This window comes from Phyllostomus hastatus, unplaced genomic scaffold (genome assembly GCF_019186645.2).
Source record: "Phyllostomus hastatus isolate PE091 unplaced genomic scaffold, TTU_PhHast_1.1 phas_scaffold_129, whole genome shotgun sequence".
NCBI lineage: Eukaryota > Metazoa > Chordata > Mammalia > Chiroptera > Phyllostomidae > Phyllostomus > Phyllostomus hastatus.
This window is the reverse complement of record NW_025334009.1, coordinates 15,012,302-15,156,480: the sequence shown is the minus strand read 5'-3', so window position 1 is coordinate 15,156,480 and position 144,179 is coordinate 15,012,302. Positions and strand designations below refer to the sequence as shown.

General features: G+C 46.0%; 2 protein-coding genes, 1 non-coding gene and 2 pseudogenes across 5 annotated transcripts in view; 3 read left to right on the top strand and 2 right to left on the bottom strand.

The window, feature by feature from the left end:
- Positions 1-317, bottom strand: part of OSBPL10 (oxysterol binding protein like 10) — a 243,446-nt gene extending 243,129 nt beyond the window's left edge. For both annotated transcript variants that reach the window (XM_045856914.1, XM_045856915.1), the window contains exon 1: positions 1-317. This exon is cut by the window's left edge and continues 660 nt beyond it. The gene's annotated coding sequence lies outside the window, so the exon portion shown is untranslated.
- A 27,301-nt stretch (positions 318-27,618) lies between these two features.
- On the top strand, positions 27,619-28,859 carry LOC123830747 (annotated as a pseudogene).
- Positions 28,860-42,899: 14,040 nt separating this feature from the next.
- On the top strand, positions 42,900-44,404 carry LOC123830746 (annotated as a pseudogene).
- A 33,095-nt stretch (positions 44,405-77,499) lies between these two features.
- On the top strand, positions 77,500-125,855 carry GPD1L (glycerol-3-phosphate dehydrogenase 1 like). Of its 2 annotated transcripts, XM_045856711.1 has the most exons (9): positions 77,500-77,656; positions 88,830-89,007; positions 92,185-92,325; positions 93,857-93,995; positions 100,407-100,519; positions 107,513-107,746; positions 108,111-108,217; positions 124,823-124,969; positions 125,637-125,855. In XM_045856711.1, the coding sequence occupies exons 1-8, from the start codon at positions 77,610-77,612 to the stop codon at positions 124,941-124,943; spliced, it is 1,080 nt and encodes a 359-aa protein (XP_045712667.1). In that variant the 5' UTR covers positions 77,500-77,609; the 3' UTR covers positions 124,944-124,969; positions 125,637-125,855. The 2 variants fall into 2 exon arrangements, with proteins under 2 accessions (XP_045712667.1, XP_045712668.1); XM_045856712.1 differs by lacking the exons at positions 124,823-124,969; positions 125,637-125,855 and adding an exon at positions 114,080-117,210.
- On the bottom strand, positions 110,799-111,036 carry LOC123830912. Its single transcript, XR_006787847.1, has one exon. It is a non-coding gene; the product is annotated as a small Cajal body-specific RNA 2 (non-coding RNA).
- Positions 125,856-144,179: the final 18,324 nt, after the last annotated feature.

Sequence of the window (144,179 nt, the reverse complement as noted above, 5' to 3'; positions counted from 1 at the left end):
GGGCGCTCTGGGGCGCAGATCCGCAGGATGGGCACGCCCTTTTCACCCCTGGCGCTTCTTCTGCCGCCCCCTCTCGGAGCTAAAGAGGTGGAAGGGAATCTCTGCACGTCACTCCCCACCCCCAACCCACCTCAGGACCTGGAGGGAACGGCGGCCCCACCCACCCTGTCCAGCCGGATATGGACCCGCCCGGCCTAACCTAGGCACAAACGCACCCTCCCTCTGTCTCCCATACCAAGCCTGGGCCAGACACACGTACACAGTAACTTGGAAATGGGCCTCACTGGTGGAGGAAAGTAATAGGGCAGAAGGTCCTCCAGGATCTCCTGCGTGTCCAGTAGGGGACGGGAGGGCAGGTGATTCTTACAGGTAAGGTTTCCAGAGGCATTTTCATACTGCGGAGCAAATGGATACCAGGGCCGGTGCTGGAGTAAGGCAAGACAAATCTCAGATTCCTGGAAATGCGACCTTAAATTGACACCTCGCTTGCCCATCATAATCCCGACCCTGATGGACACGTAAACCTGGTAAGTCAGCACCTACACGTGTTACACCAAGCAACTGGGAACCAGAGACTCCAAAACGGGCAAGACCGCACTGAAATCAGCAGATGTTTACAAACATAGTGAAACATTCTGTGTCGGTTGTCATTTCAGCCCCACCCCCACCACAACTAGATTTCTCCATTTAAAATTGTGGCTCTTTGGCAAAAGTAGATGGGTTGCGCTCTCCCCACCTCACTAATAATTTTTGTGAATATAAATATCCAGTGCAACCTGAAGTTTCTAAAATTACCTAGAAAATAGCTTGGAGGAGCTCAGACACACCACACACACACACAAGAAAACAAAAACAAAGGGTGATGGATGGGTGATCGCTGTTCCAAGGACCTACAAACTCATAAAGCGGATAAATAATTCAACGGTTTAAAAAATTGCTAAATGGAATAGACTCAGCTCTCCAAGGGGATAGTTTGCCAAGCCCGGCCCTTCTCTAGCTTCGGATCCTTCAAGGAAACATTCAAAGATGGTTTAGCTCTAGAAATTTCTGTGGAGAAGCTTGTGGGGCTGATGAGGAGTGAATGTACCCCTGAATAAATTACAGTTCCAGGTGTCTACACAGTGTATGAAAGTTCCCCAAAGAGACTGCATGGTAGGAATAACCAACTTTGGAGCCAGACAGAGCTGAGTTCACATCTTTGACCTTAGTTTTCTCACCTGTAAAATGTTAGTAAAGATACTACTGACTGTGATGAACTACGTGAGAATGTTTTAATTTGTTCAAAATATTTCTTGCCTTTTCCCATGACAGAAGTATCCTCCCGCCATACTGACCTCAGATTCGGTCATGGAATTGCTTTGCCAGTGGAATGTGAACAGTTATAATATTGGCCACTTCCAGACATAAGCGTTAAGAGTCATCGTGTGGTTCCACCAGCTTTCTCTTTTCCTTCTGCTAGCTGAGCAGTGTGCTCCAGATAAAGGCTCCCCTTCAATGTGGGTCCCAGAGTGAAAAGACATCTGGAACACAGCAGAGCCAAAGCCAGTTAGCGTTAGCCACGTCACCCGTGCAAAATGTTTGTTGTAAGTCACTTAATTTTAGGAATCATTTTATACCACAACATAAAGTGGCCTAAGCTAGCTGATACACCAGCTGGTCTATGGGTGTCCATAAAGTCGTTTGCTGGCAAAGGCTGAGAAGGCGAACTATAAGTGTCAGTCACCTGTGCCAAAGCAACACCCCTTTCGATGGGAGACTACCACGCTGAGCTCCTCCTAAAAAAGGAAGTGCCATCGTTTTATGTCCTATTATTTAACCACTACCACCATACTCCACCCTACCCAGCCAACCTGTGACTGGATGAGCGAGGGCAGCAAACTCCCACTCTGGACTGAAAAGCTGAAACCCTTGACAAAGACCGTCCAGTTGGAGGGGGAAGGAGCTAAGCTGAAAAGAATCATCAAGGCCAATGTCTTAGTCTGTTCCGACTGCTATAACAAAATACCACCAGCTGGTTAGCTCATAAACAGAACTTTCTTACAGTTCTGGAGGGTGCAAGTCCGAGGTGCCAGCAGGGTCAGCTCTGGTGAGAGTTCACTTCCAGAGCCCAGACTTCTCCCTGTGTCCTCACAGGGCAGAAGGGGGGAGGGGACTCTGTGTGAGCTCTTTTACTGAAAAACACAAACAAGCAAAATATAACCAAGGACACTGAAATTGAGAACAGGCTCACAGTGACCAGAGAGGAGGGAATTTCAGGGGAATGGGGGAAGGGTTTGCAGAAACTGGTATAAAGAACACATGGACAATAACAAGGTGGGGGTGGAGACGGGAGGGACGTGGGGAGGGCTGGGGGGTGGGCTGGGATGGGAGTAAAGGGCAGAACACTGTACTTGAACAACAAAACAAAGAAAAAGAGCATTCCAAAGCATCGCAGGTTCGATTCCCAGTCAGGGCACATGCCTGGGTTGCAGGCCATGGCCCCCAGTAACTGTACATTGATGTTTCTCTCCCTCTCTCTCTTTCTCCCTCCCTTCCCTCTCTAAAAATAAATAAATAAAATCATTTAAAAAATGTATTTAAAAAAAAAAAGAAAAAGAGCACTGATCTCATCCATAAGGGCTCTGCCCTCCTGACCTCAGCACCTCCCAAAGGCCCACCTCCTCACACCATCACACTGGGCATTAGGATTTATGCATACAAATTTGGGGGGGGGGGACAAATATTCAAAGCACAGCAACCAGAGTGGGTCAAGAAGAAGCCATCTTTGTGGGATCGGGAACAGCTGAGGAGGTTAGGTCAGCAAGAGGCAAATAGAGAGGAATGAAGGAGAGAGAAAGTACACCTCCTGCTGACAGCACTCCTTCCTGCTCTGTTCACCTGGTTGGTGCTCCTCCTCCATGGGGCTTTGACTTCAAAGTCACTTTTTCCCAAAAGCTGCCCTTGACCTACTGTAGTAGAACAAGCAGGGAAACAATCCCAGCAGATTTATCTCTGGAGAAGAAAATGTCTTCATGCGAGAAAACAAACTGAGAACAAAAGACGTAAATTGGCATAATTATTTGGAATACATGTGATAGAAATGTTTGCAAAACAGATACACCCCATGTAAGGGCTTATTTCCTCAATGCACCCATATTGCATAAATCATTAAGAAAAATATAAATGTGGATAGAATGACTGGAAACTGATTCAAAGAAACGTTGAGCAATTTCCCCCAAGTCCTGGTGGAGCCGGGATCTGAAGTCAGTCAATCTCTCTACTGAGCCTGAGTTCTCAACCACTGCATTATACCACTCGCCTCCTAATGGATCCAGTCACGTGCCGTCTACTTAATGAAACCACTGAAAGCACAGCTCAGTGCCTGAAATTCCATTTTGTGTTACATTTTTTGTTCATGTAGGAATTGATTCTCCCATCACTCTCCTGAGGGAAGCAAGGTGGGAGCTTGGGCCCCTGGCACCAGCCACAGGGCCCAAAGGCAGTAATACTCAGTAAATGTTTCTTGTTTGATACATGAGCCCCAATTTTACTGAAAGAAACAGAAACTCAGAAAGGAGAAGCCAGAACTAAACCTGAACCAAGGTCTGCTGACTCCAAGTTCAGTGTTCTTGCTCATATAACCTGCTGCCTGAACGTCAGATGTAGTATGTGTATGCAACTTCACCACACGGTGGGGAGAGGGAAACACCACACTCAGAGTGAGGGCGTCTGTCATCCTGTGAGCAAGCAGCCCCATAAGGATTACCCCGAGGGTTATAGCCAGGGAAAGCAAGCGCCATGTGTAACTTTGCAGGACAGCTATATGTATACATTATATTAACATTTTCCAAAGTGGAAATTATTAAAATGGGTGTTTATTTTTTAAGATTCACATACACAAAGGTACAATGTAGAAAGGAAAAAAAAATCATCTATAACATTTCCCCAGAGGAAACCACTATTAGTAATTTATGTCCTGCCATATGCTTTTCTTTCCTTTTTTATTTTTTATTTTAGATTTTATTTATGTACCTTTAGAGAGGTGGGAAGGGAGGCAGAGAAACATCAATGTGCAAAAGATACATCAATTGGTTGCCTGTCGCACACCCCCAAACCAGGGACCTGGCCTGCAACCCAGGCATGTGCCCGGACTGGGAATCGAACTGGCAACTTTCAGTCCACAGGCCAATGCTCAATTCACTGAGCCACACCAGCCAGGGCCAGACACTTTTCTATGCAGAGATGTTTTTGTGTATTGTCTTATTCAAAAGCAGATTCATATTATAAAATATATAATGATTTCTTTTTTTAATTTTTTATCCTCGCCCAAGGACAGTTTTGTTCATTGGTTTTAGAGAGAGGAAGGGAGAGAGGGAAACATCCATGTGAGAAAGAAACATCAATTGATTGGTTGCCTCCCCTGGAGGGGCTATGCACCTGGACCAGGCATCAAATGTGCCCAGATGGGGATCGAACATACAACCTTATATACCCTGCTGAGGAATTGAACTCACAACCTTTTGGTTATGGGATGACACTCCAACCAAGCCACACTGGCCAAGGCAATATATAATGATTTCTAACACGCTTCACTGACTGAACTATACAGCACGGACAGCTCCCTTTGGAGCTGTATTAGCATTTGTGACCATTTCAGCATATTCCACCATATACATGCACCCCGACTTAATCATTCCACTACTGATGTACAATAAAGTGTTTTCAACGTTTGCTATGATAAAAAGTGTCCTTTAACTAAGCTTGTAGATTCATTAAATTATTTCCTTAGAATAAGATAGTGGGTCAAACTGTAAAGATGTACTGTATACATATGTTAAACTATGGCTTATGTTACAAAATGACTCCCAGAAAGTAGAATTAATTTTTACTCTGTTGATCCTGACTGGATCCATCTTCTCCCATATTTGACCATCGGCTGGATGGTTTGGCCTGGCTTGGCTGGAGCAGCCGGTATGTCTCTCATCCACAGGGCCTCTCCTCTTCCAGCAGCCTGGGGTGGGCTTGTTCTCATGGCCCGCAGAGGGTCCCAGAGAGAGGAAGCACACAAAGTCTCCTAAAGCCTAGCCTGGAAACTGGCACAGGGTTTCTCCTGCCACATTTCAACAAACGACGCTGACTTTCCTGGCTACCGCAGGGCGGGGTCCGTACAGCGTTGTTCTGAGTTGCTGCAGCAACTTACAGAGAGACTTTTCTCTGTAAGGTTCGGAGCCCTCGACGTCCTCAGATTCCTTGCAGCAGGAAAACACTTAAGCTGTTCTCCCACAGGCTCTTCAACAGAACATGGAAATGACGTTGATGGAAAATAAACAGTTTCTAAAAACAAATAGTGTTGGAACAATTGGACATTTAGGTGCAAAAAAATTTTTTTTAATTTTTAAAGAATTACTTAAGAGCTGTATCTTACACTGCATACAAAAATTACCTCAAAGTGGATCAAAAGCTAAAATGTGAAGTGGAAAACTATTAGACTGTTCGAAGAAAACATAGGAGAAACCTTGATGAACTTGGGTTGGAAAAATGGAGCAAGCACACGTGAACTTTTGTGAAGAGGCTAGGTTCCTGGAGACGGCAGGACCAAGGGCTCAGAGAGGGGAGTCCAGCACCCCGGAGAGTGACTCCTGGCCCTTGAGACCTGACCAAGGAACTTGCAACTGGACTGTAAGTTGCCTGACTGGGCTTCCCAATCGCCGAGGCCCCTAGGCTACCTCGGGCCTCCTGCCTTCCCGCCTTCCAAACTGGAACGCCTGGAGCAGGCATCCTGTGTGTGTTTCACCCTTGTATGCTGAGGGGCTAGGGGGCACAAGGAGCTGATCTTAAGGAACTGCCCCTGAGGACCCCCTTCCCTCCTGGACCGGTCTTGGATGGCATGATTCTGGGCTCCAAGCTGCCTCCATGATGGAATGAGACTCTTGGGTGGGTGTGTTCTGTGTGTGAGAGGACTATAATAATCTGTGGCCAGAGGGTGGACTGTAGTGATTTGAAAGGTATGTCAACGAATTTTGTGATACACCTCCCATCAAGAGGTGGAGCCTGACCTCTCCCCCTTAGTGTGGAATAGACTTTGCGAACCACTTCTAATGAAGAGAAAATGATGACAGAATTGATGAGATGTCACATCCAAGGTCAGGTTATAAAAGACAATGGTTCCTGTCTTGGTAAGAGTTCTCTCTCTCTCTCTCTCTCTCTCTCTCTCATCCCTCACTCTGGGGAAGCCAGCTGCCATACCATAAGGACGCTCAAGCAGCCAATGGAATGGAAAAGAAGCCAGAGGAGGAAGAATTCAGCCAGGCCAGCTGCCAGCCACGACGTGAGTAACCTTGGAAGCGAGGTTTTTCTGAGGCCACCTAACAGCCAATGAGTGACCTTAGAAACAGATCATTACCTGGTCAGACCTTGAGAAGGCCGCATCCCTGACCGACGGCTGGACTTCGACTTCATGACCCTGAACCAGAAGCACCCAGCTAAGTGGCTTCCAGATTCCTCAGAAACTGTGAGAGAATGTTTGTTGTTTTAAGGCTCAAAGTTTGGAACCAGCCATAGATAACTAATATGGATAGCTACCTTGTGACTTGTCATTTTGTGACTTTCATCTCCTTGGCTCCTTCTCACTATCACCGGCCCACTTTTCATACCCTGAAGCTATGAAGCAGGGAAAATAAGAGAATACAGGGCAGGTTTAAAAATATATATCCATGTAGTATTGGCAGAAGTATAGACATATAGGAAAATAAAACAGAATAGAGAGTCTAGAAATAGTTCTGCATAAAATAGCCAATTGATTTTTGACAGACGTGCAAAGTCAGTTCCATGGAGCTCTCTGTATTGGTTTTCTATTGATGCTATAAAAGAGTGCCACAAACTTGGTGGCTTCAAAACAAATCAAATTTATTGTCTTTCAGCTCTGGCAGTCAGAAGTCTGAACATGGGTTTCGCAGGCTAAAATCAAGGTGCTTTTTTTTTTTCTAAAGGATCTACAGGAGAATCAAATCCTTGCCTTTCCCAGCGTCCAGGGAAAACCTGCTTCCCTGGGCTCCTGTCTCTTCCGGCCACGACATCACTCCAACCTCGGCTTCTTCATTTCCTCTCCTCGTCTGACTCCGCCTCTCCTGCCTCGCCCTTATAAGGGTCCTTGGAATTACATGGGGCCCTCCTGGATGGTCTTTTCAATAAGTGATGGTGGAAGAACTGGACATTTACCTGAAGAAAAAAAAAAAGAAAGAAACTTGGTCACACCTTATCCAAACAAAATGAAGTCAAAATGAATCATAAACCAAAATGTAGAAGGTAAACCTCGTAAACTTTCAAAAGAAAAGATAGAAGAAATCTTTATGAGCTTGGATCAGAGAAATTGGTTTTAGGGACTACATCAAAAGCACACTCCATTGAAAAATTAGACTGTCAAAATTAGAAACTTCTTCTCTGCAAAGACACAAGTAAGAGAATGAAAAGGCACATCACATACTGGGGAGAATATGTGCGAATCTGACATGGGGCTTGTCTCCAGAATATGTAAAGAACTCTCAAAATGCAGAAATAAGAATATAAATGGCATTACTTTTAAATAGGACCAGATTCAAACAATCGCTTCGATAAATAAGACATACAGATGGCAGATAAGCACATGAAGAAATGCTCAACACCATGAGTCATCAGGCAAATGCTAATTAAAACCACAATGAAATACCACTGTTAAAAAACAAAATTTAACTGAGTAAATACTAAGGATTTTATTGGCTTTATTCAGTGATTCGTGAATCAGGCAGCATCCCACCTAGAAACTACACAGAAGGGAGCTCCCTCGAGCTGCAGGAAAATGAGGGTGTTTATATGCAGAAAGGGGGTGGGGAAGGGAAATTTCTAGCCAGAGAGGGAATAGTTTCGGGCTTAGGTCTCCTCCTTGGAGGGGTGGAAGGGGTCTTTGGGCATTACCTCACTAATGCCAGCCAGAAAATTCCAGACTGACCAGTTAAAATTACATTCCTGGGGAAGGCTGCAACTGTGATTGGGTTGGGTATTCAGTCTTGGTGTTCTGGCATAGGGTTCAGTGCAAGTGACTCTACTTCAGGCCTGTTGCTTCTTTTTTTACACTGTGTAGCTATCAGCATGACAAAACACATACACACACACACACACACTACAGGAGGTGAGCACTCAGAGTAACTGGAACTCGTGCACATTGCTGTGGGCATGCAAAACAGGGCAGCCACTTTGGAAAACTCCTTGGCAGTTTCTTTTCAAAGTTAACCACACACTTCCATATGACCTAGTTATCCCACTTCTCGATATTTATCCAAATGTAATGAAAATACATGTTCACAAGAAAACCCTGTATTGAATGTTTATTGCTCTTTTATTCAGAATTGCCAAAACCTGGGAACAACCCAAATATCCCTCAACTGGGGAATGAATGAAAAACAAAACGAAACTGTGATACATCCATGTAATGGACAACTATTCTGCAATAAAAGCGAACAAACTGCCCTGGCTCGTGTAGCTCAGTGGATTGAATGCCGGCTTGGAAAGTCAGGGCACAGGCCTGGGTTGCAGGCTGGTTCCCCAGTGGGGGCGGGGAGGCGCACACGAGAGGCAACCACACATTGGTGTTTTTCTCCCTCTCTTTCTCCCTCCCTTCCCCTCTAAAAATAAATACATAAAGTCTTTTTAAAAAGGGGAACAAACTATTGAACTACACAACAGCACAGGTGAACCTCGAATACATTATGCTACGTGAAAGAAGCCAGACTCCAAAGTGTATGATTCCCTTTATGTGACATTCTGGAAAAGGCAAAACTATAGGGACAGAAAACAGTGGTTGCCAAGGGTTAAGGGTGGATCAAGGGCTTGACTACAAAGAGAGTCTTTTTTGAGGGGGCTGGGGTGGTGGCTCTCTTCTGTGTCTTGACTGTGGTGTTGGTTACAAGGACTCTATGCACTTGTCAAAATTCATAGACTGACCACCAGTCTAACAGGGGTGTGTGTGTGAATTTTTATTAGATACAAACATTTTAAACACGGTTTTTAAAAGATGAAAAAGATGTAGGAGGTCGGTTGCCCCGGTTCCCCTCATGGTAGGGAATGGGTTCCATGGACGATTGCATGCATGGATGGATGATGGGTGGACGGACAAACGGATGGATGAACAGTGGGATGGGTGTCTGCCTGCCCACCTGCTTACTTACTTATGGCTCAAATTTCTAGGTTGCCCAGCTGATATTACTCAGACCATTCAGGTAGGAGTGCTGGTGTCTCTTCTCTACATCACCTTCAGCATACGGTGCAATAAGCAGCTGAGGATTAACTAAAACGCCAAATGGGAGCATTCTTTTTAAATTCAAAGGGTACTAAAAGGCCAGCTATGCTACTGCTAAAGGAAGAAACCATTCTAGATATTCATTTATTCTGCAATAATGTTGACACTCCTCGAAGGCCAGAAAACAAATACCACAGGTCTAAAAGAATCCAAAGCAAGCCCCTGTCCAAAGAAGCGGGACGCAGCCAGTGCAGTGAACCACACGCAGCACAAGCCCCTGCTAATGACCACCCTTGACCCACTGTGCACTTCCCAGTTCACCACCTGACCAAATGCTTCCAGGGGGTTTGGAAACAGGGTGGATCCAATCAGCGTTTTTCTGACGAGGAAAATGAAACCCAGAAAGAAGAGCAGACTTCTACGGCGAGTCGTTGGTACAGTCAGGGTCCCAGGTCTTGTGGTAGGACGTGCCATGTCTACTGCCTTCTTAAGTGCTGTGCACAATAGTCCTTTCGACTTCTCAGAACAGTTCTTCTGACTTCGCAGCAGCTAACCCAGATAACCAGACGGGCAGGTTACTGAAACAGGCAAAATAGTCCAGGGAGTAAAAAGGGGGGAAACAATTTAACGTTCCTAAAAAGGAAAACATCTGTCCAAAGAAACCTTTTAAATTCAACTAAGAATTCTAAATTGATTTTTTCTACAATCTGCTGGGAGGACTTGATTTCTCTCTCCCCTCCCAGGCAAGGGAACAATGATACAATTGTGGGTTATTTTACTTGGCTGTGTCTCAACCTCTAAGCATGAGCCGTTCTCTGCCTTTAAATACAAGCCAACCTGTGCTATGATCTGAAGAATTTTTTTTTAATATAAATTCCAAGGAGAGAAGGGGATTAGTGAACTCGAAGGCTTTAATCCACAGATCTAAGGATTGGTTTTCCCGAAATTCATAAAGAGAAAAGAGCACTCTTCAGGCTTTCCATACTGCAACTTTGTATCCCCGGGTCCGAGAGAAGAGGGGAATTCCAGGGAGAAGCTGCTGCGGTATGTGGATGTTTCTTTCTGAGCCAAGCCTAAAATTCAAGGTGATCTCTGTAGGTTGAAACTACTGAAGAAACAAAACTGCCAGAAGCAAAGACCAAAAAGCAGTAAATAAAGAGATCCTACTCTCCACTCCAGAGAGTACAGATCTTTTTTTAAAAATTATATTAAAGGAGAAAAAAAAACCTGCAAGTATCTTCGGACTGGTAAAAAGCTCACTTTTGTGACAACTCTATTCTAAAAAGCAATGGAATGCTAGATTGCCAGTCTCAGAGAACTAAAGCAGCGGGGCTTCGACCCTGCTCCCCACAAGGCTCCCACTCACACTGGGACAGAAGCCGGAAGAAAGGAAATAATCCTGGAGGTTCGTCTTGATGCAAACAGGGGTGCCTTTATTTAGAGATACCGTGCCCTTCTTACGGTATCTCTGAACTGTTACAGCTGAACTGTTTACTTTCTGACAAGCAAATTTAGGATGATCGTACGCTCGAATTTCCTAGCAGGCACCATACAGCAAATTATTTCTGACTATAAAAGCCGCCCGATTGACGCACAGAGCAGAGCCCTGTGACTACTCCAGTGTCCAGAGGCAGTGTTTCGGTTCTAATAGTCTCCTTATGAGCATGGATGGACATCACTCGTTTTTCAAAGAGACTTCTGAAAAGAGTCCCCACGCTGGCAGATGTCAGACAGAATTTTGTCTTTTACTCTGCAGGTCACATAGTCTGCTTGCAGCAAATTCCGCCAAACAAGCATTTTGGGATGGGGGACGGAAGAGCTGTGGCATCGTGGCGTTTGGGGTCCCGGGGACTTGAGTGGGCGTTTGGCTTTGCCTCCTTCTGGTCACGTGGTCAACTGTCTCTCGGAGCCCAGGGCTGTTCTCTGAAAACGTGGCTGGCAGCGCCCACGTCACGGTGCTGTCGCAAGGCTCAGAGAAGATATCTGAGGGCCGTGCTTTGTAAACAGTAAACTGTTAAAAAATTGGAGGGAGAGTTTGGGTTTTTGTCTCCACTTCAGCATTTTTTGCCCTCAGTCAAACAGAACACATGAGGAATGTCCTCACCGTCAAGTTCTGTCTCACCACTAGTAGTTCACCACATGGAATGAAACCTCCTCACAAAGTGTCCCACTGAGTGCCCAGTCCATGGATTTCTTGCTAGGCAGGGGGAATTAAGTCTGAATCTGGGCAGAGGGCTGTCCCCAAGCATTGGGTTTATTTACAACTTACAAAGGGGACTTCAGGACTATGTTACTTTGGGATTGCAATGATTGAGATACTTCCTTCCGTCACCAGCAGAATTCACGAGTAAATTCTAATCCCCGCATGTGTCCCTTTTATTAGGTATTTTTCAAGAATTCTGATTGATAAATGCAAGCATGGGCCTTTGATACTCTGAGTTTCCTGTCCTGTGGCTGTTCTTTCCCGGTGGCTCCCAGTCAGCAGCGTCAGCGTCGTGAGCCTCGCCCCTTCCCTGTGTGACTCGAGCCTCCCAGGCCTGATGGGTCCTGTTGGATGACATCTACTGGCTTTTCCAGCCTCATCGAGGTTTTTCCTCCTTGGCTATGGGAAATTAATGGAGAGTTTCTAGCTATCTCAGTTCTTTTTCAACTATCTTAGAGAAATAAAATTTGTTTTTCCAAATGAGTATAGTTATTTGCATAGTCCGTCACACTGTAATGTAATTGGATCCTGAACATGTAGTTAGCTAATTTGCATTCATAAGAGAATGCAAGGTTGGGGAAGATGCATAAGAGAAGAAAGCAGAGGGATGTGATTTGCAAATTGGAGTCAGCCAGATGTGGATGACAGCCTCCTGCAGGGGGCCCTGAGTTTTAGTTTTCACCTGGTTCTGTTCTGCTGTCACCACTGCTCTGGGACTGACAGCCTTGATCAACGGTCTCCCTCTGCTCTCCGGCTGGGGACAGGCTACACTGGCCCCATTCCCCCAGCAGTGGCCACCTGGGGTGTGGCACCTGTTACCACCTTCCCTGTCTTGCCAGCCCCTCCCCCACTAGGTTCCCCCAATTCAATGGTGATGAGACGGCCCAGACTTTTTTCTTTCTTTTCTTTTTTTCACATTCTCACTGTATTTTTCCATTACCATTTATCCCCTTACACCTCCTCCCTACCCCACAACCAGAGTTGTCTGTGTCCATGAGTCCTTTTTCCTTTTTGCTCGATCCCTCCATGACCCCCCAACCACCCCCGACCAGAGTTCTTTCTTTTCAATATATACGATTATCTATGTTTTAGGATATTTTATTTTTGGTTTTTAAGTATATTTTATTGATTATGCTATTACAGTTGTCGCATTTTTATCTCCCCTTTATTCCCCTCTGCCCTGCACGCCTCCCACCGGCATTCCCCCCCACCCTAGTTCATGTCTATAGGTGATACATATAAGTTCTTTGGCTTCTCCATTTCCTGTACTATTCTTAATATCCCCCTATTTTGTCTATTTTGTAACTATAATTTATGCTACTTATTCTCTGTACCTTCCCCCCATTCTCTCCCCTCTTCTCCCCAATGATAACCTTCCATGTGATCTCCATTTCTGTGATTCTGTTCCTGTTCTAGTTGCTTGCTTAGTTTGTTTTTGTTTTTGTTGTTATTTAGGTTCGGTTGTTGATAGTTGTGGGTTTGTTGTCATTTTACTGTTCTCAGTTTTGATCTTTTTTTTTCTTTGATAAGTCCCTTTAACATTTCATATAATAAGGGCTTGGTGATGAGAACTCCTTTAACTTGACCTTATCTGGGAAGCACTTTATCTACCCTTCCATTCTAAATGAAAGTTTTGCTGGATAGAGTAAAGTGAAATGAAAGAGTAAGAGTAAGAGTAAAATGAAAGCTTTGCATGGATATAGGTCCTTGTCTTTCATGACTTGGAATACTTCTTTCCAGCCCCTTCTTGCCTGCAAGATTTCTTTTGAGAAATCAGCTGACAGTCTGACTACTTTATAGGTAACTCTCTCCTTTCCTCTTACTGCTTTTAAGATTCTCTCCTTATCTTTAATCTTGGGTAATGTAATTATGTTGGGCCTTGGTGTGTGTTTCCTTGGGTCCAACTTCTTTGGGACTCCCTGAGCTTCCTGGGCTACCTAGAAGTCTATTTCCTTCACTAGATTGGGAAAGTTTTATTTCATTATGTTTTCAAATAAGTTTTCAATTTCTTGCTCTTGTTACAGAACGGGCCCATAGTTGAGCAGAGGGAACAATATACTATTACCAAAGGGACCCCCTTTTCTCCCATGGTCCCCTTGAACTAGGGTTGCCTTGCCTGCCTCCAAGGAGTTATAGCTCTGAATGCCAGAGACTGGTGAAAAGGAAAGGAATTATTTATTCAAAAGCTATATAGACTTAGAGTAATGACTTAATGTGTTTATTAAAATCCTGAAGTCCCTTAAAACACCCACAAACACACACAGTCCTTCCCACCCTTTGAATAGTCTGGGGCACCGTATCTCACGAAAAGTAAAGGAAGTCCATGGCTCAGGTAGCCCCCGGTTCTTCCCAGTAGTCCGTGCTCAGCTGTGAGGCCTCCCATGGTTCCCAGCACCATCAGCACCACATGGCACTGTCTCCTGGCCCACCAGCAAGAGTCCTTTCACCCCTTCCCTTCCCACAGCGTCTCTCCTGCATTCTTCCAAACTGCTAAGAGAGAGCTCTGCATTGCTGCTACATTTTGCTTTCCAGCTTCCTGAACTGTGTGGCAGAAGGAGCCCCACAGCCACATGGTTCCGCCCCTCGCCAAAGCCACACAGTTCCAACCCACCTGGCTGCCCCGCCTAGGTGTAAATCGTGGCGCCAATCTTCCTCTGCATCCCCTTCTCTGACTCCTCCCACAATCAGCTACATCTGCCAGTATTCCTATATTTTTACAGCTTTTCTGGGCTGCCATAGTAAGTCCAGGCAGGCATGGCCCCATGGCATGGAGCCAGTCATCTCCAAGGTCTTATACAGGTGCTGTAACCAGGGGGAGTTGCCTCCCAGTTAGATCCTGGGTGGAAGTCACTCCCATCTCCCAGGCTCAAGGCTTGGCCACAGCTACTTAAGACCTATGAAATCAGTCAAAAGTTATACTATATGTTAAATGACCATTCTTGAGGTTATTTGCAAAACTGCTGATATGCAAAATAACTCAATGGCCCTGCTCCAAGTGTCCCATCCCCTAGTTCAGACTTGTGGGGGTGAGGACATCCTATATATTTTTAATATTTCCTGGACACCCCATTACAAATCCCTCTTTTGGAGGGGGCCTGGCTGCACCCTGTTACACTCTTCCTCTTCTCCTTCTGGCACCCCTATGATTCGGATGTTGGAATGTTTAAAGTTGTCCCAGAGGCTCCTAAGCCTCTCCTCCATTTTTTGGAATTATTGTTTCTTCATTTTTGTTCTGAATGTTTATGTCTTCCTTCTGTTCCAAATCATTGATCTGAGTCCTGGTTTCTATGTTTTAGGATATTTTAAAAAATAAGATGTCAAGAAATCATTTTAAAAACCAAAAACATTCATATGTCTTTCTTTGGGGTTTAAAAATATGACTGTCTCAACTCTGCCCAGGTGTCAGGAGCAGGATCCCTACCTGACAACTTCACCTTTTCCAGGGTATGCCCCCCCCCCTTGCTGGGCAAAGTAGACCTAGAGAGCCCTCTGGTCTCTAATAGAACTCTCCAAGCTGATTCTGTGTGTCTTTACTGTTGCCAGGGAGCTGGGCCTGAAGTCAGGGCATGATGAAGGTCATTGAACTCCCTCACCTGAGGTCAGTGCCAAAGTGTTCAAGATCTCAAATAGCTTGTGCTGTGGTCCTGGCTGTTTCTAAAAGTCTGAGTCTCATGGTGTCATGCTTATCTTTGTGGGAGAGGTTATCTCAACATGAGAAATTTTAGCCTGCATTTCCCTTTCCTTCATCATACCAGTTTATTCTATTTAAGGCTTTCTTCCCGTACCTGTTAAGTGAGTGTTCGTTTCCCTGGGTCTTGTGCAAGCGTCAGCCCCACTCTCTTTGCATACACTTTCATTGTGTCACCTTTCATTGTGCCACACTTTCATTCTGTTCAGACGGGTTGGCACTAGAGGTGAGGGAAGAAAATTAAAGTCAGGGTCACGTCCAAGCTTATATTATAACATGTGCTTATAAAACCAAAGGGCCGTTTCAAGTAGTATTTAGGGTCAAGTTGCCTCCAATTGGTTCTGCTACTGGGAGCTCTCTGGGCCTCAGTTTCCTTATCTGAAACTGAGTGAGAAGTGAAGATCACCATCTCTTGTCAGTGGGTGTCTGTGAAAGCTAACTGAAACTCGGAAGAAGGCCAGCACGCTGGCTCACGTATAAAGGATAATCTATACATCTGTACGAGCCCACTGTTTATCTAGCTCACAAGGTATTTATCCATCTTGTGTGCAAAACCACAGCACTCTTCTTAGTATGTTATGTCAACACCTACCCTTGACTGCCCTCTGGTTCACCGTGGTCAGCTGGGCCCCTGCAATGCCATCTGACTGGTTCTGTGTAGGTTACACTTCAGTTTCCAAGGAGGTGGAAGGAACATTCTGCCTTCTCTGCTTAGCACTCTCCCTCTTCTTCCTGGAACTGCTCCCTCCCTCCAGCCACACGGCTCACATGAGAAATACCTTTTCCTTCCCTGCACGTTCTGAGAGGGACAGTTTCCCAAACCACTGAGTCTCTTTCCTGGATGTCTTTGGGACTGGAATTGAGGAGAGACTGCCCTTCTCTCCTGGCAGCAGCCTTGGGGAGGAAGGCTCAGGAGCCACGTTCCTGGCTGTGTGGACAAGGCCAGGGTGCGGGAATAGAGAATTAACCCAACAAATGGGCAGACTGGAGAGAGGCAGAGCCGCCGTCTTGCTGGCGTTGGAGTCCTTGAATCGAGATGTCCTCGGGTCCAGGTACATGGCTGCTCTTCCTGAAGGTTGGCTGTTCTACATGGCATCCCCACCCCCCACCCCAACTTCTGCCATTGCTCCAGGTCGGGGGCAAGCTTATCCAGTCAGCCGAGACGTGTTCCAAGAGAACTACTCCTCCTTCCACCCTTCGTCGGTAAGGCTGGGCTCTGTGTCGACCCCTGTGCCCTGGCTGATCTCTTGGTGCCTTCCGCCTACTGTTTCAGTCAACCGATTAACCTCCATAGCTCCTACGGGAGGGTGTCTGGCAGAGTACGCCCCTTCCGTCTGTGATCAGTCCCCACTGCGCTAAATGAGAATTTCAGCAGGTGGAATCCTGACTCAGGTGCAAATGTGAAATGAACACAAGTTAAAGGTTTTATACAACTCGTTAGCAGGAAACCCAGTGGGATGTTAAAATGACTTCAAGTAAGAATGAGAATTAAACAGATTTATATTCTCTACCAGAAAAAAATGAAGCGGCATTGCTGCGAACAGGGAATCTCAGCATCAGTATTCTCCACTTAATTTCTATCCTTACAGGGTTGTTGAAAAAGGGGGGGAAAAGAAGCTTAGTCCACAACAAGTCAGGCAAATGTGCATGCCCCTGTGGAGTCAGATACCCCAGAGGTTCCCCGTGACGATGGCCAGCCCTTCCCTGAAAGAGCACCCAGTAATCTCTTGTCCATTTCCAGTTCTTGGAATAGCTTTTCTGACCATTGCAAAAACTCTGTCAGAAAGAGATGATTTTACTCAATAAAATATCACCTTCATTTTAGAGATGAGAAAACCTCATCTCTAGAGATGTGAACCTCAGTTCACAGAAGAAACCTGTTTTGCTCAGGTCGGGATTCAGAAACAGCTGTGACTGCAAAACCCTGCTCTAGACCATCCGAGCTGGCCAGGGCCCAGTATGCTTCCTCACTCATACTAACTAGTCTGTTAGGGGAATGCATCAGTCACTTACTCACTCACCCATTTAACAGATATGGCTTCTAACTTTCGTTCTTTGTGCCATGGTGTATTTTTGTCCAGACTTCATCAGCCTGCTACCGCCATGAATAAACCTCACTCTGGCAAAGTCAGGTTCATTAACACATTGCAGAGGAACTGCACCCAAAGGGGCCATAGGGCATCTCACCAAATAAAGAGTTACTGAATTGAGGGGAGAGATGGAGTCTAGATCTAATGCAAGTGAAGAAGTGTTTTGATAGGCACAAAGCAAAGCAGGGCTTTGTGTGACGGTACCATCACAAGTCCTGGACTATGAACTGGACCCAGGGACCCATCTCCTCAGGAGCAATAAAGTTATGATAGCTGTGGACTGTTGCGGCCAGAAGCTCTGCACCTGGGTGGTAGGCTCTGCACCTGCTTCTCTGAGTCAGTGACTTAAACCTGCCAGGCAAGAGTGGGATGTTTTACTTTTTTAAAAAATTGAGATATAGGCCCTGGCTGGCGTAGCTCAGTGGACTGAGTGCGGGCTGCGAACCAAAGTGTCACAGGTTCGATTCCCAGTCAGAGCACATGCCTGGGTTGCAGGCCATGGCCCCCAGCAGCCGCACATTGATATTTCTTTCTCTCTCTCTTTCTCCCTCCCTTCCCTCCCTAAAAAAATGAATAAATAAAATCTTTAAAAATGAAATATACTTGACTTACAACATTGTGTAAGTTTAAGGTGTATGATGTATTGATTTGATACATTTATATATTGCAATATAATTACTACCATAGCTTTAGCTAACACCTCTATCATGTCACATAATTATCACTTCCTTCTTTGTGGCAGCTGTTTTGTTCTTACAAACATAATTTCAAGCCACGAAGTTTCTGATAGTCTGTGATTTTGGAGAAAAAGATTCTCAATGAGTAAGCAAGCAGTATTCACTCCAGGAAGGGGGTTTGTGTGACATCTACAGTTACAATGTCCTTGGGAGAAGTATTATTTATTGTTAACTTTGGAGCTGATTTTAAGTGTTTTCTATTCCAGCCTGATGAATGATCAGGCAGGTATTTAAAGTCCAAGCTATTGTTTACTTCCTCATGTCTCAAAGCAGGTGACAGACAATCTGGTCAGTACAGCGCAGTGCGAAGGTGCCAGCTGCAGTAGGGGATCTCACTTAGACTCGGGCTAAGGAACACCGCCTGCAGGAGGCCGACCTCCCAGCTGGGACAGGCAGAAGTTAACCGAAATGAGGGTATAGAAGAGAATTACATCCCAGCAAGGACTTGGGCGAAAGGCAGAAGAAGGAGGAAGAGGTTGGCAAATTACAGGACATAGAAGGGTTTGTGAAGGCAAATCCAGAATGCCTAGAATGCTGGGGGAGAACCAAGTAACACAGTTAATTGAATTTTATCCCAGGCTCCTACGTCTAAGGGTAGAAAACAGGGGTCACCCTGAAGTGTGTGTTCCTCACTCAGGGAAGGGTTCTTTAAAAGGTCTTTGTATGTGTATACAGATGAAAGTCAAGTTGCCCTGTGTGGGGCATGCCAAGGGGAATCCCACGGGTCCCCAGGTACCTGGTTAGCCCAGCCAAACCTTGCAGATAAAATGGAAACATTTTGTAGTCTTTGCCCTGAACCACCCTATCCGATTTCCTGAGAACATTCAGGGGAAGCAGGCTGGCTTTCAACCAGTGCTGAGTTGCAGAAAAGGACAATGAAACCACAGAGATAAAACTGTCACAAAGCAACGGGGTGGCCTCCAAGGAGAGAACAGGATTCCACAGTGGGCTGTATCATTCTGGGACCTGGGAGGGAACAGACTGCATGTTGGAACAGGCTGCTCCCCCTGTCCATTCTTTGCTGGCTGAACCCGATCGGAAACAGGGGGTCGGGAAGCCTGTGGGTCCACAGATGTCCCCTTCCCAGGGCGTGGAGCAGGGGCGGCAGGGAATACAGTGCACCTGGAGGGACCGAGTGGACACTCCTGGCACAGAGGCTCATGCTGAGAGCGCGTTCTGGCCTGTGCACCCTGGCCTGGGGGCAGTTCTCTGCGAGACAGCTGAGCGGAAAGATAAAAGGAGTTGTTTACTCACAGCAGAGCAGGGCGGGGCAGACCCAAGAACCCAAGGCTGTGGACCCGGTGCCCGCCACAAACTGCCACCTCAGGGGACAGGCACAGGAAAGCATTTAAATCTCTTCCTTACTTAGTTTTAACTTGAACTGCTCTATTTCACATGAAACAGAAACAGACTCATAGATACAGAGGACACACTGACAGCTGTCAGCAGGGAGAAGAGGGGTGGAGGGACTGAGTGAAAAAGTTCACATTAAGCAAAACAAAAAACAAAACCTCATAGACACAGACACCAGCAAGGAGATTATCGGAGGGAGGGGGAGCCGGGGGCAGGTGGAGGGGGATAGAGGGGGATAAATGGTGGCGGAGGAGACGTGCCTTGGGGCGGGAACACACCATACAGCGTGCAGATGACGTGTTGTGGAACTAACCGTGCGCTTAAAACCTGCAGAATGTTTTAACCAACGTCACTCCAGTGAATTCAGCAAAAATTGAATGAATGAATGAATGAATGAGTGAATGAATTCTTTGTTATTGAATTAAAAAAAACTAAACGGAGTGACGACGGTTGTACCCCTTGTAAAGGAGATCATACTGCTGAAAGTGACCCGCGCTGAGGCTGGCCGACCGAGCAGGTCTGGAAGGACTCGAATGTCCTGTAGGGGCTTCATCCTGAGGGCAGTGTGGACTCGCCAAGGGCCTCATGCAAAGAGTGTCACCTTTGACTGTCCTGCTTCCGCTGGATTGTCGCCCTGGAAGGCGCACCCCCGCGCTCTCCCTGTAAGACCAGGCAGGGTTGTGCAATAACCCGTGGTCAGCGGACGCTCCTGCCCAGACAGGACACGGAGAGAGAGCACCGGGGACTCAGAGGAGGAGGCAAGGAGCCGGCCAGGGAACACAGAAAACAAGGATAAAAAGCTTCACTTGCTTCTCAACCCTGAGCCTTGAAACGATGCAGTGGGAAAATTAGAAACTCTTGTTTCCCGGCACCGCAGTCTTTGGTTCTTCTATGTCTCGACGCTTTTGAGGAATGTATAAACTGGTTCCGAGAATGCTCTGGGCTTTCACTCAACAGAACTCTCCATCACCTGCTCTGTGCCGGAGACCGGGAGAGCAATGGGGAAGAAAACATGGGCGCGGACGGCTAGACGCTCACAGACTCGCAAAGCAACAGAAACACGAACAACTGATGAAAAGTGTGTGTTGACGTCCCTGGAACAATGCAGAGATGTTGAGGACAAACGAAGGATAGCTGGAATTTTAAAAATTTGGTGTGGCCCTGGCTGGTGTGGCTCAGTAGATTGAGGGCAGGCCTGCGAACCAAAGGGTCTTGGGTTCGATTCCCAGTTAGGGCACATGCCTGGGTTGTAGGCCAGGTCCCCAGTGAGGGGGTGCATGAGAGGCAACCTCACATTGATGTTTCTCTCATTCTCTTTCTCCCTCCTGTCCGCTAAGATAAATAAATATTTTTTAAAAATTTGGTGTGGAAAATTGAGTTAATTAAGTTCTTCAGTTCGTAGCGTCACTAGTCTCCTGCTTTATTTAATTTTCTCCCATTCAGTTCCCGCTCCCTACATCTCCCTTCCTCACAGGCACCGCTGTGATGACAAGCACCCTTGCATATATGTTGGTGTCCTTGTAAAAGCACACAGAAGTCATCATGCCATAGATGTTGATCTGCTTCTCTCAGTCAACACTCTGGTTTTGAGATCTACCCACGATGCATATGCATATTTAGTTCATAGCATCAAACTGCTGGAAAGGATCCCATAAACTGTATCTCTTCCACAGTTCTTACTCCATTCCCCTATTGAGAAAAGCCTGGTGGCCTCCAGCTGCCCCACCACCACGTGACTGCTAATATTTTAAACACCCGTGGACCTGTCTGTTCATGGGCTGTGAGCAAGTTTCTCTGAGCATTCACTACTCAGCAGTAGTGGCTCAGATGATGGCTTGCGACTGTAAGCAACATCCCTAAGCACCGGCATGCTACTCTCCAGGACCCACACTCGGTGCTGCCCAACTCTCCCCTCTAACGCCTGACAACTTGGTGGCTGTACAGTGGTATCTCATTTTATTTTGCATTTCTCAATCAGGTAACAAAGTTAAGCAATATCAGCCACTTAGAGATCCCCTATGAATACCCTTTGCACATCTATCTATAACCTAGATATTATTTCTGCATCACTTGTTGATATAAGACTCTCCCTGTCTATGAGCCAATTGTCAACTTTGCTGCTTGTATGGTATTTAAAATACATTCTTCATTTTGATATAATGTAATCCATTAACTTTTTTACCTTGTGGTTTGTGTCTTCTAGGTCTTGTTGAAGAAACCCTTTCAGCCCTGGCTGGCGTAGCTCAGTGGATTGAGCTCGGGCTGCGAACCAAAGTGTCTCAGGTTTGACTCCCAGTCAGGGCACATGCCTGGGTTGCAGGCCATGACCCCCAGCAACCACACATTGATGTTTCTCTCTCTCTCTCTTTCTCCCTCCCTTCCCTCTCTAAAAATAAATAAATTTAAAAAAAGAAAAGAAATCCTTTCAGCCCCACTCGCATCACAAAGATACTCCCCAACATTTTCTTCTTTGAACTTCATCGTTTTATCTTTCGATACAACCTCAGTCCATCTGTAGTTCCCCTTCATATAAAGAGTGAGGCAAAGACCCAATTTTATTTTTCTCCAATACTGAGGCACTATTTCCTTTCTCTGACGATGTGTGGTGCCAGTGTTATCATCCGTCACGTTCTCCTGTGCACAGAGGTTTGTCTCTGGCCCACCAGGCTGGTCTGTGCACCCACAATTACCGCACTGCTTGTGTTGCTGTGGCTTGGTGGCACATGTTACTGTCTGGCAAGATGAGTCTTTCTTTTTGGTTTCTCTTTTCCAAAGTGACCTTACCGATTTAAGGACCTGTATCCTTCCTTAGACAATGTGGAGGACGATGGTAGAGTCTCTAAAATAAAAATCCAACCGGAATATTTCTTGGGTTACACTGAATATATAGACTAATGGAAGGAAATTAGCACCATGATAATGTTATAACAACCAGTCCTTGGTCGAAGGCTGTCTCTTCATAATTCAGACCACTTTCTATTTCATTTTTTAAAGTTCTAAAATATTCTCCAAAGAAATTTTGATTATCTCTTTGATACCTTACTTCCTGGACACTTCATAATTATTTTTACTTGTCAAAGGTATGTTTTCTATTATATCTTTTAGTTGCTTCTTGCTGCTCTCAGGAATGAATGCTACTGAGTACTGAGTTCTTTTTCTAAAGATCTTGCTAAACTCTTACAAATTTTAATAGTTTGTTTATTGATTGTATTGAGTGTTTGATACAGTTTGGCATATTATTTGCAACTAATGACATTTTTAACTCTTCCCTTATGATCTTCTTACATTTTAATTCTTTCCTACGTCTTTTTACATAGGCTAAAGCCAGCAGTATTGTGTTGACCAGTAGTGGGGATATCGGGCATCTTTGCCTCATTTCTGATCTTACAGCAGAAGTTCTTAGAGTTAAATGCTTTCTGTGGGCCTTGGATATAAAGACTCCCAGTTGTTGACCATAATCCATCTTTCCCTTCTCCCGCAGTGTCTCAGCCCCATTACCCTAGAAAATGGAACCTAAGCTAAAGGTCTCCTAGTGACCAGACGCCACAACATTGTACCAGGAATGTGTCCGTGACCGTGTGAAGCAAAGCAACTGCAAGGGCCCTAGGAAGATGGCCCACTCCACACTTGGCACTTTTCAGTTTCATTCAAGTGCAACTGATCGGTGGAACTTAATCACATCGAGAACTCTTGCTGCAAAGGAGGCTGAAAAGGGTTGTATTTGTTGTCCAGGTTTTGCAGCATGAGTGGGTGCACTGGAAGAACGTTGGAATGGACAGTTAGTATCCACCGTACTGGCCCGGCTGGACTATGTTATGCTGTAATGACAAACAACCCCCAAATCACAGTGGCTTAAACTAGCGAAGGTTTACTTCTTGCACATGCCACCTATCATAGGTCAAAAGGAATGTGACTCTGCCCATCACAGCCATTCAGAGACCCAGGCTGATAGAGCAAGTACCATCCCACGCATTGCTGTTGCCGTGACAAAGGTAAAGACAAACCAGAGGGTTGCAGACCAGCCATTAAACGCACCAGCCTGGAAGCTCATAAATCACTGTTGGAAATTTAAGGGGCCCACCTACTCTCAAGTGGGCCAATAAATGTGATTCAACTATACGTCCAGATTGCTGGGGGAGCACTGGAACTGCTGGGTGAAAATCACTTATAACCACACAATGATATCTACCCAGACCTAGAAACGTCTTCTCTCCTGCTGTCCTTACACAGATTTTGAATCCAGCTTATACTAGACTTGGAAATGAGTCAAGCACATCTTGTCCTTTTTCTATTCTCTAGGACGACTTGTTTAAAGTAAGGATTATGTATTCCCTGGAAGATTAAAAGAATACATTTCTAAAACAACCTGGCCTGCGGTTTTTAGAGAGATCTTTGAGATCCTTTTCACCAGATGCTAATATGTCTGTCCAAGTTTCCTACTTCTCCTCAAGTCAGTTTTTGCTTTTTATATTTTTATAATAAAATACTTTTACATTCTTTCATTGTGTTTAAATCTCTATTATATCTGATTTCCTGCCTTTGATTTTGTCATTGGTTCCCTTGCATGCTTTTTCTTGCTCAGTCTTTCTAGACAGAGATTTGCCTATCTAGTTAATTGTACTAGGGAAACGCTGGTTATGATAAAATACTTTTTGGCTTTGTTGTTATTTTCAATTTTACTGATTTTTGTCTTTTTATTTATCACTTCTTTGCATTGGGCTTAGGTCTTTATTGCTTTACAATAAACGTATATAAAGCTATAACTTCAAAGGCACACATTTTGACATTTAGTCCATTTGGGAAGCATAAAGTATTCTCATTAGGCCTGACAAAACCCTTGTTTTGTATGTCTACATCCTTTGCCTCTGATGTACCACTTTGTAGACTTTGATCTATAAACACAGTTGTACAAGTAGGTACAGCTACACGAATAGGCTATTTATGATAGCCCTTGATTATAATGGGGGAAGCACCTTAAATGCCCATCAGTAAGGGAGTTAATAGTCATTTCCTGTGACCACTGCAACAAATTACCACAAACATAACATGAGCTACTTCTTCCACAGTTCTGGAAGCCAGAGGTGTGCGGTCAATGTCACTGGTCCAAAATCGAAGCGTCGGCTGGGCCTCACTTCCTCCGGAGGCTCTCGAGTCAACTGTGTCCTTGGCCTCTTCCAGCTGCTGATGGCTGCGGACAGCCCTTGACTTGTGTCCACAACACTCCAGTCTCTGCCTCTGCCTTCCCATCACCTTCTCCTCTGAGCGGGTCAGAGCTCCACCCAGCTCACCCGGATAATCTCCCCGTCTCAAGATCCCTACCTTACTCACGTCTGCAAGGACTGTTTTTCAAATCGGGTAACATTTACGGGTTTCAGGGATTAAAATGTGGACATTTGGGGGGCCATTATTCAGCCTACTATAGGAATAATTAAATAAATCATGATAGATTTCTACAATGAAATACATTGCCATCATTAAAAATAATGAATGAAATGAGACTGCATATATTAACATGAAAACATGACAAAGACACATTGTGAAGAGATTAGAAGTACACTGCAGGACAATAAATATAGTATTATCCTACCCTAGTTTACATGTATGATACATGTGCTTAACATATATTCCTGAATGCACGCACAAAAATAGCAGTCATCACCTCTGGAGAATGCAACTGGGGGTGGGTCAGGAAGATGTGAACTTTACTCTTCCTTTATACTTTCCTATATTGTTTAGACTTTTTAAAAAAAAATCACGCACAGGTTATTTTTGCAATCACAGTAAAGTGTGTTTGCTGTAAAACATTCTCTAGCCCACCTGCCTACGAAGCCCTGCCCTGCTGTGCAGGGACTCTTGGCTTTCCCCAGCAATCTTTTTATTCTGTGAGAAGCAGAACGAAGATTAAGCAGAACAAAAGCCTCTTCCAACACCCCGCAAAGCTGAGGAGTTGTCCTCTTTTGCCACCTGTTGTCGAGCCCGCAGTAATGAGTCATACTGGGAATGCAGGGAGAAGCTGACGAGTGAGCTTCCAAAGTGAGCGAGCACAGGAGCTATTCAATTAATAAGCACATAAACTGTCGAATCCATGTCCACTTCAGGCTGTGTCAATTACTAGGTGGAGAGACTTGAGCAAGTGACTTGCTCAGACTTCCTTATCTGTACAATGAAGAAATGTTATGCTCTCCCTCCGAGGACTGCAGTGAGGACTCAATGAGACAATGCATTTCCAAGTAAAGTGCTTGGCATGAGCTGAGCTGCAAGCTGCAATCTACCTAGTGTAAATGGATGCACTAATGAAATTCAAGGTGGTGAATGGCAGGGATGCTATTACCTATACATGAAGTCAGACTAGAAATAGCCAGGTGCATTGCAAGCATGTGAGCCCTGACCCGCATGAGGAGTTCTGGGTTCCAGTGTGGATGCCAGTCAGTCTCAGCTGTGCGACCTTCGCAAGAGTCGCTTCCCCATTCTGGCTCCAAGTTTCATGGACTGAAAAATGAAGGCACTCAATTATGACTTCTAAGTCCCTTCTGGCTCTCACATTCGACAATTCTGGGTGCTTGGACACGAGATCCATGACTGCACTTGCCAATTAACTTGTTTCTTCAAGTATTTATAGAGAGCACTCTATTACCTTGAGGATTAAAAACCAAATGGATTTTCTATGAATTGAATTGTGTCTGCTGTCCCCCAAATTTATATATTGAACTCCTAACCCCCAACTTGACTGTATCGGGTTAGGCAAAAAGTTCATTTAGGTTTTTTTTTTTCATATGATGGCTCTAGTACTGCTTAGTTGTCTTAAACTTCATTCGAAACAGTTTTGTTGATTGTATTGTGACAGCTGTCATATCAGCGTGCGTTTAAAAAAACTTGTCGAAATTGGTAAATTTTTGTGCAGCCATTTTAATATTGGAGATGGAAGAAAATACACAATGTTTTTGGCATATCATGCTTTATTATTTAAAGAAAGGTAAAAACACAACTGAAATGCAAAAAAAGTTTTGTGCAGTGTATGGAGAAGATGCTATAACTGATCGAATGTGCCAAAAGTGGTTTGCAAACTTTCTTGGTACTATTGACATTTTGGCCAAATAATTCTTTGCTGTGGGGCTGTCTTATGCATTGGAAGATGTTTAGCAGCCCCCTGGCCCCTACCCACTAGAAGCCAATAGCAGGAGATAGCCGACATACTCAAAATATCCAAACCAGTAAAGTTATTGGTTAAAATGAAAAATGTCTTTTCTTTTACAAAAAAAAAACCCCACAGGGGCTTTCTGACCAACCCAGTATTTGGGGATGGGGCATCAAAGGAGGTAACTAAAGTCACATGAGGCCATAAGGGTGAGGCCCCCATCCAACAGGACTGGTGTCCTTCTAAGAAACAGAAGAGCAATCGGGCTAGTAAGACAGTGGAATGGGAAGGCCCGGCCCTCGCTCTCCCACAGAAACACCTTTCATGCCTAAAACCTTTCAATAAACTAACTGCAGAAAGAATGTGCCCCCACATTATACAGGCTATCTATCACAAGCCCACAGAGAACATCATACTCCATGGTGGAAAACTGAAACCTCTCCTTCAGTATCAGCAACAAGGCAAACACCCCCACTCTCATCAATTCAATCCAACACAGTCCTGGAAGCGCTTGTCAGAGCGATGAGGCAAAGAGGAAAAGAGATACAAGGCATCCGAATCAGAAAGGAAGAAGTAAAATTATCTCTGCTCACAAATGACAATATCTTATATGTAGGAAATCCTAAAGATGATGCACACACACACACACAAACTTGTTAGAACTAATAAATGAACTGAATAAAGTGGTAGGATATAAAATCAACATACAAGAACACTTGAATTTGTATGCGCTAACAGTGAACTATCCAAAACAGAAATTTAGAAAACAGTCCCATTTTAAGTACTTAGAAAGTACTTAGTACTTAAGTGCTTAGTGAACTTAACCAAGGAGATAAAAGATTGGTACATGGAAAGCTATAAAACATTGATGAAAAAAATTTTTTAAATCACAAATATATGGAAAGAAAGTCCATGTTCATGGTTTGGAAGACTTAGTACTGTTAAAATGCCCATACTTTCCAAAGTGATCCAGAGATTCAGTGCTAACCTCAACAAAATCCTAATGATATTTTTACAGAAAGAAAAAAAATTATCCTAAAATTCATTTGGAACACCAAAAGATCCTGAAAGTAAAGCAATATTGAAAACAAAGAACAAAGCTGGAGGCATCACACTGTTCTGGTTTCAAAATATATTACAAAACTACAGAAATTAAAACAGCATGGTATTAGCGGAGCAGCAGGTTGTGTGGGACAGGCGAGCAGGTGGCTGCACTTTGGGTGGCATTATGCTGGCTGTGCAAGTGACTCCAGGGCCCAGACCCCAGTCTGTTACCTCCTGTGTCCTTCCAACTGAGGCACATGGGTGGACATGGTTCTGATCATTCCTGAAACAGGACAAGCGCATGTTGCCCTTTGCTGCTGAGGATTCCATGGCAGTGTTGCCGGGAGGCTCAGCTTCAGAGGAAGGCTTTGCAGATTTGGGGAAATAAAGGCTATGGATCAGCTCAGAGTATTGTCCGTATTACTGGGAAAATTCTTCCTTTAGAACCTTGCCGAGGGCTGATTTTGAGTTGATTCCATTCTTGAACTCTGTAGACTCTGGCAACTGTGGATCTGTAGTTCCATCTTCCGCTGATATTTTGTGTATGGCAAATGATAAAGAAGCCAGTTATCTGAGATTCTGAAATGGAATATGGAAAAAGGAGAAAGAAGAGAAAAGTGCATTTTTCCATCCTTGGCCATTAGTTTGGGACCCACTGGCACCTGCTCTAAGATGTAACAGACAGACCAGTGGAAAACTCTCAGCCTGTCAGTGAAGCTGCAACGAAAACAACAGCTGCCCTTGAAGATGAACTAACTTGCCTTCGCTCTCAGATTGCTGCAACTGTGGAAATGCAGGAACTGAAAAGCAGTACAAATTCTGACTCCTTTGACTCGACTGGCGGGCCTGGTGGTTTGGGGCAAGTGCCGTCATCAGGGGCTGCTCAGCTGAGCGTGGAACCAGATCCATTCCCAAGCTCAGTGCTTCCTGCTCCTCCTCTCCCACCACACCCATGGCCCCTCAGTTTTCTGCTCTACGGCCTCCAGGTTCTCTTGTGCAGCCAGGGTATAATGCTCTCTGTGACTCAGCTAACTCAGCAACTGAAGCGAAAAAACAGCACCCAGGTGCTAGTAGGACCGATTATAGTCATCATTCGAAAAACCAGAAAAACAGAGATGTTCAGAACACACTGGATGTCCTAAAAGATATGAGTAAGATTAAGCTTCATGCTATTAAATGGTGCCTGGAGGTAGGCCTGTTCCTAAGAGGAAGAGACACAGTTCACAGTGGGACCCAGTGGCTGCAATATCCCAGGCACTTAAGCAGAAATTTGCATTCCAAGAAGATGATCCCTTTGAGAAAGAAAATAGGTCTTGGGAGTCTTCTTCATTTTCAAGTCCAGAAACATCAAGGTTTTGACATCGTATTTCAGAGTCAGGAGGACAGTGAACTAAAGGAAGAACTGGCAGACACAAAAGGTGTTGGGACGAGCGTGTGAATGACACACGCTGTGTCTACACTTTCCTGGGGAGATCACAGAAAAGTGCCGGCATGTCTGTCGCTACACGCCAGTCTTCGGTGCATGAACTTCAGTGAAGTCTGCACACCAGGGTGTATCGGTGCCGAGGTCAGAAAAGTCTTGACTTTTGTAAAGACATAACAAAAAATATATATATGTATGTATATGTATATATGTTTTTATATATATATAATATGTATATTTTTTATTCTGACCCGAAGATATGCTTACTGATTTTAGAGAGGGGGGAAGGGAGGGAGAGAGAGGGAGAAAAACAATGGACGTGGGAGAGAAACATCAATCAGTTGCTTCTCATACACACCCCAACCAGGCACCGAACTCCGAAGCTAGGCGTGTGCCCTGACCTGGAATCAAATCCGCCACCTGTCGCTGTGTAGGACAACCCTCCAAGCCACTGAGCCACACTGGCTAGGGATGAAAAGTCTTGACTTTTAATAAAATACCCATTTCTGGTTTTGGAGGATGTAGCAGTTAACTGGTTACCAGGGATAGATAAGTATATTGTTTTTTCATGTATGTTAATGTTACTAAAGGTTGAATACATACCTTGAAAAAAAAAACAGTATGGTATTGACATAAAAACAGACATACATGTGTAGAATAGATTGGAGAGCCCAGACATAAACCCATTCATATACAGTGAACTGACCCTCAACAAGGGGCCAGGAATACACAACAGGGAAAAGACAGTCTCATGACCAAATGCTGCTGGGAAGACGGGGCAGACACAGGCAAAGGGATGAAATTGGACTTTTACATTACACCACACACAAAAATAAACTCAATGTGGATTAAAGACTTATGCATAACATCTGAAACTGTAAAACTCCTAAACAAAACAAGGGGGAGACTTTTTTACATTGATCTTGTCAACGATTTCTTGGATGTGATAACAAAAGCACAGGCAATAAAAGCAAAAATAAACAAGTGGGGCTGCATGAAACTAAACAGGCTCTGCATGGCACAGAATACAATGAGCAGAGTGAAACGTCGACCTACATAACAGGAGAAAATGTTTGCAAACCATATACCTGCTAAGGGGTTAATATCCAAAATATATAAGGAACTCATAAAACTCAGAACTAAAAGCACAAATAACCTAATTAGCCAATGAGCAAAGGACTTCAGAATAGACATTGCTCTAAAGAAGACATACAAATGGCCAACAGGCATGTGAAGAGGTACTTACCATCACTAAACATCAGAGAAATGCAAATCAAAACCACAACAAGATCTCACCTCACCGCTGATGGGATGGTTATGAGCAAAAGGACAACAAAGAACAAGCACTGGCCGGGAGGTGGAGAAGAGGGAACCCTTGTGTACTGTTGGGGAGAGCGTACATTCTTGCAGCCATTATGGAAAATAGTATGAAGGTTTCTCAAAAAGTTAAGAACAGAACTACTATATGATCCAAGACTCTGACTTCTGCGTATATATATCAAAGAATTAAAATCAGGATCTCAAAGAGAGATCTACACTCTCACATTCATTGAATTATTATTCATAACAACCAACATACAGAAACAACCTAAATGTCTACTGACACATGAAGGTAAAAAATACGCAGTATATACACAGAATGAAATATTATGCAGCCTTTAAAAAGGAGGAGATTCTGCTATATGCAGCAACATGGAAGCACCTGGAAGACATTGTGCTAAGTGAAATAAGCCAGTCGCAGAAGGACAAATACTGCATGATCCTACTTAAAAATAATCAAACTCACAGAAGCAGCACAAAATGGTGGTTTCCAGGGCCTGTGGCAAGGAAGAAATGGGAACTTTTTCAACGGGTACAAATTTCAGTTACGATAAATAAGTTCTAGAGGTATGTGTGCAATACTGTGCCTGGAATACACATACTATGTCTTGCACTTAAAAAATGGTTGAGGGTGGAAACTAATACAAAATAATTTTGATTGTAAACTGTAATTGAAAAAAAAATGTGTTGAGAGGAGATGTCATGTTAAGTGTTCTTACCGCAAAACCTAACAAATACCCATGAAGGAGAGGAGACACCAGGGATGGGTGTGCACAGAGAACAGGTCATGTGAGGACACAGCGAGGAGGTGGCCATCTGGGAGCCCAGGACAGAGGCTTCAGGAAGAACCCAACCTGCCGACACTTTGACCTTGGGTGTCCAACCTCCAGAACTGGGAGGAAATGCATGTCTGTTGTTCAAGCCACCCAGTCTGTTGTGTTTTGTTATGGCAGTCTAACCAGACTGATCCAGAATTTAAAAGCCAATCATGTTAGAAGCTTCATTTGGGAATGTTCAAGAGGTTTCATGGGATAAACATTAAAAGGATTTTTTCCCTGGCATTATAAGAGCTCTGTGTAGATGTTGTCTCCTATTAGTTTGGGTAATTAGAAGAGGTTGTCAGAATCTAGTGCAATTTTTTATAGTTTCAAGTTTTAATTCTCCCAACAGTTCAGTTTGGGAAGCAGATTAAAGAGCGCAAAATCAACTAAGTCATCTCACCTGTGAGCCTCTGTTTGCACATTTGTTAAATAAAGAATTTAGATTAAATCACCTCTAATTCTCTAGGCTCTAACGTTCTCTCGTGCCGGGCGAATGCGGAGCAATTATATTCATCGTGTCACTAAACTTAAAGAAATAAGTGATTACCGACTGCTAAAAGAAAACGACACTTGTTAAAAGCTGTCACAGTAGAGAAGTTTGATGCCAGTACTTCAGAAATCAGCTGTGTGCGCGGATCGGCGAGCTGGTAAAAAGAACACACTGACTGCCTGTGATCTTGGACAAGTGTCGGTCTCGCTCCTTCCGTCCGCTTTTTGCTTGAGTGAATATCATTCTAATGCCTGCATGTTCACCCGAAGCAGACTCCTTCGCATATTTTTTTTTTTTAAATAGGAAACAACCTTGAGGGGAGGGTAGTTAATAAAAACGCAATGCACTATCTTTGAGGAGGTCTTTTCATCCCCGGAACTGGACATCAGCGGATGAATTTGGAGATTGGCCCACCGTGTCCATTAAACACGACAGAAAAGAAAACAGTGCTTCGTGTGATCACAGTGGAAATGACGGAATGAAAACAGGCAAAAAAAATTTTTAATGACAATTTCAAAGTACTGAGCGATGAAAAGTTGAGAACAAGAAGAAAGAAAAATAGTACAGTTGGTAGATATGCAATAAAAGGACTCAGGGTGGAGAAAGAGGAACAGTGGGAGGGGGAAGAGGAGTGGGGAAGAAATGGAAAAAAGAAGGGGGGAGGGAATTTCCACCGAGAGAAGGGCCCAGCCATTGTTACTTTGGGTGATTGTGTAAACATTACCAAACACCAGTTCTAGAAAATCACCCTCGAATTCTTTTGAATTGAGTATCATAAATTGAGCCCTCTGAAATCCACAGTAGTTTGAGGAATTGAGGGAAATCCTTTAGCCAAGTCTAAAGTTGTTTTTCTCCTATGCAGCCACCAGGGGGTGATACATCCCATCCAATTGTTGAATTGGAGAAACACAGAGGTTATCAAGTGCAGGGCACCTGGAGGATGCGCGGTGAGTAAGGCACGGGTCATTGTATTCAAGGATACTTGACAATACACTTACACAAAAAAATATCTCAAGAAGAAAAGAGCTATGAAGTTGCATTTGAGCTAAGTCTGTAAGGCTGGTGGGAACTCATAATAAGCAGAGATGTGTGGTAGGAGGAAGGTTCTAAGGAAAGACATACATTGGGAAAGAGAGATTGGTAACAAAGAACGACTAAGTTTCAGGCTTCTGTTGTAGTTGGAGTAGAAAGCATTTTCTTAACTCTATGTCCTGTATACATTCAACATCCACAGACCACTTAGTGGGGATGGTTCCCTGTGTACGAATTCAGTTACTTCAAAAAAGATTCAGCACAAGTTTTTTAATGCAATTATAAAATTTATTAGTGAATGTTTCTCTTGGATGGGTGAGGTGAAATTGTTTTCAGTCTCTCATCGTGTTATCTCTATTTGGCTCCACAATCAAAAGCTTGAACTATAGTCTAGTTCTTCACCGAGTCAGTTTCCTTTTTTATCCTTTATTCCTGTTGAACAGGAAAATATAAACACAATTATAGATCTTTAGCTGTGGCAGTATGGGCCTCTGGTTCTGAAAGTTGGTTCTAGATATTTGGATCAAACATGGACCCAAAAATTTTGGAGAGATTTCTCTCCATATTCTAGTGCTCTGTAGAAGCAAAGTGAATGAGATCATCACACGAAACACTAGACATCTAGGTGCCTAGTCCACTTATAGGTGACATTTGGCTCTGATTGTAAATTTTCCACTTGTCACAGCATTTCAGTTTTAACTTTTATTCTTTTTACTGTTTACAGATTTACTGAGCTATAATTTATATACCACTGTAAGTATACCTTACAAGTGTACAATTACATGATTTGTAATACACTTACAAAGCTGTACAATTTTGACATTCAAATTTTAGAACACTCCTTTCCACTGTGGGGGAGCGAGAAGTTTCTCCTCTTTCCCCTCTTAGTCCTTCTGGCCTAAGAATTAAGTTGGCGTGAGACAGATTGACAGGAGAAAATAAGCAAATTTAATTACATATGTGCATATGGGCATTCCCTTAGAATATGGGATCCAAAGATGAACTGGGAAGTTGAGGCTCACCTGTCATCCTGAGCTAAGGAGAAGGGGTGGGGAGTGGCTGGAACTTCAAAGGGACAGAAGGCAGTTCACAATGTGTGGGGCCGTCTGTAACAATGGGACACGGGGACTTTGATCAGCAGGGTCTTACTAGGCTCCTCTCTGTCCAGTACTTTTAGTTCACATAAAACTATAGTCACCTGTGATGATCACTCCCTTCCTGGAGCAGGTCCTCTATCTGGATGATTTTAGGCAGTTACGGGGAAGTCAAAGGGTCTTCCTGGGTATTCAGAATAACCAGCTTGAGATAATATCTCCAAAAAGGCATATTTGGGGGTGTCAGACTCTGCCCTCCTCACCCAATTCCCTTGAGCACATGTGCAGACAACCTCCCTTCCCACACCCAGCCCCACCCAGGCGGCCACTGATCTACTTTCTTTCTAAATGGGACTTTTCTGGACACTTTCTACTGTATGTAGTTTTGTGCATCGGGCTTTCTTTCACTTAGCCTAATGCTTTGAGGATTCATCCACGTTGTAGCAAATACCAGTCTATCATTGTTTCTATTGCTGAATGGAATTCATTGCATGGATACATTACATTTTATTTCTGAATTCACTAGTTGATGCACATTTGGATTGTTTCCAGGTTTTAGTAATAGGGCCAAAAGTAATTGTGCACAAGTCTTGTTTTGTGAAAAAGCAAATGCATTGGGCAATGAAGATGATCTGGGCCAGCCTGTTGCAATGGGGAGAACATTCAGGAATGAGAAACATCTCCAGGAAAAGGAAGCGGGGCTGGGATTCTGTGGAGGCAGAGAAACAATGAAGTCATCAGTAGGTCCATTGAGAGTCCTAGGAAGAACGGAAGGAAATATGCGAAGGAGGCAAGGTGGCTCTCAGAACACAGGAGCAGGAGGATTTCTCAATGTCGCTGCTTCCCAGAAGCAAAGGGCTCAGGTAGCTCTGCTCCAGTGATCAGCGAGGGCATGTGTGTTCACTTCTCTTGGGCAGATTCCTAAGGGCAGAACTGCTAAGTTACATTTAACATTTTTAAAAAAGTTTTTTTCCAAACTAGCTGCACTATTTTCCATTCCCAACGACAGTGTGAGAGGGTTCCAGTTTCTCTGCATCCTCATCTGCACTCAGTAATGTCTCTTCTTTATGATGGCCAGTCTCGTGGATACGAAATGGTGTCTCACTGCGGTTTCAATTTGTATTTTTATACTGTGCACCTTTGTGTGTACTTATTAGCTATTTGTATACATCTGGTGAAATATGTCTTCAAATCTATTGTCCACATTTAAATTGGGTTTTAATTGGGCCTTTGCATTATTAACTTGTAGGAGTTCATTACATATTCTGCATATAAATCCTTTATCAGATACACGTTTTGCAAATATTTTCACCCAGTCTATAACTTGTCTTTTCATTTTGTTAATGGTTTTTAAAGAGCAAAAGTTTTTCATTTTAATGAAGTTCAGTTTATCCATTTTCTCTATTATTGCTGCAGTGTTGGTGTCCTGAGGACTCAGCCTAACTGAAGGTCATGAAGATTCTCACACATTTTATTCTAGAAAGTCTATAGTTTGGGCTCAAATTTAAGCCTGTGACTAATTTTGAGTTAATTTTTGTCTGTGCTATGAGGTGAGGATTGAAGTTTGTTTTTGCATATGGATATCTGCACTGATTTTTTAAAAGACTGACCTTTCTTCTATTAAACTTTGTCTTAGGACCTCTGTTTAAAATAAATGTAACATAAATGCAAGGGCTCATTTCTGCACTCTCAGTGCTTCTCCATTGCTGTAGAGGCCTGTCCCTATGCCAATACCCCAAGTGGCATAATAATACCTTATATCACACTATGCTTAAATAGTGAGTTTTGAATATAAACCGTATACAATGAGTCATTCAACTTTGTTTTTCCTTTTCAAAACTGTCTTGGTTCTACAAGGATCTGTATTTTTATATATGTTTTATGATCAGCTTATCAATTTCTACAAAAAAAAAACCCAGTCTGCTGGGATTTTGAAAAGACTTGTGTGAGGCCCCGGCCGGGTTGCTCAGTGGGTTGGAGTGTCGTCCCGGTGCACGCAGGTTGTGAGTTCCATCTCCGGTCAGGGCACGCGCAAGAAACGGGCAGTAAGTGCACGAATTAGTGGGACAACAAGTTGAAGTTTTTCTCTCTCCCCCTCCTTTCTCTCTCTCTTTCAAAATTCAATACATACAATTTTAAAAAATAGACATGTTGGCATAAATCAATTTTGGGGAAATTGCCATCTTTACGATATCGTCTTCCAATCCATAAACATATCATGTCTAATTATTCCTGTTGTACTTAAATTCTCTCAGCAATATTTTATTGTTTTTGGTGTATATACCTGGCACTAATTCTGATAAATGTATTCCTAAGTATGTTGCTCTTTTTGACTTTATTATAAATGGAGTTGTTTCCTTCATGTCATCTTTGGGGAGTTTGTTGCTGGGATGTGGAGATGCACCTGACCTTGTGTATTGCTCTTGTGTCCCGTGACATTACAAAAGTGAGTTATTGGTTCCAGCCTTTTCTGTGTGGATTCCTTAGGGTTTTCTACATAAAGGATTGTATCATCTGTACATAGTTTACTTCTTGCTTTCCAATGTGAGCATCTTTACTTAGGATTTATTTATTTTTGTCTTTGTTGTCCAGGCTGGGAGAGGACCTCCAGCAGAGCCCGAAGAGAAGTGCTGAGAGCAGTGTTGCCTTGTTTGCGGTTTTAGGAAGAAAGCACTCAGCCTTCCCTCATCCAGCCTGGCAGTAGCTGTAGGCTGTCCGTAGATGCCCTCCAGTCCGGTTTGTTGGGGGTGTTTTGCATAACTTGGTGCTGGATTTTTCTGCATCTGTGGAGATGATATAGTTTTTACTTTATTTGACTTTATTCATATGGTATATTAGATTCATTTGATGTTTGGATGTTCATTCAACCTTTCATTCCTGGGACCCAGTATACACTGGGAATACACTTGTTAAAGGTGTATCATCCTTTTTTCTATGTTGATGAAATTGACTTTTTGGTGTTTTATTAAGGATTTTTGCACCTATGTTCATGAGTAATATCAGTCTGCAATTTCCTTGTTATGTCTTTGCTGGCTTTCAGCTGCCCTCATATGTCAGGGGCTCTTTGTTACTGTAGCCTAACTTACCCTAGCCTGACTGATACAGCTGCTGAAAAGACTGATGCAGCTCTATATTTACAATCTTCAAGATACAGCATTAGGTAGTAAAAGCGTGTTATAGAGTAGGCTATATAGTATATGGTGTGCTATCCTTTGCACAGAGAAAAATCTGCAAACATATACGCATATGCACACTATTTCTGTGGAAGAACACACAAGGAACTGAAAATAAAGTTGCCTCTGAAAGAGAAGAGAACAGCTGGGGGAGTGAGAAGGAGACTTCTTCCTGTTTACCTTTTTATGCCTTTCGAATTTTGTGGCATGTGCAGATATTGTCCACATGTACACACACATTCAACATGCACACACTTTTATTTCATTAAAAATCCTGTTTATATTACAAGGAAGCAGATGTAATGTTTATATTACACCAAAGCAAGGTGAGAGTCACAGAAACAAGCTTTGTCCAGGAAGAGGCTAACCTGACCCACCCCCTCTGACTATCGCTCAACAAATACTTCTGATAAAATTCGATTTGCCTCAGAGATCTGTCTATGGAGAGCGAATGTGTTACCAGACCCCTTCTAGTTATATACTGTTTACTCTGAAAGAAACACCCTGACCACGGCTGGAATTTTATACAGTGTTGTGATTGTCACAAACGGAGGTCTGCTCCGCTGGGCACAGGGGTCAGACCATCATGTTCCCGGGCCCCCCTGTGACCCAGGCATCACCAGTCAGACCCGCTCGTAGGAACCTCAGCTCAGATGAGGGAGGTCGGTGCCCTAACCCACTGTGACAGCACTGGCAGAACCGTCTGATCTGGGGGATGATGTGAAGCTTCAGCATCTCTGGTGGGAGCCACGGGGTCCGTGGTCAGCAGAGATGTTGTGTATTCATGCCAAAGCAGGTTGTCGTCTAGGCGTTGTTCCTAGCTACATGGCCTTGAACCCGACTCCTTGGCCCTCGCAGAGATTCTGTAAGAACCGTAATATTCTTTAAGGAATTCCTTTCCTGCTCAGTACGGCTGAAGGCCTGTGCATTACAGCTGAAAACCTGATTGATGTGAAGACAGGGATGCCTGCGGGGACAGCCAAAGAACCTGCGTACTTCTAAGAGAACCCTGAGTGAGTATCACACCACGGCGCCTCCTGCTGCGCACCAGCTGTCATGAGAAAGAGACACACGAGACCCCTCTGCCAATTAATATCGGCACCACCTTTTGCCCAGGAAACAAGGCTAGTTCTTGGGAAATGACCAGCCACACTAACGTTCCCTTCATTTCACAACAGGAGGCCCACACAGATGTGTTTTGCAGATGGTGAACGGCTTCCGCTATTTTTAGCTGAGACTGCTGTGAGCTGAGGAAACAGGCCCAGGACCAGAATTCCCCTCAGAGTCCAGTGCACACCCGCAGGGACACCTTCGGTTCTGGGCCAGTGCTGCCTGCAGCAGCATCCACAGAGTCACATCGGCCCCTCCGAGAGGCTGATGTCCTGCTCACAGGGAACCACCCCCCTTGGAGTAGCAGGCCAACAGCCATGGCCAGCTGAGAAGTCATTATTAATAAAAGTATGTAAATTAATACTATGTACTAGCTATAGACAATCATGTATGAAAATCACAAACTACAGACTGGAAGATACAGATTGAACGTGCTAACTGAAGCGAGGGCACCGAGAGGGAGGGGAGTGGACCAGGGCGGTGACTACACGGGAGGCTGGCTTCATCTGCACTGCGTTCTATGCATGAAGGAAAAGACTAGCAGCGAATGAGACCAGTGCTAACAGTTATCACGCCTTGATGCTGGAAGTGGGAGTGTTTGCTAAATTTTTTTATATATTTTTCAGTATGGTTAGCTAAAAAAAAGTAATCAAAAGTCACATGTGTTCAGATTTTAAGTAAGAGGCGTTTCTATAAGAAATGAAGATGTTGCTTTAGACTTCACAACTTAGGTGTTTGTTTGTTTTTTTTCCACAGCAAGACAAGACCTTGAGCTGCTTCTTTCTTGTTCTTTTCCTGATGGGGCAATGGGGAGAGCGGAGGAGCTGTCTGTGACCCACTAGCCACCTCGGTCTTTGAAAAAGAACTAGGCACTGGTTCTGGGTGTCAGCTCAGCCTGGGTGCAGGGAAAACACTGCACACTCCTCTCCCTGCTCACGATGGCCCCACCACCTCGCCGGGCCCTTCCCTCAGGTGGTGTCTTCCAGTTCCTCACGCAGTCCAGAGCTTACGTGCTTCGTGCTCAGGGAAGAGGAACTACAGACTCTCTCTCTCTCTCTCTCTCTCTCTCTCTCTCACACACACACACACACACACACACACACACGCAAATGGGGAGGTCAGCTTGGTTTTGAGGTCAAAAGTATTGCTAACTCTGGGACACCATAAAAATGGCTGAGAGCTATTGGCCAAATCAGAAAGCTTTATTTCACTCACTTTCTTCACCTTAAACTTCTCAACTCCTCCCCTGTTGTCTATATCTCAGTAAATGATCCCACCATCCGATTCAAGTGCTTAAACCAAAGACCAGAACTCGCCTTGGCGCTCTTCCCTCACCCTCTACACCCCAGCCTCAGTTCCAGAACAGATCATAATACCAGTACTGGTGTGTGAACTTGTGTTTTGGACCCATACACATGCCCCTAACATAGCACGCACACTGAATTGCAATATCAGATTGCAGTTCCTCCCCTTGTCCTGAAGAGGGAGACTGTTCCAAAGAGGTGGTTTTTATATCTGATCCTCTTGAAGGAGCTTGGAAACATCTGGAGCTCAGTTTCTTTCTCTGTGTTGTTTGTGTTTTAAAATGTTTGGTATCCTCTTCACTCCATTGCTGTTCTTTTTCTATGGCTGAAAAACCTGCTCTTTTTTCTGAGAAATAATTGATGGGAGGTAGGAGGACAGAGAGAACATGAAAAGAACACGATTTTTTCGTTTGTGGTTTCCTTACTGACAGGTGTGAGGGAGGATCCACTAGAAGTCTGCTCTCCCCTCCGGATTTCCACAGTACTCTGCCTAGACCCGTATGGCACTTGACCACCTTGACCTTGTGTTTCAGTTGTGGGAACACGTGTTTTAACCTCCCTAATTGTCTGCACCCCGATTGGAGAGGGTTCTGTCCGTATTTGCTTCTGGGTTGTTCCTCCCACCCCCACCCCACCCCCAAAGTGCCTAGCACCGTTCCTGAGAAAAAGTCTGCCAAATTCTTCCTCCCTTCCTTCCTTCCTCTTTCCTTCTTTCCCTCCTTTCTTCCCTCCATTCTTTCTCCCTTTTTTCCTCATAGAGCATGAAAACTGTGCTTTAGAAAGTCTGTTTTCAGCTGGAATTGGGTCCAAAGGGGCAAGACCTTTGGCACGGAGAGTGCACCTGCCATTGGAGGGTCCGGTACGCTGGCCTGCAGAGACTCGGGCGTACACAAGCACGCACCAGCTAAAGAAAAGCAGTACTCACCAACCTGGGCACGAGCAGAGTTTGTCCAGTGTCCTTGCCAATGTTAGGGCAGAAATTCCTTTATCTCATTCCTGCCCTGTGGCGAAATTTCCCATCCAGTGAGTTCTGAATGACTCTAACCTCTAAGGTTGTTTCCAACACCTACTTCGAGCTGATGAGCAATGCCAACCTAATGCAGGCCCTGGGAGCATGAATCAATGTGATGATGTGCCTGCAAAGGTCATTAGTATACCTTTACTACTCTAACGTTTCCTCTTAGGGAGTTCAACTTGACAGCCAAGGAATCTAATACTCGTGGGAAGAGAGCCAATAAAAAAACAAGGTGAAAATGCATCATGTCACTCTAGGCAGCATCCATTTTCAAAAGGGGGAAACATCCGAGGTAGAGCCAGAGAAACCATAGACACATCCTTTTTATCTGCCAGATACTGGGGCACAGGGCTGTGATCATGGCTTCCCTGTGTCTCTCATAGCTCCAAGTGCAACCACCAGCAATCGACAAATAATTTCTAATAATAATAATAATGATGATGATGTTATATCTGAGAGCAATAAATATCTAACACTGCCCATTAAAAGTAGCCTATAAACCATTTCTTGAAATTGCCTCCCAGCCAGTTTCAAACACGACTATTAAACCATTAAATTAAATGGAGGTGACTGTGTCATAAAATGAGAATGAAAATTATGTCAAAGGAGATTAGAGGCTAAATTTATAGCATCTAAGTTTTCTTAAAGAAGCAAGACATAAAACTTTACTAAGCACCACGCTTAAGTTACATAAAATATTCTGTGAATGGAATCACATTTTATCCAACAGCAACTTTTTATGCCCAGGAAGTGATAATATGAAATATTTTAAAAGGGAGATAGAAATAGTAAAAATAATCAAAGGGAATTTAAGGGAACTGCATGTACAAAAGAGTAAAATATCTCACAATTTTTAAAAATTTTATTTATTTATTTTTAGAGAGAGGGGAAGGGAGGGAGAAAGAGAGGAAGAGAAACATCAGTGTGGGTTGCCTCTCATGTACCCCTCCCACTGGGGACCTGGTTGGAAACCCAGGCATACACCCTGACTAGGAATCAAACCGATGACCCTTCGGTTCACAGACCAGCACTCAATCCACTGAGCCACACCAGCCAGGGCAAAATATTTCACAGTTTTATCATTTCATGAAGAGCAACTGGGTTTGCCCTCTCTGAATATATCTTAAGCTCATAGATGCGTACAAACTCAGAGACCTGAAGCAACCACATGGGAAGGTCTGCAACTCAAACTCCCTAACTACAAGTGAGTCATGGCCGGTAGTCATGTCCTAGGCCAGCAGCATCTTCCTCGAGGAAGGTTCATCTTGACCTTAACTGAGCCTGTCTGGCTATTGTCTTTTTGAACCTAGGACAACATGCCTTTGGAATGTCACAGTAATCCCTGTTTTTTCAGAGCCCTCGGTGCACAACCTCCAACCAGAACACGAGACCCTAGAACCCTCTGTGTCCTTGGGTTTCCTGCCCACCACCTCTACGTGCCGTAAACGGTGTTCACTGTCCTGTACCCACCAGTGTAAAAGCAGTGCGTGTCTACTGTTTTCCTTCTCGTCCAGTCTCAGGGCTTTCCCTGCTTTGCTTTCTCCCCGCTCCCCAATCTATCACCAGTGGATGTCATGTAATCACCGTGTGTCTTCTCCTTTCATCCTAATGTATAAAACAAGGCGCCAAACTGCCATTTTCTGGAGCGTTTTCTCAATCCGTTGAGATTTCGCTTCCTGGTAGCTGTCATCAGTTTGGCTCAAATAAACTCATAAAAATTCTCTTCAGGTTTAGACATCTCTTATGTCGACAACTGATATTTAGAACTGTTTTTCATATTTTGGGCATACTTTTTTTTAAAGATGTGATTTGGGCCACAAGCCTATTTCTTGCAAATAAAATGTTAGGCTGTCTTCAATTATTTAATCTTCAATTATTTATGAAGGGTTTGGGATATACTGAAATAATCCACAGAATGCTAATGTTGATGTTAGCAGTGATGTGGGCGCTCAGTGCCTGACTTCATGCAGGGAGGATTTCACAGCACAGCCCAGGTGGTTTTCAGAGTACACGTATTAAAGCTGGCGACAGTGAGACAAAGGAAGAGCTTAAGACAGATGAGGCCAGATCCCAGCAACAGGAGTGAGCCTCGGTGGAACTGCCTTGGCCCTTTCAAAAGAAAGTCACAGAACCAGAAGAAGTGAGCCAGCTGGGCTGCATGGACTCAGGAAACAGGTTACCAAGGCAAAAGGACGGCCCTTGGAGTAAGAAAGCAAAGATGTGCACCTTAGGAAAGAAGGGGGGCCCTGGCCGGTTAGCTCAGTTTGTTAGAACATTGTCTCTGTATGCCAAGGCTGCAGATTCAATCTCTGGTCAGGGCACATGTGAGAAACGGTCAACGATGACATAAGTGGGTGGGGTGGCAGGTTGATGTTTCTCTTTCTCTCTATCTCTCTATCTCTCCCTCTCTCCCCTCCCTTCTCTTCTCTCTCTCCAATCAATAAATAAAAAATTTTTTTAACAAAGAAAGGTGGAAAGGTACAAGCATGCCCCAGAGAGAGAGTGCACACACACATTGGGTCCTTTGTCTTAAAGGTTTTCGTCTGTTTTCTAAAGGCAGGAGTTTTAGGGGAAGTCTCAGGACTATCTCAATAGAATATTCATCAGCTGTCCAGGTATGCCCTTTAAGGTTTGTGGTGTCTACTGATTGGCTGGCATTGGGGTAGGAGGTCTGTAGTCATTGCCTCTGGTCCTGATGTCAGCCGTGACATCACTTTGTCTGTTTTTGCTACTTTCCTGGGCCTGAAGCTGAAACTATAGATATATAGATATCTATATATAGATATATAGAAACTATAGGTAACATCTATAGTTTGTATTCACAAAGGTGATGAATACACACAGAAATTGACAGGAAAAAAATTATTTGCAGAGGAGGAGGAAGAAGAAGAAGCAAGACAGGCAGAAAAAAAAAGAAGAAGAGAGACAGAAAACAACTAAAAACTGAGGAAGAACTGGCAAGAAAGCTAAGAATTTTATGAACAATTTCTTTGAGAGAAAAGTCTCCGCTTCTTCGCTTCTTCGGTTGAATCCCAAACAAATCTGGCCCAGTCACAACCAAGCTGCAAAAGAAAAGTAAAAACAGATAAACAAATCCTGGAGATATTCAGAAGTAGCTGTCACTTAAATCTCAATTCGGGCCCGCATCACAGTGTGAAGTTGTGCAAGAGGGCAGGAAAAACTCCACGTCTAAGGAAGCTGACAGTGGTGATGTAAAGAGCCCTATGTGGCAAGACAGAAATTGGGGAAGATTGCCTACACCTTCTCTGCAGATATGCTCTGACATTCAAGAATGAGGTGTGGAGTCCTCAATAGCACCACCTATGCCTCGGTTATGTGCCGACGGTACAGAATGGTGCCTTGGAGGAGAAGTCGAAATCAAGACTGAGCAATCAGGATGAAGAATTATGTATTGTAACTCATGAGGAACCTGAAGCCAGGTTTCCTCTCTAGAGAGGCTGCAGTGAAGCCTTGTGGCGAGACAGAGAGCAGGCGCACTCTATCACAAGTAACTGGAAATAACACGCTCGCCTCCCGGTCAGTAAAGGAGATATTGCCAAAGGGAAAAATCAGGAGTCTTCGTCTGAAGCTGTTAGACATCCACACTTTTTGCTAAAAGGGAGGAAAGTGTTCCCCAAATCTTCCTCAGACCAAGGGTAGACAGAAACCAACTTTACCCCAACACTATTAGCGTTGGAACATCGACTTTTTGAGAGACATAAACAAGAAAACAGGAAAGGTTATTAGCATTACAGATCCTAAAAGAGGTGGATAAGGAACAAATGAAGCCACAGTGGCAAAAAGGTTCCTCAGATGAATGTCTGAGGCTCCGTGCGAGGCCCTCGCCTGCAGACAAACCGCTAAGTGGACAGAGGAAGAGTTCCAAAGATAGGAACCTAAAAAGATAAACTGATGGACAGCCTGCAAAAGACTCAGAGAGGCCCCCCAAAATGAACATTGGCAACCTTCTGTTAAGGTCCAGTTGAAACATTCAGTTAACGTTAACTGAAGAAAGATGTCAAACTCTGCTAGAGATTGATGTATCTAAAAGTGCTCATTCCCTACAGCCTAGTATGTCACAGAAGAGTATTTTTTCAGATGTTTCAGAGATGCACAGAGTAAAGCATGTGTAAAGGGAGTGTTTTAGAATCTAGTAAGACTGAATTGTGATAGTCTCTTTTTCTTTTTCTTTTTAAGATTTTATTTATTTATTTTTAGAGAGAGGGGAAGGGAGGGAGAAAGAGAGAGAAAGAAACATCAGTGTGTGGTTGCCTCTTGAACGCCCCCAACCAGGGACCTGGCCCACCACCCAGGCATGTGCCCTGGCTGGGAATCGAACCAGCAACCTTTTGGTTCACAGGCTGGCACTCAGTCACTGAGCCATACCAGCCAGGGATCTTTTTCTTTATAATTTTTTTCCTCTGCTCTGTGGGCACACTCATGATCTGTAATTGAAGGACTGCAGTTACAAGGGAGGAATACTCAAATGCACTTGTGCCGACGTCAGTCTCAAGCAAGAGGCCTGATCCTTTACTAATAATGATAACATGCTAAGTGTGACAATCCTCTGAGATAATAGACATAAAAATGCCAGGGCCAACTCCCCCAAAACCTTCAAATGCCGTTCTCTTACCCCCACAAAATGCATGTTTTATGGCCTTTGCTTACCTTTTTGTCCTGACTAGTAATCAAAGCAAGATTATATTATACCAAGTAGTAAAGGAATCGGGTTTAAAATTTAAGTTGTTTTTTTTTGGGGGGGGCTACTCTGTCATGTATTTGTAGATCACTTGAAATGCATCTTCCATAAAACTAATGTAACCTACTTTTTATCTTTTAAATCATTTTAAGCATTATATCACTTCCCTGAATTTAAAACTGACTAGGAGTAACATGAACTCAGAAAAACCAGGGTTTTCTGGAAAATGAAGATTAACTGACAGACAGAAGATGAGAGTCATGCTGCAGAAGGAGTTAAGAGTTGGATGAGGCTGAAGGGAGCGAACTGAAGTTTGGAAGTGCCGGAACTGAGTGGGTGATCAGAAACTGGGTCCACTGCCCTGGCTGGTGTGGTTCAGTGGACTGAGCGCTGGCCTGAGAACCAAAAGGTCACTGGTTTGATTCCTGGTCAGGGCACATGCCATCAGGGTGCCTGGGTGGGGGCGTTCAACAGGCGGGTGTATCTCTCACACCTGTGTGTCTCTCCCTCTCTTTCTCCCTTCCTTCCCTTCTCTCTAAGAAAAGGTCACCTCCTGGGGCATGTACTGGAGGCAGCCAATACCAATAGATATTTCTCTCTCACATCTATGTTTCTCACCCTCTCTCCCTCCCTTCCCCTCTCTTAAAATAAAAAATAAAATCAAAAGTGAAAACAATAAGAGTATTTTTTTAAAAGAACCTGGGTCCAGGATGGAGTAGCAGGTACAGCTAGGCAGGGCATTCTCCCTCACCCTTTGCTGGCTGAGTGACACAGAAGGCATTCGTGTTTTACAGCTCGTCACGCCCTGGTATCTGGTGGCAAAGATCAGAATTAGTTTCTAAATCACCAGAAATTTGGGAAATTCACATTTCTGTTAATCTGCTGTTCTGGTTGGGGGTGGGGAGGAGATTTACTGTAGCAGAGATAAATCACAATTTACTATGTTGTGGCAACTGAGACGTGAATAACCATGCGTTTATTTTGTTACATTAACATGTGTATTGGTCGTGACTTTTACTTGTGTTTATGGATGGAAATATTATGATACTTGGGTTTTGCCCTATATGACCCCTCGAAGTTAAATCACAGGCAATGATTCCATTTTTCAAATTTAACTTAAGAGACTATTAATCTTCGTTTCATTAATATGAACAACTCTGAGGAGACAAACATAATTTTAACAGCATTTCTGCTCTCTAGTTATTCATCCTCCTCAGGTAAAAATACAATAACATATCCTGGAGCAAAGTCTAGCTTAAATTTGTCAATATTTTTATGCATTTTTGAGGTTATTTTTCCTCCAGATTTTATAACTGACATTCTGTTCATCTTGGCATACTTAACGGCATCTCTTCCAATGTTGATTGGGTAAGTAATTATGGGTAGAATTCTGATGCTAATTTAAAATTTACTCTGCTCTTTCTCAAAAAAAAAAAAAGCAATTGCCTTCTGAGTAATGATTGTGCTGAAATGTAGTCGGAAACTAACAAAACTTGTCTAAAATAGACTAAAATTTATTTCTCATCCAACTGACATTTTTCTAAGAGCAATTTCAACTTTACATTTTAGGGAAGACATTGTTGGAACTCTTCAAATTAAAAGTTATGTAATTAAATCTTCCTGGAATAGCCCATGACCAAAAGGGGGGGTGGGGATAGTGTGATGTACTTAGGATTTATATATTTAAATCACGTATTTGCCTGTGAACAAGTCTTTCTGACTAAAGTTGGTGTTAAGATAAATTTTAATTTCTGTACTAGTTTTTCTGATAGTCCTAGTATGTATGCCTTTTTGTTGGAAAATAGTAAATGTTTTGTGTAAGTCACTTAAAAAAATTATTCTGGCACAGTCCCAGATGAATCACAGAATTTAGTGAAATAGAATTTGTTCTTATTGCAGTTTCACAGAAAGAAAATCTGTGTCTTCGCTCAAGAGTATGTCATGTAACTATTAGTAATAACAAAAAGAAAGTCATCTTAATTATTAATGCCTATGGTCAGTAGCCATATTTAACGGCTTGTCAAACCACAATTTGATGAATATTCTAAAAAATGTGCTCAGCTTTTATAACCTCCATGTTACCCAACATTCCCCTACTATTTTCAATACCATAAGACAATTTGAAATGTACAATAAAGCTCAGCAGGGTGTTTTTGGTGGAAACATTTTGGCCCAACTTGTCAAAGTCTGACGATCTTAAGAGCTGTCTCAATTACAAGAAGGCTTTCAAATATGCGTATTAATCTTATAAGGTTAATTTTTTTCTTAAGAGGAAGTCTTATTTTTTTTGAACCTAGAATTAATTAACTTGAACTTCCATGATCCAATAGGATTTAAAACCTGGCAAATCATGGACCCAGTCTTAAAGTCAGGAATTCAGTTGTGAAGTATCTGGCACCTAAAAGGCACTTGATACTTGAGGGAGGGAATGGGGTGGAGGGGTACCTCCTTGCTAATAAAAAGGTGATCACAATTCTGAATTGCAGCCAATGAATGCCATATTGGAAAATACCTAAGAATATTCAGATTCACATTTCATTGTGTTACAAGCGACAGTGACTTCCACAGAGAGTGTGATATAAGAGACAAAATTCCATTACAGGTATTCACACTGTTTATGACAGGTTTCCAGGGACATTTAGCCCCCGAGTGAGATTAGTTACCCTCAAGACAGTAAGTCATTGAAAGTTATTATTGGATTTTCTTACTGTCTTTCGTGCACAGAAGAGAGGAAAGGTGAGAAATTAAAATTTTCTACAGACATAAATGCCCTTCTCTCCAAACAACCTGAGCCTTCCTAAAAGAAAAGTAATCAATAATTAAAGGGTCCAATCAGTCACAAGCCCTGGAAGCAAAGAAGAATGAACACCAAGATTCCCCGAATGGAAGAAAATGATGCTCATTATAGTGCTTTCTGAGAAAATGAATAACTGCACTGCTGTGGGTCCACACAAGGAAGGATTTGAACTTGCCTCCAGCACATTACCTGATGCACTGCAATCATTCCATTAACCTTGGCCAAGAGACTGTATATGCCAACAGGTAACAATTGCAGGGTCAGTCTGCAAATTCAGTTTTGTTAAATTTACATTCATAGCCACACTGTGTCAGAGAGTGGCTACAAGAATGAGACTTCGTCAATGCATGCTAAGTCCATTTAAAACTACAAAAATCTACAAACTACAAACAAATGAAAATAAACACAGAGTATATAGCTACTCCAGAGCCTACCAAACTAAGTCAGTGTGTACATAAATTCACAATGTGATCCTGTTTGTTGGTTGCCACAAAGGCTTAAAATACGTGATCACGGGGCTTGCTCATGCCTGTGACTACAGTTCCTTTAGTTGCTCAGTTCCTGAGTGGCAGCAGCACCGACTCAGACCTCCCACCAGACGTGCAGCCAGCCCAGGCAGAGAGAGTTTGCAGACAGGAAGCGGGGAGGGGCAGGGCATACCATAAAAATATTTTATAGAAAAAAAATACCTTGCATTAAAACAAAAACCCTCACAAATCTAAAGGAATCTTACAAGTCATTGGTAAAATAGGATCAGACACTGATGTTCTTTTTTAATATAAATATTGACAAAAATAATGTTTGGAAGAGACTTCAAGAGAACGTCCACTCAGCCCTGACCAGTGTGGCTCAGTTGGTTGGAGCGTCGTCCTGCAAACTGAAAAGCTGAGGATTTAATTCCTGGTCAGAGTACCTGCCTAGGTGGTAGGTTCAGTCTCTGGCTGGGGTGCATAAGAAAGGCAACCAATGAGTGTTTCTCTCTCACATCGATGTTTCTCTCCCTCTCTTTCTCCTGCCCTCCCTCCCTCTCTCTAAAAAAAAAAAGGGGGGGAGAGAATATTCATTCATTCTCTCCCCAGTCTTCTGGCAGAAAAAGAACTCGAACTATCTTCACAGATTTAAACAGCAAAAAATTAGCGGTAAATTCATGAGACAGAAAAGAGAATAATGGTTAAAATTTTATCGTGTAAAATGTACCACTGTGACCACTTCTCAGTGCAGGGTCCTGTGGCATTAAGTACGTTCACACTCTTGTGCAGCCATCCCACCATCTTCGGGGGAGGGGCCACTCCAGGACGCAACAACCACCTGTCCTGAAGCTGGACCTGGGCCGGAACGGAGGCTGCTTTCGGCAAGCTCCCCTGAGAGGCTGTCTGGTCATAACTGATATTCAGTCTGACACAAATCAGCACCCCTCCCGGCCTCCTGCTGTGTGCTGGTCCTTGGGACAGGCTGTTGTCCTGACCTGGTCAAGAGCATAAAATAACTTTCCGTAACTGGTAGCACTCACGCAACAGCACCCCTGACCACCCCACCCTTCCCCCTATAGAATGGGTCCCCCAAGTGGCAGGGACCATTTCATGTTGCAGACGCCCAAGTCATGCCTCATATGTAAGTTTCCTTTAATAAGTTCTATAGTAATTGCCGGACTGGCGTGGCCAGCCTCTTTCTTTGGTGTTTCCCTGCCCTCTGCTTACGGAGGTAGACTTGCAGACTCAGGGCTGTTCCCTGGGGCTGTGTGTACTAACACCATCCACCTGCAGAACTTTCTTCGTCTTTCGAAACTGAAACTCTGTGCCCGTGAAACAATACTGAGCATTTTCTTCCCCCTACCCCAGCCTCCGGTAACTGCCACTCAACTTGTCTCTGAATTTGATCATTCTAGGTACCTCATTCTGTCACATACAGAATTTATCTTACAACAATAAAAAATTTGTAAGAAAAAATAAGAAACTATGTATTCTTTTCTGTTCCAGCTGCACTTTCCTGGACAGGCCACCGTTGTGTCTCATGCAGATGGTGGCAGTAGCCACATAACTGGCCTTCCTCCCTAGTCATGACACACCAGTGACCCACGCAGCCCTCCACTTCCACTCCGAGGTCCTTAAAGGTTTTCCGATTCCTGCAGAACCAAATACCAGATCCCCAGATTGCCCCGAGGCTAACACAGGGTAAACTGCCAGCACCCTCCTGACTTACTAAGATGCTGCTCCAGGGAATGACAGACATAGGCAGTGGGAGATACAAAGACCACACCCCAAAGTCTAAAAGGCATCCCACTAAAGGCAATGTGTTTGGACACTAATGGTAAAACACATTCCTAATGATACCCACGCGGCTCTCGGAACCATGGCCAGCCACGAAGAAGGTTACTTATCTTCTTAAGGGGATAACTAAGCATAACCAAACAGCTAAGCAGAAGTCCTACTAGTGCAGAGGTAAGCCGGCTTGACCTCAATGATTGACACTAACGTTGTGCCTAACTTCCCAGCAACCCGCCTGCCTGCATTGTTCACGTCAAATCTACCATCACTTGTTACACTCACTGCATCCTGGGAGGTGACTGTCCTCTCAGGCAGTCCCCACAGCCCAGTCAATGGTGGAAGAAAGGGTCACCCATGGACCCCACTTGACAGAGAGAATGGAAACTTCCAGCTCCCTAGGAGAGCTGGGCTGAGCAAACAGGAGACAGACATTGTCCTGAGGACTCAGAGCAAACACACTGCTGGGAAAGTTTTTTACATGAGAGCAAAAAAAATTTATTATGAAGTCTCTAAAATGCATGGAGGGACGTACCGGGGATCAGGGAGTTGCACTTAGGGAGTTCCCGAGACCTGTAGAAGGGGCTCTAGATAGAGCCTTTGGCAAAGCGCTCATTCCGCACGCACAGGAGGAAGCTGCCCGAATCTGGGAGGAAACCACCGGCAAGGAGCGGGGTGACCAGGTCTGAACCAGCAGAAGTGCTGACACGTGGGTGGGCTTCCAACAGCCTTGTGCTCAGTGGAAGAAGCCAGGCACGAAAGGCCATCTATCCGACGTACGTGAAACATCCAGAGCAGGAGAATCCACAGAGAAAGTGAGCCAGAGGCGTCCAGGGGCATGGGGGGAGGGGACAAAGGGGGTCTGACTGACGATGAACATGGATTTCCTTCTGTGGTGATGAAAATGGTCTGGAACTACACAGGGGTAATGGTCGCCCAAAATTGTGAATGTACCAAATAGCGCCGATGACAGATTTTGTTATGCTTATTTTGCCAGTAAAATAAAAAGAAAGCGGAGGCAGATTCTGAAGAAGCTGGAGGCCAGAAGCCATCAGAGGAGCGCACTTCTCAGAGCTGGCCAGCCGGCGCCACCCTGGAGGAAGGTGTCGGGTGCACCTCTGCAGATCTCATGGGCTTGTAATGATAATTGTTTCAATATATGAGGCGATCGTTCCTGTCCCTGTCCACTCCCGCTGCACGGACCTTCTCCAGACCAAGGAGCTACCTGCCCTTCGAGGAAGGTGGTTCAAGAGAGTCCAACCTTACCTTTGAGTTTCCAGAGGAGAGGCCCCCTTTGGCATACACACCAAAGGAGGTAGAAGGGGGTGGCCAGATCCATACCCCCAGCCTCTGGGGTTCAATGTTGGGGTAGATCTTCAGGAATCCTGTGCCAGGTGTGGAAAAGGGATGAGGGACAGTGATAAGATTATTTGCTGAAAGAACTTTATTTCTCCACTTTACTTGAAATAGCAATTCAACGCAGCCTTGTCATTTTCAGGGGAGGGAACCTGATTTTCAAGGGCACGAAGGAGTGAGAGAGAGATGTCAGATAGATGTGGAGGCTCCTGAGCGCAAGGAGCCTGGCTGTCACCCCCCTTATAAAGGTCCCGGCTTTATAAATGACTCTGTGGCTGGCCTGGCACAGAGCAAACCATAGTAGGTGGAAGGAGAAGGATGCCAACAGGCTCAAAGAGCTCCCTGAAGCCCCACAGAGGTGCAGGAGAGCAGCCAGCTGTTCCCGCGTCCCTGTAGAGGCGGCAGCTTTAGCTGAAACAGGGCCAGGGTCAGGAAGCCCGCCCTGCAGCAGGAACTGCACAGCCACACCCTGCTCAAGCACCATCCCAGGACAAAAGGGGAGCGGCCACTTGGCAGATGTCGGCTTGGACAGAAATCCGCCCGGAACCAGCCCCCTCCCCACTGTGCGTGCCCAGAGAAAGGAGGAGGGAGGGTGAGCTCTGCAGCCCAGACTGGCAGTGATTGCCTGGAACCGAGATTAAGTGCACACACCCAGAGGCAAGTTCCTGAAAGGAAAAGTAGATGGACTTATACAAAAACAAAGTTTTGTTTTTTTCTGTGATGTGTGTGTGGCTTTAAGATACGGTGACTGCCAAAAGGCAGCCCACATTTTTCACACGGTGGCCCAGTCTTTCCGCGCCACATCCTGAAGTTCCAATAGCTGGAAACACCCACGTGCTCTCACGCTTTGTCAGCACACCTGTGACGATTTTTTAAACGGCCACAGCCTCTCATGAAGAGGTGAGGGTCTGTGCCCTTTCCTATGGAAGAAGCTAGTTAACCTTAGTGCCTCTTTTGTAACCAATAGCATGTGGTGGGAGTGATACCACGTAACTTCCGAAGCTAGCTCAAAAGATGCTATGTAGCCTCTGCCTGGTTCTCTGCGAACTCTCACTTTTGGAGCCCTGAGCCGCCAAGTTAGAAATCTGACCATTCTGCCCTGGCTGGGTAGCTCAGTTGATTAGAGCGTCTTCCTGGTACGCCAAGGTTGCAGGTTTGATCCTTGGTCAGGGCACATACACAAACCAACCAATGAGTGCATCAAAAACAAAGCCATGCATTCTGTCTCTCTCCTTTCCTCCCTCCCTCTCAGGTCAATAAATAAAATACTTTTTAAAAAATCTGACCATTCTGAGTTCCCTACTTGGTAAAAAAAAAGACCAGGCCACACAGAGAGGGCCTCAGCTAGGTATTTATGCTGACAGCCCCAGCTGTGGTGACATCCAATAGCCAGGAACAACTGCCAGACCTGTGAGTGAAGATGCTCCCAGTTCATCCCAGCTCCCAGCTCCCAGCTATGGGGCCACCCCCATCCTTGTCTTCTTCCTAGTTAAGAGCCCCAGATACTGAGAAGCAGAGATGAGCTGTCCCTACTTTCCCGGTGCTGAATTCCTGATCACAGGATCAGAAGTGCTGCTCATTCTCAGAAGCCCAGCGTGGTCATCAGCCGTTCTCGGCAGCCCCCCCGCTGCCCCATCTCCCGGTCAGAATGGGTGCCCTGGCCAGGCTGCTGTGTGTTTAGTCCCAGGCCGCCCTGCCTGCCCCTTCTCCAAGGCCAGCACCCGGTGGGCGCTGATTTAACAGGGAGCCCTGCACACAGCACAAACTCAAAAATCACTCACTGGAAGAATCTTAATCCTCAGCGTTATTGGAAATAGTAATTTGATGCAGCCTCCGTTTGAAATTTGCAGGGAAGGGAATCTGATTTTAGAGGGCAAACTAGGCCTACCTCCAAAGAGAATGCCCTGCTTTGAAAAACTGCAGAGTAACTCAATTGTGTCTTCTTTTCAAAGTGGATTTGCAATGTGAGATAACCTTCAGTATTTAATTTGGCTGCACCCACATTTTGTCTGTGGCAAGTTTTCAGAATAAAAGAGGCCCCGCCTTCAAGACAACAAAGTGGGCTGAGCCATAAGCCTGTGTGAATGAGAACAGTGTGCATGGGGCACGGAGTGGTTTTCCAGAGGCGCTTCCGACTACGGTTCCCACAGGCTGTGGGCGCTCTGCAGAGAACCGTCTGACTCCCTTTCCGCACAGCCTCGCCGCCGGGGCTGCTCCCAGATGCCAGAAAACACGTGTGAGACCCTAGGAGCCAGGTTACACCGCTGCCTATCGTAAAAGTATATTTTAATAGCAGCTGTTGGGGTGATTATGATAAGAGCAAACTGATCATTGAGCTTAAGCTAACAGATCAATCTGCAAAGAAGATTGCAGAGCCTGTTGAGAAAGAGCCCGAGAGAGGGTGTAAAAGGTTGACCTGTGTGTACACAGCACCAGCCACCTGGAAGTGAAGACCAGATCAATAATGGAATGACCGTGAGCTTGGCTTTCCCCCCGAGGGAGTTCCAGACCGAGAGCCTTCGCGGCCTGCGGGCAGGATTCACAAGCATTTGTAAAAGTGGTGCCCACCTCTCCAGCTTGAAAACTATGCCAGCCTCTCAAATTTCACACAACGTCTTCCTGGCAGTGAGACTTGTGGTGTGGCCTCACAGTGAAGCCGAGCCATTCTCTCTCCCATTGTCTCTCACCCCTCGGGGCTGACAGCAGCATTAAACAAAAATGCAGGAAGGACTTTGTACGGGTGTGTACCAGGTGTGAGCAGATGAAGTCTAAGAATAGATGTATGTGATTCATATAAAAATAGAACCAGAATCTCGGCTCTATTGTTTGTCCTGAACCCACTTCCCTGTGGTTTCTTATTTATTACTTACAGTACAGAATATGTTTGCTCTGCAAAAATGAAGTCCTCTGTGTATAAAAAACACTGCTTGCTTTAAAAAAAAATAGGCATTCAGCAAACTCTGCTTTGGTTGTGCCCGTCTATTCCGTTCGCTCATCCCACAACCCCGGTGGCTTCAGTATTCCCACCGTTAGCCTCCGTTCTCTCTACCTTCCAAACAAAACAAAACAAAACAAGATCAGAGATCGATATCTGCACAGTAAATGAAACCCACTTAAACTAGTAACTCTCCCACTGCAACTGAAAGACTTGCAAAATGAGTCTTTTACAAAAAGTGGCTCGAGTGGTTCTATTCCCTGTTAAAACAATGTCTCTGCCACAGCAGGCAGATGGGAGAGTGGTGAGGACGGGGGAGCAGAGGGAGAGAAGGGGCCTTCCTGCTTCTGAATCGTAAATGTGTGGGACGGGCCCCCAGGCTAAACCAACCGGCCACCCATATGTGCAGTCAGCAAACATTCTCCACCCACCAGACAGGAAAGAGCATTTATTCTCATTTACAGGATTTCATGTGCTTCTTGCATGAAATCTAATGGGGTAGGTACTATTATCATCCCCATTTTATAGATGAGGAAATTGAGACAGAGAGGTCAGGTAAAACAAATGGACAGCTAAAAACAAAGAAAAATAACAGCAACAACAAAAATGAAAAAACCAAATGTACAGCTAATAAGTGGAGGAACAGGGAGGTGAACGCAGGCAGTCTGACCCTACCTCTGTTCCTCTAATCACTGTGCTGAGCGGCTCCCAGCAATTTTCCTTCCTTTCCTTTCCCTTCTCCTTCATCCTGATGACTCCCCTCCCATCTCCTTGCTCCAAATATCCAAGACTCCAAAGGTCCGGAACCCATTCTCATCTTGGACACCATTCCTGCAGCCTGGTTCTTTTCTCCACACCCCTAAACCCCCACTGCACTATCAATGGATCATGCCATTGACCCTGGGGTTCATGATATCTGCTCCACAGTGCCGACCCGCTCCGATCCCGTAGACCCACCATGGGGGTGAAGGGCAACATGGAACCTCACCCAGGAGAGGATCAGCGGAGGCACAGTGACTCAGCTCTGGAGCCTGAGAGAGAATAATCTACGCAAAGGAAGCGGTCTGTGACTACAATGACATTGACCTTTGACTGCCTGGACTTGCCTGGGTATGCTGGTGAGAATAAATCAAAGAATTGGTAATTCATGATGTTACCAGGAACTGAAAGCTACTGACATTCAAAACTCATCTAAGACTACTCTTAAGGTCTGTATATTTCACTGCATGTAAATGTGAGTTAAAAAAAAAATCTAAACAAGCCTTCAATTCTAGTTAATGATGCATGTGGATGTAGTTAGGAATGAGATGGACCATGTCTGCAACTTTGAAATACATTAAAAGGTAAGATAAATGGATGATGGTTAAATGGATAGACACGTGATCAAGCAACCTTAGCAAAATGTCAAATATAGAACATAGTCATGGCTCTTCGGGTGTCCTAAGGATAATTCTTTCAACTTTTCTGTTATGTTTGAAATCTTCCACATCAAAATGTTAAGAGAAAAACATTGACATAAATACAATGATCGATAACTAACACACTGAGAAGAAAACCACAAAACATGTATTTTGACTATAGGAAAGTACAGTTTTTTGTGTGTGTTCTGACTACTTTTATATGTTTTAACTGATTCTGAATCAGTAAGCAAACACGAAATGAATTTGTTGGGTTATTTGATTATATTATCATATTCTAAGCATATAGTATTATGTCTGCTCAGGGAGAAAGATTTGGCTTGGCCTTTTAAAAAAATGTATAAGTACGTAGCTCAGAGACAGTAAAAGAAGACAGGAAAGGAAGGTGAAACTGAGAATAAGAGTAAATTAAGGACACTAAAATGGAGGTGAAACAGAAAAAGGACACTGGTCTGATTAAAATAGCCACTGAGTTTAAGGGGGAGCAGATGTGACCAAATAACAAGATAATGACCAGGGAACCCATGCATGCTGGGAAGTTCAAGAAGTCAGAAGTAAAACAGCTTAAAGAATTAAGTTTTACGAAAACGATCCAATAGAAAAATGGGCAAAATATACTGGAACAGAAATCTCACAGGACAAGGAACACAAACAACAACTATCACTGGACCGTGCCAGTGGGGTGGGGGGGCAGCCTTGAGGATAAAGCCAGCGGAAAAAGAGGGGAGGATCCAGGACACAGCAAAGGCACTGGGCCATTACTTTAACCAGCACCAGAGCTGCTTACTTCCAGACTTCTAAGTAAGGTAACAAATGTCTCTACTGTTTAGGCAGCTTTTATTTGGTTCTTATGTTACTTGTAGCTAAAAAAAAAAATCTTTGAAATATTGGTACTATTTTGAGGTTATTTATGAAGAATTTACTGCAGCATTGTTTGTGATAGCAAATGATGGAATACAACCTAAATACCACCTGCAGGAGATAGGTTAAATAAATCATATGTCCATCCCTGGCTGGTGTGGTTCAGTGGATTGAGCACCAGCCTGCAAACCAAAAGGTTACTGGTTCGATTCTTGGTCAGGACACATGCCTGGGTTGTGGGCCAGGTCCCTAGTTGGGGACATATGAGAGGCAACTGATCGATGTTTCTCTCTCTCTCTTTCTCCCTCCCTTCTCCTCTTTAAAAATAAATAAATTAAATATTAAAAAAATAAAAAATAAATCATATGTCCATACAATGGCATAACACGCAATCATTTAAAAGGATGAGGCAACACAAAAGATTATATACTGTGTGATTCCATTTACATAAACTTTAAAAATGGGCAAAAATTAACCAAAGGTTCTATAAAGTCAGGGTAGTGGAGGCAGTGACTAGAAGATGCGTAAGGGAGATTTGGGGGGTTCTGGGAGTGCTCTGTGATCTGGGCAACGGTTATACAGACGTGAACTTGCTTTTGTGAAAATTCAATAGGCTGTATAGATGCTTACATCACATACACTTTTCTGTGTGTGCCTGCTATGCCAATGAAACAAAACAAAACAAAAAAAGAATGAGACAACTTCATACATCTTGAAAGGGATAGCCAAAACATGTGTGTCCTAAAATAATTTTACAGCTAAGAAGACAACTAGCTATTGTATACAGGTATATAATGTCACATTGATAGGTTAATAAAAGTGATCACATCTAAAATACTAAATAAATAAACTCTGGCCAAATTCTTCTGCAGGCGAGATTTGGCCTACAAGCCGCCCTAGTTTGCACTTTCCTGCTCCCACCTCCCACACGTGCAGGTTAATTTAATGTGCTTTCCACGAGCTCCTCACCTTCGTGTGTCTGACAATCCATCATCAGACATTGGTTCCAGACACCAACATTCTCAGTCCCGCCCCCTTCCTTACTCCGCACAGACACCACACCCCCTCATGTTGGTTTTACCATTCCTACATGCCCAACTCTACGGAGTGCTTCCCACTTCCACCCCGGCCGACGGCATCATTATTCTGGAGGAATGCCAGCCCCGCTTCTTGTCTCCAATGGTCTCCAAACATTCCCTTCAACTGTAGCCAGAATCAGTGTCCAAAAAGGCAAATTTGACCATGTCTCTGCCCAGCTTGAAAACCACTTTAGTGGCCCCCCACTATCCTTACAACGAGCCCAAACTTTTGGGCGTGGACCCCAAGGCCCTGCTTGATCCAATCCTGCTTGCCTCTTCCCCTCCCCTGGGAGCATTCCCATGCTCCCACTCTGTCCTTCAGACACGCAGGCTTTTCTTCAGCTCCTCAAATGAGCCGCACTGCGTCTCCCGCACTGACCTCCCACCTCGGCATCTTCTGTGTCTCCTTCAGGCACCGCCTCACGAAGGCCTTTCAAGAGGTCTAGGTTGACTTAGGTCCTCCTGCCTTGTCCCCTGAGCATCCCATCTGCCCCCTCTCAGGACAGTCACCACAACTACTGTAATTATTTAATATCTGATTTCCAGATAAACTCTAAGTATTATGCAAATGGTATCTGCCCTTAAACCACTATATTTCTAGTATCCAGCCCCATGCCTGGCACATAGTAGGAGTTCAGTAACTATTTATTACATAAGTGAAATCATAAATGAGTGATGGTATATAAACACATGCTTTTTAAATTATCCACAGCACAATTAAAGTTACTTATCTATCATAATCAGGTCCTTAGTGGACACCATCCAAGGTGACATTCTTGGAGGAAAACCTTGAAGGCTTATACAGCGTAACACCCTTTTACTGAATGCATTTTCCCTTCACTTGTCAAATGCTGCCCCTCCATACCAAAGGAGGGTGCGGGTCTTACTCAAGTTGCTGGATTTAGCCACCTACAAAACTATTTAGCCTACTTAGAGAGAGGTAGGTGGTTAGTTTTATGGTTTTGCTTTTGAAAGATCAATGATTTCTGGACAAAAGAAACTAGAAAATGTGGAGGAAGAGAAGGTATGAGAATCAAAAGTGTGTGCCTCATAGGTGCCTGGCTGGGTAGCAATTTTGGGATGGCAAAGGGAAGAGCATGAATACAAGTGGGAGGAGAAAAGTGGCAGTGAGCTGGGTTTGCAAACTAAGGGAAACAAGGGCAGAAATACAGGGTGCTCCCAACCGGAAACATGGAGAAAGGCAATGCAAACACAGACCAAGTGAGCTCGACACAAAGAACGCTGGCCAGGGCTCTTGGCCCAGCCCGACGCTAACTGGCTGTGGGGCCTTAGTCTCACCGAGTCTGTTTTCCCTTTGCAGCGAAGAGTTTAATGTAGACTAGGTTTACTATTAGTTCAGAACTCTCATCAATGCTCTTGTTCAATGACAACGCTTTTCTCAAAGACACAATGAAGGGTCACTTGGAAGAATTAAACCCTTTCATGTTAGTGGTGTGTACGAAGCATTTAACAATCCTCCCTTGCATAAGTCATTTCCTTCTTATGAGGCTCTCTCACCTTGGGTATTTTTAAATCTGTTACTAATTTCCTTACAAGTGTTAGTTGTGTTTCGTTCACAATAGCTAATGTTTGTACAATATAAATTGTCTCTAGGATTTAGAAGGTTCTTTCACACTGGTCCAGACAAAATCTCTGAGTGCAGATATGGAAACTCTCCCAAGGACACAGAGCTCAAAAGGGAAAACCGAAGGCTGGGGTGTGAGCTGCTTGCATAGACCTGGACTCGGTGCAGGTGTGGCCGACAGCCTGACATGACCGCTTCCGCACTTGACGTCCAACGAAAGACTTGTGGTCGTATTATGGACTCCCAGATGGCCAGGATAGTAGCATCTGTCAATTCTCAAATCCTTCATTTCCTATTTTTACTCCCCCAAATGTTTTGCAAATATTTGAAATCTAAAAATAAAGGTCATCCATTCTATTTGGACAAGCTGATTCAGAAGCATGTGAGAAAAATCAATCCTTTCAAATAAAAGGCTTCCTATTCCCAGTATTTTTTACTGGATGTACCTGACTGCACTGTCACAGCACAAATCCTGATATTAGTCATATATCTTGGATAACCCCAATTCACAGCAGTTTATGTACTAAAAATATTTAGGTGTTGCTTGGTCTTGATGAACTCAATAGAGATCTTAGAAAAAGATCCCTGCGGTGGGCGGTAATAAAAGTTGACTTATAGCCCTGAATCATTTCTAGTTTCGGCTCTGCCTCTTGGATGCTGAATCAACTTGGACATGTTTCAAGAGCAGAACAGACCATTGCATTCCCTCTGGGGGAAGTTAGAAGTGTTACTAATATACTTCTCAAAGGAAGAGGTGATTGCAGGCTATTTTTAGCCCCGGGAAGAGTGAAATGAACACTTCCCAATTGAATCCTGCAGTGAGTTGGGAGGCAGACGAGGAGACAAGGGGTTTGAAGCATGTGTTGAAGATCAGGAAGGCCAGTAGGGACAAGGCCAGACTCTCGGCACCATGCTATTCAGGAACTATTTACACAAGGAAGAGTAACCAAGCCCAGCGTAAACAGACCAAGATCAGAGGTTAAGGGCAAGGTCTTCAATCTGATTAAGGAGGGTTCCTGCAACGCAGTCGTTGGGGGTGAACAACTTTCCTCTACCTTCAGGTTCTTTTGGCTGGTCTAACAATCCACTAGACATAAGGCAGATTAGCAAAAGAAAATTACCAAATTTAATTCCTACCTATATATAGGAATCCCACATACATAGGAGGGTCAGAGACCTCACAGGCAGGAGAGGTTCAAAGATTGAAAGGGAACGTGGGTAAATAAGACATCCTTAGCTAGGGATAAGATAGGTGCCTTGGGGCTCCAAAGGGTCATAGTGGCAGAGGTCACCAACCCCGGGGCCTCCGACCTGTATCAGCCCATGGCCTGTTACGTACTGGGATGCACAGCTTGCATGCAATGCCCCTGAATCATCCCAAAACCATTCCCCACTCCCCCACTCCCGCCCCGGTCTGTGGAGAAATTGCCTTCCACAAAAGCAGTCTCTGCCTGGTACCAAAAAGGTTGGGGACCACCAATTGCAGGATGATAAGAAGAACAGATACTTAGTAAACAGAAGTTTGTCCTGTTCTATAGATAAGTCAAAAGAGGTTATCTCTGATAATCATTTATTATGGGCAAGGTCTGTGATTCAAGTTCTAAGTAATTAAGGGAGGGGAAGAAGTTTCTCTTGAGACTGCAGTTAAAGCTGCCTTTAGCTCGAAACAATCTGAAGACCACAGAGGCACATCTTGGGGTGACTCCTTCAGACCCCCACAGCCTTCTGCACCACTGTGCCCTCCTCCATAAAGAACATTAACCCAATGTATCCCTTGGGATTGTTTTGAAGATTAGATTCTAACGTATAAACCACCTAAAAACAGGACCTTCGTCCTGTTCACAACTGTGTATCTGGCACCTAGCACTCTGCTCAATACCAAACAGGTGTTCATAGAAAAACTGTTGAATGAATGAATGAATGGTGAATTTAAAATGTATAGCACAGACCCTATTCATGGTAGATACTTAATGAAAATTTGCTGGCTGGACATATAGCACTCAATAAATAATAAATATTAATAACAACCCAGGGCTGATTTGTATTATAAGAAACACTCACCTGAGACAAGAAACCTAAATGACAGGTAAACTGATCAGCATTCTATGTAGTCCCTTCTCAGTAAAGCAGCTGACCTGGGAAAGCAAGGTGAGGGCAAACACATAAAAAGCACTCCTCTCTTACACTCCACGTGAAACCGTCTCCCCACACACAGCTGGGGCGCTGAGCACTGAAAGTACACATCGGCCCCCCCATACTTCACCACTCCTACGAGTTTAGCGTTAGTGTCCCTCGGCGCTCATTAGCACGCACGCCTGCACCATTCCAGACGACTCTGCCCAAACGGTTAGACTGTTCCTAACAGGAATTTCCTGAAACACCCACCAGGTCTTCAATGGCAACGACCAGCAGACACTCTGCACCCACATGTAAGATTCTTTGAATCCCTCACCTCAAAATCCTCCCCAGTCCTGGATAGCTGCACCTCCATTCTTATCCAGTCCTAATCACACTCCTCACCCCTCTGCACCGAAAGACCCACCATAAACCAAACTCCCAATTCTAAACCAGTTTCAACCTCCACTTCCCCTTGAAGCCATTGTCAAAGCTCCGGGCAGGTACGGTGTGGTGAGCGATAAACTCAGCTTTGCAGTATCAGTGGGTCCTGCTGGTGCTCTCGGGGGAGGGCACAGGGACAAATAGAATCACGGAACCTGAGGTTTATGAGAGGCATAAGGTTTATGCCTTATTAAGGCACCCGGTCCATCGAGGGCTGGGATCTGCTAGCTGGTCTCCTGACAGTCATTGGGGCTGTGCTCTGACCACCTCCCTGCCACCCCCACCCACTTCCTGTGAGGCAGTTCTCTCTCTGCCCAGCCATCTCCTTGTGACTTCCCACAAATCATGGTCCTGCCTCTGAAAACTTTCACCCAAGGATCAGCTGACAAAGAAACCACCAGGCCTGTGTCCTTCTGGCTGTCTCTGAAGGCAGCCACCCACAAAGCCTGATTTCAAATGTCAGAGGCCTGCCCAGAAATCTCTTTATCTCCTCTTCCAGACAAGTTCAGGAGCTCCCACCATTAACGCCAGCCTTTGGGAACAGTGACTCTGGGTCTTCTGTCCTGTGGGAGCAGTGATGCTGTCCTGAAACCAGAAGGAGAGATATGTCCCCTCCTTTGTGTCAGGGTGATTCTGTATCTTCTGCCCTTAAGGAGTCCCGAAACTCTATCTGATGAAACCAGGGGAAAAGATAATATATTTTTTAAGAAACTTTTATCTATTTTTTAAAGATTTTATTTATTTATTTTTAGAGAGGGAAGGGAGGGAGAAAGAGAGAAGGAGAGAAACATCAATGTACGGTTGCTGGGGGCCTTGGCCTGCAACCCAGGTATGTGCCCTGACTGGGAATCAAACCTGCAACACTTTGGTTCGCAAGATAATATATTTGTGTCCTCCTTGTGTTAAGGTCTGGGTGCAACTCTTTAAATGCAAATAATTTTTTTAAATTTTATTTTAATCATTGTTCAAGTACAGTTTTCTTCCTTTTACTCCCATTCCAGCCCACCCACCCAACCCTCCCCACTTCCCTCCCATTACCACCCTCCCCCTAGCTTTTGTCCATGTGTCCTTTAAATTTGTTCCTGTAAACCCTTTCCCATTCTCCCCTGAAATTCCCTCTTCTCTCCCCTCTGGTCACTGTCAGTCTGTCCCCTATTTCAGTGTCTTTGGTTATATTTTGCTTGTTTCTTTGTTTTGTTGTTTAGGTTCCTGTTAAAGGTGAGATCATATGGTATTTGTCTTTCACTGCCTGGCTTGATTCACTTAGCATAATGCTTTCCAGCTCCATCCATGCTGTTGCAAAGGGTAGGAGCTCCTTCTTTCTTTCTGCTGCATAGAATTCCATTGTGTAAATGTACCATAGTTTTTTGATCCACTCATTTACTGATGGGCATCGAGGTTGCTTCCAGCACCTAGCTATTGTAAATTGTGCTGCTATGAACATCGGGGTGCAAAGGTTCTTTTGTATTGGTGTTTTAGTGTTCTTAGGATATAGTCCCAGCAGTGGAATTGCAGGGTCAAAGGGCAGATCCATTTTTAGTTTTCTGAGGAAGTTCCATACTGCTTTCCATAGTGGTTGTACCAGTCTGCAGTCCCACCAACAGTGCACTAGGGTCCCCTTTTCTCTACAACCTCTCCAACACTTGTTGTTTGTTGCTTTGTTTATGATGGCCATTCTGACTGGTGTGAAGTGGTATCTCATTGTGGTTTTAATTTGCATCTCTCTGATAGCTAGCAATATTGAACATTGTTTCATGTGTCTTTGGGTCTTCTGTATGTCCTCCTTGGAGAAGTGCCTGTTCAAGTCCTTTGCCCATTTTTTAATTGGGTTACTTGTCTTCTTAGAGTGGAGTCGTGTAAGTTCTTTATATATTTTGGAGATTAAACCCTTGTCTGAGGTATCATTGGCAAATATGTTTTCCCATACAGTTGGTTCTCTTTTTATTTTGATACTGTTTTCTTTAGCTGTGCAAAAGCTTTTTATTTTGATGAGGTCCCATTTGTTTATTCTTTCCTTTATGTCCCTTGCTCTAGGAGACATGTCAGTAAAAAAAAGTTTCTGCGTGAAATATCTGAGATTTTCCTGCCTACGTTCTCTTCTAGGACTTTAATGGTGTCACGGTTTATATTTAAGTCTTTTATCCACCTTGAATTTATTTTTGTATAAGGTGTAAGTTGGTGCTTGAGTTTCATTTTTTTGCACGTAGCTGTCCAGTTCTCCCAACACCATTTGTTGAAGAGGCTATTTTTATTCCATTTTATGTTGCTGCTTCCTTTGTCAAATATTAATTGACCGTAGAGACTTGGGTTTATTTCTGGGCTCTCTGTTCTGTTCCATTGGTCCATGTGCCTGTTTTTATGCCAGTACCAGGCTGTTTTGGATTACAGTGGCCTTGTAGTATAGTTTAGTGTCAGGTATTGTGATCCCTCCTACTTTACTCTTCTTTCTCAAAATTGCAGCAGCTATTCGGGGTCGTTTATGATTCCATATAAATTTCTGAAGTGTTTGTTTTATGTCTGTGAAGTAAGCCATTGGTACTTTAATAGGTATTGCATTGAATGTGTAAATTGCTTTTGGTAGTATGGACATTTTGATGATATTAATTCTTCTGATCCATGAACACGGTATATGTTTCCATTTGTTTGTGTCTTCCTTGATTTCTTTCCTCAGTGTTATGTAGTTTTCTGAATACAGGTCTTTTACCTCTTTGGGTAGGTTTAGTCCTAGGTATTTCATTTTTCTTTTTGCTATTTCAAATGGGATTTTTTTCTTGATTTCTGCTTCTGCTGTTTCATTGTTGGTGCAAATAATTTTTGAATGGGGAACATATAAAGCCCGCTCCACTCTTTACAATTGCCTCACTCCTCACCCAAGATGAGTTCCAGGTGGTTTGAAAATAATTTATGGCTGTTTTTTTGTTATGGAAATAATGCATATTCACTGTAGCACATTTAGAAGAGATAAAGTTTTTGAAAGAGAAACAGAGAGACATCAATTTGTTGTTTCACTTATTTATGCATTCATTAGTTGATTCCTGTATGTGCCCTGACCAGGGACCTAACCGGAAACCTTGGCCACACCTGCCAAGGCTGAAATAGTTTTTAAAGGTCACCTGTTCTCTTTAATCTACATAAAGCTACCTCTGATCCTGCACATTTTTACCTGTTTATTGGTCATTTGTGTTTCTGCTGGTACAAAAAGATTTTTTCATACCTGTGCTTATTTTTCTACTAGAATATTGTGGGCAAAAAAAGGGGTTCTACAGAAAGTAACCTCAAAGGTGCTCTGACCATAAATTCCTGAATGGGCAGGTCACGGTGTGTAGAGACACTCCAAGCATTTAACTTCCTTAGTAAAAGGTTGATCTTTGCCTGAAGCAAGTCCTGCCTGCTGCTTCTGTGCCTGCAGAGATGTTAACGCCCCTTGGAAATGAGTACACCCACCCTCGAAGAAAGCACGTAATCTCTGTTATCTCTCCTGTGATCCAAGACCCACCTTGCTTTCTTCCGCTTTCTTGTAATCTTCATTACCTTCCTTGACTTTTGGATTTGTCTTTATTCTGTATTCCTTTCTTAATTTTAAATGCATAAAATAAACTGCAAAATTGTTATTCTCTGGAGCATTCGAGATCTTGCTTCCTGGCAACTGTTATTGATTTGGGGCCAAATAAACTCATAAAAATTCTCTGCAGGTTTGGATGTATCTTACATCGAGGATATTCAGTATTCTCTCTCTACTGAGTTGTAAGAGCTCTTTACCCATTAGGATATTCATCGTTGTTCTGTTCCACATTTTGTACAATTTCCTGAAGTGTAATGGGCAATGGAGGTGACAGGTCTGGACCTGTGGTACGGGAGGAAGGGTGCAGCTGGGGAAATGTCCACAGAGGTAGATCCTGGGGGGCATGGGGGAATTAAAGACTGGGAATACTTTGGGAGGGAAAATGCATAGAAAGGAAGACCCAAGTACAAAGACCCAAGGCAGAGAAGGGCAATAAGAAGAAACCATATACAAAGCAAAAGGGGGTGTCTAAACGGATAGGTTGGTCCAAAAGGAATGGTCAGAGTTCCTTTTGATTTGTCTAAAGAGCAATCACCTTTTCAACTTAGAGGGAAAACAAGACCACCCGGAGATTTTCAGGAGTGGGACAGGGGGTGTCCCTAAAACCCTGAATAAAACGGCAAATCCTCTTCCACACAGACACCCTCCCCCTCCACACATCCCCCTCACACTCCCAGAGACTCCCTCGTGGATTTCGGACCCCTCCCTGCCATGCCCCACTCAGCAGTGTCCCAGCTGGGAGGTCCCAAGCTGCCTGTAGAATTGCCTTGCTAACTCCACACTTCTGTAATAGACCCACTCAGTCCCTTTTTAAAAAATACAAAGCAACAACAACAAAAACCGTACTAAGTTCCAACCATCTTCTGGCAATCCTGTCTGCTGGGTCCTGTCCTGGGCCCACCAGAGCCTCACAGAACCCCTCCTGGATCTGTGCGAGTCCACGCTTCTCAGAATCAGGGATGTGACGCATGGAAAGAAAGTGGCTGTTCCAAAAGCAGAGTTCATCGTCCTCCTTGTCCGCCAGAGACCCGCACTCAGAGGGCTGCCTTATATTTCCCTGTGCCCTCCCTTCTTGTTCTGTGCCTAGCCCTTTGGGTTTCTGCTCTGAGACCCACTGAACGCAGCAAATGCATGTAGCTTTCTCTTAAATTGGCATTTAGAGATCTTGGTTTCTTACCATTTAACATCCCATAGCTTAGTTAAGTTTAAGTGATTATCTGGTTAATGGTATTAATACTAAGGCATGAATGATTGGGAGCACTGACATGGCAAAGGTTTTATCAAAGCATTTCAGTCTATAAATATATAATTTGGTGTATCTGGCTTTAGGGGGGAGATGAAGGGACAAGTAGGAAGGGAAACTCTATCAGTGAAGTTAGTAGAAAGGAATGGAGTCCTTCTCCCCATACCCCCCATTTCCCTTTCCCTGCAAAATGCAGGGGAGCCCGTGCTGTGGGCGGGGGGGTTGTTGGGGGGGTTGTTGAGTGGGGGACGACCTCTCACCACCTCCTTCACAGCAGCCGCTGCCTGGGCAGACACCATGCTCTCTCACCCGCTACAAGCCAAAGCAGAGACTTGGTTTTCCTCGATTTTGTCTTCCCGGCATCCAGAGTCACACACGCATACCCCGAGAGACTCGTCACACATATGTGTTAAATAAATAAGTAAATATACACATGCTGTGTAATGTGTATCTGTGGTAACCCTTGGCTTGCTAAAGGGAGTCAATAATATCTTCACACATGAAAGCTAGCTTGGAAGCTAGCTTGGTAACCCTTGGCTTGCTAAAGGGAGTCAATAATATCTTCACACATGAAAGCTAGCTTGGAGCGTATGTGTGATATCCACCCCACACCTGTCAGCTTAGAGGTGGGGGGAGGCCTATGGCCCCCACTCCACCAGGAAACTATAGAAGTCTCCCCTTGAGAAGTTAACCTGCTGTGGAGAAAAGGCCTCAGGATGGCATTTCGAAGTGTGTTGTATGAACGAAGACCCGCTGCCCCCAGCCCCCCGCTGCTGACGCACCCTGCCCATCCACTTGGGGCCGCCTCGCCCATAAATGCAAACGGACAGCTCCACGTCACCAGACATTTGGAAAAGCCGCCAGGATGGGAGACAGCACAGGCAGCAACAAAAGAAAATGAAAGGACAAAACCTGATACTTAATAGGTTCAAGAGGTCAAACGTATGAGTAAGAACTCTTGAAAATGGGAACCAACAGGGCCTTAAAAAAAAAAAAAAAGGGAACCAAAGGAGTTGAAAGATAAAGTCTAGAAAGTGGAGGCAGGGAAGGAAAACCCTGGAAGTGGGGAAAGGAAAGATGACAGGGAAGGAGACAGATGCTGGATAAGAAAAGTTTCAGACGGAAACCACAGAGAACACGGACAGGAGCTGATTCTTGAAGGAAGGAGAGAAGAACATCTCACAGAATTGAAAACACACAATAGTTCCAACTGAAAGTGCACCACTGACCAAAAAAACAGCCATGACGGGGTTATAATCATGAAATGTCAGGACACGGGGATAAAAAGAAGATTCTAGAACTTTTAGAGGGTGTTGATAAGGGAGGGAAAAAAGGTGATAAGAAAGGAGCAGTGTATTGGGGAAGAATCTAAGTTGCTTAAACACAAAGATATAGAAAAAAATGGAGTGGCAAACTCAAAATAGAAATGTAACCCTCACTTGTTTCCTGGCTCAGAGGTAGAATGGGCCGCTCAGGAATCCTTATCTAATTCTGAGAACTAGTCCCTCCATCCTTGTCTGCATCCCACCACAGGGAAGGAGGAAAAGAGAAAGGACTTTGGTACTGATTCCATCCAGTCTGCAACCTAGAAGTCTAACCCAAAACCTCAGCTCACACTCCACTGGCCAGAACTTGGTCACCTGTCCACAAAGCACCGAGAGAAAGGCTAGGGAACGTGGTCTCCAGCTAGGTGAAAGCTGGGCTTATCTTACCGAACGAGAAAGGACAAGCAGAAGCGAAGCCTCTACCACAGACGGAATCAGAATTGACCTGTATTCCTTCGTTTCACTGGATGGTAGTAACTGATGGACTAATGTCTTCAGAATCTGGAGAGATAAAAACCTTTACCCTAGGATATTGCTGGGGTTCAGCACTTGCTAGTCACCCCCAGATGGCCCTCTGTGGTATTGTTACTGTCGGCATATAATGAGATATTACTAGAGGAAAAAGGAGCTTAATAAACTCCGGAGCATAAGCCTGTATGCGCCATCAGGAAGCTGCAGCTTCACACGCCGGGGGAGCACAGCATTGCTCCGCCAAGGGGGTTAACATTCCTCCCCCCACTCTGGTACTGGATTGTTGTGGGGGATAGGAGGTGCTGGTCCACAGAGGCCTGTCAGTCTAACTAAGGGGTGTAAACTCACCCAAAGCCCATGAAGACTTGTAAAGTTCACTGGTTCTTTTGAAAAAGCTTCTGGTCTTTTCCAAGCCCAAGCTAATATAATCCCAAGAAAACAAAGAAGATCTCTCTCTCTCTCTCTCTCTCTTTCTCTCTCTCTCTCTCTCATGACCTGAACTCATCCCATGCATTTGCATGTCCTCTCTCCTAGCCATGTGGCCCTGGCAGCTGTGAGGCCCATGGCCACACGGATGCCACATGGGAGCTCCACGGGGGAGCCCGAAGACCACAGCAGTGGACCGCAGCTGGAAACACACGCTAAGCCAGCCGGATGCTGGACTGCACTGGACTTTAATGTGGAGCAGACACTCTGGGCAGTGGCCTTTGTCCTGGCCCTGCTGAAGACAAGACTGGACCTTTTCTGTGGCAGGACAGATGGAGATGGGGCACTGGGCAGTCAGGAGGGGAACCCCCTTAATTTTACATCATCAGTAAAGTCTCCCGTGGAGCCCTGTGCTCCCACGTGGGTCTCAGGAAGTTCTTTGTCTTGTGACACGGCAAGAACTTGTTGTCCACCAGTAACAGTACGCAGACTGTTTTGAGCAGAGGGCAATTTTAACTTCGGGCTCAAGGGAAAATTCCGCTGCTCCCTTTAACTACCTAGAAGAATTTGTATTAGGGGACTCGCCCAGAGATTGTCATTGATAACCTCTTCCGACCCACCTCCATGGCAGGACAAACTGGTTTTTACTACACATCTGCTCCTCTCACCCTTTGAACGGCACTCTGAAGCCCCTGGGGCACCTTACTCATCCCTAGCTCAGAATGGCTTACACACCCACGTTCCCCTTCTATCCGGGAACCTCTCCCGCACGCAGGGTCCCTGACTCCCTCATGCGTGTGAAGTTCCTATACCTATGTCTGTGTTAAATTTGGTTATTGGCTCCTGCTTATATGTCTCATTTGATCACTTGGCCAGCCCAAAGAACCTTGACAGTAGAGAAGAGTTTGTTTCTCTACTCCAATACCATGCTAGTCCAAAATTAAAGGTGAGGTTAGAATGAATGCATTAAAGACCTAAGACCAGGATTTTCTGGAAGTTATTAAATGATACACTATACTTAAATAAGAAGCAACCCAAGAAAAAGGAGGGCCTGGGACCCAAGAAGCAGGCTGGAAGAGCAAATAGCCCAGGGCGGTGTAAAAGGCAGGCGGTTCTGGGGAGGAACTCTCCAGGAACAAAATGGAAACAATGAATCACCTAATACATTTGATCACTTGGGGAAAACGGATAGGAATACACTCTATCAAACAAGCGAGAAAACTTTAAGGATTTGTGGAATAAAAAGGCGTGAGTAAAAAAAAAGGCAAGTATTAAGTCTGCGGGGCAGGGCACACGACAGAAAATATTACAATGCACTTCTTGGAGCTGCAGCTGCATACAGTTACGTGTCGTATATAATAAGGCAAACTGGCTGCGGAGGGGATGTGGGGGAGGGAATGTGTGCGCGTGAGGGGGGTAGTGTTGAAGAAGTCACCCTCACTTACTGTTTGTTAGAGTGAGTCAGGACAGTGAGGAGGTAGGGAAAAACCTTGACAAGTGGAATCGGAAACTGAGACAAAGTCATTAAACAAGGCCACACAGTCTGAACAATTTACAGTCAGCTGATGAATCACAAGGTTTTCTCTTGCCTAACCAAGGACGCTTAGGAGCAAATGGCTTGCACGTTCCAGACCCTCCAGGGACAGAAGGGCAGCCAGGGTGTCCATCCCTCTTCAATGGCGTCCTTGATGGTGTTCTTTGATGAAGATAAAACTAAACAGAAAATAACCCCTGACCCCTCTACACGCACATTTTGATGAATCAACATATTGAAGGACATACCTGAAGAGTTCATGAATATTCCATGAAGACCCTCCCCTGAGACCTCCCCTAGGACGGCCGGCCAGAGAAAGATACAAAGCCTCACGACCAAGGACACACAGGTGTGTTCCAGGCAGAGCATGGCCATGCCGTGTATCTCTGTTCTCTTTCCCCTAAAATTTAAGGTTCCCAGAACACCTGCAACCAGGAGAACAGTGGGCAGTCCCCGGGCTGACCCCCTGAAACTGTCTCAAGGTCCCCTTTTCTCTGACTTCCCAGGGAGCTCACTTCTTCTACTGTGACTTCTGTTTCTCAGAGAGCCTAGGCAGCCCAGCCTGGCTTCTCTCCCATGGCCGCTTCTGTCTCAAGTCCTCCCTGTTCCACTGTCCCCAGCTCTAACAAACACACTCTCAAAACCACCTGAACTCATGTTGGAAAATCTTTCCTATGCCAGGTCAAGAACCCACGCGCTACCTGCGGGACCCAGGCAGACCCTGTCCGGTAGCAGTAGGATGTGCGAGTTGAGAAAATCAAGAAGTGGCAGAAAACTTGACTCACACTGTGGACAAAAAAGGAGCCACATACTAAACCTGGCAAGCTCAGGGCTGGCCTGCACGGTGGCTTACGAACTCAGAGACTGAAAGTGACCACATACGATGGCCTGAAATTAAAACTTACTAACTGAAAGCAAGTTATAGCGAGTAGTGACATCCTAGGCCGGTATCTTTCTTGATAAAGGTTAATCTTTACTTTAACTGAGCCTATACTAGACTAGCAGGTGAAATAATATTTAGCCTATGATTTTTTTTCCATCTAAAATAACATATCTTTGGAAGGTTTGAGTAATCTTTTCTTCCAGACCCCTCGGGGCACAGTGAATTGTTGACTGTTGACTATCCTATACCCGTCTATGTAAAAGAAGCATGTGTCTCTTCCTGTTACTTTTTATAGCAATGACAGGCATGACGGACAGGGAGGACCCTAGCAAAGCTCATGCTGCCAAAGTCCTCTGTGTGTCCCATTGTTTCCGCATAGTCCAGGGAACATTTGTTGACCAAAAACTTGTACCTTTCATCTTCCTGTACATTGCCTTCCTCCGGACCACAGACTCCACCACTTCTCTCCTTAGCACGTAAGCCTCAACCGCCCCTTTGTCCTTGGGCCCCATATTCTTAAGGAACCCCTGTGTGTACACACGCAATTAAACTTGGTTATTTTCTCCTTTCGATTTGATGATTAGACCAGCTGGAAGAACAGAGAGAAAAAGCGGGGAAATTTTCCCTTCCCCACCGATGTTCAGATTGTTACTGCAACCTATCATGACTGATACAGGGTACAATACCGCCTTATATATAAATTTCTTTATGTATATGTAAAGAAAAAGGCAGCAGCAATTATACAATGCTATTTATATATATATATAGGTATATACAGAAAACTAATTACAACGGTCACTGAGGAAAGTGGAGTTGGGTAGGAACTAGCTGGATGAAGACTGCAGTAGAAGAGATACTCTTTGCTGTAAGTCTTTCTCTGTGCTTTGTTTTAGAGCCCTGTGAATGTATTACTTACTCAAAAACATTCATTTAAAAGGAAACCGCAGCATAAGAACATTATTTGGAAACATGGAAGAAAATAATCAGTTGAAAAGCTCAAGTAGCTGCAAGTGGATACTTCCAGGAAGCTGAATCCGTGCAGGATTGCTGCTTCCTGTCTAATATTGTTCAGTACTGTATCATCGTAAAACGATGCGGGTGCATTACTTTAATCTAGAAAGGGAAAATGAGAAAAATCCCTGGAGAGGGACCAAGCTAGTGTCCTGGGAAGTCATCTGATGAGGGCTAAGCTCTATCCAACTCTGACTGACACATGGATGGAAATGTCTCAATTCTTCCACACTGCCAGTCTTTTATGAACTGAATCACATTTCTTAAAGTTATGGAACACGGCAACCACTCCTGAACACTATTTAGCATGAAACTCAACACAAGGGTTGGTATCGAATCTCATAGTCTAGAAAAGAGGAAAACCAGAAAACCCACAGTTATTTTTGTTTTTGCCAAGAAAGGCAAGTTCTGCTTCAAAAACACCCGCCGTCCACCACCACCCACTGTCCCAGTCAGAAATCCAGAAGTCATCCTTGCCTCTTTCCTCGCCCTCACCCTCCAGATGTCAGACCCTATAGGTTCCACCTAGAATGGGTCCACTTCTCTCCATCCCTGCTGCCTGGATCACAGCAAACCACAGCTGTCCTAAAGTTCTTGTTGCTTTGAGTTTTGTCTCTCCCAGGACATCTTCTTTGCTGTGACTGGAGTGATCTTTTATAAGACGAATACGACCACATCACTTATCAGCCTAAACACTTTACTATCTCCCTCATTGCCTTCAAAAATAAAATCCAAACCCCTACAATAGAACCTCCATCATCTGGTCCCTGTCTGCCTGTCTGCCTCTTCTATCTTTACCTCCTGCTCTGTCTTCCAACTTACTGAACTTTCAGGTTTTCAAAGGAGCCAATGACTATTCTTTTGCCTCCAAGCCTTCACCCACAGTGTTCTCAGCCTCAAACACTTTTCCTCCATTTAATTCCTACTCATCCTTCAGTTTAGACATCCTTCTACCACAAAGTCTTACCTGACACGCTGGGTCCAGGTTGGTATCCCTCCCAGCTGTTCCTGGAGTCCACAGTCTTATCAGAGCAACATCAGTCTGGGCCCTACAGAAGATACTTGTTTCTTCATCTCACCTCCTTTCTGGACTATAAACTTGTCTCTTTTCTTCAACATTGTATCTTCAGCTCCAGGCACATGGTAGGAGTTCAGGGAATACCTGTTGAATAAGCAAATGAACAAGACTCAAATCTAGGACCAAGTCCAGGTTAAAATTTGATTTTAAAAAAGATTTTACATATTTACTTTTAGAGAGAGGGGAAGGGAGGGAGAAAGAGAGGGAAAGGAACATCGATGTGCAAGAGAAACATGGACTGGTTGCCTCTCACATTCCCCCAGCCGGGGACTTGGCCTGCAACCCAGGCATGTACCCTGACTGAGAATCAAACTGGCGACCTTTCGGCCTGCGGGACGATGCCCAACCTACTGAGTGACACCAGCCAGGGCTAACATTTGATCTTCAATCAAGTAGAAACTGAATAAATATCTCTGTCTTTCTCTGATAATATAATACTAAGTCTGGTAATTTCACCTTCAAAACTTCAAGTTCTCCTAGTGATCCAAGCAGAGCGATACTACAGATGTAATCAATAATAATATCCAGTGCTTGGCTAAGAGCTGGCAGCTAAACTGAAGGTAGCTTACAATACTGTGATCCTTAAAAACAAACAAACAAAAAACAAATCCTCACACCATCCCAATATAAGGGTCTGGTGAAAAGGTACTGTTAGTGGGTAAAACCTGGTGCACAATCCCTCCAATGATTTAATAAACTTCGATATGAACAGATTACATTGGACACCTGCTGATTACTGCTAAGTGTCTGGGGCTCTATTTGGTTCTTGCAAGCAGCAAAATCTGCCTATTTAATTCATTATGCCTCTGTTCCCCAAGGAAGTGAGGTAAAAGCCCATGTATGTTTCAAGAATGAGGCATTATTTTCTTCAGCCAAAAATCTGTAATTCCTCATTAGCCTGCCAATAGCAATATTGAAAATGGGCAGTTTCATCTGAAGCCATTTGTACCAAGAGCAAATGTCACCACTGAGGGTGGAATAGCTACAGTGTTTCTCTAGAGTGGTCCAAGTGTAAGTTTTACCTGGAATTAGAGGAATGAGTTTAACCAATACGAGCCTGTAGAATGTTTTCCGTGCCACAGAGAAATGAGGAAGATGAAGACTTCGTGGGAGTTTTCTAGAAGGCTAAATGTATTCTTTTCATTTTTCATTTTCAGTTTGCATTATGTGCATTCATGGTTTTGGTATTGGCTGACGTTTTTAACATGAAATAGTGTTAAGTGGGGAGGCAAGTAACAGAACAATTTGGATACACAAGAAAGGGTTTCCTCCAGGGAGGCAAGTGGGGAGCTGCAGGGAAAGGGAGGGAGGGAGAATTGTTCTATATGCCCTTTTGATCCTTTTGGATTTTGAATCAGGAGAATGCATTAATTATTTTTAAAAAACCAAATTAATTAAATTATAATGAGATGAGTTATAAGATGAAATGAAATGGGAATTGTATATGGCAATAGTTTCTGTGTTTACACGGAAAATTTAAAAATTGGCAATTCTGAGTCAGACTTGAAAACAAGACCAAATACACACTTAAAATTATTTTTAGTTTATTGATTTTTAGAGAGAGAGAAGAAAGGAGAAAGAGAGCAAAACATCGACTTGTTGTTCAACTGATTTATGCATCCCATTGGTTGATTCTTATATGTGCCCTACGACCTTGGCATATTGGAACCATGCTCCAACCAAGTGAGCTACCTGGCCGTGGCTAAGTACATATATTTTCCATCTATAAAATGCGAAGGTCTGGGCACTATTTTAAAATATTTCTTTTCACCCTGGCTGGTGTAGCTCTGTGGATTGAGTGAGGGCTGCGAACCAAAGCATTGCAGGTTCGATTCCCAGTCAGGGCACATGCCTGGGTTGCAGGCCACAGACCCCAGCAACCGCACATTGATGTATCTCTTGCTCTCTCTTTCTCCCTCCCTTCCCTCTCTAAAAATAAATAAGTAAAATCTTAAAAAAATAAAAAAATTTTTTTCAACAGGTCAATATTAACGAAATTCCTTTTCATTCCAGCTAAAGGAGGCACGTGTGTTGCTTCTCCCCATCACTGGTAATGTTGGCTTTGACCACTGGGCTAAGGCGGTGTCCGCCAGTCTTCCCTAAAAACTCTTGGTCGCAGTGACTCTTTTATCCTTCGTAGGTAATTTGTGTGGAGACTCTGAGGCTCGGTACATATTCTCATCAAACTCTCCCTATTTCGAGCATCCACTGATGACTGGGTAGCAGCATCATTCCTTCTACACTCGTACTTTAGTCAGCATTCTACTGTAAGGAAGAGCTTTCTCTCTGCCTCGTTTATTCATTTACTTATTTCTTCAAGCCACATCGACTCGTGAACTGTTATTTTATTTTACTCAAAGGGTTTAAGTCCATTACTATTATTAATTTTGATGCTGTCAACCAGATTTGGCTGGCGGGAAATCCTTTAAGAAAACACACACACACACACACACAAAACAAGCCTCTACAATTTAATCTGACCTGACTGCATCTGAGTGAAATTCTCCCCTCTCTTCACCTCTTTGGTTTTTGTATTAATCTTTGTAATGAGTCGATGAAATAAATGACTACTCACTCTGTGTATTCTGGCTCATTGTCTCGTGTATATCACGTGATTATATCAGGACATTGGTAAACTCCACACAGTGATGCTGTGTGTCCACAGAACAGTCAGGAAGCTCATTATCATACATGTGTAGGTGCAACACCAGAGAACAGGGGTTTCCATACCACATATAAGTCTTTTAGGCAGAGGCCACAAAATAATCAATGAGTCACTGTAAATCTTCGTAATGCATGTATACTCCTCAAGTACATAAGCTCATTATTTTACATGACAACCCCACGTTGTAACACACATGCAAGAAAAAAAATGAATAAAGCTTGAACAGTTCATTTCTATTTTTCCCATCATCCCTGGTTAGGTATCTTTCCATTAGTGCAAATAACTGAGAGTAAACTATCCATGAAAGAATAGACAGAATGATCTGTTTCATTCACTCTTTAAGTATTTCTTTGAGTAAATATTATACGTAACATAGGTACATCTTTCATACAATGTAGAGATGAAAACAAAAGTACCAGTTAATCCTCTGGGCATCAAACTAATAGGCCTAGTACTTTTCTATGTACTACAGTATTTGTTTCTTAGCCAGTCTCTACTGGTATATCAGTTTTCTGGTCCTCAATTTTGACTGCCTTTGTAATCACCTCTTGAACTTTAAACAAATTCTGAGTCTTGTACCCCATTCTAGGAGATTCTGATGTAACTGGCCTAGTGTGGTGCCTCGTAATGCGAGTTTTTAAAAGTTCCAGAGTTTGAGCACCACTTATTTAAACCACTTTGTCCTCCACCGACAGTGCCCAGCAAGGTGCCGGGTGGAAAGTGACGTTCAAAATGAATCAAGTTCTATTCTTCGGGAAGGCAGGAAGCGCAGTCTCACAAATACAAACTCTCCCATTGCCCCGGCACACAGATAACGAGGAGAAAGCAGGTCCTGCCAAGCAAGCGGTCATGGGTGATGCCGCTGTCGTCAGGTCTCTCTTGACTCTCACTAGTGTCCACGCTGACGCTCAGGTACTGTCCAGCCAAGTCCAGGAGGCCTCAGAAATTATAAGTCCATTAAAAAGTTCAGGGGTGCCAGGCTGCCTCGTTTCTAGCACGTGAGGCAGAGGCTGAAAGGGCAGGTGTGGGGGACTTTAAGCTCAGGGCCAAGTCAATCTGGGATCTTCTCTCTGCTCCAGATCCCGCAATGGGGCAGCGCTTCCCTCTCGGGTAGACGGGCATTGTGGCAGCGGGGCACTGAGGCGAGCCCGCGAGCCCAACTGGGCCTGCTGTGCCCAGACGCTGGTGTGTAGACTCCCGCGCTGGAAACCCCCGTGGCTGCGCAACTTCCAGGGGCGGCACGTGGCGCGGTGGGAGAGGTTTTCTAACGTAGCCCGCGGCTGCAGGGCGTGTGGACTACAAGTCCCGGCATGCCTCGGGCAGGGGTGGGGTGGTGCGGGTGCCGGGCTGGGAGGGCCGCGGGGCCCAGGCCTGCGCAGTGGTTCTCGGGAGTGGCGGGGCGGATCCTCCCGGGCTGTCCTCTTTGGCCGGGTACTCCCGGGGTGGGGGTGGCCGCGGCCATTGGCCGAGAGGCGGGAGGGGCGGGGTCCTCGGGAGCCGCTGCGGGTCTGGCTGAGCGGGAGGAGGCCAGCGGCCGGCTGGAGAGGCACGCGTTGGGCTGCTGCGTTTCTGTCTTGTCATGGCACCGTCGCCCCTGAAAGTGTGCATCGTGGGCTCGGGGAACTGGTGAGCGGCGGCGGGCCGACGGCACGGGATCCGCCTCCAGGAAGCCCCTCTCCGGGGCGTGCTACGGCGGCGCGTCCCTGTCGCGGCGTGGGCACCGCGCACCGCACGCAGAAAGGCGGGGCGGGCGACCTCGGGGGCGGGCTGGGCACCGCGCGCCCGGGGAGTCTGAGACGAGGCGCTCGCCCCGGGGTCTGGGCCCGCGTGCTCGCGGTGAGCCGCGCGCCGAGCGGGTACTGCGCGCCCGCGGGCACCTGTCTAAGCTCAAGTCTCCGCGCGGGGGGCGCACGAGGGCCACCTGCTTTCCACGCCTGGGTGTTATGCGCAACATCCTAAGGGCGTTCTCTATCCTCGGGGGATCGCCTGGGTCGAGGATTTGAGGGAGACTCGGATATTCTTGCTGTAGTTTCGGTCATAAGGAAAAAAGGCAAAGAGGGCTAAAAAGGGAGCTTGCTACCCAGGTCCCATGGTGGCGGCGCTACCCTTCAAAGTGCGGGTCTCCCCTTGGTAGCTGTTAGGTCTGGTATCCTAGTAACGTTGCGTCGGGAAGAAAACCCAACTTTCAACTGGCCTGTCTCCCAGAGTAATCAAGAGGCGTTGAGAATTCTCTGGGGAGGTGTTTGCGAAGCTTTGCGTCTCTGCTAGGCTTTATTTGACTTTAACATTTATAAAGCACTTTTCTGCCAGACGCTGCTCTGAGCACTCTATAATTGTTTGTTCTTTTAGTTCCGTTTATCAAACTTACACAATGAGATTCTCTGGTGTGTGGGCGAGGGGGTGTAGGGGACAGAGGATAGTGTAGAATCTGATCATTCTTATTCCATTGCCATGCACTATTTTTCTCACATCCGAGGGACTGGTATAGAATTTTCTTAATGGGTTTTTTGTTTGTGCTATTGCAGCTGTCCCAGTTTTTCTCCCTTTGCCTCCACGCCCCTGGTATAGAATGTTGAGTGATGTCCAGTCAATGTTTTTGCGTTTCTGGGGCCTGACATCCGTCACAGTTCAGGCCTTTAGGGGCTCAGCAGCCGTTTGTACCAGCTACTTGGCTCTAGTCTTTCTCTTTGAGACTTGGCCCAGAACATCTAATACTTCTTGGAGGTATTATACCTTAACTGGTTTTTTACCTACGGGTCCCCGCAAGTGCAGGGGCCCCTCCATGTGTCCACCTCTGTCGCTGACCTATCCCTGCAGGGGAATGATTTGTTTATCTGTTTCTACACCTCCCTATCCAGCTCTTGAGAACAGCATCTACCCTCGTGTCTGGCGCAGTGCTAAGTAAATACTGAGTGTCTGAAAGCTAATTTTTTCCAATGTATTCATATTTATTTAGGTAATATAGTCATGTTGTTTAAAAACCTAAAGGTACCAACAAACAAAACAAAACACTGGGAACTGTCTCCCACCTACACTAATGTCCTGGAGGTACTTATGTTAATCAGGTTTTTTTCTGTCCTTCCTGGAGGAATTCCATCAGATGCAAATGAACGTTTACCTAGGTTCCTTCCCCTCTCTGCCCTGCAGGCACTAGGGTATTGTGCACTTATCTGTAAACAACAGTGTTCTGTACAACATTTAATGGAGTTGGTAACCACCCACTACAGAGCTTCATTTCGACTTGCAGCTTGACTTGGCCTGTTTTCATCCCAAGGTCATTAGAGTGAGATGTCAGCTGCCGGGTTGGGCTTGGGACTGGAGAAGCACCCACTTAGCACGTGTTCTTTTAATGTTAGTTTCCTCTTGTGTAAGAGGCCACAGAACCACAAGTGCCACGAGCACCTTTTCCTAATTTGCAAGAGGCAATGGAAGTAGCACAACTTTGCCAAGCTGGATTTGGGCCTGGATGGGGAAGAGTGAAGTGAACCTTCTGCCCCTTCTGCTGGGACTTGGCTGCCTGCCCACAGCTTTACTCTGTACTTGACTGTTTTCTTGTCCCACTCCAGCCCAAGGAAGTGGAGTAGAACTTGGCTGATGACACTGGAGCAGGGCAATTGAGAAATGTGCTGTGCCGATGGTTTGGGCTGGCTGCCTGGCTCCATTAATTATGGGATCAGATAGAAACAGTTGTTGGCTTCCTTGCAGCTGCTGTGGGTGCAGAGCCGCTTCTGTCCTAGAGAGAGGATCACGACCTCACCGGAGATTCAGGAACCTAGGGGCTCATTGCGTGCTCGGCCCTGGTCAATAGACATTGCATGTTTGCAGGCATGCAGACACAGCTGGACACAATCCCTGTCTTTCAGAACTTCACTTCCGGATCTGAGATAGAGATTTGCAAGATAAATTCAAAAGAAATAGAAAGTGGAATGAAATATCTGTCACAGGATTGGATGTTACATTGTAAATAGTATTCCTTAAAATGCGGCCCAAGGCCACTTGCACCAGAATTCCCAATGAAGCTAGACTTGCTGAATCATATTCCCTGAGGGACTTAGCCTTTTGCTAATTTTGACACAGATTCCAGAGAGAGAGAGAGAGATCTGTCTTTCCAGATGTGGGCCTTGCCTCAGGAATGTGAAGGTGATTAAGCAAATGTTAAACTTGGGCCTTTGAAGTAGTTCAGAATGCTTATGTAAGTAAAGGTGTCGTGTCTAAGCTCCTAGCTCCAAGGTGGCTATAACACTCACATTGACTGTAAATGATCATTTGCAGTACACATACCTGAAGACAGAATCTAGCTGACTTGCCAGGGAGCTTCAGCCAGAAAGAACATGTGAGGGGAATTAAGCGTGTTGTGTAACATGCCCTTGTCTTGTCCTCTGGCACCTCCTTTCCTGTAGACAGGTCAGGGAGGAGGCTGCAGGGGGTACCCAGGCATCCAGCCCAGCCCTGCTATGCTGCAGACTGCTGGGAATGCTGGGAGCTGCTTTCCTAATCTGCATGGCTCTTTATGGCTCTGGTGCCTCAGAAAGAACAACAAAAAGAATACACACACGCACAAGGCTTCTTAAGTAACTCCAAAGATGAAACAAAGTTTCTCCATCAGAACCTTAGGAAGATCACCTAGACACGGTGCAAGATCAAGGTCTAGAGCTAACACATTTACAGCCACACGTCTGTGCTAGGGAGCCTACGTCCCAGACCTCCTTTGCAGGCAGGGTAGAGGGAGGGCTCGGGGTTCCAAGCCCTGGGTTTCCATCTTGGCAGCTCTGAGGCCTTGAGCAAACTGCTCCTCTCCAGGAATCAAGACTGATAATACTGGCACCTGCTGTCTAGGATTATGGGTAGGATTAAATGAGGTGACCCGGGAGAGTGCAAGGTGAGTAACAATAAATGTCAGCTATCATTATCATTATAATTATTAGTTGCATCATCCTTTACCAGTACCATCATGAGGTTGTAAAACGCACCCAGGTGGAATTTGGCCAAGGAGTAGGGCAGAGAACGGAGAGGCAGCAGAAGACAAAGAGCATGGCCGATACGCAGCTGGAGTTGCGTATCTCTTGCCCTTGTTTTCGCCGTCACCCCGCTTCTTGAGGCCCGCACTGAAGGTCAGGGAGCGCTGTGGCCTACTTTGCACCAGTGACTTAAGCTGTCTGTGTGTGACTACTTATTGTAGTCTGCTGGAACCTTCTGAATGCAATGCTGTGGCTGTTTGTCCACTTCTGTCTCTTGTTTGCCTTTGCTACTGTTTCTGACCCCATTCTTGGTCCACTTCCCCACGGAGAGCCCAGGCACCGTCTGAGGGTCTGTGAATCGTCTCCTCTGAGGTCAGAAATCATCCCTTCCCAGGTGACAGGGAGCGCCTCTGCTTTAGAGGCTGGAGAGAGAGTTTAATAATAGGATGGGGTAGAGCTAAACTGGCCAAAGATCCAGAGTTCCTTCTGGCTGGGGCGAGAACATGTGTATAATTAATAAATAACAACAACAAGCTGATACGTGGTCACCTGGTTCCATCATTCCCTCACCTGCTCAGTATGCAAATCTGGTCTACTGTTCTAGGGGTGAGTCGGGGCTTATTTTATCTCTTGATCTTTCACCTCTTAACCCTCTTTCCCCTCTCTCATCATTCTTCTCTTTCCCTTGCTCACCTCCCTCAGGGGACGGTCAGAGTGACAGGTACCACTTGCTGGTCATTTTCTGTGTGTCAGGTACCTTGTTTCATTTAAGTCTTGTAATAAGCCCGTGGGGTACTAGTGTTAGCCCTACTGTGGATGACAAAACCGACGTCCGTGGTCCACCTGAAGTTGGAACCCAGATCCTCCTGACCCCAACGTCCAAGCGTCTGTGAATTCTTATTTTCAGTGAGAAGCATACTTTTGCCTGAGGACAAATCTGGTCCTCAGTATGCTTGTCGTAAACATACTGAGTACCTTACCCTCCTAACTGAAGTCTAGTATAACAATATTCTGCCCAAGAAAAACTAGATTGAAACCAGGCCTTAGAAATTGTCATGATCAGCCCTGGCTCGTGTGGCTCAGTGGATTGAGTGCCAGCCTGCAGGTTGAGAGGTCACATGTTCGATTCCCAGTCAGAGCACATGCCTGCGTTGCAGGCCAGGTCCCCCAGCTGGGGGCGTGTGAGGGGTAACATCAGAGTTCTTCTCCCTCTCTTTCTCCCACCTACCCTAAAAGTTAATAAATAAAATAATTTTTAAAATTGTCGTGTTCAGTTTCCCTCTAAGGCAGGCATCCCTTATTTTGTAGATATGACTGATGATCGTAGTTTGCTATTTTTAAGGCAACTGATTTTAAAATTAATCTTAGAAAAATTATTAGAAAAATTTTATATTTAAGTAAAAATATCCATCACCTCCAACACACCCTTTAATCTCAGAACAATGCCTGGGTGAGCCCACTCTTTTCTAAAACATGTTCCTTAGGGTAGAAAAGTCGCATCTCCACTAAATCTTCTCTGTGGCAGCCGAGAGGTATCCCCAGGTCTTTGTTGGTGGGATGTGGTGTCTGGGGTCCTCCCCATCCAGGTCACCCTCTCTCCCTTCTTCTTCCTCTCATCCCCTGCCCTGTGCCCGGTGATGTCAAGAGCGACGCTCAGTGGCCCTCTGGGATCCCTTCAGGTTATTATACTAGTAGCACTTTGCCATCATCCTAGTTTGTCCCTGCCACAGCCGGGGCTGGGAGCTAGATCAGTTATCTGTCGCTGCCTGTTTCCCCCAAAACTTAATGGTCTCAGGAAGCAGTCACTGGTTAGCTCATGATTCTGGAGGTGAGCAGTTTGGGCTGACGAGGCTGGGCGGGTCTTCTGCCGCTCTAGCCTGTGCTCGCTCAAATGGCCGTGTCACCAGGTGGTGGGTTGGCTGGGGCTTTTGTAGGTGACCTAGGTGACCTCCTTCACATGTCTGGCAGTGGACTGGCTTGGGCCCGGTGGACAGGAGTGACCAGGCTGCATGTCACATCCTTCAGCCGGCTACCTTGGGGGAGAGCTCCTGTAAGTGGGGTCATACAGTGTTTGTGTTTTTACAACTGGCTTCTTTCACTTGGTATAATGTGCTCAAGTGCAGTAGCATATGTCAGCATTTCCTTCTTTTTTTAAAGCTGAGTAGTATTCCATTCCGTGTGGATAGCGTATCTTGTTTATCCGTTCATCATGTCAGTGAACACTAGGGCTTTTGGTCGTTGGGAATAATGTTGCGGTGAACCTGGCTGTACCAGTATCTGTTTGAGACCCTGCTGCTAATTCTTCTGGGTCTGTACTGCAAAGTGGAATTGTTGGGTCATGTGATAGCTCTAAATTCAGTGTTTTGAGGAACCACCATATGATTTTCCGTAGCAGTCGCACCACTTTACACCCCCCTCCCCCGCCAGTAATGCACAAGGGTTCCGACGTCCACACGTTCTCACTGACACTTGTTAGTTTGTCTTCGTTTTTATTTTTATTTTTAATCGTGGCCTGTCCTGAGGGGGGTGGGGTGGTATGTGTTTTGTTAATTGCACATGATCATGCGGCGTGTCCAATTTTGCATCCTGTTTTTGTTAAATGTAACATTCATTCTTAAGCCTTTCCTCTGCACTTCGGGTTCTAATGAACAGAAAGGCGTTCTTGTCTCCTTCTCCCCCTCCTTTCCTTTATGCGAAGTCGTTCACATTGATCTTCTTTCCTCTGTGGTTTCTTCCTTTGATTCTAAGCTTAGGAAACTTCCCTATCCAGAGATCAAATAAACACTCACGAGTTGAAGCTATTTTAAAAATGCTTCATTTTCCACATTTGTATCCGATACTCTGGCACTTCATGGCACTTTATATGCCATTTAACTGCCAGGAATCACACAAAATGTTAACAGTGGTCCTCTCCCTGGGCAGTGATATTATTCATGATTGCTTTCTCTTCTTCCATGTACAGCTTCTGTGAGTGAAAAAGTAGGTGTCATTTCAACCAAAACTGACTGCCCTCTGTCCTCAGCCCCGCGGTCAGGATGTGCTCCGGAGAGCCGGGGCATGGGGCGGGGGAAATGTGGTGGAACCCTTGCTCACTCTCCTGGGGTCTCAGTGTCCTGCTTGGCAAAAAGAGGACTGGGCCCTTGGGTCCTTTCTGGCCCAGAAAGAGCCTGCACCCTGGGAAGGAGCATGGGCCACCAGAATTCGGGCAGGTTTGGGCCTGACCTGCTAGGTGGCTGGGTGACACAGTGCGTCCCCACAGGATTAAAACATTACACCCTTTTAGAGAGGGAGGGGTAGGAAGGCTGTGTACGGAGAGTGAGTGCCAAGGAAGTGGGGGTGGGGGCTGCCAAGGTGGAGGTTAGCACCTCCATCAGGTGGAGGTCCAGCTGGGACCCAGGGAGGGAGAGCAGAGTGTTGAGGACCCGGCCTGGGTGCGACTCTGTTCCTCCACGAACCATCTGTGGTCGCCGGGTTTCTGTTACTTCGTGTACAAAACGGGCCTCATCGTAGTACCTGCCTCAGAGGGTTGCTGAGGCTTCAGATAGATGACGGGGGTCAGGTGTTTAAAACAGTGCTACAGGGGTAATGTACGGATGTACTGAATCAGTGTTGTATGCCTTTAACTGATACAAAGTTTTATATCGGTTGTATTTTAATAACAACAAACAGTGCCCGACACCTGATAGGCAGCAAATCACTGCTGCTGCTGCCCATCCCTGCGCCTTTCTCTCTTCTTCCTCACCCCTGCCCTCTTCGCCTTCTCAGCCCTCCTCTTGCAGTCCTGTCCTCTCCCCTCCCTCTCCCCTCCCCGCTCCATCTCCCCTTTCTCCCTCTCCTTCCTTTAACCTCTCCTTCCCCTCCCCCTCTCCCTACAAAATTAGCTCTGGGTAAAAGGGGAAGATAATGTCCCTGCCCCTCCCGTTCATGCACCTTTGCCCCAGGGGCCCTCCCCCTGCCTGGAAGGCTCCCCACCCTGACTCCTTGTTAGGTAGGGCCTTCAGCCTGTAGAGCTCAGCCCTAGCTCTACTTCCTCCCCGCTCTCCCTGACCTCCCTGACCTCTGCCAAGTGTCACTCTGTCACCTGCTTTGCAACCAGTGATACAGTTACATTTTGATTGATTGATTGATTGATTTTAGAGAGAGAGAGAGAGAGAAACATCAATTTGTCATTCCACTTATTGATGCATTCAGTGGTTTATGCTTGTATGTGCCCTGACTGGGGATTGAACCTGCAACGCTGGCCTGTCAGGAAGCCACCCTTGTTGACTTCGTATGAGTTACTTAATGTCAGGGGACGCTGGGCCTGAGCTGCGGCCTCGCTGTGAGTGTGTGCACGGCTGTTTCAGAGATGAGAGTAGAGGTGAGAGTGACGATGGGGAGATTCTCGGCCTCTTTTCACAGAGTGTCAGGAGGAGAATTGGGTTGTGGGTGTTTAGCTAATAAACTGGCCTGCTGGCATCGAGTCCGAATTTTACAGGAAGAGCCACAGAGCTTTGATTTGACAGCTGTTCTTTTGTGAGGGAGGAGGCACCACGGTCCACTGTCCCAGGCCCCGGCTGCACACCAGTCCCTGGGGCACCCGTCCCTGGGGGGCGTCACGAACTGCTGATGCCTGCTCCCACTCCAGAGGCACCGATTTTGTGGGCCCGGGGCTTGGCCTGGGACTCGGGTGATTCCGACCCGCTCTGTGTCAGGAATGGGAAAGGGACTCTGACATGCAGATAATTATGTGGCTCTTTCCGGTTGTTGGAGCACAGAGGCTGGTATCCTGGGATGAGTTAGAGTTGGGTTAGAATAACTGAGGTTTGTTCGAAAGTAGGGGTAGCATTCTCCAGCATGTTGCTCTGCGCCTGCTTAGTCCCGGCGCCCTTCCGTTGTCACTCTGTCCTTCCGTTGTCAGCCTTGCTTCATCCCGCCAAACAAGCCACCTTGAGAACTGACTGCAGTTAAAGACTGTGAGGCCAAGAATGCAGTATTTCCCGGTTTTCAGATTTCTTCTAGATTCCTCTGATGTGTGCCGTCGTTTTTAAAAGGGCCCCTTATACCCTTACACAGTGTATCGTCATTAGCGAAGGAAAGGGAAGGAATTTTGTATTTGTTAAAAAACGTTTCTGTGATGAAAAGCTAGTCCTCTGTTTCTAGGAAATATTTATCAATTAATTTGCCGTAGAATCATCTCTTTGATAAGAACCATATGGTTTCACTCATCTGTGGGATGTAAAACTGAAAGCAACTGATGAAGAAACAAGTCAAATAAACAAAAACTCTCGGTCGCAGACCTCAGTGTGCTGGCTGCCAGAGGGGAGGGGCAGTGCCAGATGGGGGGGGGCGGGGGGACAGCACAGGGCGGAGAGGGTCAAATACGTGGTGACGACGAAGGCGGTTTCACTTGGTGGTAAGCACTCGATGTGATACCCAAATCATGCGTCGTGGGATTCTACACTCGAGACCTATGAATGTTATTTGTGTAACAGTGTAATCCCAATAAATTCAATTCAAAAAGCTTTTTAAAAAGGGCCAACAGATTATTATCTCTGTAATTATTGTAAATGGGTTACCATTTAAGCCTATCTTTTAGAATGTTACATGTTTTAAAATTATTTTTACTCTGTAGAAAAATGTCATGTGGTACACTTACACCATCTCTTTTGGGGAACGCTTTCGTCCTTAAATCGCTGTACTCCTACACTCTGAAGACATTTAGAACAAGGTTAGGCCTGCAGTAGAGCTGACAAGCTAACACAAGGAACACTGGTCTTTTGACAAAATATGTATGTAAATTTTGATATTGTATTAAAACCCTTTCAGGTCTGCATAAAATTGAGTATCAAGTATATGTGTTCATCTTGGCAATGGTAATAAATTATTTAATCTCAAAAACGTTTTCTTGAGAAAACTATGGAATAAAACTATAGTTTTTATAATCTCTAAATACGTTTTCTGAGAGGAGTTACTGCCATGTGCGACATGGGTGGATCTTGAGAATATCATGCTAAGTGCAATCAGACAGACAGAAATGGACAAGAACCGTAGGATTTCACATGTATGTGGGATTTAAAACTGAAAGCAACAAACGAACAAACCCAACACTTACAGACGCAGACCTGCGCGTGGTGGTTACCAGAGCGGGTGGAGGTGGAGGGAGGAAAAGCGGATGAGAGGGATCAGATGTATGGAGACAGGAGACTCAACTTCGGAGGGTGAGCACCCGGTGCGGTGTATAGATGGTGTGTCGTAAAATTGCACACTAAATATGTATCATCTACCAGTGTGATTTAATTTAAACTGCACTCATTCCACCGCACTAAGTTTAGTTTTAAAAGTTTTCTTTGGAAGGCTAGAGGTTACAACTGGTTGTAGAGTCTTGAACTGTTGTTTCACCCAACTGAGAATTCATTTCTTGTTGGGAAAAACGACTGCCCTGACACACAAATTCTCGAAGTGCTGTCCACTCTTCCAACATTTGCTCCTCACCAGGAAAGTTGTCTAAAAAACAAACTACGTCTCCCACTCAAAGTCCTGCAGTAGAAGCTTATTGGCTCAGCCAGGATCAGATGCCCATCCCCAGACCAATCAGTGGGCCCTCGGCCCACAGTGCACTCAACACGTTTGTGCAGTGGGCACAGGTGCCCAAGCCGACCACGGACACCTCTGTCGCAGCGACTAGCAGCAGACCACGGCCCTTGTCTTGAGGACTGGCATTAACTGGCTGGAACTCCTTTCTTCCCTTGTTGGAAAGCTGATGGGTGACTGATTCATTACCAGAATGTTCGGAGCGTAGAGATGCAGAAAATGGGAGCCGGGCCCTGGCAGGTGTAACTTAGTGGATTGAGCACCGGCCTGCAACTAAAAGGGTGATGGTTTGATTCCCCGTCAGGGCATATGCCTGGGCTGTGGGCCAGGTCCCCTGTTGGGGGCGTGCAAGAGGCAACCAGTGGATGTTTCTCTCCCTCTCTTTAAATAAAATCTTCTTCTTTTTTTTTTAAAAGAAAGAAAATGGAGCTTGTTGGGCTTGAGGCTGGCTGGATGTCTGCTGGCGGACTAAACTCTCAGGCCCCCAGAACCTGGGCTCTTACTCTGCTCCTGTTCCAGAACAGGAATCCACTCTGGTTCTTGTCTGTCCATTATGACTGCACCATGGGCCTCTCGCAGTTCTCCAGAACACAGTTTATTCTATGGTAGCAACATTCTTTTTTAAGAGACACCTATGCCAGAAATTTATTGCTCAATAAAATCTTGAGGTTGGCAGTCCGGAGCTGGCATGACAGCTCTACTGCATGGTGTTGATAATCCAGTTACTTCTCTTGTTACTTTGCTGTGTGTGATCTTGATGCCTAAATTCTCCTCATAGCCCAAGATGGCTGCTGGAGCCCCAACAATCACATTCTGTCTTCTAGCCCTAGCAAGAAAGAAAGGATTTTTAAAAAGGAGACAAAGGGCATCTGACAGTAGCTACATTTTAATCTCTCTGGATTTGAAATGCTGCCTGGGAATCTTAGCAAAGAACCTGTGTTATTTTTATGCCATCTTTTAGGTGGATTTCTCTTCTGCCTGTGATACTCTCTTCCAAGATAGGTTGGTGCTTCCTAGCTTCGAGGGGTGGTGCTTTTTGACCTTGTACCAAATTCTGGGGCATTCTTGATCACAAGGGTGGTATTTCCAGGTGAAAATAGTTAAATGTCACATGGCTCATGGCTGATACAACATCGCCTCATGAATTATAAACTCAGTGCTCGAATCAGAATCAGAATGCGAGACTTCCGAATTAGCATCTAGTGCATTTTCTCTGCTGCCCAAGTGAGTTTGACTTTTGTTTCCCTTTTCCACTGTTTCTTTTGCAGGGGTTCAGCTGTTGCAAAAATAATTGGTAATAATGTCAAAAAACTTCAGAAGTTTGCCTCCACGGTCAAGATGTGGGTCTTTGAAGAAACGGTTAATGGGAGGAAACTGACAGACATCATAAATAATGACCATGAAAATGTGAAATATCTCCCTGGACACAAGCTGCCAGAAAACGTGGTAAGGCTTAAGGATGAAGAGCATTATACATTCGGTTAATTCTGAAAGTTACTGTCTGCTGAGTCAGCGCTTGGGACTTGAGGAGCTACGAAGGCTACCTTCTTCTTCCCCTGTTCCTTTCACCCTTCAAGTTTTTTGCTTGGTCAGTTTTGGTTTCCCAGACTCTGAAATGGGCTTTGTTTTAGTTTACGAGGGCTGCCATAACCAAGTACAATAACCAGGTGGCTTAAACAGCAGAAATTTCTTTGGTCACAATGCTGGAGGCTTCAAGTCCAAGTTCAAGGTGTCAGCAGAGCTTCAGTTTCTTCCGAAGCTCTCTCCTTGACTTGTCGGTGGCCACCCTCTTCCTGTGTCTTCACGTGGTCTTCCTTCTGTGTGGTCCACGTCTTAATCTCCTCTTCTTATAAGGACATCAGTCATGTTGTATTAGGGCCCATCCAAGGACCTTGTTTTAAATAATGACCTCTGTGAGGATCCCATCTCCAAGTACAGTCCTGTTCTGAGGCACTGGATTGTGTATACATTTGGGGGAGAATACAGTTTGACTCACGACAGGTTACTTTCTTGGCCTTCAAAGTTCAGGTCACATCCAAGCCAGACTAACAATGTTGCCTTTGGCCGCCTGTGTACCCTGCTAACTCCTGATACGCTTTTTCTAAGTACGTGGACTTTGATCCACTCCCTGGGACACTTTGACCCTGGTCTGTAATTAAAATCAGGGTCAAGGCCGAAATTACAGAAGGAGATCAGAGGAAACAGAACATTGTAAGACTGCCAGCTTACAATTCAGGCTTCTTCGGTCTGGGAGGAGAAAATATTGGTTAGTACGTGGCCTCGTTCCAGTGGCTCGTGGGGGAAGGAAGAAGCGAGCACGGGGAACGAAAGGAGAGTAAAAGCACCCTGCTGCTCGTCTGAGTGGAGTCAGTGAACCTCGGTTGCCAGCTTCACCCCTTGGTAGCTTCTGTCTTTGTTGGAAAACCAAGGCTCGTGGCTGCTTCGTTCCCGTGGTTAACCAGAGACACTCGTCTCCTTTGTCAGCGAGATCCCCACCACTGTGTACATTCGCACACGGACTCACCCAGCCTTCACGAGCAGGTGCTGTGCTGCAGAGCACAGTGCTGGGATGCTGGAGGCGGGAGGAGGAACGAGATGCATGCAGGGGGACCGACAGTTAGTAAGCTGGTGAGTGCCGCAGCCCCAAAGACCTTGCTCACTGAAGATGTTTGTTTGGTTTTTGGTTACAGTGTCCATTAGTGTCAAGCACTAGGCTAAAGAGTCTGCATATGTTGTCTCGTGCCCTCAATGACCCTCCTCGGTTTGGTAAAGGACAGAATTCAACCAAGTAAACTTGAAGGTTGGATCGGCTTTATTAAGCTATTCATGAATTCCACCGAGCAACTAGAAGGGTGCTCGGAGGAATTGTACAGCATGGAAGGTTTTTATGGGCAGAGAGAGAGGGGGACAAGAAATGAAAAGAGTGGGGTATTTCAGGCGTGGTCACCTTCCTGTCGGGGAAGGCAGGTGGTCTCATCAGGCAGATTACCTCACTGGTGTGGATCAGGAAATCCAATTCAGAGTGATTGGTTTAAAAAATCCCACTCCTGGGAGAGGCTGAAACCTGCTTTTGGGTAAGTTGTTAAGGTTTGGTTTGGTGACCTGGCTTGGCCAAAGTGACTCCATTTTGGCTTGTTGTCTCTTTTCTTTTCTTTTTCAGCAGGTTGATACTATTAGTTTTCCTATTATGATACTGATTCTGGTTTTATAAGGGGAAGAAATTGAGGTCCAGAGAGGTTAATGAACTTGTCCAAGGCCACATAGCCAGAGGCATTTATTCCTGGTGACCGCATTCCTGCGTGTGCTGAATCTGTTGCCTTCTAGACAAGGATGGTTTTCTCTGTATCGTTGAGCTAAGGCCTGGCAGCATTTCCCCACTGTTATTCTTTTCTTTTTTCACTTATAGTTGACATTTAATATTAGTTTATATTAGTTTCAGGCCCACGGTTATTCCTCATGCTGTCAATGGGAAGAGAAAGGATCCCTAGGGTTCTGAGTTTGGAAGTTAAGTTGCCTGAATAGCTGTTGGAAAGCATAAAGGGAGCAGCTAGCGATTCCCACCGCAGTGCAAGGCCTCCTGTGTACCCGTTGGCTTGGACAAGTTACGGGTCATCTGTGGAGCGGGGGAGGGGCCGACCCCACCTGAATTGCGTGGTGAAGTGGAGAAGCCTTCTTTCCTGGCATTTGTGAGCCTAGCCTCAAACCGGGGGCTCTCTGGCTAAGGAAGGGGGTGGAGCAGGCATTGGGCATGAGCAAGCAGTCTCTCCTGGAGACCGTGTGCCCCTCTGTCCCCACCCGATGCCCTCACCTCTGCCTGAAGGGAAAATGTCATCGTAAGAGCTGACAGGTACTGGATGCATGCCAGGTGCCAGACAGCTTTCTGAAGCATTTATTCCTCCCAGCGGCACACCCGAAGTGCCTGCCCAAGGAGAGTTGACCGTGGGACTGTTTGCAGAGGCGTGGGCAGAGCGGGGAACAAAAGGCCTTGGCCGAGCGCCCGGAGATTAGCAGCAGCAGGAAGCCACGTCCACTCTGAAAGGGCGAAGGGGTGGACCGGTGTCACCACACCTGCCCGACAAGGACTCAGATGCTGAAGAGGGGCTGCCGGCAGGACGCGTAAGGGCAGAATGAGGCCGAGCCAGCACACCTGTGAGCCCGGGCGGGCATGGCCCAGGGGGCTGATGAGCACCCTGACCTGTGTCTCACCCCACCTTGGATCCCCGCCGGTGTCCTCCTTTGGCTGAAGCCAGCCGGAAGGCAGAGAGCCAGGGTGCCCAGAGGAAAACAGTCCCTATTGTGCAGCCCGCTGGGGAACACAGTGGGTCAGAGAAGGGCAGAACATGGACTGGGAGATTGGGAGAGCAGCAGAGAACAACCCGCAGAGTATTGTGATGACTCCGTTTTACAGATGAGGAAACTGAGGGCCACAAAAGGCAGGCGGAGGCTCCTGGCTTCGGATGCGAGCCGTGACTGAGGAAGGCGGTGCGCACCCCACGCTTCCCTTAGCTGTCTGCACAGTGCGGTCTGCACTCAGCAGGCGTGTGATCAAGTGCGGGGAAGGAGAGCATTTGGACCAGGACATGCTGGCACAGGAGTGAGTGTTTTCTTCTCCTCGCCGTGCAGGTGGCCGTCCCAAACCTCAGCGAGGCCGTGCAAGATGCAGACCTGCTGGTGTTCGTCATCCCCCACCAGTTCATCCACAGAATCTGTGACGAGCTCACCGGGAAGGTGCCCAAGCAAGCGCTGGGAATCACGCTCATCAAGGTGACTCACCCGCCACTGACCAGGGCACTGGTTCCCGGGAAGTTTCACTTCCTCTCACTTTCGTCTGTTGGAGATGAGGAAGTGAGGGGGCGGGTACGGAAGGTTTGGGGGTAATCACAACCATGCATCCCGGGAGCCCAGCTTAGCTCAAAGTTACGAGGAGACTGCTTTCTGTGGCAGGTGTGGTGGGGCGGGGGGCTCCACCTGCTGAGTCTTGCTGTCAGAAAGAACCTGTCCCCCCAGCCTGTGGGTCTCAGCTGGCATTCTCGAACTCACCAGTGCTTTGTGTGACCTCCTGCTCCTGGTGTTTTCCCTAAAGAGGGAGTTTCTAACTAGCAGTCCACGAACCAGTTCCAGAGATCCATAGACAGAATTCAGGAGGTTCGTGGTCTTCGATGTGGGGGGAAATTGCATTTTTATTAATTTTAAGCTCTAACTGAAATGAGCATTTCCTTCATTTACAAAGGAAGACCACAAGCCAGAATTCAGTAAGAGTGTATGAGCGGGCCCTGGGCCCTCCTGTCAGTAGAAGTCACAGACATATTCATGTTACGACATCGTCATTTGACGATGGCTTCTGATACCTCAAGTATCATTTATGCTCATCACTACTTTGAAATTGTGATAATTATTAGATCTGCTGTGACACCTTTTTCTAATTGCATTAATAAAACAGCACATATATTACTTTATCAAACATTTAGGGGTTTTGTGTTTTTTTTAGCATTTTGGTAGCTATAGATCAATATAATTAGCTTCCTGGGTAATCTTATGTATTTTGCTTTATGCATATGAAATTCTGAGAAGGAGTTCATACCCGTCACCAGCCTGACCCAGGAGAGGCCCACATCATGAAAAGGCTTAAGAACCCCCTAGAGAGACTCTGTTCCAGAGGTTCAGAGACAAATGTCTATGAAGGAAAGCTGGCAGGACTCCCGTGTCGGTCAGCAGCTGACTGCAGAAGCGAATGGACTGTTCGCTTTGGAATACTGCACACGGGAGTGAATGGGGGACAACGAGAGCATTCAGGGAGCCACGTGGGTGAATCTCTGAAACAACAACGTGGCAGAAGCAGCACGTCCCACATGAACAGCACGATTCCATTCATAGACTTTCACAAACAGGCGTGACTTAGTGTGTTGTTCAGGGACAGTCGTATGTTGCAAAATGATCCAGAAAGGCCAGGGAGCAGTGCGTGCAGAATTCAGGTTGGCGGATCCCCCTCCCCTGGGGGAGTGGACGAACCTGGGCGGGGTGGGGAGACGCAGGAGACTTCAGTCGTGTCAGGCACGGGCTGCTCCTTAACCTGGGTGGTCACACATCCAGGGTGGGGAGACGTGTTCGTTTTCTTTTCACTTTCTCATGATTCTTGAAACAGTACATACCCAGCACGTATGTTTTCTCTTAGAGGAGATATTTTTTAAGATGCGTGTGCCCTTGGATGTCTGAACCTAGACAACGTACAAAGCAGCCCTCCCAGACCTTCTGTTTCGGTGGTTTGTGTCTCCCTGACCCCCTGACCTCCTCGTAGGGCATCGACGAGGGCCCGGACGGGCTGAAGCTCATCTCTGACATCATCCGAGAGAAGATGGGCATCGACATCAGCGTGCTGATGGGAGCCAACATTGCCAACGAGGTGGCTGCCGGGAAGTTCTGTGAGACCACCATCGGTGAGTGCTGGCGGGCCCTGGGAGCCTGGGCCTTCGGTGCTTGCTTGCTTTTGTCCTTTTTGTTGAATTTATTGGGGTGACACTGGTCAGTCAACAAAATTAAACAGGTTTCAGGTGCACAGTTCCACAACACATCATTTATCCCCTATCCCCTCCTCCCCCTCCCCCATCAGTCCTCCCCCAGGCAGTCACTACATTGTTGACCCTGTCCGTGAGTTTTTCTCTTTTTCTTCTTCTTTTGCTCAATCCCTCCAGCCCTCCTCTCCCGCCTTCCTACCCGCACTCCCCACCGACCGCTCTCAGCCTGCGCTCTCTCTCTATGAGCCTGTCGCTGTTTTGCCTGTTATTTCATTTTGTCCTTTAGATTCCGCATATGACTGAAATCATATGATGCCTGTCTTTTCTCTGACTGGCTTATTTCACTTAGCATAATGCTTTCCATGTCCATCCGTGCTTTCACAAAGGGTAAGACTTCCTTCTTTTTTTATGGCTGAGTAATGTATATTTTCCATTTCTGATATTTCCTGTGGTGGACTCTTCCCTGCCCTCTTGACCTTCCGGAGGCGGACCTTTAGTGGGGTGGGGATTTTATGTAAGGAGGCCATTATGTGGACCTGAAGTGTCTTCAACAATCTCCGGATTGAAAGTAAAGCCAAGGAGACCATTTTCACTGGTCCTGATCCACTAACAAATGATCAAGGGTTAAACACACACACAAAATGCAAGGTTGCTTGTACCCAGAAACAGGTGGTCACATCCATGGTGGGCTCCCCTGGCCTTCCACACCCACCTTCTCTTTGCTCACAGACGCCAGTGATTCCAGTGAGACCTGAGAATTGGTGGGAATGGCCCCTGCTTTCAGGCGAAGAAGCTGCGCCTCAGGAGTTAGTCACCTGCCCCGAGGTCACACAGCTAACACAGAACCCAGGCATGAACTTGGGTCTCCTGTTTTCTGAAACAGAAAGTTCTTTCTAGTCTTATACAACATTGATGTTGTAAAAAATTTTGTTTCTCTTAAAAAGGGCTTTGGAATTTTCAACTGTCTCTGTACCATATTCAAGGACTCGTAGAAGGGTAATGTTCTTATATTTGCAGTTGTTTTGCAAGAGTTTATCTACATTTTTCTACTACTCCAGAACTGAGTTCCACCCTTGTCAAACACTCAAGTGGAGAGAACCATCTGTCCCTGGCAGACATAACAGGAAGCTCCGACTCCTGACTCAGATGGGAGGCTTGGGGGAGATGCAGCTCCTGATTCTCACACATGCCTGCAAATTAGGACAGTTTTACTTTTCTTTTGCATGTTTCCCAATTTTTACCTTTCTTTTGCATGTTTCCCAGTTATTTATTTACTTACTTATTTAAATCTTCACCCTAGGATATGTTTATTGATTTTAGAGGGAGGGGAAAAGAGAAGGGGGAGAAACAGAGACACATCGATGTGAGAGAGAAACATGGATTGGTTGCTTTTCTTACACGCCCCGACCGGGGATCGAACCCACGACCTCATGGTGTATGGGATGATGCTCCAACCCATTGAGCCACCTGGCTGGGGCTTTCCTTTATTTTTAATTACATAGATATTATGTCATTATTGTGGAAAACAGAATCAAAAGAAACCATTTTTATTATTTCATTTTTCTAGACAATTTACATTTGTAGTTTAGTCATGTATTGTTTTTATAATTGCTTTATTAATATATAGCAAACAACTTTCAAAGTCCAGCACACATCCTCCTAGCTGCCCAGCATCCCATCAACAATCCCATATGTGTGGACACTTAAAACCCCTTTCTTCAGACAGTATTTTTGGAGTGGAGAGGTATCACAAATAATATAAAGAAAGGAAAAAAATGGCCTGTAATACCATTCCCCATGTGGATAATTTTCAAAAGTGATATAAGCATGGGTAAGGAAATTCAAATAATATGAGAAGGTGTATAAAATTAGAATTAAAATGGTGATTTCCCACCGACTCCCTCTTCCTGAAGGAAATCACTGTTGGCAGTTTCTAAGTATCCTTTCAGAAAAAAATTTACATATATAGATATACTACTGTATTTATAGGTTTTATTTTTTCACAGTGAATTCTTTTATCCATCTGTGATTTTAATAAAGCCTAGGAAATTATCATGTAGCTCTGTTTTTCAAAAAAAATCGTTAACTAGTTGTTTCAGCTCAATCCTATTTGCTAGTAGTCAATGGGCAATCAGTTTTACCAATCGGTTGAAATTGACTGGTTACCCCAATCATTCCATAAAGCTGAGACCCCCTCTCCAATTCTTGACTGAAAACCTTGGGCCTACCTGTAGATTTTGGCGAAGCCTTGTACCTGCCTCCAAGCCCTGTTTGTTGTAGGAAAGTTTCCAGTGGGGCACATGAGGGTCTGTGGGTTTCTAAAAACAGACAGATGAATGCCTGGAGGTCACACCTCTCTCCCTGTGGCTTCTGTTTGCCCCGTGTTCCCACTGCCTTTGCTGTGGGTTAGACTGTGGTTACCGAGAGGAGAGTGACCTGAATTAAATTAAGCCATTGAAAGGAAGGTAGAATACGAAGATGATATTTGCTAAATTGTCTTACTTGACCTGAATTTAATCCTGAGAAAATGTCAGAAGGCCCACAGTAAGGGGCATGTCACAAAAGAACTGGCCACACTCTTCAAACGCCACTGTGACGGTGAAAGGCCTAATGGAGTGTCTCAGACCAGCGAGGTTTCGGGGAGTGAAGGACAGCATCGCCGTGATCGTGCAGATGGGAACATGGTTGTATGTTAGATCATTGTGTCAACACTCAATTCCCTGTATCTGATCATTGCGCTGTGCTTATTCAGGCGGCCTTTCTTGATGACATTAGCAACCAAGTCACTTTTAATTATGGTAGATTCAGGAATTTGAGCCCACTTGAGTCTTCCATAGAAGAAGGAAAAAGAAAAAATGGAATTGTTTTTAGTATCTTGTATAAATGCTAACTGGCATGGTGAACTATGGTGCCCCCTTGTGGTAAGAGTTCTCTTCATTCTTGGGACTGACCTCACAGAGGCCAAGACTTACTCAGTTGTCCCACAGGTCTTTTTCAAAGCCTGTTATGTGTCAGGTATGGCACTAAGTATGGCAGATACGTAAGTTCCTTGTGGCACTTCTAAGCACAGAAACAAATACAGAATCATAGGCCGAAATGGGAGGTTTGAAGAGTCTTATTAAAGTAAGAGGTTGATTCTCTCTCACCCTTGGCATGAAAGAGAAGGGGATTTTCCTGTCTCTTGGTTCGTGTGGAGTTTGGCAGAGCCCTCCCATGGGGCTGTTGGGCATGGCCTGTTCTGTACCAGGTGGTCTGGGCCCTTGCTTGTGACTGGTAATAACACGGTTCGTGTTTTTTATTTAATTATTTATTTTTAGAGCGAGGGGAAGGGAGGGAGGAAGAAAGAAAGGGAAAGATGTGCAAGAGAAACGTCCATCAGTTGCCTCTCGCACGCCCCCAACCAGGGACCTGGCCCACAACCCAGGCATGTGCCCTGACTGGGAATCGAACTGGTGACCTTCGTGTTCACAGCCAGCTCTCAGTCTACTGAGCCACACCAGCCAGGGTCATTAGTGTTTTCTTACCCATGATTTAAAATAGTTTTTTTGAAGTACCTTTGGGGAAAAGTGTTCCTTTCTGTAAATCAAGCTCACTGCTCTGGTGGACACTGGGAGTAATTGGCAGCCACGGAAGAACGGGCAGACCCCACTTTGTCTGAGTAGCGAATGGAGAATGTCCTTCTCCCTGCCTGTTTTCCAGATGGCCCACAGCGGCAGGCAGCTGGGATCAAGTCACCTGAGTGGGAGGCTTGTCTGTGACGCTCAGAAGCATCCTTGCTCTCGGGGGCACTGAGCGGTGGCCCAGGGCGAGAGACAGAGGAGAAGGACAGTAATGACGTCACGCTGTGCAGGCTGGGGGCCAGTTCACCCAGCCCTGGTGACGAGACGGTGTTGCATGGGGTCACCCAGATGCTCTGGTGGCTGTTGGAAAACGGAAGAGGACAGCTTGCTCAAACTGACACAGTTCCACTTGGCTAAAGAATAGATAAGAGCAAAGCTTGCAGGATAGAAAATGTGTTTCTAGGTGTTAGCTGTAGATATTTTAAACGTTTTATTGGGGGGAATCTCCTTGTAAACAAATAGGTACGACAGTCTCATGAACCCCGTGTTGCCCATGGCCTTCTTCAGTGAGGAGTAACCTCTGGCCATTCTCGTCTTATCTGTGTGTGTCCCCCTCCCGACCCCCCGGGTTGTTTTGACATGATATCACTTACAGGTGTAAGTTTAATGTTGACAATCATATTTTTTTCTGCACTGGAAGAACAGAACTCTGCTGTCACGTTTGTTTGGTTTTTGCTTGTTTATCTTCTCTTTCCCCACCCCCTGAGAAGCAGCGTAGCACACAGAGTCAGAGCTGTGGTCAGAATTTGGGCTCTGCCTCCTAGCAGCTGTGTGACTGTGGGCAAGTCGGTAAACCTCTCTGGGCCTCCTGCCTGGAAATGGGGGAAATTATAGTCATAAGCATGGTTAAATGTTACCTAGGCCATCATTATTATGTGGGACTTTGAGTGCTGATTATGACTGACAGCCTGTTTTGACACCTGACTCTTATGTAACCTCCCAACGGCCTTAAGAGCCTGAGAGTGCCGTAGTGTTTACTCATGAGGCTGCTGAGGCTAAAGCAGGCTAAGTCTGAGGTTCGCAAACTTGCCTGCCCGTTGGAATCGCCTGGGGAGCTTCAGAAACTACTGAGGCCTGCTCTACCCCAGAGCCTGACTTAACTGGCCTGGGATGTGACCTGGGCTTTGGTGTTCTTAAAGACCCCGAGGTGACTGAAGTGTGCAGACGAGGTCGGGCACAGGCGTGGGAACCTTGGGGCTGGCAGCGCCCAGATGCCCTAGTCCTCGGCCAGCTTCCTGCCACCTGCGTGGAGATGCTGACCGGGGAGCCAGGACTCGGCCCGTCAGTTTTACCATCCTGATTTCCGGGGCTGAGCCCCACCCCAGGCCCCCAACAACCAGAGCCCATTTCCCATCCGCTTGTATGTGTAAAGTTTGGTTTCTGTTTGTTTTTGGTTCTAACCCCGAATCCCCAAACAAAAGAAAAGTGCAAAAATGCTACTGAGTATCGCCATCTCATTGTAGGAACTGTCCCAATGGCAGGGCTCTAGCAGAAGCAGAGACAAGGACCCAGATGCGGAATGCTGTTTCTGCCTTCCACAGTTTAATCAGTGGAAAATATTCATCAACATTGTATCCGCTCTCTATTGCCATAGCGATACAAAGTAACAACAATCACAGAGTCTCAGTGGCATACAAAATGCGCACAGCTAACACATCTGTGGGGCCGCTGGGGGTCAGCAGATCTTGGCCAGGACAGCTGGGGTGGCTCTGCTCCTCCACGTGTCCGTCATCTCCCTGCTGGGCCCAGTGGGCTAGCCAGGGCATCCTTTTCTCACAGTCCAGGCAGAGGTACAAGGGACCAGCCCTGCTGCGCAGTGGACGTCAAGCTTCTGCTACATCGTGTATCATGTCTATTCATGTCCCTTTGACTGAAGGGAATCACCTGGCTAAGCCCAGGGGCGGTGGGGTGGGGAAATAGGCCCCCTCGCTGTGAGTCCAAGTAGGCAGCATCGTCAAGCCAAACATCCAGAGGGATGCACTCTTCTCCCCAGGAAACGGGGGTGAATGGTTTTTTGGAAGACTTTATTTATTTATTTTTATAGGGAAAGAGAGGGAGAGAAACATCAATCAGTTGCCTCTCATATGCCCTCAGCCAGGGACCTGGCCCACAGCCCAGGCATGTGCCCTGACTGGGAATCAAACCGGCAACCTTTTCATCTGCGGGAGGACACCCAACCCACAGAGCCACTCCAGTCAGGGCAGAGTGAATGATTCCGAACAATAATCTGTTACACTTGTAAACACAGAAATTGAAGTTGTGTGTTTATGGTAGCAAAAATTGCAACAATTTTAGATTGCAAACACTGGAAAGATACTTTGGTAAAATGTAACACATAGTCACAGCAACGGACAAAGCAGCCATTTGAAATGATGTAGAAAAAATACGCTGTCCTTGAAAATTAGTCATGCCATAAAAGGGGAGAAAGCAGATCGTGAAATCGGATATACGTTATGTTTCCAGTTTTGAGAACTATGTATATTCATATTTCAGCGAGTTAAGGATGTGTGCCAAGTTATTAGTGATCATCTGTGGTGAAATTCCGGCATATTTTTATCTTCTATTTCTGTTCTTACGAAATATCTAAATTTTCTAAAATGACCATATGCTACTTTTATTTATAATAAGAAAAAAACTCACCTTAAACTGTGTCAGGTGTGAAAATTAAGATTGGAGACTGTTGTGAACTTCCTTTTCTCCAACCTTCCAACAGGCAGCAAGGTCCTGGAGAACGGCCTCCTCTTCAAAGAGCTCCTGCAGACCCCCAACTTCCGAATCACGGTGGTCGACGACGCGGACACCGTTGAACTTTGTGGTGCTCTGAAGGTAAAGCCGGCGTGTGTTTCTGCTCCAGGGGAGGCGTTCAGCATGCATGGCCACCGTGGGCCCTCGGAATCTCGCCCTGGAGAAGGGGCCCTGTGTTCTGTGCACTCTCTTGGGCAAAGAACAGTGAACTGAGAGCCTTACACTTCCCTTCCTGCTTTGCCCTAGCCTTTCCCGGGTGGTTCGAGTTCCTCTCTGCCTTCGGTTTGCTTTTAGTTATGAATCTGGGACCCTTGCGGTGTCTTAGTCCTTTGGACACTTGGCAATGGTAAGATTTGGGAAGCATGGAGACTACGTCGGTTGTAGAGTTTTACCGGGGAGCAAAGGCTTCTAATTAATTCATATCTTTCTCCTGGCGTCTAAGCTTGAGTAGGAAAAGGAACTGTTTTCTCTGAATCGCGCTACTCTCTTGGTTTGATGGTCCTGTTGGTTGTTCTTGTTAAAGTTAAAGGAAAAAAGTCTGCTGCTGACAGAGGTTTTTTCCAGAATGGTTTTATCTCAGGAGAAAGATGCGATTAAAGAGGCAGCTCCTATTGGCCAGGGGCTCGGGAGGGTGAAATAAAAGGAAGTTTCCACACTCGGGCTCCTTCCTTGCCTCTGGCTGTGCGAGCCCAGGTCAAGGTCCCTGGCACTGTCCTGACTCTGGGAAACAGCCACCCGGGAGCTGGGCTGCTGAGTCATTTCTTTTGTGTCAAAGACTGCTTTTGAGGAATTGGAGCAGCTAGGGAAGAAGTTGGGTAATGGGGCACTCACCTCACTTGGTTAGGTAGGAATTGCAGAGGTTCAAAGAACACCTTCCCACCCTTTCTCTAAATTGAGTGTCTTGTTTAAGCATCAAAATTTAAAACTGCTTTCCAGAATTAATATTGTGTTGGGGGAGGGGGGCACATGTCCCTACAACCATGAAAATTTTAAACATTAAAGCCACTCGAAAACCTGGCCTCCCAGCCAACACTGTCCCTATTTCTAAGTGCTTGTGTGGGGCGTTCCTCACGTTGTAGGCAGGTCCTGTTCTGTGTTTGAGATGCTGGCTTTGGCTGCTTCGTTTATTTTTGTGGTTGGGATTTTTATGTGTTTTTAATAGGCCTTCATTAGTTTAATGACCACTCGACAGCAGGGGCATCCCGAATGCCTAATTGCTCAGCACCGGTCTGTGTCGCTCCAAAGCTGTTTCTAAATGGCTGGGTATTTTGGGATGTGGATGGGGGAGCTGCGAGAGCCTGCCCAGAAGAACAAAGGGTACCGCAGGAAAAGGTTCAGGATGGGCAGCTCTGGAAAGTCTCTGCTGATGGGACCCATGCTGGTCCTGCGCCTGAGCTTAGAATGGCTTTTCGTTTTCCTCGGCAGGAAGCCTGTGAGCGGATTGGTTCCTGCCACCACGACAGAGTGGTTCGTTGAGGGCGGAAGGGGGTGGGGGGTGAGAACCATTTACATCCTTCCCCTTGGCCATCCTCCAAAGCAGGATTAGTCACCGTCATTCCTGGCAGCTTGCGTCAGAGCTGGGATTTTTGAAAACCAAGAAACAGGCGTTTCGGCAGTAGTTGAGTCTAACCGTGCTGTCATTCAGATAAGGAGACAGATCCAGAAAGGGTCCGTGCCTCCGATGCGGCAGATACTGGCACAATCCTGGTGTCTGTGCCGGCTCCCAGGACCTTGGTCCCGTGTTCCCTGGTTGCCGCGTCCAACCTGACTTTTCTGGGTTGCGTCCGGGCAGTTGAGTGAAGCGCATCCTTGTCAGCACCTGCCAACAGCGTAGCAAAAAGTGTGTAAATCAACCCGTGTTATCCTTTGAATGGCCACTTTATCGGGGTTGAGTTTCTTTAACAGAGACCCAACATAATAGTGGCTGGACAGGTTAAAGCTTATTTCTTACGTAAAAATCCTGGGTCCATGTGACAACTCCGTTGCACAGAATCCTTAGGGCCCCTGGCTCCTGCCGGCTCGCGAGGGCGAGGCCCTTGTCCTCGAGACAGAGGAGGAACTGTCCCTCTACCGTTCTAGGTGCTTGTTGTGGCTGGTCTAGTCATTAAATTGACAGGAGCCAGATTTACAAGAAAAAAAATGACAGAACTTAATCACACGTGCCTGTCTGGGAAACCCCCCACCCAGGAGAGGTGCAGAGACCGGGAGGGAGGCGAGGTGTGCGTGACCGGCTGAACTAGTGATGCTGTGAGGCCCCGGGGCGTCCGAGGGGAAGAGGGCCGGTTACGGGGCTGGCAGCAGAGCAGATCTTCAGTAACTAGGTGTTCGCCCTGCTGTGTAGACGGGTCATGAAAACTTGTTTCTGGCAATCGATCTTATTAAATTTAAACCCCAATGTAACTTCTTTAAGGGAGACGAAAAGGTTTCTCTTGAGCCGGAAGGGTCTCAGTTGCCGTCAGCTCAAAATCATTCTCATGCCAAAGTGGCACGTCTTGGGGGGCCCTGTTCAGAACCCCTCGGTCCTCCCCATTTCTAAGACGGCGACCGGAGCTCCAACCATCTCCTCTGCCTTCCTGACGGCAGGGTTGAAGAAAAGGAGAAGAAGAAACCAACGGAGGACAAAGGCCACGAGGTGGCTGACTTTTAAGGCGGGTTCTGGGAAGTGGCAATGCAGTACTTGGCCTTCAACTCGAAGGGCAGTGCTTGACTGTGTGAGCACTCCTGGCTGCAGGGGAGGCTGGAAAATAGTTTCCCGTGGGCAGCCCTGCACTTGCATGAGAACCAGGGACCGTGTTACTCTGACAGCAGGGAGAACAGGTTGGGGGATAAACCCATCCCCTGAGCCACCTGATGCTCCTCTGCGGGGCTGTCTGTAGTGAGGGCGGCCACCGGGACTGCTGGGCGTGCAGGCTCCCTCCAGGTCCTGGCTTTGGTACCCCCTGCGGTGACGGCAGCCTTGTGCCTAGTCTCCAGCCTAGTCTCCAGCCGGGGGCGCTGCCAGACCCCATTAGCCATATATGGCTATTTGCATTGACATTCAAATTAAGTAAAACTTTAAAAAAAATTTAATTCACTTTCTGAGTCACAGTAGCCCCATTCCAAAGGCTCAGTAGCCATGTGTCTATCAGTGGCCAGTGGCTACTGGCCATTTTACTGGATAAGCAGATCTGAAGTGTTTACATCATTGCAGAAACTTGTGCTGGACAGTGCTACTCTGGCTAAGGCAGCTTCTTGCGGGATGCCAGGCCTGGTGGACAAAGTGTGGGCGTGAGCTCCGCCCTGTTTGACATCTCAGCCAGGCTGCCCTGTACACAGGGCCCCACCTGCGAACCGCACGTGGTGCCTCGCCTTGTAGTGAGCCCACGCTCTGCAGGCAGAGCTCCGTGGTGGGTCAGGCGCACTGGGCGCTGGCCTCTAGAAGAGGCGGCCAGCCGCATGTGGACTTACAGAAAATAGTGAATGCTCGCCTGGCTTCAGCGGGGCCTTTCTTCCCAGGTGGGGAGACTGTTGTCCTAACCTGCAGGTAGCCTGGGCTGCTTCTCCAGTTTCATATTCTTTTTGTGGGAGGATGGGAGTGGAAGGATCCGAGGCCCGCCCAACCCGCCCCAATTCAGAATTGCAAAGGTGGCACCTCGGAGTGGGTGAACACATCAAGTATCGCCATCACCCAGGCAATGGAGCAGGGCTTGAGCACGTCTGTCTTCTGAAAATCATGGTATTTTTAGCTCCAGAACAGTTTCAAGCAGATGTAAATGCATGGTGGATAATGACAACTTTCACAGCTGAGTGATCTCTGAGGACATCTGCTCAAATGCTATTCAAACACAGTCTGACTGGCTCAGAGTGTTTATTTTTCTTTTGACAGTGATGAGTGTCGGAGGGGGAGAGTGAGGATTTCAAGATCCATCATAAGATGATTAAACCGGGTTGGGGCCCAGGGTCCCCTCGGGTGGGAAGAGTTGACCCTGCAGTAGCCCCTGTTCCCCGCCCCCCACATGGGGAGGTTAGACGTCTGGTGGGGACTGTGAAGTGGTCCCAACCTGTGTGCCCTGCAGTGAAGGGGCCGAGAGGGTGGTCAGAGCCCCCAGGCATGGGCACCCTTACCTGCCTTTTCTCTGAGTGCAGTGACTTGAAAGCTCAGAAGCACTGCCTTGGATGAGCTCAGGGCTCATCCTTAGAGCTCCTGCTTGGATGCTTCCAGTGACTGACAGCTCACTCCTCTCTCTCTCTAAGTCTTTCCAGTTGCGTGGAGCCAGCTCTTCCTATCAGAAAGTTCTTATCTTGACTCTGAGGTGGCCGCTCTGTGCCTTTCACCCTGAGGCCCTAGAGCAGGGTGGTGTGACCCACTCCCTAGGGAGGAGTCAGGAGCCGGGTCTCCGGGTCAGAAACCCAGCTCTGCAGGGTGTGACTGCAGGACCCTGGGCTGCTCACCCTGGGTGCCTGAGTGTCCTCACTTCCTCCCCACGGTGCACAGGAAAGGGCTGCCTTGTAGGAATGTTGTGAAGATTAAACGCACCGATAATATACGAAGCACTTAGAACAGTTCAAGGAGGTTAACTTTTGTTGTTGGGTTTATTATTACCCCCCTATACATCTCTTCTCCCCCCGAGCCTACCCTTATTACCTCCCAAGCCTCCGTGAAGGCCAGGCAGGCACCCCCCTTTGACATCTAGTCACACAAGGTGCAGGAAGGCCTGTGACCCAGGGAGGAGCGGGTCGCCAGGCCAGAGGGGCCACGGTGTGGAAGCAGCCAGGCCTGGGGAGGGTGGGGCTGCGGAACCAGGCACTCGGCGCACTCGCGCACGTCCCAGCTGCACCACTCACCCGCAGGGTGTTCTCGGCCAGCCCCTGAACCTGGCGCAGCCAGCCGGGAGGATGGGCATGCACTGGTCAGAACTCCAGCGAGACAGCGCATGCCCTGGGCCCCGTGTGGTTCACAGAGTCACTCCCTGAGTAACCCCTCTCCCCTCTGTCCTGTTCTCTCCCATTCAGCCCATAGACATTTACTGGGCTTGGTTTGTCAGGTAACCTCCAGAAGGTGTCATGTGTGATGAAGGTGGGACACAGGGACACAGCCCCGGAGGCATCGGAGAGCGATTTCAGCAGTCTAACCATTCAGATCCTAGGCCTCATCACGTTGCCTTGGTAACATCAATAAACCATCCACCTCTTAAGTCTCTGCCCAGCACCCCATCTAAAAAAGGTCCCGAGTTCCCAGGGGCTGGACCGCCCTCCCCTCTGGAGCAGAGCTGCAGAGCCTGATCCCTCCTTGCCCCTTGGCAAGTCTCAGGGCCCCTTTCACCCTGCCCCCCACTCTCCTCCTCGCGGGATGCTGCCGGAAACCAAGCGCACCAAGCGCACCAAGCCAGGAATTGGCCACTTCCTCATCACTCTGCACCCACAGCAGGTGGTTGGGGACCGATGATCGCCGTCAGGGAGCTGATGACACCTTCAGGGGGCATCCCCGCGTGGCAGGGAGAGGGTGAGGAGCTTTTGCAGACACAGGCAGAAGTCAGTCTGAAAACATATGCGCCCTGGTTGGGCCTTAGTGCAGAAGACTGGGGTCCTTGTCGGCTCGACCTGCAGCTGCAGGAACCGGGCTCTGGACAGGGCCTGGCCTTTGCAGGGAGGAGGTGACTGCCTGGAAGCCACTTCACTGGTCTGCTGTAGCTCACAGCTGCACGGAGAGACCAGAACACAGAAATAGTTTGTTTGTCTACAACCTTCATGCATCCGTGTCAGCTTTCTGGTTATTTTTACAGTGTTTTTTTCTTTCTGTGTGGATAGCAATGAAAGGACTACCCACAGCCAAAGTAAGCTCTAGTGTGATTACCGAGGAGGAGAAGATACATTTGGGCCCTTTCCATTCTGACCCGCCGGCTCCTGTGGCCGCAGGGCGGGCAGGGCCTGTCTGTCCGAAGGAGACGAAGCCTCAGGAAAGCTCCTTAGATATTTCTCATCTGAAGTGGCTCTGTGGCTTTGGTCCCTTGGTGAGCCAGCGCCGTGTCGAAGTGGCCAGATCTCTTTCTGAGGCGAGCCTGGCCACACCAGCGCTGTGTCGGATGTGTTTTATCAAAAACTGCACATCAGCCGGAGGAGACATTTTCCTTCCCCAGGTCCTTGTGTTTTTCACCCCGTCCCTCTGATTTTAATAGGCCTGATGTTTAAAGAAATGTTCTCTTTCACTAATAAAACTTTCTTTTGGAGGAAAAAAACACGCATTTATCTTACTGTCACTGATTTCCCATTTGTTACCAACTAGCTTCGTGTTTCAATCTCTCTCGAGGCACAAATCCATGTATGGTCACCAGATGCGACAGAACAATGCTGGTGTAGTTAGAGTCAAAATACGTGCATTCTTCCTGGCATCACGCGTCCTTGATGAAGGAGCCGGTACAGTGGGAAGGGACCAGGACCCGGGGGCCCACCCGATGTCCCTGTGTCCCGAGGGCCCCTGTGCTGCCTGCTGTGTGGGCATGGCTCCTCATACGTGCTTGTTGGATTTGCATTTGACGTGAGGCCTGGCTCAGACACCGCCTGCTCTGCACAGGCTTCCCTGCTGGAAGTGAAGCTGCAGGCTCTCGGCGCCTCTCAGCACACTTCCGTCTTCATGCCCTGCGATGCGCCTCCTTACGTCTCTTGCCATCCAGGCTGTCAGCTCCTTGAGGAGGACGTCTGTGGCTGGAGCTGTCTTTGCAGCTCCACTCGGAGGATACACTTACGACTTGTGTGCTTTTCTTTGTGCACATTGTATATATTTCAGTGAGATATTTGATTGGAAAACAAACCCAAAAGGTAAAGCAGTTTATGCAGACAGCGTTGCACCGGAGACCACTATCAGTGCTCTCGTTTTCGGGCTCCTGCTCGTCCACCGCTGCCTCCCACTGACCCCAGGTCTGGGCCCCTGCACGGAACACAGTCCCTGCTTTTATCTCTCTCACTCATGGTCCAAGAGCAGGGCCGAGGGCTGTGCAGGAACCAGGGGTCCCTGTCCCGGCCTCGCCCCCGACCTGCCCCACATGCTCACCGCAGTGCGTGTGTGACGGCATCCTGGCTGCCTTGTCTCCTTCGCAGAACATCGTAGCCGTGGGAGCTGGGTTCTGCGACGGTCTCCGCAGCGGAGACAACACCAAAGCTGCCGTCATCCGCCTGGGACTCATGGAAATGATCGCCTTCGCCAAGATCTTCTGCAAGGGCCAGGTGTCCACAGCCACCTTCCTGGAGAGCTGCGGCGTGGCCGACCTGATCACCACCTGCTACGGCGGCCGGAACCGCAGGGTCGCCGAGGCCTTTGCCAAGACTGGAAAGGTAGCCCCTGGCCTGCCCTCCCCACAGCCCTCCCTCCCCCTTGAGACCCCTGGGCTGGGGTGAGAGGCAGTCCAGCAGAGATGGACTCCTTCCCCACTCTCCTCCTGAAATAAGTGATTCTCTAGGCTTTACCATCGATTTGTTCAAAAGATTATTTAGAGAGAGGGGAAGGGAGGGAGAAAGAAAGGAAAAGAAACATCAGTGTGTGGTTGCCTCTCTCATGCTCCCCACTGGGGACCTGGCCTGCAACCCAGGCATGTGCCCTCACTGGGAATCAAACCAGCGACCCTTTGGTTCACAGACTATCATTCTATCCACTGAGCCACACCAGCCAGGGCTGATTTTTTTTTCATTCTTTGTTAAGACCATTGAAGAGTTGGAGAAGGAGCTGCTAAACGGGCAGAAGCTCCAGGGGCCTCAGACCTCCGCTGAAGTGCACCGCATCCTCAAGCAGAAGGGGCTGCTGGACAAGTAAGTCACTGTTGCCTGTGAGACCAGAGAAATGGCGTCACCCTGCTTCTCTCGTGACCGCCAGCCCAGTCAGTGTCACGGGCACAGCTGTGTGATAAGTGTGCCAGAGCTCTGTGACATCAGTTCTGTCCTTTGTGTGGCATGCACATCTGTGGCAGGAAACGTCTGCCTACCCTGAAAATGGGTGTTTACACAAAACCCGAAACCAGCTTGACTTCAGGAAGAAGAGCTCAGTTCTTCTATTATACAATATGAAGTGTAAGATTCTGGTTTGTTTGGTAAGAGCTACTGTTTTAAGTTTCAAATTTAAAAACATATATTTGCTTTGCTGTTTTTATAAAAAGATAAGATCTTGTTAATAAGCTGCCAGACAATTCAGAATAGAAGGAAAGACACGTCTCCCCAGATTTTTACCACTAGCAATGGACTGACCTGTGTTGGATTTCAGTGAGCAACCTTTGCAGCCGGTCCTCATGTGGATGGACGGACGGATGCATGCATGCATGCATGCGTGTGTGCATCCAGCCTCCACCGCACTTCCAGGCCGGTCACATGTTCAGGTGGGCTGGGGTCAGCTTAATTTGCCACCCGACCGAGGAAGTCAGCCCCGTGGCACCACAAAAGCTGCCCGACCTCTCTGAGGCTGTTCCTGGCCCTTCATCTTGCTGATTTGTTGAGCCTTCCTCCATAATCGTGACGCCAGCTACACCACCTAGTAAATGCTTGTGCAGCGTATTCTGTGCATCCTTAGCTCTCTGTGGTACTCTCTGGGAGGGGAAGTCTGGTTGCCTGGGAGAGTAGGGAGCTGGGTTATGGGCAGCGCCTCTCTGGTCGCGTCTCCTTCCTCCTCTCCGGTCAGCCCAGGTGTCTCCTGCTCCCAGCCCGGCACCCTCCCCTCCCCCTGCTCTCCTCTTTTCTCCCAGTGCAGATGGACGAGCCACAACATTCCCTAAAGAAGGTGGAAAATGAGGGAGGACAGGGCATTTATCTTCCTTCTTTAATTTGCATTTTATTTTTCTGGAACGGTTTTCATAGCCGGCCAGGCAGGGGTGGAAGTCGTAAACAAGCCTCCGACGAGGGGAATTACCTTGAAATCGTGACCGAAACGAAAACACCTCTGACACGCACGGTCTTCTCACATATTTAACAGCAGACAGCGATGCATTCGTGTGTGGCTGGCCTACTTCCACAACCATTAAGTCTTTATCAGGAATGTGTTTAAAGTCTTTAAAAAAAAACAAACCTGGGTCTTTGGTGATGGTTAGTATCTGCCAATCACGGTTTTAAAGTGGCATCTGCGTGCTACCAAGGGGGGTGTCTGATAGGGCTTTATGAATCCACAAGGCGGCTGGCGGTCCGTACTTGTCATTTCACTTCGGGAGGATGCAGACCGGAGCCGGCCCTCCAGGACTGGGTCTGACCTGCCAGGGCTAGAGAGCAGGTGTCGGCAAGCAGGTGGAACGCGGCTCCGAGCAGACGCCTCTCCTCAGTCGTGTCCCGTTTTCTTCCTTCTGATGAGAAATCGAACAGGCTCTCTCTGTGCTTAACGAGCCTCCGAAGGGAGCACCCCACTTCTCCCAGGCCAGGCGGTAGAGCCCCGAGGGACTCCCCCGCCCCTGTGCCTGCCTCCCGCCCCTGCACAGGCAGAGCCGAGTTCTAACATTCTCCCTTTGTACCACCTCCTGCCTTGATTCTTTTCTCTTTTCCATTCCGGCTGTCACTATTGTGGTCCTCCTCTATTTCCCTTGCCCCTCCCTTCCCCGTTGCAAGGGAAAGAACAATGAGCAGGAGGCAGCATTCAAGGCCAACTTGTGCCTTACTAGCCGTGTGGTCGTACACAGGTCACATGTTTAGCTGTTCTGTGCTCCTGTCTCTTTATCCCCAAAAATCAAACGGGTAGACCAGATGGTTGCCCTGGGCCCAGCTCCTTTGAGTGGTCAAATGTGAGGCCCCTGCGGTCTGCAGCTCTGGGGTTGGCATGTGAGGCAGCCCCTGTCCGTGCAGTGCAGGCAGGCATACCTCGTTCTGTCACACCTCACAGACGGTGCCTCTTTCACAAACTGAAGGCAAGACCCTCCACCCGGAAAAAGATTTCTTTACTTGCTGTATTGCAATGCTTGCTTTATTGCAGTGGTCTGGAACCGAACCTGCAGTACTCTAAGGTATTCCAGTACCTACTTACCTTTCTCATAGCATGTGCCATTGTCCCCTACAACACCTTCCTGAGTTGAAACAGGCTTCCCTTTGCCCTGGACACCTCTTCTCAAACTCCTGTGTACACCGACCTGTCCTGTGTACATCCACTTGTCCTGCTGTTCGGCCTGCCTGACACCCTCTTTGACTTGCATCTCAGCCCGTATCACCCTGAAGGCAGGTCCGTCTTCAGAGAAGCCTTCTTTCACATCCTCCCACCACAAATAACGTCCCCTGCTTTGAGCTTACTGTTTACACCAGCAGTTAGCAGACTTTTCCTATAAAGAACCACATAATAAATATTTAGTCCTCGTAGGCCAAATACAGTTCTCTGTTGTTTATTCTTTTGTTTTTCTTTTTTTTGCTGCACAGCACCCCAAGGAGGGACTTCTTTGTAGGATGGGAGCTTTTCATCTTGGTTTGGGCCCCGCAGGGCTGGGGCCACAACCCGATCAAATACGATCGATGTGTAGACGGGAGGAGGCATGGGTGGACACGAACTTGCCTTGCGCCCCCGCACGTACACTCACATCCACGCGTCCACTCACACGCTTGGCCCACATGCACCGCCCACGCGAGGCACAGCACACAGTACCTCCCCCCAGGCTGCTCTCCCTCCCATCTTCTTTTTCTTTTACAGAACTTTGAAAATGTAAAAACCATTCTTAGCTTGCAGGGGATACAAAACCAGGCCACAGGCCAGACTCAGTTCTCGGGCTGTGGCTCCTGGGTTAGGCCGTAATGCTACTCAAGTGCTATTTCTTACTGCAGAAACACACAGTTTACTTTCACTCTTCAAATGTGGAGGGAGGGAGCACATCCTTGTGGTTAAGAAATGTCAGTCATATAAAACGGGCACAGGCGAGAAGTGAGTCTTCATCCCGCCCCCGCACAGCAGCGCTCCCGGGATGGGTATGCCATCCCGCCACCCTGTCACGGTGCGGTGGGTACGGGCCTCCACGGCCCCCTGCGTCTCCACTTTTCTTCTTTGTTTCTCCTTCAGAATACATTTGGAAGACCGTTTTATGTCTGCATCTAGAGACTTACTGGCTGTGGAACATTCCACTGTAGGGGAGAACCCATCTCCTCCTGACAGATAGTAACGTTGTCTGGGTTTTACTGCTGGTACAGAATTCGCTTTACCACATTCCCTCGTCCATGTGTGAGCGTAAGGCATTTGTGCTAGTTGGCCCGGGCTGCCGTAACAGAACACCAGGGCTTGCACAGTGGAAACGTCCCTCTCACAGTTCTGGAGGCTGGCAGTCTAAGAGCATGGTGTTGGCAGGGTTGTTGTGGAAGGGGCCCTGTCTTCAAGTACAGCCACAGTCTAGGCACAAGGGGGGAGGACTTCACTGTATAAGAGATACAAGTTAGCTCGTAACAACGTCGTAAGCTCTTTGAGGGCCGAGGCCCTCTTTACAGCACTGCACATTCCTGTACCTAGTTGATGCCGAACACATCATGAGTCCTCGGTATCCCTTGGTGGGATTGCTGACTGATTGGTTTATGTCAACATTTTTCTATGAAATACTGCCTTTGGTCCTCTTTTCACCTCTAACCTTATTTAGAGAGTTCCCCCAGACAGATCTAATTGGCCTTGTAGCATTTTGTATTGTAGAAGATTGCATTTGGATGGCCTTTCTCCTTACACTCCGTATCTCTAAGCATCCCATCAACAGAATGAGTTTTGGAAAGGCTGGCTGTGAAAGTGCTTTGGGCTGCAAGAGCAGTGCTCAGTTAAAAATGCCTTGAACAATAGGGTGATTTTTCTCACATAACAGAGTCTGAAAGTGGACAGTATATTGGTGTTGCCTTAGTGCCTCTGATTTACTCGTAGAATCTCAGTCATCCCGTTGTTCTTCTCTCAAAGCCTCAAGAGGGCTGCAGGAGCTCCAAGCATCACATACTCACACAGTTGCACTCAGCTGCAAGAGAAGTCTAGGGGAGCAGATTTTCCCCCCAGTGCCTGTCAAGGAGAGAAATACCTTCCCCAGAAACCCTCAACAGGTGTACATGTCTTGGTGGATAGAATTTGCTTACCTTGCTAGTTTTAGGTGAAAGAAAGGCTGAGAGAGTGAGCATTAGTCTATTTCCAACCTCAGTAAGGAGAAAGGAGGTTGGGAATGGTTTTAGGTAGCCACTTACTACCTGCCACCCTGCTTTGGGAACATATACAAGTCATTCTCATCCTAGGAACAAAAATGAAGCCATAGAAATACAGTGGAAGGGGCCAAAATCTCCAGGCTCTGGCCCCCACTCACAAGAATTCATTCAGCAAATATTCACGAGCACCAGCCCCTTGCTGCGCATTGTCAGGCCCTAGGAAGCAAAGGCGAACAGAACAGACTTGGCCCCTGTCCTCCTGGAGCTCACAGCCCAGGGCCTGGTGGCTGTCTGTGGCTGCATTTATAAGCTGTTTTTCATCACCCACCCACTGTGTGCCAAAGAGATTGTGAGACTTCCCAGGGCTAATAGGCTGCGGAGTTGGATTTGATTAAGTCTCTCTGACTCCTAAAGATAACAACACATTCTGAACCTTTAAAACCCCACAATGACAGGCTGTCATAAAGACACACGACCTAAGCTGTCATTACAGGATTCTCACTGGGTGGTTTTCAGGATGGCCTGTAACACTCTTGATCCTGTCAAGCTCGCTTTGGGCGGCGTGTGTGCATGCATGCTCGCGTGCAAAAAAGCCTGATTGAAATGAGCTTTATTTCCTCGGTGATACCTGCCATAATTCTTGCTGAGCCAGCTGTACCTGGGATAATGTTATGTTTTCTTACAGTGGATTATTAACCCACACTTTCACACCCTCTTCCATTTAAAACTTTCATTTATACGTGTTCACATCTTAAAAGAAAGGGCAAAATACATCCAGCCTCTGACATGAGACCGTGCTCTGCTAATTGTGGGTCCCCACGCTGATTCTCGCAGGAGTGTTCCAGGCTGAGTTATTTACGGTGATGTGTGGGCTGCCTCATCCTCATCCTTTCTGGAGAAGAGAGAGCAGTACCTCCTTGCAACTTAAAATTGACTCTCCGGTCTTTTAAAATAGAGACAGAAGCCCTCCCTGGCCAGGTGGTTCAGTTGGTTGGAGTGTCATCCTGTACACCCACCAAAAGGTTGTGGGTTTGGTTGTGGTTTTGATTCCCCATCAGGACACATACCTAGGTTGCGGGTTTGACCCCTGGTTGGGTCGTGAACGAGAAGCAACTGATCGACGTTTCCCTCTCATATCTCTATTTCTCTCCCTCTTTTCTCCCATCCTCTTTCTCTAAAATCAATAATAAAAAATGCCCTTGGGTCAGGATTAAAAAATAATAAATAACATAACATAAAATAGTGACAGAAACTTGGGCTCATTCTAGATTTGACCGAGAGCCCTAGCCACAGCTCCTCGTGTGAATGACTGCAGTGACCCCGTATGTTTACCACCTGACTCGTTTGTAGACGCGGCCCGCCAGTTAGGCAGAGGACGGTGTGGGTCGTACCGAGATGTTACGGCCACCAGGGCAGAGGCGCTCTGCACACCAGATAATAAAGGAATGTGGGAGGTGGTCCCCGGTAGCCCCCTAATGTGCAGTCCGTTATGTCAGGAAATCTGAATTCGTTGTACGAAGTAAGCCAGATGGCTTAACTGGTCTTTTCGCATTTGCCCCCTCCTAGGTTCCCACTGTTTACCGCAGTGTACCAGATCTGCTATGAAGGCAGGCCCGTTCAGGAGATGCTGTCTTGTCTGCAGTGCCATCCAGAGCACACATAAGGAGGATCGTGCGACGCGCCGGGCAGAGCCCTGCCTTTCCGATGAGTCTTTTGGGTTCGGATGGAAACTGGGACTCGGCAGCCAGATGTTTGCTGGCCTGTAACCCCATCATGGATGTGTATGAATTTTTACAGGCTCGCCTTTAGATTCCGAGAAGCAGATCATTGGCTAAGATGTACTGAGCAACTAGACGCACATATGTGAACACGTGGGTGTGTGTTCATTCCTCGTTCTGTGGGTGTTTTTATGAACCAAAATTAAAGGTCCTTTTTAAAAATTACTTTGAAACTTTCCCACTGTGGTAGCTTAGAAGGTTGGGACTATGTCAGCTAAATTTCTTAGATCTACTTCATTTGTCCTTGAGTGAAGGGATTTCCACACCCCCTCCCCGCCCCCCGCATTATCTGGATGTTAAAATTTAACCAGCATTAATAACGTGGTAGAATGGAAGCGCGAGTGTGTTCAAAGATCAACAGACTAACTTTTAAACATTCTCTCCAAGCCAGCATAATTAACGACTTTGATTGTGAGTTGACTTTTTTTGTTTGTTTGTTTTAAACAATCAGGTATTTTTAATTAGGTAATCCACTAGGTATCTTCCTCTCACTGAAGTTTTCTGCATTTTTAGCCTCTTTGCTCTCCATTAGCTGCTAGCGAGTGCTTTCACAAAGGGTCAGCTGCGGCAGAAGACAGAAATCTCGTCGGGGATTTCCCCGCTGTGGCTGACACATTGTGCTGATCGTGGAGGATGCTGTGTGTTAGCACTTTCGGGCAGGCCTTTCCTTTACGTTTCTCAGGTCCTCTGAGAGGGGGCGCTGTTATTCCTCTCAGAGGATGCTGTCTCTGTGCTTGGTTGCCTGGTAAGCAGGGACGCAGAACCAGGAGTCCAAGGTCCAGTGCTCCGCCACTCCACCAACGTGCCCTGAGACTTTCTCATGTGTCACCCGGCTGGTTAGGCCCCCAGCTAATTGGGTGTGGCCAGTGGCCCCATGCAACCCTTCCTGAGGCCACGAGAGGGCTTCCTGCCACTGGGGTTTGTGTGCGGCGCTGTCTAGACCAGCAGTTTTCAACCTTTTTCATCTCATGGCACATAAAAACAAAGGACTAAAATTCTGCAGCATACCAAAAAATATATTGTTTGGTGATTTGACAAAAAAAATGGGGGGGGCTATAGTCAGGTATTATATGTTTTTAAAAATTCTGGTGGCACACAGTTGAAAATTGCTGGTCTAGACTCAAAGTGTGTTCGTCACTGCACCCAGTGCAGGTCCCCAGGTCCCGCCGCAGACCTGTGAAGTGGGGTGCAGTGTCTGTGCTTCAACACACCTTCCAGGTGCTTCTGGCGTTCACCACGGTTTCGAAGCGCTGCTTTAGAAAATGTCCTTTAGAGTGGCATTTCTCAAACCGTGTGCCATAGGAAAGGAGGGTCCCGGGATCCAGTGGTGGGTGGTTCTGGGTGTTCCCTGGCAAGGTCACATGAGTTTGGGGAGAGCTGAATCTTGACGGTGTAGAATGTGTGTTAGCATGTCAGTAGGACCTGCTGATTTACCCTCGCCAGTTCCAAATACGTTAGATTAGGAAGATGTTTGTTTTAGCGAGGAAATTTGCCAAAGTGTCCAGGGGACACTGTTCTCACCTGAGGTGACCTTAAGATAACTCACATATACCCTTCCCTCCCTGCACGAAATTGGGGTAAGCACCTGTGGTCGTGTCAGGTCTCAGCTTTACGGTTCAGGTCTGCCGTGAAGCTTTGATGAAGCTTTAAGGTGACGCCCGCAGGAACAACCTCGCTGAAACGCACATTTTGGGGAATAAGTACTTTTACTTTAGAAACAGAACAGGAATGACTGCCCCTCCCCCAATGAGATTGGTGCCGGGGCTGCATTCCATGGCGCTTTTGATGAACTGTTAGGGAAACATGGATGTCACTGAGACATTCATGGATTTTCAGCCACTTTCTGAGATTTGACCTTCTTTATTTTCCGGTTTGGGATTTCTTTTCCCTATGTCTGCAATGGTTGTAGAATAGGTTTTTCTGGGAATTTTTAAAACTCTATCCAAAATGTCTTGGGGGCCTCATAAAGCCCCATCCACAGATGTATGTGAAGCACACAAAATGCTCCAAGTTTTATTGATTTTCGTGCCACCAATAAGTTAATCAACTTTTGCTTGTCTCACGATTAATCCTTTTCAAAGTTTGTATGTACCCAGGTAACAAAAGTGCTACTTTTAAGATGCATAAAGAACTGTAAGCTTCACATTGTGGTGTCTGTTAAGCAAGGTATCAGAGGTGAGGAACTCCCTCTTGTATGTTCTCATCTGCACTCAGCTTCCTGCCCCGGGTCCGTACTTGAGTGTTTTTTCTTTCCAAATGCTCTTACCACTCGGAAGTCTGCTGACTATACCTCTGGAACATACTTGTATTCTGCACATTATGGAAAAAGGCAAATTTTATTATAAGTTTGTGCTCCGCTGCCTGTAGATATTTATTACTCTATGAGTTATCTATTTTTGTAACCACCTGTGGTCTCTTGTACCTGACTGACTAACGATGATAACGGAGGGAGACGTCTGGAAGAGAAGCCCCATGTGTGCGTTTCAGCAGCTGCGAATGTAAAATCCACGCTGGTGCCTCACTGTAACCCGACCTGGGACAGTGCGGCACAGGTGCCTGTCTTGACATCGGTGGAGTTGAGCTAAACCCCTGCGGAGGTTATTGAACTGTTTAGCTGCGACAGGGCCCAGCGGCATGGGCCCAGGGAGTGGCGGGGCACCAGTGTACGAAGGGTTCTGCAGTTTTTCCATTCATTTTAATCTAAGAGCCTTTCACTTACATATGTACTGTATTTGTTTACGGACTATAGGTGGATATAATTTAAAAACTTGGTTTAATAAACATTTAACCCCCCTCCAAACCTGTGCTACTGATCTGGTCTTTTTAAAAAATCAGTTTCTAACTTTATTTAGGTCAGCTCTCTTTTCCTTCTGAATTGTACTGCATTAACAATAATAAAAAGGCAATTTTTGAAAGAAAGACTTCATCTCCAATTCCAGTCTTCAAATGCCTGTTTCCATTTGTCTGTGCTTCTTCCCGTTGCTTGCTGGGGTGGCATGGGGTGGTAAGACTGTGTAAATTTCAGGTGTACAATTCTGTAAGACGTCACCTGTACATTGCCTTGTGTGCTCACCACCCAAAGTCCATTCCCCTTCCATCACCATGTGTTTTACCCCCCGCCCTTAGCTTTCCCAGCCTCTCCCAACCCCTCTCCCCCCACCCTCAGTAACCACCATACTGTTGTCTGTGTCTGTGGGTTTTGTTTGTTTATGTTGTTTGTTCATTTGTTGCTTTCAGTTTTGTATCCCACCTATGAGCGCAGCCACGCAGTTCTTGTCCTTTCCCGTCTGGCTTAATTCACTTAGCATGGCACTCGCAAGATCCATCCATATGTCGTTGCAAAGGGCAGTGTCTCATCTTTTCTCGTGGCTGAGCAGTATTCCACTGTGTACACGTACCACGTGTTCTTTATCCGATCATCCGCCGAAGGACACTCGGGTTGTTTCCACGTCTGGGCCACCGTGAATAACGCTGCAAACGCATATACTTGTAGGGTGGACACCTTCCACTTCCAGCCAGCCAGTGGACTCATGACCTTGAAATCTACCCCAGCCCCACCCCAAATACTTAGAAAAGCCAGGAAAATATAACCAGTGTCTTTTTATATACAGGGCTATTCTCCGCTCTCCCCCCGCCCCAAATTTGAGTGAAATCCCCAGGAGCCCAAAACAAATAGGGGCATGACAGCCAGAGTAGCAAAGCCACAGTGTCTCTGTGGCTGCCGGCGCAGGAAGTGGGAATTCCCTCTACTGTCTAATGGCTCGGGTTGTAAAGATCATGCTGGACCTAGGACCCTACAAGGGCTACACTGTTGTGGACAAAATGGGGTAAGGAAACCCACATATAGGCTGAACAAGGAAGCTGGCATCCAGTCAGAGAAAAATGTCTCCTCTGAAAATATGCAATCATGAGCCCAGCACCACACACGGGCTTTGGGTTTGAATTTTTATATCCAGGAAACCACAGGCAAAAAGTTAGCATCAAAATTGGAACTTGGGCCAGTAATACCAGGACGTAGCTAGCAGATGCAAACACAAAAACACTACAGTAATCCATGCTGGAGGCAGGCTGCACAGACTTCCTGCGAATAAGGTCCCACCGAGTATGCACTTAAAACAAATAAAGTCATTACAAACTCATTATGAGTTTGTAAAAGAAAATGGAGGTTTCTATGAAAAACTGAGTTTGTGGAAAAAAATGGAATTTTTAAAACAAAAGAATTAAATGCCTAGGGTTTCAGATAATTAATGAAGCAATATGATAGATGCTATGAAAGGTAATTTTAAAAATAACAACAAAGGAAGATTAAAGTATTAAGGACAAATTGCTATGGGAAAAAAAACGACCCATCAGACTGATAAACAAGCCTGTTATAATATCTAGAAATGAACATAATTTTAATTATGTCATTAAAGAGCAATTATATATTAAAGAATATATTTGACAGAGCTGGAGATGAAATTAGCAAACTGGAAAATGGATCTGAATATATTAACAAAAGCAGCAAAGAAACTATTTGAGAACTTAAGAAGTAGAGGCTAGGGTAAAGAGACTGAGTATCCATCTGGCAGGAGATCCAGAAGAGAGAACCAAAGTTCTGACCAACACCTTTCCATTTCCCCCACCCCCACCCACTGGCAACACTGTTCTCTGCTCCTATGAGTTCACCTTCTTTGGATTCCACATATAAGTGAGATCTCAGGATTTATCTTCGTCTGGCTTATTTCACTTAGCATAACATCCTCTGGTTTCAGCCATGTTGTTACCTATGGTGGGGTTTCCTTTTCATGGAGGAGTAATATTCCATGTGTGTCAATAGGCCACATTCTACCCGTTTGTTCCTTGACAGACACGTAGGTTTTTTCCATATCTTGGCTGCTGTGCATGACGCTGTCGTGAACATGGGAGGGCAGACATCTCTTCAGGACTCCGATTTCATCTCCTTTGGATGTACACCCAGAAATGGGATCGCCGGGTCACATGGCAGCTGTGTTTTTCATTTTGGGGGGGAACTTCCATGCTCCTTTTCAGAGTAGCCGTACTACTTCACGTTCCCACCAACAGTGCACACGGTTCCCTTTCATCCACGCCTTTGCCGACACTTGTTCATCTCTTGTCTCTTATTAGACAACCAAATTGACAAATTACAGGGTGCATTATGTTTAATGACAAGCTACTTTCCCAGTGGCTCTGTTTCACTCTCATAGTATAAAATGCGGAGATGTTTCATTCCTTGGTTTTGGAAGGGGCGCTAAAGAGCCACTCCTTTGGACTTCAGCTAGACATGGTTTCCAGCGTGACAGCTGGCATGTGGACTTCGCTAAAATCTAACATTTCTAATCAGAAGCTTTTGAAACATTGGAGCCGTCTGGAGGACACTCCAGTGTTTAAAAAGCACATGTTCTAAGTCATGGACCTTGCTGGCATTAATTCTAGAGAAGGAGGGACAATTATGTACACAAAGTCTGGACTTAACCATTTAGCCCTGGGGAGGAAAAGAACAGACAGGCACCCACAGGGGTACCATCCGCATTCCAACACAGCCTCCTGTGTCCAAACGAGGGCTGCCAAAACAGACACAAAGCTGTGGTGACTAATCGGTAAATCCTCCCAAATCTCTTGGTATTTTTGCAAGTTCCATCTCTTGTCTGTAACTGCTCAAACACCTTTTTAGCAATGACTTAGGGTAAATTATCCTAGCTGCTGTAACAAATAACATTGAAATCTCAGTGGCATGATACAACAATTTTTATAGCTTCCATAGTCCAGTGTGGACTCAGAAGGTGGTGTTGTGGGGAGGGGGGATGCCTTTTCTCCATAGAGTCACATAGGAATCCAGGCTCCAAGAGGCTCTACCATATTCAACATACATATGGCTTCCAGGTCATCCTGGAAATTGATATCCACTCAGCACACAGGAGAAGAGGGAAGAATCGAACAGGACATAGCCCCTGGAAGTGATGTTTTTTCTTTCCCATGTCATTGGCCAGACCTGCTGGCAAGGCTGGGAAATGTAGTTTCACTGTGTATCTCAGAAGAAAAAAATTAATTTCATGGGCACACAGCATTATCTCTGCCACAAACAGCTATTAATATCTATCATCGTTTTTCTCCTTCAATATGTTGATTTCCTGCTTTTTACTGACCATCACAGTAATCCTATGAGCTAGACAGCACAGATATTATTCTCACTTGGCCCTGAGGAAAATAACCTTCAAAGAGGATCAGCTGACTTTGCTAAGTGACGAAAGGGACACTAACATGGTGAGGCAGGGGCCAGAACCTAAGTCTTGCCATGTTGCTACACCCCACCCAAGCCAAAGGTAGCCAAAGGTAACCAAAGGTAGCCAAAGGCTTGCTTCAGTAGCTCGACTCAATCACACCCTCAGTAAATGAGGAGAAAATGATGCTTACAGATTTTCATACAACTTCCTCAAAGACAGCTGTTCACCAGTGACTCAGTTTGTATGTAGTTGTAAAAAGTTATCAAGACTATCTGGCAAATTTTAATGGAAATATGTTAAGAGAATAATATAAAATTGATTGCATACAATTCTGGACAAATTTCAGCCTTTATTTTTTCAAAAATTGTCTCCTCTTCTCTTCTGCAACTCCTGCCAGATGTAATAGGTCATTTCTCTCTAGTTGTTTTCTGTATTTCTCTTATTAAAATAATTGCTAAAGCAAACATTAGTAAAAATTACACATGCATCTCTGCTCAGTTATGAGTAAATCTAGAAGATAAGATCCTACAAGTGGATATGCTGGATCACAGATAAGTGTGTTTTATGTTTTAACAGACACTGCAAAATTAACCTTCAAAAGGTGGCTGCAATGTACATTTCTGACCTCGATTTATTTTCCCAATTACTTCTATAACCTCTATTAGGATAGGGGTTCCTTTAAAATAATCAGAGACCCAAATCAAACCAATGCATTCAAGAGGTGTGAACCTAGTATCTGTCAAGAATTTAGAAGGGTATCCTAACAGTTCCACTGTAAAAAGTAAAATTTTATTATTCAAAGCTACAATTTTGTTAAAGCAGCCATCTTACTAATAGCTGTAATCGTTGGTGGTGCTGAAAGTTTACATAGGCACAAAAATGGGTCTTGTAAGGGAGATGTTTGCCAGGAATGTTGAAACAAGGAACATTATAATATGAAAAGAGAATACTACAAAATCACCATTTAAGCAAAACCCCAGACAGCTCTTAACAAAAACACAAGCTGACATGGGTTGGGTAAAACGTTTGTCTGAAGAAATTCCCTGTCCCCGGGAAGAAAACACAGTGACCTGTGACCCTCCTGTCCACTAGGGGTCACTCTTTGAGAAAGACTTTTTCTTAGGCAGTTGGCAACCTGCAAAGAAATGACGTCATTCTTACTGAGACTTTTCGGTCAAGTTTTTACTTCACGTGTTTCTTATACTAAGCTGAGTTTTTGCTTGGCAGCTGTCAAGAGTCTAGGTTTTATTTTGACTTTTTAATTCAACACCGACCACAGATTTTGATGTACGGTGATTTTACTCTCACTGTGCCCTCCATCCCCTGGGCAGACGTCCGTTGGGCTTGGCTGCGTCTGCGTCTTTTCCCTTCCTTGAGGCCGGGTGCCCATGCACGTCCATCTTCGCTGAGTCCCTGTGCTCTTCTCCCTCTCGCCCGGGCACAGACATTCTGACGAAATCACGCCACCACCTGCTGCTTTCTCTTCACTCTCAGGAGAGACTGCAGGAATGTCCCTGGGAAATACGACTTCTCAAGGAGGGAACTTTCAGGCTTTAAAGAAGTTCCAGCAAATAGGGTGATAGACATCGAAAATAAGAACCTCCACACATTCTCATTTTCCCTCTGGTTTCCCTGTTCTTTTAGAGACCAGTTTGCCGTGAAGCTAAGGAAGTTTAAGCTTCAAGATCCTGACTTACACAAATGCCTTCTAAGGCCCTATACCTACCTTTGTTTTCTTCAATTCATATTCTTTCTTTAAACTTTTATTTATTGATTTGAGAGACAGAGAGACATCAATTTGTTGTTCAACTTATTTATGCATTCATTGGTTGATTCTTACATGTGCCCTGATGGGCAACCTTGGTATATCAGGACTATGTTCTAACCAACTGAGATACCCAGTTAAGGCCATATTCTTTTTCTTTCTTTCTTTGTATTTTTTAAAAAGATTTTATTTATTTATTTTTAGAGAGAGGGGAAGGAAGGGATACGGAGAGAATTGGTAGTTTGCCTCTCTTATGCCCCCATCTGGGGACCCGGTCAGAAAGCCAGGCACGTGCTCTGACTGGGAATCGAACTGGCAACATTTTGGTTCACAGGCCGGTGCTCAATCCACTGAGCCACACCAGCCAAGGTGGCCACATTCTTTTTCTTAAAGAGAGTTTCTTGCCCTCAAGTTGCAAAAACTTCTGGCCCCTTAAAATGAGTTCACACTCAGTTTCAGGATTTTGGAATCAAGTGGGGATTCAAATGTTGAATCTGTGTGACTTGGGGCAAGTTACTTAATCTCTCGAGACTTCAATTTTCTTATCTATAAATAGTGTCAGGTTTTGAGAGAAGTCAGAAAACAAGTAATTTGCTTTTCACAGTTCCCCGAACACATAAGGGAACTTCAAGATGGAAAGTACCCAGGGAGAAAAGGACATCCGTATTTGGTTTGAATGGCTTGGTCCCCTCGAAGGGAGATGTCCAGAAGCAAGAGACCAGTCTGGTCCACAGATCAGAAAGGAATGAGGCGTGAAGGTGTTGTCCAGGTGAGGCCGTCACGAAGCCAGAGCAGAGTGAAGGGGTCACCTGTGAGGCAGGAGGGGAGGGGCGTGCGGGGCCCAGTGATGGCTGCGGAAGGGAAGGCTGGAGGGTCCAGGGCGAGGTGCGGACAGAAGCTCACATCGCGCTTTGTGGGGAGAGGGGGGTTTATAAATCTCGTACTTGTTCCTCAGGATTTACTCCCTTAGGCCCTGTTCTCATGTTCTTCCCAGCTTTACTGAGGCTTGGCTGACAAATTAAAACTGCTCAGACTGAAGATGTAAACGTGACGGTGGTGTATGCCTGTGTTGTGAAATGACTATCACAAGCCATTCGTCACCCATGTTTACCTTTGTGTTGTAGTAGTGGTGGCAAGAACCCTTAAGATCTATTCTTTTAGCAAGTTTCAAGATGCAATACAGTGTTATTAACCAGAGTCACCAGGAGGTACATTAGGCCTGACAACTTACAACTGAGAGTTTGTGTCTTCCGACTGACATCTTTCCATTCCCCAGCCCCAGCCCTGCCCCAGCCTCGCCCCCAGCCCTGCCCTTGGCTGTCACCAGTCTACTCTCTGACTCTTGTCAGTTCACCTTGTTGAGATTCCACGTGTGAGTGAGATCATATAGTATTTGTCTTTCTCTGCCTGGCTTATTTCACTTAGCATCATGTCCTCCAGGTTCGTTCACGTTTTCACAAATGGCAGGATTTCCATTTTCCCCCTTCTGTTGTGTGTATATTGTGAGAGGAAATAAAATACCTTTTGTTTGTCCACTCATTCATTGGCAGACACGTAGGTTTCCATACCTTGGCTTTGCAAATAATGCTGCAACGAACTGGGAATTCAGGTATTTCTTTGAGATACTGATTTCATTTCCTCTGGAGATCGACACAGCAGTGAGATTCCTGGATCCTAGGGTAGCTCTAGTTTTAATTTGGGGGGGAACCTCTGTGCTGTTTTTCACAGCAGCTGTCCCACTTTACATTCCCACCGACAGTGCACAAGGGTTCCCTTCATCCACATCCTTGCCGACACTTGTTACCCACTGACTTTTTGGTAACAGCCATCCTAACAGGTGTGAAGTGATAGCTCACTGATGACTAGTGATGCCGGACACCTTGTCCTGCACCTGCTGGGTGTGGCACTCACTTGCTTCTGCTCTCACAAAAGCGTGAAAGCCCTGGCCTGTTTAAAAAGCAATTGTTGCAATGCCCAGAGGCGTCACCTGAGGGCAGCACTGCACAAAGGTAACGCAACCAACAGCGTTGATTCAACAAATACTTATTGAGGGCACATAATGTGCTAAGCGAGTTTGTAACTATGGTATTGACCTAGCCAGGGAAGTCAGGGAGGGGTTCCCTGAGGAAACGTGCCTTGAACCAGGATGCAGGAGAAGTAAATAGGGGAGGGAGAAGTTTCCCAAGAGAAGGGAACAGCACATGGCAAAGCCATGCCATAGTGACAGGCCCAGTGAGTGAGAGGAAAGGACAGCGTGGCAGAGGCTAAGGGAGTGCGTGGGGTGTGGAGGGAGGTCAGGGTTAGAACTAAATTTCTAGTTTGTTAATATTTATTGAGAGGCTACTATGTGCCAGACACTTTCCCATAACATGTCATCATTGAGGCAGGTGGCATTAGTCCTGCTTGACCAAGACACAGAGGCCTGGCTACCACCTACCTTTCTCTAAGCCACCTCTGCTTACCAGAGTGGCCGCTAATCCCTACCTTTCTCTCTTCCCCTTGAGTGTTACTGATGTTCCCGTGCACGTGTCTTTCTTTCCAGGTGGGCTACCTCCCTGAGTCAGGCGGTTCTGCAGATACGTGCGTGTCCCCAGTGCCCAGCCGAGACCCGACAGCGAGGGGCCGCTCCCTTCCGGGGCTTCCTGAAGCAATACCGTCAGTGAGGTGTCAATGACTAAGACATGGAGAGGTGCGGGAGTCCCATCATGACCCTCCCCAAAAGGACATCCTTAGCCGTGAGACTTTTCAGCTGATCTCCAGCCCCTGGGGTGGGGCTTGGCCCTGTGACCTGCTTTGCCAATGCAAGGGGGCAGACGTGACGGTGTCACTGGTCCCAGAAATGTATCTACACATTTGCCGACGTGACTTTCTCCTGAACTTTTGCTCTCTTTAGTGTCCCTTCTAGGAGATAATAGGAATCAATTCAATATGTATATTACATTTAGTAGCTCAAATTTGTTTATTTTTAACTACTGCCTCTCATTTTCCATTATATGAGTAAACCCCAATATACCTGTTTCCCTATTGATGGCATACAGGTTGAAGGTTTTTACTAACACAGAAAATAATGGAAAATATCCCTATGCATGCCTCCTGTATAGATGGATGAGACCTCCTCACCTGTACATACTAGCAAGTCATACACACCACATTTACTGAAATATTGCTACATTGTTTTCCAAAGCTTTTGGACCAACCCACTCTCCCACCAACAATGTATGAGAACTCTCCTTCTCCGCATTTGCCATCACTTAATATCATCACACTAATTTTTGTAGGGTTTTTTTGCCAATCTGGTGGGTCTAAAATGGTATTTGCTTGCTATTTGAATGTTTATTTTGCTGATTTCCAAACAGGTTTGGCCCATTTCCTTGTGTGCATCGCTCTTCCTGTTTCCCGTGCTGAGCACTGTCTGGGCACATCCTCTGTGTATCTTCCTGTGGGCTGTGTGCCTTGAAGAACAACATCGTGCTGCTCCTACAAGTCTCTATATAACCTTTACATTTTATGTTACAATTCTATACATCATGTATATCTATATAACACCTGAAGATAGTATATAAAGAATTAATGTATATTTATATACAACACATAAAGAACCATTTCTTTAATATGTTTGGCTGTTCATTTGCACTGCAGAGACCTTCTTTCAGGAATTTTTAACAGCCTCCTGGATTGAGATATAGTTCACATCTCATACAATTCACCCATTTTAAAAATGTGTACAAGTCAATTGTTTTTTAGTACAATTTTAGAACATTTTCACAACCTCAAAAAAAGTCCCTATAGCCATTAGATAGCATTCCTTTATTCCGTCATCCCTCCTAAGCTGCCACTTACCTACTTTCTGTCTGTATAAATACGCCTATTCTGGATATTTCATGTAAGTGGAATTACATAGTGTGTGGTCTTCTGTGACTTTTACTTCGAGTAATACTTTCCAGGTGTATGCATGTTGTAGTATGCGTCAGAACCTTATTCCTTTTTACGGCTGACTAATAGTCCATTGTAGGGCTACACCACATTTTGTTTACTGATGCATCAGTTCAAGTAACTAAAATGTAACTGAAATTGAAAATTGTTTTTCCCACTTCTGCTCATCTGCTCTGACTGCTTACTCCTATCCTCTTCCCGTGCGTGATAAGGCTTTTTAACCGAAGTGATAACAAGCTTCAAGCTTCATCACTGGCTTTGAATTGTGCTTTACCGGTGCGAACCCTTAGCTCCAATCCCACAATGAAAGCGCTAGCCCTAGGCACCGTTGCCTCAAGAGTGCAGCCCCCCGATGAGTGCGCAGCGCCAGCAGCGCCTGAGGCTGGTTAGAAATGTACGCTCTCCAGCCCTCCCCGGACCTGCCTGAACTGAACTCTGGAGTTAAAGAGATCCCCTGGTGACTCGAAGGCCCATTAAAGTTTGAAAAGCACTGCCGCGTACAGCTGCTTCCTCCCCGGAGCCTTGTCCTGCAACCACGTGAAAGGCTTTTGAAACAATGCCAAGGACCTACCCCCTTGTCAGAGACTCGGCTTTCAGGAGTCTCAGGTGGGTCCCAGACTCTCCAGGTGACTCCACTGAGCAGCCGCATAGCTTTGTGGGGCCATCCCGACCCTTTCTCTGCAGACCACTTTACCTGCGGACTATTTATGCCCCACATTTTCAGCCCAGTTTGCAGTTCTGTTTAGCAAAACTCACTGAGCAGCTTTCCGGGAAGGATCCGTGTGACCCTTTTCTGAGGAACTGGAGTGTGATGGCCAGTTACACCTTCTGCCCTCTGACCCCCCTCTCTGAGTAGGCGTTCAAAGCTCTGTTGACAAAGATGGCCTGTGTTTCTAAGAAAACACAGCTGAGGCCCCTGCAGAGGGTGTGCTGCCAGGACTGCGCTGGTTTTTCATGGTTCGCACTCAGTATCCAGTGTACGAACTTGCTCCGCCAGCAATGGCTACTACCCGCAGCAGCGCTTACCCAAATATAACTTCTCCCTTGCTCCTGCCAACAGATTAAGTACAGTAGGAACAAACATCTTGGGTACACACCAGGATTTGTCTCTTTTTAAATAAACCCTGTCTCGATCTTATCTTCGCTAAGGAAGCTGCAGCCACAACAAGCTGTCAGATCTACTTCCCTCCCTTCTTTTCGTCCCTCTGAGAATTTCCCATCCCCCCCACCCCCGGCTTCCTCCTGTGCATTTGGGGTTTGGGGATCTCGTGGCAGCAGCTCCAATAACCATCCTGTGGGGCAGGTGGGCTGGATGGCCTCCACTTTCCGTGGCCACCAAAGTTTCAGCACTGCACAGGGGTTGGTCTGAGCCTCTTGGCCATTTATAATCCTGCCCTACATCTGCCTCAGATCATGTCACAGCAGTGCCCCGGCACCGTGGCTGAGGCCACTTTTCAGAGTTCAAGGTAATAGGAGGGATGGGGAAGGGAGGTGTTTCGTTTTGTGTATCCGGTCATTAACTAACTCACAGACACATGCGCAAAGTCCTCCGAATTTTCTGTCTACATTATTTTCAGCCTCCCTAGAGCTCGGTCCACCTCGCCTTATTGAAAGGAATGACCACGCAAGAATCACAAGAATCAAAGGCCCCGAGGTTTGTGAAACCCACACCAAGCAGGGCGCTTCCAGGTGTCGAATAGCTTCTTGGGTTCTCTCCGTGGGGAGCTGAGTTGCTAAGCTGTTAACTTGATCTGTTTCTCTCATACTGGGCCAAAGAACCCTGCTTTATTTCCCAGCCACCAAGTGCTCAATCTCCTGTGTTAGTGACACTTTGCTAATTCCAACTCGGGGACATGTCCCTATTTCTAAAGCAGACCTCTTGGGAGCTTTTTAACCAGTAGGGTCCCCAAAGCTGGGCAATTCAAGGTGTGAGTCTCAATTCGAGAGAGGACAGGCCTCACCTGACCCACCATTTCAAAGTTCTGTCCCTGGGGCCAGTTGTGTATCAACAGCAGCCAGCGAAGCTTGCTCGGTGCTGGGCAGCCCGGGGCCTGCCACCGGCAATTATTCCCGGTTTTGATCTTTGTTAAAGACTTTTGCTCAATTTGCTGGTACACTGCCTCCCTGATCCCATTACAGGTCTGCACCTGTGTGTGTGTGTCCTTTGCAAATAACAGCCTGTTCTTTTCTTTCAGCCAGTCCTTGCCTACCCTGCCCTTTTAGTTTTTTTAAACTGGTTTCGTTCTTTTAAATTAGAGCCCCAATAAATAATTCAGTCATCTGAGCCTGAGGTCCCTGCCTCCTGGAGGTAGGAGCACATGCAGGTCGTTTATGGGTGACTTCCACAGGGGGCGCTGCCGTGAGATTTTGTTTTCCCTCCAGGAGAACCCACCGCAACTCCTCATAGGCCTCTGAGGCCCCTCGCCCATTCCTGCCTGCGTGCTCTCACCCCCGCTGACTGACGTGGATTTGGTGTGAACAACGCTTCTTGCACTTGTATCTGCAGGAAACTCTGTGTTCTAGTCGGTTCAGAGAGCCAAGCTCTTTGTTTGCTTCCAGTACAGAGCCTTCTCAACAACAGCTGGGAGTGTGTGTGTGGTGTGTAGGTGAGTGGCGGGGCGGGGGGACGGGGGGAGAGAGAGCGAAACACAAAACAGTGCCCATGGGTTGGTTTCACTTGATCTTTCTGCCTAAGTTTCTAGGTCTTCCGTTTATCTCTTTCCCCCTTCCTCCCCCACACTATGCCACCTCCCCTTTTCTTACCCCTCTTTCTTCTTTCCTTCATTTCTAACCACTCACTTTAACAGACCTTGATACAGAATATTATATTTAACTCCAAATTAATAGAACTTGATAATTTTTTTGTGTGTTCTCTGTAATTAAATAGCAACAGAATAGAATGATTTCTTCTTTTTTTTTCTTAAAGAAAGGGACAGGGTGGTAATTAAAATGCTTCTCTTCTCCTTCTTTTTTTTAATGCTATATATATATGGTTTTATAGTAAAAGTTTTGATCACCCTGTATGACTCCACTTTTTTCTTTTTCCACTTTTTTCATTTTACCTTAAAGTGAGAACAATTTCCCATGGCATTAGATATTCTTAGAAAATGTATTTATTTGTCAGCCAATGGCATTTCAGTGTTTATTTTTTAATTTTAGGATAGATGATCTAATTATATCCATTGGTTGAATTGCAGGTACTAAAATTACAGGATTTAAAAGGCATTTTTTAAAAGATGTCAATAAATACAACCAAATTGCCTACCAGTCATGTCGGTGGGCCCAGCTTCCTGCCCTTCTAGCTGACATTGAGCCATATCTTGGAAAATACAACTTTGCCCATTTAATAGGTGGAAACAGGGTCGGTATTTTAATTTGCATTTCATCAAGTACCAGAACATCAAAAATTCAGAGATGACAGCATTTAGAAACAGAAAGTAGTTTGCTTGCAAGAAATACGATACTCCAAAGGACCTGCTCATCAAATAAAAAATACAACAGGTCATTAAAGCCAAACACTGAGAAATTACCAAGGTGACTGAACTCATGATTGGTATGTTCGCTACTGAGAACCAGCAATTTTCTCAGAGGGTTATCATTTCTGCAAAGGCTGTGGCTAGTCTGCAGACAGCAGCATTGCAGAAGTCAGTAATAAAGTTGTTTGCATTAGATAGTCAGCAACTTAGGCAATGCTCAGGAGTTTATCATTTGGGGAGGGGTAGGCTGGAATTAGACAGGGTTAAAAGTGTTCACTGTCCCCTAACCAAGGGACTTAATGAATACAAGATGTGAATTTTGTTTCCATGCAGCAAGACATTTTGTATGTAGAACGGATCATGTATTTTATTTGTAACTACACCCAGGGTGGGGAAAAAGTATATTTACAGTTTAAGTACACAAAACAGAGAGCTTATTCTTGTGTTATTAGTTATTAATTATTATATTATTTTCCCTACAAACCACTGTCAACCTACCTTGGCCCCACCCTCCAGTTTACATCTTTCTTTTCAATCTGGATGCCTTTTGTTTCATTTTCTTGCCTCATTGGCTGGTCGATTCGCTGAATGTGGAAGAGAAGTAGTGAGAACGGACGTTCTGACCTTGTTCCTGATCTTAGGAAGAAAACCTCTGTCATCCAATAAGTGTGACGTTAGTTCTGTTTTGATCAGGTTTAGGAGGCCCCCTTCTAGTCCTGGCTTCTCCTGTGTTTCCATCCTGAAAGGGTGCTGGATTTTGCAAAATGCCTTTTCTGTGTCTGTTGAGATAATCATGTGGCTTCTCCCCTTCGTCCTCTTAATGCTGTATATGGAACTGGTTGATTTTCATAGATCGCTAACCTTGCATTCCTGGGATAAATCCCACTTCGTCGAGGTGTAGAATTCTTTTTATGCACTGCTGGATTGTGCACACTAGTATTTCACTGGTGATTTTAAAGTCTATGTTTATGAGATGTTGGCCTGTAGTTTTCTTATGCCGTCTCTGTTTGGTGTTGATATGAGGGCAACGGTGGCATCACGCAATGAATCGGGGAGTGTTCTCTCCTCGTCTGTGTTTTGAGAAAGTTTGTGAAGACTTGTTATTCATTGTTCTTCAAATGTTTGGTAGAATTCACCAGCGAAGCCATGTGAAGGTGGGCAGCGTCCTTTCCATCTCTTCACTCGCTGCAGGTCTCTCCACGAGCGCTGTTCTGAGTGGTCACACAACACTGTACCAGACGGACGGCCAGTCCTTGGATTCCTTGGGGGGGAACCCAGCACAAAGAACAGGGAAGCGGCTGGATTTACACTTAAGTAGGCATTTTCTTCAAAAAACTTCTTGAGTGCCTCTGGTGGGTTCCGTGCTAGGCCCTGAGGCTGCTGAGACCGACAAGACGGTCACAGGAAGGGCCCTCAGGAACACCAAGTAGACACGTTGATTTTAGATGTGGGTTCGGGTGGCCCCTGCTGTGGGTCAGAGGAGACTCAGGTGTGCTGGCTGGTCTCTGGGCCTTTCTCAGCTCCAGACAGCAATGTCTGGAGTCCTCTGGCACTTTCCCCATTACTGAACACTCTCTCTTATAAAATCTCATTACAATAGATCCGTTAGGACAACTTGGCAAAGTTCATCATCCCTCTTTCCAAAAGCTGAGAAAAGCAAGGCTCAGAGAAGACCAGCATGAATTCAAACATTTAGGGGGTGCTGCTCCTGTACCGATCACAAGTAAGGTGCTAGGAGACAGTGCTGAGAGGATGAGGTCCTGGCCGTCAGCAGCTCTCGGCCTGAGACAGCAAGAGACGAGGGGTCTGAGGTGCACTTATGTGTTACAAGTCTTTGGTGGACTTCTCCCTGGGGCGGCATGCTGGCAGAATCATGGGCAGCTCAGAAAAGGCCTCCCCACAAAGGAGACCCCTGAGCTGTGGCTGGGAACAGCCTGGCCATCATACCAGGGAGTCCGAAAAGCCTTTCAAAACAAGGGTGACCATATGCCCTGGTTTTTCCAGAATAATCCTAGTTTACTTGCATTACCCCCTTTTACTCTCAAAACATCCATTTGACATTCATATGGTTTCAAAGTGTTTCTCGAACAGATCGTTATAATTACAAAGGGAAAAAGAGTAACTTTAGAGTGGAGGAATCTGGCAGACACTGAACCCAGTGACCGAGGTTCACGTCAGCACCGGTGGGCCAAATAAACATTATGCGCCTCCTGATACAATGTGCGGAGAAGGACACGACAGGACCCCTGTGGTACTCTTGCCCAAAACACATACACTGAATCTAATCACTACGAAACATCAGACAAACCCAGACGGAGGAACACTCTACAAAATAACTGGCCCATACGCTTGAAAAAAAATGTCCAGGTGATAAAAGACAAGAAAGAAAAAGGGTCTATTCTAGATTAAAGAAGACTTAAAAATGACAACTAAGTGCAGCACATAGTATGGGATTAGACCCTGGGCAAGGGGAAAAAGTGTAGTGAAGCATCTGGTGAAATCTGAATGAAGCCTGTGGATTAGACAAGAGTACTGCCATCACGGTAGAGTGGCCTTGGGTTTAGAATGGCTGAAAAATAACGTGAGCTCCCTCTCCAGAGCCCAGCCCAGGGCGTGGCCTGCCTGAGCAGGAGCAGAAACCCTGTCCTACGCACTGAATGTTAGCTCCTCACGTGAGACAGAGGCTGACCGATTGCGCAGGCCCCTGGTTCTGCCTCGGATGTCCACTCGGTGAAGCCCCAAGAAGCACCGGAAGCTGCTCAGGGCCGGGAGGAGACCCGTAGCCAAACCCCCCCCCCCACAAGCTCAATCAGAGCTTTGTGACAGCGGGTGGACAACCCATTGTCTGCGACTATCTTATCTCCCTCAGTAGGGTTTGCTTTCCTGTTGATATTGATGCTCTTAACAATGAGCATAAAAATAGAATTTCCCTGAGCAGTCCAGGGCTTTAAAATGACCCAGGAATGGTTTAGCAGATGGCTTCGTTGTCCTTAGACATTCTTTTAAAAGTTACTCTTTTCGACACTTACACTGAAGGTAAATGGGACATGACGTTCAAATGACCCAGTTTTCCTTTCTGAAGGGGTGAGTCAGGAATTAGTGGAGGTGTGATGATTTGGGCAATCCTCCAAATAACAGGTATTTCAGTTGTTGTGCATACGTTATCACAGTTCTTTGTAACACATTTATGTCATTAGTTATGTTTAAGATGCTACAACCAGTCCACTTACACTGAAGTGCCAGAACTCTGTGGAAAAAAAATGATCAATTGATTTGGGAAATAGCAAACGAAGAGACTTAAGAAAGGGGGACTTCTTTAAAAGTCAGAGAAAAGTACACATTCATTTTTCAGGAAAAAAAGTACACATTCAACTATTTTATCAAGGTCTTCGAATTGATGTGGCATTTCATAGGGCACTGTTTATTGCTTTGTCCACATTTCATCAGATCAACCATTAACTTAAAAACAAAAACCTTAACTTGGGGTGGTGAACATGAAATACAATACACAAATGATGTATTACAGAATGGCACACCCGAAATCTACACTGTTTTGTGAACCAGCACCACCCCAATAAATTCAATGAAAAAATAAGAAAAATAGAGAATAAAAATAATAAAAACACAAACCACGAAAGTCATGCTTACCCCCTTCACAGAGGACCCTAAACTGGGAACACAACAATGAACGAGACGACGGGACCGAGACTTAGATGCCGCTGACAGGTCAGCATGCTGAGCTGTGTGTGACCCGCAGCACAAAGAGGGAACCGCCGCTGTGCTTGTTAGGTACCAAGGAGACAAGCCTGCACCGGCGCAGGACAGCAGGGGCACGGCATCGCTCCAGGCGGCCTGAAAAAGGTTTGCTGCAGAAACCAGGTAAGATAACACGGTTTTAGGCTGTACAGTGGGAAAAAGAAGTGACGGTCCAGAGACATAATAGCAGCCCCTGGTGCTCTGCACGTCCCTGTCTCCCTTGGGACAACTGTGAGCCCTGGGGGGCAGGGCTCCGGGCCGCCTTGCCCTCTCCCAGGTCCCAGTGCCTGGCCCACAGCAGGCGCTCCATGCATAGCGGATGGAAGAATGAAGAAATACTGAATGGAGCGCAGGCATTCATTCCCCTGTCAGAGGGAACATTTAAGAATAACATCCACCTTAAAGAGGACACGCAGGATGGCGGATCCTGGATAAGATTAACTGGGGGTCAGAAGGCTTGGGCAGAACGTGTGGGGTGACGTCACTGCGATCCGAAAATATCCAGAGGGGCGTCATGAGCAGGAGTGGAGTCGTGCCTCCTGGTCTGGAGCCCAGAGCTGCGCTCCTGGGTGAGAGAGGCAGGTTTGGGTTTAACGTGAGAAGATTCTCACGGAGCCTCCTGCCTGTGATGGAAGACGGACGGCCTTGCACGGCGGTATGTTTTTCCCACGGGAGAGTTCCAGCGGCGCTTGACGGGTTCGAGAAGATCCTGCTACTGAGGAAGGAATTTCATTGCCTCCCACATAACGTTTATTAGGTCTCCTCAAACATCCAAAAGTAGGAAGAAGAAAACAAAAAATGGTCTATAATCTACCACGTAGAAAACTACCAAGCCCTGGCTGGCGTAGTTCAGTGGATTGAGTGCGGGCTGCGAATCAAAGTGTCGCAGGTTCGATTCCCAGTTAGGGTATATGCCTGGGTTGCAGGCCATGACCCCCAGCAACCGCACACTGATATTTCTCTCTATCTCCCTCCCTTCTCTCTCTAAAAATAAATAAATAAAATCTTAAAAAAAAGAGAAAACTACCAAAGGTGAAATAAAAGTATCAAAAAGTATTTAAAACATTACTTTAAATTCTACTCAGTCAAGTTTAAATTGCTAGGGGAAATGGAGGTTGTAATGTTTCACTGCAGCCAGATTATGGGAGGTCCCATAATTCTTTTGAATATCTGGTCCCCAAATCTAGATTTTATTCCAATGGTCTCAAGTGACTTCTTGGTTCTTAGGGCCAAGGCTGGCTTTCCAAAGCTGAAGTGTTAACCAAAGAAGCCATTCTGAGAAACACGTGTGTGTAGCTTGCAGCCATCAAGGATCATAGAGCTTGAAACTTCACTCCTTCTCCGAGCAGAGACTTCTGGAATGAAATAAATCTTATTTATTGCGAAGCCTGCTGGGTTTGTTTCTTCAAACATAAATCTCACCAACATCCACCCAAACCTGCAGTTGTATTGTCAGAATTGAGTCTATAAAGTAATACAAGTCCTCTCTTGGGGTTGCAACCAAGAAGCCCATCTATCAGGCTTTAGCTGCATTCCTTGTCACCTGGAGGAGGAGGGAAGAACAGTCTTCATGAGCAAGTCCTCCACGACAGCATGCCTTGACGTCAGGAGTTCGGGCCTGTGACGGGCCTGGGACAGCTGTTGATCTGTCAGCTCAGGATGGCACCCCTCCCCTCTTCCGGCTCTGTGCCTTGCCCCTATCCTGTCCCAGCCCCATGCTTGGAGACATCTTCCCTCAGAGCTCACCCCTGGGCCACAGTGATTGGTAGAATGGTAAGCCCCTGAGGCCAAATAAGCCAATCACATTTTTCAATCCTTTATCACTGTACTTGGTACAAAGATCCACCCCAAACTGGGCCGAAGGCAAGAGGGGCACCCCTCTCAGGTGATGGAGCTGAAGATGGGAGCCTGAGGATCGTGGCTGGCCATGTCATCCACGCCTGGCAGAGACCCACCGAGGGAAGGAAGACAATACGTGATATGGCAGACTGCATTTCCAAAAAATGGCCACAGTCATGTCTCTCACCTCACAGGCTTTCCCAGAACCTGGCCACTCCCCATCAGTAGGTGGAGTCTATCACTGTCCCCATTCCTTGAGACTGGGCAGGCCTCTGTGACTGCCTCCACTGAAAGGGAAGGGCAGAGTGATACTATTTAATGTCTAAGGCCAACTCGTAGGAGGCCAGACAGCTTTCTCCTGGCTCTCTCTCCAATGCGGGTCTTTCGAATGCAGCCCTCCTGCGATGAGTAACCCCAGGGAGAGAATCGCAAAGAGAAACACCTGGAGCCCTCAGCCCAGCCGACCTCCCAGCGGACTGCACCACTAGCCAGGCTGATGGAGCCGTCTGTCCTGGAAGCAGAGCCGCCAGCCCTCAGTTCAGGCCTCCTGCTAACACCAATTGGAGCTGAAAGCAGCTATCCATTCTCTGCTGAACCTTGTCCAAGTTGCAGATTCATGAGCCTAATCAGGACGGTAGTTGCTATAATGCTACTAAGTTTTAGGTTGGTTTATTCTGCAGCAGGACCTAGAGGGTACGGAAGGGTGGGAAGATGGAGAAGGGCACAGTGGCTGTCCGGTGCTTTGTTCCAGTGTCTGCAATCACCTTCTTCAAGTAAAGAGAGTCTTGCAAAATCCCCTTTTGTCTAAGATCATGGGATTTCTGTCACTTGCTGTTAAAAGAATCCCAATTAACACTAGTGATAGTGATTAAGGGAGGATTCTGCTCCAGTGAGAACATTGCCTGACACCCACAGGTCCTGGGACACCCCTGGGACATTAACTTCTAGATTACTGAATTCCAAGGTGAACACAATTGCCCACCCTCCTGCAGATCTTTAAAAAAAAAAATCTGTAGCCCTGGCTGGTGTAGTTCAGTGGATTGAGCGCGGGCTGCGAACCAAAGTGTCGCAGGTTCAATTCCCAGTCAGGGTACATGTCTGGGTTGCAGGCCATGACCCCCAGCAACCGCACATTGATGTTTCTCTCTCTCTCTATCTCCCTCCCTTCCCTCTCTAAAAATAAATAAATAAAATCTTTAAAAAAATGTAGGAAGGACATAAACTCAGAGTGAAGAATAGTCCTTTAAATTGAACACATTTGGTGTCTTGCAAAATTTACCACATTGACTTTTCCCCGCCTTTTCACTGGGGTGCAGTAAAAAGTTTATCACGGCCAGGTGTTGGCCCCTGAGGCTTGGATATCGGACAGTTAGCTGCTGTGGGGGAGGGGAGCAAAGAAGAATATAGTGCAGGCTGCCCTCCAGGAACTAACTTAAAAGAACCCTGGGGTGGTGGATGAGGAGGCAGCTGAGTCAGTGTGGCTAGTCTTTCCTAGCAGTGCTTTTGTCCGGATCTGTCCTTCTCTGGAGAGACCTAGATGTCAGCTGATGGCATTGTTTCACAAAGCAGCACTGGATCTAATGGGTCAGTTTGCAGCTTGTAGAATCAGAAGAGAGTCAGGTTTGAACTTCAGTGTCGATCATTATTTTTTTTAGCTTGGGCAATTTATTTCTCAGTTTCCCTGATTGCTAAACAGAAATGTCTTAGGTTGGCTTCCCCAGGGACAGACCCTGCAGCCAGGATTCAGGTGAAAGTATGGATCAGGAAGTGTTCCCAGGAGAAACCCACAGGGAGTGAGACCACGGTGGGACAGGGAAGGGAAGAGGGCCAAGCTAAAGCCAAATCTCCAGCCGAACCCCAGGGTCACCAGGTTCACTTCCACAGGGGTGAGGACTCCTGGGGGAGGGAGGGCTGTGAACTGCCAGGCATTTGCAACAAGGAATTGCAGCAGCCTGAGGGACATTCTGGGACAAAGCAACCAAAGAGACTCAGGTGCTGGCAAGGGGGGAAATAATAGTACCTGCCGCCTTGTTTTGTGAATGTGCCTGGCTCTTGGTCATCACTTAGTTTAAAAAGAGGAAAGAGAATGAAAAAAAAGGAGAGGAGGTGCAGGAAGAGGAGAAGAAGGAAAAGAAGGAGGGGGAGGAGGTGGAAGGGAAGGAGGGGTAGGCAGCCTCCCTGGGATATGGGAGCGCTCACAACCTCCAGGGCTGGCACTCACCCAGGGAAGGCGCAGGACCGGTGAGGCTCAGACTCATGCCTCTGCTCTTCTCGACTGAAACACCACGCTGAGGTCACACAGCCTGGGCTGCCTGGCCTCCTGTCCCCTCCAGTCCTTTTTTTTTAAAGGTGATATAACCATTTTCTTTAATTCTCTAAAGAATGGATTTACAAAGCTAAAAATAATGATGTCCAGAGAGTGCAGAAGTTCCATGTAAGCTGGTAATGACAACACTCAGGACTTGGGCTCCAAAGGGCCTGATAGACAGGCTTTTAAAGTCACAACTAAATAAGAAAACATTGTAGCATTTGGTTCCCATTGGAAGGAGATTACTTTTTAAAACGACCTAACAATCCACCTATGGAGTACAAAGGATCTTGGGAATACATGCTAAGGGAAATGAGTCCGACAGAAAAAGCCGAGAACTACCTGATTTCACTCACGTAGGATGTAACAACTGAAAGCAACAAGTGAGCAAACAAGGAATACAGACAAAAACTCACAGACACAGGCAACAGTATGGCGGTCACAGAGGGAAGGGGGTGGGGATAATAAAGGGCCAAGGGGGTCAAACCTATGGGTATGGGCACACAGTGCAACTTATGGATGGTGTAGCATAGAACAGTACACTTGAAAAGGATATAATTTTATTAACCAGTGTCACCCCAATACATTTAATTAATAAAAAAATAAAATAAATGCAACTCTCCAGTCATGAAGAGAACATTCCTTGCACTGTAAAAAACAAATCTTGAGGGTGCCGATATCTGGCCTTTTTTAAAAAAGAAAAAACAATGTGGGTCACACAGAGACTTGCTCACAGGAGCACAGGATGCCGGCCATCCCTTTAGGAGCACAAACCCCTCAGCGGACAGCCTGACATGGGAAGACAGAAGGATGGGAGGATGCAAGGGCAGAGTGGGAAAGGGTTTCCCTGGGGGTGTGTTCCACTTAACTATCACTGCACAATAAATCCTGCCCAAATCACCAGCTTCGAACAACAACCGTTTTATTATGCTCCTGAATTCTGTGGATCTGGGGTTTGGAAAGGACTCCACACGGATGGCTTATCTCTGCTCCACGATGCCAGGGGTTTTAACTGGGAAGAATCGAAAGGTGGCTGGAATTTATTGACTCACTCATATATACGGTGATTGATTCTGGCTGTTGGCTGGGTCTGCAACTGGGCCGTTTGGCCAGAAAACTTGCATGTGATCCTTCTCTGTAGCTGCTTGGGCTTCCTGACAGCATGGTGGCTGCACTCCAAGGGCAGTCCTCCCAAGAGAACTAGGTAGACACTGTATCGTCTTTGACAGCCTAGCCTATGAGGTCATGCAGTGTCACTGCCAAGGCAGTCTTAAGCTTATCCAAATTCAAGGCAAGGAAAATCAATCAAGACTCTCAGTGAGGAGGAGGACAGGGGTTAAAATCACATCTTAAGAAAACGATTTAGGAGATAGTGTGGGAAATTTGAGAAAAATTATTCTGCTGTTGGTGTCCTATGGATAATCAGACCTGTAGGGAAAAGATTTACAAATTCAAATAATTTGGAGAAGATTCATTATACAATAGCATATTAAAGGCTTTGAAGTGTGTGGCGGCAAACAAATTGTGTACCTTTGCCTAGCACAGCATGCTCCACTTTTTTTCCTATTTCATACTAGTTCAAAGAACACACTCCAGTACTGACCCCCGAGACTAAGTTTAACCCTTTCTGGAAACCCTTCACCCAAATCAGATTTGGACGAGTGAGATCAATCCACGTCTGTGCTTCTCTCCTCAAAGTAATACCAAATGAATTGGACAGAGCTGTGCTCTTCACAAACACACACACACGCGCACACACACACACACACACACAGTGTATGTTGTGAATTTATTGCTTCTCAGCTCCCAAAGCACTTTTCAATATACGCTCTGTGATAAACAACAGAATTCTTTCAAGCATTTCTTTTGCACATTAGGTATGTTGTTAACCAAGTTTTCTCTGTAGAGGGCGCTAGAGGGACACTAAGGAGGAAGAGGCAGTCCTGCCTTTCTGGAGTCAGCCCTGTGGGCTGTAGGGGTTGGAAGATCTTCTGTAGAGCCTGCCCCGGCATGGGCCCAGAAGGCAGCCCTCGATGACATTACAGCTTTGGCCTGGCAATAACCTTTCCATGGCCCTACTGACATAGAAACCAAACGCCCGATGTAGTTGGACTGCTCTGAGGGCTCCCGCTCCAGGTGGAATCTCATTGCCCGCTCAGCCTGGGCCGCACTCCGGAGAGGCGCCTGTGCTTCCCGGCAGCTGCAGACCAGCCAGACTTCCCTGCTGTCCAGTGGGCTGAGTCACACCTTCTCCAGTGAGACCTGGACCCCTTCCAAGACTGACCTTCAGAGGGTGCTCTCCCTCCATCCTAGGGTACCATATCATTTCCTTTTATCTTACAGTTACGCTTTTATCACAGTTAATACTTCTTTATATAAAACATCCCCGTTTAACCTATTGTATGATTCTATCTCCTCGTTGGATCCACACTGCTACACGCATGAATTACAGCTCATTTTTACAAAGGGAGAAGGTCATGAAAGACTAGTCAGGGTGCTCAGTTCTGATTAAGGACTGAAAAAAAAAGTAATTTTCAAATGCAATGAACCTCTGTTGCCAGCAATTTGTACTTTTTGCAGCAAACTGTTATGTTTTAAATGACCTGTTGCAGCCTGGATTCATCCTTTAAGTCACTGGTCTGAAAATGGATAAATCCAAGTCACATTAGAAATATTATGTATCAGGTAAGGATCTGTGTGTTTCGAATGACAAAAATCAACACAAAACAAAAGCAGTCTCCCCCTCAAAACCTCAGACTGCCTTAACAAGAAAGGGACTGTGTTGGCTCATATAACCAAAACATCCAAAGGCAGTGCTGGCTTCAGGAGCCGTGTGAACCAGGGCCCAGATGACTTCATGGAAAACTCTTTCCCTCCATGTCATACCAATTGCCCTCCCTCCAGCTACGGCAGGCTCTGCTATTGTACGGCAGCGAAGTGGCCCCTGCAAACATCTTCCGGCCTCATTAGCTCTAATCGGGTCATATTTCTTTCCCTGAACCAGGCAAGTGGCCAAGATGGTGATTAAGCCAATCATGGCCCAGCCCTGGGACTGAGGGTGGGCTCAGTCCCATCCAAATAGCGGGGCTGAGAATGAGGAAGGAGTCATTTCCTAAAGGAAATCCAGGGTAATACTTTAAAGGCAGTTTAAAGTAGGCTGAGCAGTTTTTAAAAGCGCACGTGCCATCTGCAGAGAGGACCCGATGTGTGAAAATAAGACAAAACAGAGTCAGGCATGCTCATTAGGGCCAAGACTTTGTGGCTTCAGCTCCCCTTCCAGAACTTTGGAGAAAGAGGTCCACCTTAAGAAAGCAAAAGTGGCGCGGTAATGTGCAATATGAGAAAAACACTTCAGAATGCCAGCCATGAAAATCCCAGGACTCCGACATAGTAGCATTGTCTCAGTACATTGTGGAAAAGTAACTCGTTTACGAGGCTGCCCCAGCCCATTTGGCACCTTTGTGCAAAAAAGGCACGGTTGACCCAAGACACTTCCCTGCCAGCGGCCAGGAAATAGTGATACCCGACCAGATCTAAAAGTACCTGGCATCGGATTGGTGCCTCTGACGATTATGGCTCCTTCCTGCAGGCCATAGCTGGAACAGCAGTATGCAAAACACGTGTGCATTCAAATGGTTCCGAATGCAAAGGGGCCTGAATAGCATGTCTCCTCCCCAGGCCGAGTTTCCCCCTAGGAGCAGGGTACTGGAAGAATGTGAGCTTCCCAACGTGTGTTCTTATTCCACTTCACCTCCTGGACTTGGAGAGGAGAGGGAGAGCAAAAGGAGGGTTACAGACAGCTTCAAATCGGAGACACTGGCCGTCTTTCCAGCTGAAGTCGAGCAGCAACTCATTCTTCTGCCTATGTGAGAAGGTGGGGCATCCGAAGTCTTTGACAGACCGAGGTGGGGGTGATACAAGCCCAGCCCCCGTATACAGATTTTTCCTGAAAGAACAAGCTCAGTAAATCTCCTGCACAAGGGCATCCTCAGCTCAGAATCCACTGCTACAGAACCCAGCACAGGTAAGTGGTTTAGGAGGAAAAGTTCTTGGAAGAACCACGTCTTAGGCTGAGCCTTTACTAGGCGGATCATCCTACATAAGACACTTGGTGTTCTGGGCCCCAGTTTTGTTATGGTTTCACCCATGCATTCATTCAACCAGTAGACATTGGGCTAAGCATGTGACCTACCTGCAAGATAGTAAAGATGCGATGAACTATAAATGCGGAAGCCCAGTGCAAACTGTAAAGCCAGAAAATGTTAGGGTTACTTTAAAGGTGCACTCCCACCACCCCTCTATGGTATTTAACAGCACACACTCTGAGTCTCACATTCCTTTTCTCCTCCCCTGCAAGCTCCCAGTGGGTGAGGGAGGACTGAATTTTCCTCCACCCTGGGAACCACTGTGTCTCTTCGCATCTAAAATTCTATGGACCTTAACTTGCATCCTCATTTTGGGTACAATTAAGAAGAAACCCCTATCAATTAAACTAGAAGACAATGACTCATTACTTAGAATTTTTAATTTATATTTATCAGTAGAGCCCTTTTAGATTTATTCTTGTATTTTCTCCATCATTTTATTCCAAAAATTTTGTATGACTTTTTGTACTCATACAAAAAAGTTGCATCAGTTGTACACCTATATATATCCATCACTTCAAGGTTTCAAATTACCATATTTTTCAGACTATAAGACACATCCTCCCCAGCAAAATTTTGGAGGAATAATGGTTGTTAATGCTGCTGTTGAGTTCTGTTTACATTTACATTGGTGAAATATTATGTTATTTATGTTATTAAATATTTTACCACATTTTTTGCTTCAAAAATTTTTTTGCTATTTTCATTCTCTAAAACCTAGGTGCATCTTATGGTCAGAAAAATACGGTAATTTTTGTATATATATATGGTGTGAAGTAAGGATCAAAATACTTTTTTTTGTTATAAATATCCATTATTTTAGTACCATTTGTTGAAAATTTTCCTCTCCCTATTGGATTGTTTTGGCCTGTTTTATAAATTTATTTAGACGCAGATTATCATATATCCTTCTTGATGTATGTGAAAGGAAAATATATTTGTTAATCTATACATAGCATGTATATTTTATATATAATGTGTACATAGCATGTGTCATACATATATTATGTGTGTATCCTCATATACAATATATGTAATAAAATTCACATTCATAGTCTTTTTTTTCTGAGTCACTTTTTAATCCAGAATCTTGATGTAAATATTTTTCCATGTTATTTGTTTTCTAAGATATGGAGAATGTCATATATTCAGGACCTCTTAAGAGAGTACTCCACTATTGTCTCCAGGGTTTTTCTCCAATGCCCTGATACCCTTTTTGCGAGTCTGAATGTTGGTACTTCTAGCTGTTACCTGAAGTGCCAATGAAAGATTTCAGACAATAATTAAGACTCATATTCCTTCTTAAAATTCTTCTTAAAGTCCTGGCTGGCATAGCTCAGTGGATTGAGCTCGGGCTGGGAACCAAAGTGTCCCAGGTTTGATTCCCAGCCAGGGTACATGTCTGGGTTGCAGGCCATAACTCCCAGCAACCGCACATTGATGTCTCTCTCTCTCTCTCTCTCTATCTCCCCCCCTCCACTTCCCTCTCTAAAAATAAATAAATAAAATCTTTAAAAAAAAAGAAAGAAAAACAATAAAAAAAAACAAAAAACAAAAAACAAATAAATAAAATTCTTCTTAAAGTATTTCTTGGCCCAAACATTGAAGCATGGCAGTCAACCAGTTTTATCACCAGGAATTACAGCTAAATTCACAAACGTGTAGGCAGTGACAAGTACATGACAATTGTCATAGAGCCACCAGTGGTTTTAAGACCCCACTAGCTACCTCTTGGAGATATCAAGATGTGGAAAAAAGCCCTGGCTGGCGTAGCTCGGTGGATTGAGCTCAGGCTTCGAACCAAAGCATCGCAGGTTCAGTTCCTAGTCAGGGCACATGCCTGGGTTGTAGGCCACAACCCCCAGCAACTACACATTGATGTTTCTCTCTCTCTCTCTCTCCCTCCCTTCCCTCTCTAAAAATAAATAAATAAACTCTTCTTTAAAAAAAAGGAACCTTAAAAAAAAAGATGTGGGAAAAACGCTTAATCCAGCATCGTGTACCCAGTGCCCCGGCCTGCACCTACCCACCAGGTAACCTTCAGCATCTTTCTTGAGTAAATAAATTTATGTTTTTATCTCCAGGATTTCTTTGACCTGCTATTTTCTCCTCTGTTCAATAGTTCTGACCTATAAAATTATATTGTCATTATGTTTTCCAAGCCCCAAGCCACCTGCTTAATAACCACAAACTGTGTGGTGGGAATACTTGCCTGTCCCTATAATTGGTTTTCTTGGATTTTGCTTCATACACCCTCAAGAGTGAAGGAAATGATGTACCAAACGAAGGTGTTTCCAAAATAAATTAAAATACAGTGCTTTTGAGGAACTCCTGTGTAGCCCTGGAGGCAGGCATTTATATTACAGCTAAAATACAGGGGCTGTAATTCTGTTATTGTTTACACATGCTGCTGATTGCTCTTTGAGGCAATGCTCCAAAGTT

Excerpts from the sequence above, each read along its gene's own strand:
- GPD1L (XM_045856711.1), top strand. The coding sequence starts at position 77,610 with ATGGCACCGTCGCCCCTGAAAGTGTGCATCGTGGGCTCGGGGAACTG. Across the intron at positions 89,008-92,184 it reads ACAAGCTGCCAGAAAACGTG|GTGGCCGTCCCAAACCTCAG; the intron begins GTAAGGCTTAAG and ends CTCGCCGTGCAG. Across the intron at positions 92,326-93,856 it reads TGGGAATCACGCTCATCAAG|GGCATCGACGAGGGCCCGGA; the intron begins GTGACTCACCCG and ends ACCTCCTCGTAG.